Raw genomic sequence first — 108,195 nt, 5'->3', positions numbered from 1 at the left:
GGACAAACATTCAGCGAATGTAGCCGATCTACCAGCTCACAATGCGTTGTGGCGCATTGTGAGCTTGTAGATCGGCTATTTTCGGTGTACTGCACAAACAGTTGTAGTATAGAGCCTCGTATAGAGCCCAATCTATGTGGTTTTAAAACACACTCACTCGTCTCCAGATCGTCGTTTCAGCTACTGTGGTAGACTGGCGTTCTCGGGTCACCTCCTAATGATTTCCCGGCATTGTTGTTGTGTGTTTTTGTATCCTACTACACACTGTTTTTCTGCCCTAGGATCACACTACATTCCCATCTGCCTGCCTGCCTGTCTACCCGTCTGTCTGCCTGCCTGTCGACCCATCTGTCTGCCCACTTACAGTACCAACCTGTGTCCTCACCACTGCTTCACTCTGGCCAGCCACACTCACCCCCATCGCCCCGCTCCAGTCCAGCCGCGCTCCGGCACCCTCCATTAGCTCTCCTCCCTTCCTGCAGAAATCTCCGGACGTCATTCCCCCTATCTCCATCTGCCAACCTCTGCAATGAATCCCATCTTTTTATACCCAACTCTCTGTATCCGTGTTGTGCGCTTGTGTCCCCAACAGCTGATCGTAACACTATGTCAAGCAATTAACTTTCATATTTTATGTTTATAGTTTTCCTATTGAATGAATTGAATTGAATTGAATTATGAATTATGAATGCATACACACTAATGACAATGCAATTGAGTCTATTGAGTTTTAAAATACATTATATATCCTGTGCGTGTTTCATCCTGACATTTAACTTGCTAAAACAGCATTTTAATACCAATGACATTCTTGTATCATTCTGTTCCAATCCATTTAATGTACCTTCTTTCCCATTAAATGGAAGAGTAGAATAGGCATAATATTTTTTATGTCCAGTCCTTTTTTAATAGTTTTTTTTGTGAAAGTAATGCAAAAGTATTATGATGCATTACTTGGCACATAAAGTAATATTGTAATTACATTTTGAAAGTAGCTTCGGTTATAGGGAGCAAGGAGAGAATCATATAAGGGCGGTCAACATACATTCCCTTTTGGAGAGAGAGAGTTCCAACCAACATTTGTCTTAAATACAGTACTCAAGTAAATGTACTTTGTATACTGTCCCCCACAGCACTTATCTTACAAAAAGTTATGTACCGTTGCTTTCACATCAGTGTAGACATAAGTTTCACAATGATGACGTGATGTATTCCTGTCCCCTAAACAGAGATAATGAAGATAAATGACCTCTACCTATCCCCCCAAAAACCCATCATAACCAAGCTGTCCAAGCTCACAGCAGCAAATCCCAGCTGTTCGGTGGAAACCTTGTATGTTAAAATCTTTCCTTTTTTGTTTATTATTTTAAAGCATTTCAAAATAGCAGAGGTTGTAGATATTTTCACTACTTTTGTGCGACACTCTTGTACGATGAAGTAGGGCATTAATTAACAAAACAAACCAAAAAAAAACATACAAAGTTGAAATGTGGAGATACGAGGTTTCTGCCTGACCGCAACGGAATTATTCAAATCCATAAAGCCTGTTTTCACAGCCCATCTGACTAAATTGGGTAATCCTCTTTTGTGAAACACCTCCCTAAGAGCAGATCTATAAAGTGGTGAAACGTTGCTTGTTCGGTCAATAACCCCCCGCTCCTGTCAGTCCGTCTGTGGGGGACAACATTGAAAGATAAGAAATCCTCATTTATGGACAAACGTGCTCGAATGGATTTCCAATGCCAATCCATCCGGAGTGTGTTTTGGAAAAGCCTGCCTCTCATATTAGCCGCCATGAATCAAGTCTCTTTATCGACACGTGGAGTAATGCCAGCGTATAGCCGGGGCCTAATCAGCATGTGTTGTACAGGCTATGATTTGTTATCCGCGTGGTAATGTCATTATATTGGCTACACAGGGTGGCCATAAGATTCCATGGATATAATACCCTGCCGGACTGAATAGAACAGACCATCGTTGCTGTCGAGCAGAAACCTTGTATCTCCATATTTCAACTTTTCATGTTTTTTACCCCACGTAAATTAATGCTCTACTTCTACTACATACTACATACTACGGTGTGACACAAAAGTAGCAAAAGTCGCCGATCTACAAGCTCACAACGCGACGTGTTGTGAGCTTGTAGATCGGCGTTTTTTTAATATGCTATGTTTGATTCTTTTTTTTTGTACGGAAGTGGTTAAGTGTGTCTGTGGGTTTTACAAATATTGAACCAATAAAAAGTATTAACAAGAGCTTGTGAATAAATAATATCTACATTGGATCCATTGGAACACAGGTTAATTTTTTTCTTTCATTTTTTTTTTTTACATTTACTGAAACATTAATCTTTAGCATGTTCCAGAATTATGGGATGTTGATCAAGGGCCCAGCATTGGCCTTTGAAATTGAATCTATACTTTACTTGATTTGACTTGATTTTCTTACCTTAATAAACATTGTCATAAATATGATATGCTTCCAATCGCTAGTTAAGTCTTCTTTCAATCATCATGATATGTGTTTTGGTAAATTATGGTCCCATTTATTTTAAAATTGACAATTAAGTAGGGTATGCTCTAGGAGGGGCGGGATGATTTGATTGACAAGCTACATAACCAATAGCATTCATTCCCCGCCACCGCTCTTGATTGACAAGCTACCCAACCAATAGCATTCATTTCCGGTTGCATTAGATATGACACGATATGACACGTTATAGAAAGATGGCGGATTTGAAATTCCTGAACAATTGGCTTCATTTACGGTCTGTAGAGACCAATGGGGTCGCTTTGTCCATTCATTTTTACAGTCTATGATGTTGATCTACTTCTTTGATCGGAGCTGAGGGAATATAACTTAATGATGTACATAATCTTAGCTACTCTTGTAGTTGAATGAAAAAGGCCTTTGAACCTCCATCTTTGAGGGGGCTTGATGTTTTTTCAATTACTTTTAAGCAGACACTCTTATCCAAAGTGAGTTATAATAAGCAAAAGTGGGGGGGAGGTTTGCAGAATCTTGCAATGTGAGCTTGTACTGTAGATCTGCCTTTACTTGGGTAGGCTGCTACAAGTATAGGCTATATTTTGATGCCAATACTAGTCAAATCTTGAATACAGGCCTTTTTCTTGTAACAGAATTAGATCTATATTGTGGCATTGGTACTAGTACACAGCAAAATAAATCTGAGCACTTCTTCCACCACTAGATATTTCCACATATTTTCCCTTTATGAACGAGAGAAAGTTCAATTAGCCTCCTGTCTTTATGAACTGTCATCCTATATTAAGCACAGAGGGATACTGTACATACATACATACATACATACATACTGCGTAAACCGTACTGGACTAGTATCCAACTGTACCATTGCGAGCATCTGAAGCAGCAAAGCTACATGTACCAAGTCATCTTTGATCCACAGACTAATTAATTCCTTAAGTTCTCGTGTTTATCGCAGGAGGGGGAGATTGGGGGGGAGGTGTATGGGGGTCTGTCTTTGAAGTGGCGTCTCTAGAGGACCACCAGGCCTGAGGCTGGACTCAGCCAGCAGTGGGGAACGCAACCAGTCACGTCTCCACAGCAAGGCCAAGCAGGGGCTGTTTTAGCCCATTAAGAACTGAGGCCGATTCTACAAAGGCCTTCTAAATCAGTATGTCTCACACTTTCAAGGTTTTAAAAAGAAAATCTAAAATAGCAGATGTACAAAGCTCGCAGTGCGGCACGAAGTGACGCACTGTGAGCTTGTACATCTGCTATTTTGGCCAATAGCCAACGCAAAAATCTAAAGCGGCACAGATTGCTTTCCCGGTTTTAATGGGTTAGTTTAGTAATTAATTAATAATTTAATTAACCACTTAAACCCTCTATTCATAGTTAAATGGACCCGAGTTACAACACTGTCCTTGGACCGCTTTTTTCTGTCTACACTGTACTACTCAACACCAAATCTCTTCACCAAAAAATAGCAGATCTACAAGCTCACGTTGTGTGCGCTGCGTTAGTTAGTTAATTAATTCGACTATATTATTCACAGCACAGTGGGTAATCGCCACTTACTGATTGTTTGAAACGTGTCCATCAGAAAAAAGGAAGAAAAAAACAGTATGTCAAAATTGAATATCACGCCCCATTGAGTGCCTGTCGGCAGAGAAGTTGACGTTCACCGATGGCATGTAGCCCATGTTTATTGTTGTTGTTTTGCACTGGCTAAATGTTGGTGTGTTGGTCAGATTTGTTTATTTTATTATTATTACTATTCGTTTTAGATAGCGTTATTTTTATGAAGATTTATTTGTTTCCGTGGCACAAAAGTGGGAATAAATAACAGCAAAAAGAAATAAACTAATTTCTGTAATTGATGTTTTAAACATTGGTATCCGTGTCGGCCCATAATGTCCATATGGGTGCATTCCTACGGGAGGATATCTTTCCCAGGTGTTTCGCCCAGGCGGACAGGGTTTTGAGGTTAGGTTCAGGCATTATTTCTGTGAGGTTAGGGTTAAGGTTAGGGTTACACATTGTGTTTGTGAGGTTAGGGTTAGGCATAGTTTTAGTGTTAGGTTAAATGTTAGGGTTTAAGCGCAATCAAGGCTAAACACCAAGGAAAGAGGGAGTCCCGCATCCCTCCCTACACCAAACGGTTGTTCTGGGGGAGATCGTGGGCATCGTGTTCATAACTAGCGGTGTTGGAAACTGGGCTAGTGGCATGGCTTTGAAAAAAGAAAATGAGATTCTTCAAACCTCTGTGGTATCCCCCCACTCTGCTCTTAACCAGCAAATGAACCGTCAGCCATCTATCTTCATTCCACCCTGGGCCCGCTAGTCCCTCTCTCCCCGCAGACTCAAGCTACTTGTCGGCAAGCTCTTATTGCCGAGGGGGGAATCCAATCCTCCCGGCTCAAAAGTAAAGTGCAGCGTTCTTCTGAAAGTCATTCTGAGGTGAAAAACACGGAGCCACTGACGCTATCATTTCAGACAGCTTAATCAATATTTGTGAACACGAAACAACACTGTGTGTCAAAGCTGGGAATTTGTAGAACTCTGGTTGTAATCTATGATGTCAGAAATGATGTTGACATGCAGACTGACATAGACGTTGCAGAATATTTGCTTGACCCCACAAATACAAATAAACGTATTTCATCTATAACAAGTTCAGCAGTCAGTTGTAATCTATTTTGAAATTGCATGTAGTGAGTGTGTACCCTAGACTGGCAGGCTGACAAGCCTCCAAATTGACTTCTAAATGCAACTTCATCCTGCTATTTGCCTACTTCACTGTGAAGTGCGTGAGAAGTGTGTGAAAGCCAGTGGTGGACAAACAAAGTACTCAACCTTATACTTGAGTGCTCCTGGCCAAATATTACTCAACTACAAGTGAAAGTTTCTCAACTTTCTCTGTCAAGTTTGTACGTGAGTTCAAGAATTGGAGTACTTGCTTTTCAAAAGTAGCCTACATATATGCTTTTGAAAAATACTGTATTTAAAAGTACAAATATACTAATATCCCAACACGTCTCAATGTGACGCTTTGTGAGCTTGTAGATCTTCTAATTTCACTATTTTTGAAATAGTGAAATAATATTTTCATAATTAATATCTTTCAAAAGTATAGTTTGAAATGTAGTGTAGTTGTTCAAAAGGAGACCTCTGATAATCAAACAAAAGAAAGAGGTCCCGCACACTGTCTGGAACTTGCAAAAATGTCGCTCTTTATTTCGGTCGACGTTTCGGTCGGACCTTCATCAGAACTAGGCTGCCCTAGCACGTCTGATATCTGGTCTAGGGCGGGTTCAAAATCTCCTGAGAAAAATTCTGCCGGATCCCATTGGTTCACCGATCTGTCCGTCAGCCCCCGCCCCGCGCCCCTCCTCCTCCCCCAATGTGCAGCGTTGAGAGCCCTGACGTCACAACATTTGGAGCGACGCCTACTGCACTCTGGTTGGTTGGGGAAATGAAACACTTCCTATTCCAGGAACGTCAACAGGCTGGTCCAGGCTCTTATTTTTGAGCAAAACGCGAAGGAAAATAAAAGCCTGGAGAATAGATCGAGGCTACATCAGAACAGACAATACAGGGTACAACTAGTTCCAGATAGTGTGAGGGACCTCTTTCTTTGTTTTGATTATCAGAGATCCCCTTTTGAACATTGGCACCTTTGTCCTACGCACCTGTTACCAACCTTTGAGGTGTGCATCGGCCTTCTTCTAAATGTAGTGAAAGTGTAAAAAAGATTATAATGATGCTCAAGTAATGTAGATACGGATCAAATATGATATGATACGATATGGATTAAAACATTTTAAGTACATTACTCAAATAAATGTACTTTTTTACCGTCCACAACTGGTGAAGGGGGCCAACTTTCTACAGAGAACAACCCCACATCACCCTGTTCAAAGCAGTATTCCTGGAGGAGAAGTGGAGCCAATTGCTGCTCCTTATCTTGCTGCCAACAATGCAGTCCTCACGAGGAAGACCTTCACATGAGTGGTAAAGGGTGCATTTCCATAGCGCCTTTATCAAAAGCGCTTTACAATGTGCATTATATTCACAGACACGGCGGAGGAAACCATGCAAGGCACCAACCTGCTCATCAGGAGCAATTAGGGGTTCAGTGTCTTGCTCAAGGACACTTCGACACTGAGCCAGGAGACGACAGGAATCGAACCGGGAGCCTTCTAATTCCTAAGCCACCGCTCTTACCTCCAGACACTGCCGCCAATCATACAGTACCTCAACAGGGCAAACCAGTCTCGGACTTCAGTCACATTTTGATAGTCTCTCTGTCTCGTCACATGAGACCGAGGTCATTGTATGTAATCCTATACGGGCTGGGGCGGCACTTGTCAGCGGTTAGTGTTGGGCGGGAGGAGTAGGACGTCTCCCGCCCAACTCTACGTCTCTACGTCCTCCCGGTGGTGGCTCCTCACTGGCAGGTGAGGCAGCAGTGACAACACAGAAATGTGTATGGGGAGGAATTCATTGGCATAACGACAACATTTGGATAAAAAGAACACTGTCTTTTATTAGATTTGATTTCACATCATATACTGCCTCATATACTATAGGCCAGTGGTTCTCAATCTTTTCTGGATCAGGGCCCACTTGAAAATATTGAAAGCATTCGCGGCCCATCCATCTGAACACTTAACAAGGCAGCCATTTGGCTGCCTGTTACGTGGTCAGATGGGTGGGCCAATCAGATCGATGGGTCAATCGATCGAGAGATTGTGTTGCTGCTCGGATCAGTGGAACTAACATATACTTTAAGCTGGAATGCATCCGTATCACAATGAAAACTAATCCTTCACGATTTTGGAGAAAGACACCATGTCATCTTTTTGTTACATTATTTTTTGTTTTATGTTAATGTTATATTATCATCAACATCGTAGTGTTTTGCCAATTATTTGGGGGCCCACTTGCAATATCCTCACGGCCCACCAGTGGGCCCCGGCCCACAGGTTGAGGATCACTGCTGTAGGCCTATACGGTGTAAGTTGATGAATTTTCAGCTTCCCTTCTTCCTTTCTCCTCCAGTGGCATTCTCTCCAGGGACAGAAGACAGTCTTATTAAGAACAGTTGATGGGCTGAGGGGATGCAGGAAGGGGGCGCGGTGTTACTGGATGCTGCAGGGCTCTGAGCATCTGGCTCTCAAAGTCACACGTATACTGCTCCTTCTCCACTTCAAACACCCGGCGCCAAAGCAGCAGCAACGCAGGGCCGTGTTCAATTCACTGCCGATGGGTAAACGGCGAAGTGGAGCGGTGTCGGGGGCGGAGAATGGCTGTGTGCGTCTCACAATCCCCCTCCGCTGCGATGAAGTGAAATGAACCACTTGAACCCCAGCATCCATAATGTGGGAGGAACATTACCCAAAAATAGCCGATCTACAAGCTCACAACGTGTCACAACGGCTATTTTTGGCAAAGAGATTTGATGTAGACAGAAAAGAAACGGCCCACATACAGAGCCAACTCAGGTCCAGTTTACTACCTGGTAGTTGAACGTTGAAGTTATATTGAATTAATATACTCATGGAGGGATGTAGCATACTGCATAGGGTGACCAGATGGGTGAGAGACAGAAAGTTCCTTGTCTACCATTATATGATTTAAAGGTAGGGTAAGTGATATTCTTGGGGTTTTTTTTTGTTAAAAAGGTTAAAGTGTTTGTTCGGTCACAGGGGTCTCTCCAGCTCTTTAGTAAACAGAATATAGTACATTTTCAGGTAGGTGACAACATTTGAGCCAATCAGGAGAGAGCACTGACAATGCATTTTCTGTTTAATAAAGAGCTGGAGAGACATGGAGACTCCTTTTACTGAACAAACACTCTATAGAAATGAGCACTATCAGAATATAGAGCTATTTAACACTTATTTTAACAAAAGTAAATCACTTACCCTACCTTTAAGTCACATTTAGGTGTCTATTGTGATCAAGTATCTGCCTTTTATAAATGGTTGGGGTTCATTCACTCTCATTGGCCTTGATGTTGCTGATGCTGCTGTCCAAGTTTGGAATCATTGCACATCAATGTTGTTTCTGTGAGTTCCAAAGTTGTCCTACTTTAGTCTACGGTCGAAGGTTGAGAAAGTCATTTGATTAATGTTTTTTATGGCAATACGTTCTGGGCTGGGTTGGCAGTGACAGGGGCCACAGACTGTGGTCCCTGTCACTGCCAACCCCACAGTTGGCCTGGGGAGGAAGTAGACAACCACCACTCGCCTCATATGATCAGTGTAGCCAGATTTGTTTGACAATTTCCAGCTCAACCACAGTCTAAAAACTGCTCAATGCGACAAAACCCAGCCCAAAACATACAGTAATATCCATAAAACGATTCACCATGCATGACTTTTGCATCCTGCAACTGTCGCAATGATGTGCAATGTTTCTAAACTTAGTCCCAACAACAGCAGCAACAAAAATAAACCAATACATGAATGAATCCCCACAAACCTCAAATGAATACCATACATTAGGTGGTAGGCAAGGATCTCTCTCTCTCTCTCTCTCTCTCTCTCTCTCTCTCTCTCTCTCTCTCTCTCTCTCTCTCTCTCTCTCTCTCTCTCTCTCTCTCTCTCTCTCTCTCTCTCTCTCTCTCTCTCTCTCTCCCCTTCATTTCAGGCTCCAGTCACTTCATGAATGTGGTAACCAGGTCTGCATCCAAAGGTGAGAGGAAGGTACTGGAGGATTTGAGGTAAAGTTCATGCATTAAAGACACTTGATGCAGAGTTGACCTGTACAGTCAATACAAATCCCTAAACACACAGTGAGTCTCTGAACTTCAGTTCAGTCTCTAATGTTAACGTTTTTTATTCATTATCAGAACAGGACAGGACAGAGGAAGTGCATGTAGAGGCTGTTTTATCGTTATATATGAATTATCCTGGCAGAATAGCTGTGTTCTGTTCTTGAAGACATGGTAAAGTGAAATCTGAGAGCATCCTCCTGTTCAACAACTCTATCAATGCAGTCTGCGGCTCTGCCATAACCAGTGTATAGAGCTTGGGCATTATCAATTTCAACGGACAGCCCCCGTTATTTATAGCCTCATAGATTTTCCTGTAGTCACACTGACTGTTGCATGGCTGAATGGATGAGCCAGTTGTTGATTATATTCAAGGATTGCGGCGGAGAAGCTAACTGGCCTAATATTGAGCGAGTGGCACATACAGTACAGCCAATAAGCTGTAGCTTGTCTGGTTTAGTTTAGAGTGAAAACTGAATGGTGTTTTCCGACCAGCTGTAGCAATGCCCACCATGTTTTAACATGCAGACCGTTCTGGGCTAGAAAGGCAATTATGGCACCCGTTATCCCATTAGCATCAGCATCCACGAGCTCCACAAGCCCAAAATAGGTGCTGACAAACTTGTAGCCTACTTATTTGTGTGGTATTTCACACGTTTGTTCACTGATATGTCAGTGGTTTCATCCAGATAGAGGGAATAAGGGGATTTGCCGATATCTTCCATTTGTTCTTTTATCAAATGTAAAAAGTCTAAAATGAAGAAAGACTTGCTAACTGCATTTTGAATGTCCCCATCTCATTTTATAAGATATATCAGACAAATCATCCACCAAGCTCATTCAAAGCGGGCCGTTCAGATATCAATATAGAGTTAATGCAAATGTATTAGACTGGTCCGACCAGGTCTCTAGAACCGTACTGGACCCGGAGCTCATTTAATGCTAAAAGCACCGTGGTATTCATATTAGCCATGTGTGTTAGTCACCTCCTGCTCCTCCTGTGAGTAATCACAGACAAGCAGTGGTGGAAAAAGTACTCAAATCTTTTACTTAAATAGAAGTATCAACACTGCAATGTAGAACTCTACTCTGTTACAAGTAAAAGTCCGGAATTCAAAATTGTACTTAAGTACAGTACTTTAGTACATGTACTTAGTTACTTTCCACCACTGTGTATTTGAAGGGAAACAAGCAACCAGGTCTATGGAAACAAGTCCAAAATGTATTGTTTGAATACTTTATTAGCAGTTTGCAGTTCAATACAAGGTCTGCTAAGAGGATTTTAATTGCAATATTTCACACTCTAGAGACTCTCTCTTAGAGAAGAGAGAATCTCTAGAGTGTGAAATATTGGACGTTGCCTCAGCCTGCAATAAAGCGGTTGTCAATTCATGATGCCTTCTCATCTCCCAATTTTTATACTTAATATACAATGGCAATGTTGTGTAAGAAGAATCATTAAATATACATATATACATTTTTTTGCACATTAAGCAAATCATCATGGGGACAAAACTAATTTGAGGACCCTCCCTGGGGGTCGCGACCCACAGTTTGATAACCTCTGATCTATACATTGCCAAGCTGTCACCATGGTACATCAAAAAACTGTGGATGCTTGGTACACAGCAGGGAACATGTTTCTTTGTGGCGGAGCGTTCATTAAAACCATTCAGCCGGGCATTGAGCTCTCAGTGTTTTTTTCTGATTGTTATAAAGGCTATACCTGATATAATATGGCCTTAAATTCGCTTAATACAGTTCATATTGTCTAATTAACATATCACAGGCCCATGTTGATATAGTATGGAGTGTAATTACAGCATAATTTGGTAGAATAGTTTCTAATTGCAGCATATTTTGGATCTGATATGACATGTATTTATAATTAGATAGATGATCTTGTAAAATGGTGTCTAATGGTGTACTGAGATTTTCTATTTGGTTTCTAATTAGAGTATAATTTGGTATAATATTGTCTAAGTTGAGGACTCTATATTGGGTCTAATTAAGCATTGGGCTTATTTTCTAATTAGATCATAATTTAGGTGTAGTATCCACCACGGTGCATCCGGCTTTGTCGGGCGTCCACACGAACACAATTGGCCCGTGTTCGGGGGGGGGGGGGGGGGAGGTAGGAGTAGGACGAAGGCTCTACGTCCTCCCGGTGGGGGCTCCTCACTAGCAGGTGAGTCAGTAGGATGCAACAGTAGTGACAACACAGACATGTGTGTGGGAAGGAATAATAATCGATTGACAATTGCAGCTATACTGATTACACAGTATGAAAATTGCAAGGTGGATTGCTTCTCACGTGGAGAAAAAGGGTGATTATAGTGGGATGCCACTAGAGGAAGGGTCATGTCTTGCTGTTGAAGGGGTGTGTGAAGCAAGAAGAAATGCAATGAGGATTGTATAGTTGAGACAAAAGATCCAAGTGTCTTCACTGTAATGGCAAGTAATGGGTCAGCACAATGTCCTATAAAGAATAAAGGAACTAAAAGTGAACAGGATCAGAGTGGAAAGGGGATTGTCATGTGCGGAAGTTGTGAAGAAAATGGATGAGGGAAAGGAAAGAGCTGGTCAACGTGAAATGGAGGGGGAAATGAATGGAGATGGAGGAGGGGAAAACATGTGTATGGACAAGAGACAGTTTCTGGCATTTATTGCCATGGTAATTAACTATGCAGTTCAAACGCAGGGGAAATCGGATTAATTGATTGATTGATTGATTTAATACTTTATTAACAGTATTGCAATTTGTACAGAGGTATGGTTTTTAAAAGGATAACACAAAAAGCCCTAAGGGCTTTGTTTCCATTGTGGTCCTGAAGCAGATAAAGATGGTGTTGGATGCAGCCACGAGATTCTTGAACATTGTGGACATAGTGGAGAAGATCTCGATAACCTTCTGAGAAAGGAAGGATTTGCGCCAACTCAGACCCAGTGGTCTGGGTGATAATGATTAATGGATGGGACTAAATTCTAATGTTGGGATCAGTGGGTGGACACCTGTATAGTTTGCACTGTGAAGATATTATTCCAATAGGTGGCGGTAATGCAAGATGTAAAACCCCCAAAAGAAGAAGAAGAAGATGCAAATGTTGAGAAATGAAAGTTAAACAGTGATAGTAGTTTAGTAGCAGTGTTGCCATGTCTGCTTATTATAAGCGACTATGGGCTTATTCTTCTGTAAAGTTGCTTGTAAATTTTGGTAGTTGCGGGTTGTGGTTTTTTGGGCTTGTTTGTAAAGTGTAGTTGCTTTTATTTGGGCTTGTTTCCTAATGTTGTTTAAACCAGTGATTCTCAAACATTTCCATGTCAAGGATCCCCTAATTAATATGCATTTAGGACCCAACCTTAAAACAAGGGGTTGAATTAGTTCTCCTGCTAATATGCCACAAAAATGTGGAATGCCCTACCAAAAGTCGTGAGTGTAAAACCCTACTCTCCTTCAAAACTGTCCTAAAAGAGTAGCCTACCTTCAGGTGGCTGCAATTCGAAACTGGCCCCTGTAAAAGTCATAACCTAGCCCCCCCCCCCCCTCGAACTGTTCACTGTACATATTTTATTTAAATTTTTTCAAACGGTTTACACTGTTAAATATTATGCATGATGTTCTGCATATAGTAGTGTAATATCTGTCTGTCATTTAATGTCACTATGAAGTTCCCGGCCTCACTCATCTGCGAAGAGAAGAGGGTTAGAGCGCTCAGTTGGCCTATAATCGCTTCTTTGGGGCTTGTTTTCATAGACCTGGTTGCTTATTTCTCTCACAAAATATGGCAACAATGACAAGAAGACGCATGTAGTGAAATGAAAGTGAAACGGTGTTCTCACTGTTCTGTTAGTAGTAGGCTAGTTCAGTAGCAACACCGCAGTAGCAGCAGCACTCTCTCTACATTCATCAGGACTTACTGCGAACTAAGACAGGTGACTGAGTACTCTTGATATACACTGCTCAAAAAAATAAAGGGAACACTTTGATCCCTTAATTCTTTTGAGTTTTTTCATGAACTGTGTACATAACGCTAACGAAAACTGCTCAAAAGAATTAAGGGATCAAAGTGTTCCCTTTATTTTTTTGAGCAGTTTAGTTGATTGAGGGTTAATTATTCACTTGCAGAGAATCAAATTAAGCCATATTACACAATGGTGTGTGTTACCCCGATTGGCACCACAGTGATGCACTGAGGTCAGGAACGAGGTGGAGCACATTGTAATTAAGATATTCGATAGACATTATTTTTCTTCAATGCCAGATTTAGCCACTACGTCTGCTAACTTCCTATGCAAACTGCTAGCCTAGCCACTTAGCCGGCTGTGATCTGCTGAGACTCAGTCTTATCAGCACAGGATTTTTATATTTTGATTTTTATATTTTTATATTTTGTTGCTTCTAGAACGGATATTTTCAAAAGCTTTGTATACATTCTATGCATTTGAAAACTTGTGACATGGGACATTCTACATAATGAGTAGTTTTACTTTTGGTACTTACAGTATTTTACTTTAAGTAATTACTTTCATACTTTTACTCAAGTAAATTTTAATACAATACTTTTACTTGTAATGGAGTAATTCTATATTGCGGTATTGATACTTTTACTTATGTAAATCATTTGAGTACTTCTTCCACCACTGGTTTGAGCACGGGTAGAGAGCCTATTTCAACCAATCTTATTGCTTGGTCGGAACTACCTGTTGTATAATGTGTCTACAACTGTATGCAGACATGATTTTCACCCTGTTCATATCTCTTTAAATTCTCCACTCAAATCTTTTGTTTAAACAAAAACGTTCCATTACATCTAAATTCAGATTAGATTCATACATATTACGCTGTGAGAAGTATCAATAACTACATTTCTTTCACTTTTATTCTCGGTGTGTAGAAATGGCCTCTGCCAACAGTCTCCTGTCTGAAGAGCAGTTCCTGTGTTCCATCTGTCTGGACGTGTTCACCGATCCAATCACCACTCCATGTGGACACAACTACTGCAAAACCTGTATCACACATTACTGGGACACTAGTGATGTGTGTCAGTGTCCACTTTGTCAAAAAACCTTCTACAAGAAACTAGAATTCTCTGTTAATAAAGTTCTCTCTGAGATGGCTGATGAGTTCAGGAAGAAACGGAAACGGAAGTTTGAAAGTATTTCCAGCTCAAACCAAGAACCTGCCAATCCAGATGAAATCTCCTGTGACATCTGTACTGAGACCAAGCTCAAGGCTATGAAGTCCTGCCTGGTGTGTCTGGCCTCCTACTGTGAGACTCACCTGGAGCCTCATCACAGAGTCACAACATTTAAACGACACAAACTAATTGACCCTGTAAAGAACATGGAAGACATTTTGTGTAAGAAACATGACAGACCTCTGGAGCTTTTTTGTAAGACTGACCACATGTGTGTTTGTCAGTTTTGCACTGAATCAGACCACAAATTACATCAAATTGTATCTCTGGAAGAGGAATATGAAGGAAAGAAGGCTGAGCTGGGAAAGACAGAGGCTGAAGTTCAGCAGATGATCCAGGAGAGACAACTGAAGATTCAGGAGGTCAAACACTCAGTAGAGCTCAGCGAGAAAGATGCAGACAGAGAGAAAGCAGATGGTGTGCTGGTCTTCACTGCTCTGAGGAGCTGTATTGAGAGAAGCCAGGCTGAGCTCATTGGTGTGATTGAAGCGAAGCAGAAAACAACAGAGAAACAGGCTGAAGGCTTCATCAAAGAGCTGGAACAGGAAATTACTGAATTAAAGAAGAGAAGCTTTGAGCTGAAGCAGCTCTCGCACACTGAAGACCACCTCCAACTCCTCCAGAACTTCACCTCCATCAACACCCCTCCACCCACAAAGGACTGGACAACGGTCAATGTCCATCAGTCTTCATATGTGGGGACTGTGAGGACAGCTGTGGCTCAGCTGGAGAAGACACTCAGTCAAGAGATGGAGAAGGGGCTGTGTGATGCTGAGCTGAGGAGGATCCAACAATGTGCTGTGGATGTAACTCTGGACCCTGATACAGCACACTGCCAACTCATCCTGTCTGATGATGGAAAACAAGTGAATGATGGAGATGTAAAGAAGAATCTCCCAGACAACAAAGAGAGATTCTCTACATGTGTCTGTGTCTTAGGAAAACAAGGCATCTCCTCAGGAAGATTTTACTATGAGGTTCAGGTTAAAGGGAAGACCGGCTGGGATTTAGGAGTAGCCAGAGAGTCCATCAACAGGAAGGGGAAAATCACACTGACCCCCACCAATGGTTACTGGACTATATGGTTGAGGAATGGAAAGGAGTACAGTGCCCTTACTGACCGTGTCCTCCCCCTCGCTCTAAAAAAGAATCCCCAGAAAATAGGGGTGTTTGTGGATTATGAGGAGGGCCTGGTCTCCTTTTATGATGTGGAGACCAGAGTTCATATCTACTCTTTCACTGGCTGCACCTTCACTGAGAAACTCTATCTATACTTCTGTCCATATCTCAACCTTAATGGTAAAAACTCTGCTCCTCTGATCATCTCTCCTGTCAATTACACAGATTAGACCAGCGTTTCCCAACCCCGGCAGCCGGACCTTTTTTGGGCCGCGAAGGGATGGTTAAGGATAATTCCTTTTAACAGGTCGTTCATGAAAGTCCTTGCGGTCTTGTTTCCAATGAGAACCTGTGAGCAATTGGGGTTAAGAGTCTTGCTCAGGGACAAATTTCATATCATCGGCACATATGCTGGGATAGCCTGGAATCGAACCTGGGGCAACCAGGGCCAGCTGGTTCCCTAGGCGGGCTCACTAACCACTCAGCTATGGCCGCCCCAATGGTAGGTGTTCCATGTAAAATTTAGAATGAAAAAGAAAGAAATCAACCCCCTCCCCCCAGAACAATAGATGCGTCGTGGACTGCTGCTGCCTTGAGCCATTGGCTCATCGTCCGTTATCGGACACACGTCCAGTGAATCGACCCTCGCACATATACATGCAAATGTGTGGCTTTGTCTTCATGGGGCCATCACTGTACTCGCCTGCCAGGTACTCAGGGGTGAAAGTGGGTCGGAACGGGCCGATACGAAGAGGGGCTGTCAAAAGCCCATATTATAACCTGCCATGATGAATGTCCAACAATAAAACACATGTACTAACGTTAAATCAACATACATGTTAGATTAGACCAATCCTTTATTTTCAGTCAACTGTTAATCAAGCTAACTGTGGTTACTAACGGGTGCATTCTAATTTTATGTCTGAAGTATAGCCAAATATGGTAAATCGGGTTCTCCAATTAAGCAAGTATTTAGCTTAAAATGTATTCCCTGTGAGTGTCCACTGTCTCTGGTCTATATTTCTTTCTTGATTGTATATTTTATGGCATTATTTTATGGCATTTAGTTAAGTAAAACAAAAGAAAATCATACATTAATGTCTAGGAAAAACAATAGTTAAAGTTGTACAATGCAGAATCACAAATAACGATTTTTAGCAACCTCTGCTGGTCACTACCGTCACTGCATACAATTTCCCTAGTCCTCGATTACCCAGAATTCCATTCGTTTTCACCGGAAGCCGGAAGCGTTTCAAAAAGCGATCTTTTAATTGTTTTATACTATCTACGGATCGTTTCTCTTAGCCAGTGGAGCATTAGTTACCATGAGCTGTGCTTTCTTTTTCTGTTCTTTTTCGATCTTCCAATCCTACATTCTCTTAAAATCAGCGTGAGGTTCCTTATTGTTAATAGCGCGGTAGTTCCTGGCCAAACAGGAAACCGTTGCGGTAGTTCCTGAGGACGTCGGCCACGACGTCATGACGTTGGCCAGGAACGTCATTTTCCCGGGAAAGTCCCCCCCGTCCACGTTCAATAGAAAATATATAAATAAAAGGCTTCCGGGGGTGAAATTCATGGAGTGGGTGTTGTGAAACTTTTGCCACTCGCAAAAGATATACAATTTAACTTTAGTTTTGTTGAAAACGTTACCTAGTATTACTTTAATTATCAGAGGCTGATACATTACTGCAATTACTATAGAACAGAATTGAAAATAGGAATGTTTGGCTCTTATGTAGCTGCAAGTTATTACAATTTATTTAAAAAAATGTTTTCTTACAGTATACTATGTCAATGTATACATTTCTTTATTCCTCTTATACTCTGTTTTATCTAGGTTAAACTTTCTCACTGGGAAATATGTGTTCAATATTACACCATGGTATAGTTTGAGAGCAGTAAACTCTACACCCCAATGGAAAAGTGAGTGCGTGTGCGTGCCAGCTACATCTAACCTGCAAACGTATAATATATTACCGGTGTATATCCCTCCCTCTTCACCTTTATTTGGAGAACCATGTAAACTGAACTAGGGCACACAAAATGAGTGGGTGAAATAAAATGAAACAAAAAACTTGTGGTGTTTCTGGTTATTTAGCACTTGTGTCAAACTTGTGAACCCATCAACTGTGCTGTTGATAAACTTAAACGTTTACCAACCGAAACCTAGTCTAGAGCATAGACATATAAAGGTAAACGCCTCCTCCGGCTCTGAGGCGTCTGTAGTCTATTCCACAATCTCTGAATGCTATATAGAGTCTGGAACTACAACTCCCGAAATCCGAGAGAGGAAGCTGGCACTTCCGTTCACGAAAATATATTTTAAAATATCTTTACATTTTATTATTTTATTTCCATTTCTGCTAAGCAGCAAGCTAAATATACTTAGATGATTTGTATTTATATTAGGATAAATGTGCGCAACTGTAAAGACAAAACGGAAGTGGGGAGGAGGCTTCATATCCGGTTTATATTCATGATCAGAGCTTCCGAGTCCCAGACTGTATGACCGGAAACATTTGAAAATTGTGGGAGGCAACAGTCTGGCCACGCGAGACTAAGGCGTCTGTATCTCGGGTGCGCACCAGCTTCCGCCCTCCCACGGGAAGTTTCCGCGTGCGTCACAGAAGGGGGCGTTCGGTAGGCCAATAAGAGGCCTACCGAACGTCCCCTTCTGTGACGCACGCGGAAACTTCCCGAGGGAGGGCGGAAGCAATACAAGGTATTGCGACACAGGTCGCTCCAATGAACTGCAGAGGCCAATGAGGTATCTAGGTTTCTATATCTATGGTCTAGAGGCCTGTGTGCTAGCCAGACATTATAGGTTATAACTATGTTTTACAAACATACAAGACTTCATAAACATACAAGAGTTCACTGCCTATTTTGTCTAATAATGGTAAAAGAACAACACAGTCAGTATAGCAATGCACAAAGCACCCAAAACAAAGGTTTTAAGTTTTAATTAATTGGTGAGTCTCTGCAGACCAGTGACAAAGAACAGCTAAATAAAAAGAATTAGTTCTCCTGCTAATATGCCACAAAAATGTGGAATGCCCGTGAAGGAGTGTAAAACCCTATACTCTCCATCAAAACTGCCCTAAAAGAGTACCTTCAGGTGGCTGCAATTCGAAACTGGCCCGTGGCCCCTGTAAAAGTCATAACCTAGCCCCCCCCCTGAGTGCAAAGGACCCCAACTTTCATGTGTTTTCTTTTTTGCAAACTTCTAATAAAGTATTCAATCAATCAATCACCTTCTGAAAATATTCTGTGCCAGAGACCCCGTCACCCATACAAGTGGATTTGAAAATATTCCTACATTTTTCAGGATACATTTTCAAATAGGTTAGGTATAGACGAATCCACAGACGCGCTGCCTGTAGGCGGCCATTGCTGCGGTGTCGCGTCCGCGGAGCGTTGACACCGCAGCAATGGCTGCGCGCAGGGCAGCGCTCCGTGGATTCGTGTATATGGTTAGAGCGCTCAGGTGGCCTATAATCACTTCTTTGGGGCTTGTTTTCATAGACCTGGTTGCTTATTTCTCTCACAAAATATGGCAACAATGACAAGAAGACGCATGTAGTGAAATGAAAGTGAAACGGTGGTCTCACTGTTCTGTTAATAGTTCAGTAGCAGCACCGCAGTAGCAGCAGCACGCTCTCTCTAAGACTCTACAAACATATCATTCATCAGGACTTTTGCAGAAATACTGCGAACTAAGACAGGTGACTGAGTACTCTTGATATAGTTGATAAGAGTTAATTATTCACTAGCAGAGAATCAAATTAAGCCATATTACACAAGGGTGTGCGTGGCGGACTTAACTGTAGGCAAGGTTAGGCGACCGCCTGGGGCCTCAAGAGTTAGGGGGCCTCATGAAAAAAATAAAATACATTTCTGTAGCCCTACTTTTAGCTTTTTAATGGATCCCATGTTAGTAAAAGTCTGATAAAAGTATCAAACTCCCAAAATGCACCAGAATACTGGAAATTACATCTATTCTGTTAAAAAATAATCTGTGGAGGGGGTCTCATACTACCGTTCGCCTGGGGCCTCCAGATCCTTAAGTCCGCCCTACCCGGTAATATTGGCACCACAGTGATGCACTGAGGTCAGGAACGAGGTGGAGCACATTGTAATTAAGATATTCGATAGAAATTATTTTTCTTCCATGCCAGATTTAGCTACTATGTCTGCAAACTTCCTATGCAAACTGCTAGCCTAGCCACTTAGCAGGCTGTGCTCTGCTGAGACTCGTCTTATCAGCACAGGTGATTTTTATATTTTGATAAGTTTCATTTAAGAACGGCTAGGCGTGCTGTCATGCTCGTTTGAGCCAGTAGTGTAAAGTAAGTCAGTGCAAGTAATCAAGTACTGTACTTAGTACACTTTTGAGGTGTTTTTACTTTACTGGAGTATTTCCAATTTTCAGTACTTTTACTTCTGCTCCACTACATCTCAGAGGCAAATATTGTACTTTTTACTCCACTGTTTCCACTGCAATTATTTGAAAACTTTAGAACCTATTACTTTGTAAGTTTCGATTATTATTACAAAACATATATGAATCAATTCAGCCCTATATATATATATATATATATATATATATACACACACATACACATACACATACACACACACACACACACACACACACACACACACACACACACACACACACACACACACACACTTTGGCTTTTTGAAAATAGCAGATCTAGAAGCAGAAGCTCACAATGCATCGCAATGAGCTTCTAGATCGGATATTTTCAAAAGCTTTGTATACATTCTATGCATTTGAAAACTTGTGACATGGGACATTCTGCATAATGACTAGTTTTACTTTTGGTACTTACAGTATTTTACTTTAAGTAATTACTTTCATACTTTTACTCAAGTAAATTTTATTACAATACTTTTACTTGTAATGGAGTAATTCTATATTACGGTATTGATAATTTTACTTAAGTGAAACATTTGAGTACTTCTTCCACCACTGGTTTGAGCACGGGTAGAGTCTATTTCAACCAATCTTATTGCTTGGTCGGAACTACCTGTTGTATAATGTGTATAAAACTGTATGCAGACATGATTTTTCCCCTGTTCATATCCCTTTAAATTCTCCACTCAAATCTTTGGTTAAAAAACATTCCATGACGTATATTACATCTAAATTCAGATTAGATTCATACATATTATGCTGTGAGAAGTATCGATAACTAAATTTCTTTTACTTTTATTGTCAGTGTGTAGAAATGGCCTCTGCCAACAGTCTCCTGTCTGAAGAGCAGTTCCTGTGTTCCATCTGTCTGGACGTGTTCACCGATCCAATCACCACTCCATGTGGACACAACTACTGCAAAACCTGTATCACACATTACTGGGACACTAGTGATGTGTGTCAGTGTCCACTTTGTCAAAAAACCTTCTACAAGAAACTAGAATTCTCTGTTAATAAAGTTCTCTCTGAGATGGCTGATGAGTTCAGGAAGAAACGGAAACGGAAGTTTGAAAGTATTTCCAGCTCAAACCAAGAACCTGCCAATCCAGATGAAATCTCCTGTGACATCTGTACTGAGACCAAGCTCAAGGCTGTGAAGTCCTGCCTGGTGTGTCTGGCCTCCTACTGTGAGACTCACCTGGAGCCTCACCACAGAGTCACAACATTTAAACGACACAAACTAATTGACCCTGTAAAGAACCTGGAAGACATTTTGTGTAAGACACATGACAGACCTTTGGAGCTGTTCTGTAAGACTGACCACATGTGTGTTTGTCAGTTTTGCACTGAATCAGACCACAAATTACATCAAATTGTATCTCTGGAAGAGGAATATGAAGGAAAGAAGGCTGAGCTGGGAAAGACAGAGGCTGAAGTTCAGCAGATGATCCAGGAGAGACAACTGAAGATTCAGGAGGTCAAACACTCAGTAGAGCTCAGCAAGAAAGATGGAGACAGAGAGAAAGCAGATGGTGTGCAGGTCTTCACTGCTCTGAGGAGTTGTATTGAGAGAAGCCAGGCTGAGCTCATTGGTGTGATTGAAGAGAAGCAGAAAACAACTGAGAAACAGGCTGAAGGCTTCATCAAAGAGCTGGAACAGGAAATTACTGAATTAAAGAAGAGAAGCTTTGAGCTGAAGCAGCTCTCGCACACTGAAGACCACCTCCAACTCCTCCAGAACTTCACCTCCATCAACACCCCTCCACCCACCAAGGACTGGGCAAAGGTCAATGTCCATCAGTCTTCATATGTGGGGACTGTGAGGACAGCTGTAGCTCAAATGGAGAAGACACTCGGTCGAGAGAAGGGGAAGCTGTGTGATGCTGAGCTGAGGAGGATCCAGCAATATGCAGTGGATGTAACTCTGGACCCTGACACAGCACACCGCCAACTCATCCTGTCTGATGATGGAAAACAAGTGAATGATGGAGATGTAAAGAAGAATCTCCCAGACAACAAAGAGAGATTCTCCATTTCTCCCTGTGTCTTAGGAAAACAAAGCTTCTCCTCAGGAAGATTTTACTATGAGGTTCAGGTTAAAGGGAAGACAGACTGGGATTTTGGAGTGGCCAGAGCGTCCGTCAACAGGAAGGGACCAATCACACTGGCCCCCATCCATGGCTACTGGACCATATCGTTGAGGAATGGAAAGTACAATTTCCTCCCCCTCGCTCTAAGAAAGAATCCCCAGAAAATAGGAGTGTTTGTGCATTATGAGGAGGGCCTGGTCTCCTTTTATGATGTGGAGGCCAGATTTCATATCTACTCCTTCACTGGCTGCACCTTCACTGAAAAACTCTATCCATACCTCTGTCCAAATCTCGACCAGGATGGTAAAAACTCTGCTCCTCTGATCATCTCTCCAGCCAGGGACGTGCTGGCCACTGGGAAATTCGGGAAAATTCCAGAACGGCCGCGCCCTTTACGGGCCACCAAACGGCCAGTGGGCCACCCAAAAAAAGTATTATTGAAAAAAAAAAGAAATTGAAAAAGAAATTGAAAATCCCAGAGCTGAATTTCGGTCCCAGCACGCCCCTGACTCCAGCCAATTACACAGATTAGACCAAATCCTCAGTTTTACATGAAAATGGAAAATAAATTCAGTCAGGTAACTGGTACTAACAGGTGCATTCTAATGTTATGTCTGAAGTATAACCAAATATGGTAAATGGGGTTTCCAATGAAGCAAGTATTTAGCTTAAAATGTCCCTGCCCACTGTTGAAATCTTGTCAATATTTCTTTCTTGGTACAAGGACTTGATTGTATTTCATTTTATGGCATTCAAGGTACAGTTAAACTCACTTATTTTCATACATTAATGTCCAGGAAAAACAATATTTTATTGTCAGAGTCTGATACATTATTGCAATTACTATATAACAGAATGGAAAATATGAATGTTAATGATTGCCTCTTTTATGTAGCTGCAAGTTATCCATTTTTGCTTCTTACTATGTCAATGTATACATTTCTTTATTCCTCTTATACACACTTTGTGACATCCGGGTTAAACTTTCTCACTGGGAAATATGTGTTCAATATTACACCATGGTATTGTTTGAGAGCAGTAAACTGTGTGTGTGTGTGCACGCGTGTGCGTGCGTGACCACTCACACGACAGCTACATCTAACCTGCAAACAGATTATATCCCTTCCTCTTCACCGTTGTTTAGAGAACCATGTAAACTGAACCAGGGCACACAAAATGAGTGGGTGAAATAAAATGAAACAAGCTTGTGGTGCTTCTGGTTATTTAGCACTTGTGTCAAACTTGTGAACCCATCAACTGTGCTGTTGATAAACTTGAACGTTTACCAACCGAAACCTAGAGGCCTGTGTGCTAGCCAGACATTATAGGTTATAACTATGTTTTACAAACATACAAGAGTTCATTGCCTATCTTGTCTAATAATGGTAAAAGAACAACACAGTCAGTATAGCAATGCACAAAGCACCCAAAACAAAGGTTTTAAGTTTTAATTAATTGGTGAGACCAGTGACAAAGAACAGCTAAATAAAAAGGGATGGAAAATGTTCAAACCAACAAAAATCAACAGCTTTCTGATGAGACCATTTCCAAACGATCTCCCAATTCTCACATGGTCTCAGTTCTCGGGATCTAAAATGCAGACTACACAATCAGACTAGAGTAGACTGAACGACACACTGGTCCTGTGAACTGAGAGACAACACACCTCTCATACTATTATAGGGTGCTTTCCCGCAGTGCCTTGAACCCTATTGTTTTTGTTGGTATTATTCTGCCATTTATTCTGCACTATAAATATCTTGATCATATATATACACAGCACAAGACCAGCAGATACCAGCATAAGGTGCCGAACTGGTAACACATAGCAGTAGGTGTGTACCCCCGCCACTATGGGAACCTATGTGCTGTGATACAGTATGTGGAAGATTGCTCAGTTTTGTGACTGCTACGGGAACATCAGCCCTATAGCCTGATTATCAGACTGAAGCTGCGCAGAGAGTGGGCGGGTCTATGGTCTGGAGCCAGGCTATCAGCCCTATACAACACGTGTAGAGATAATGTTGAAAACTGTGAGTGGCCCCTTAAGCAAATCAAAGGGAAATGTATTCTGAGGGTCAGAAGAACCTGGGCTAGGCCACAAATCATTAGAGCGATACGGAACGTTTTTCCGGCCATATAACACTGTGATTTCTTCAGCTTTTCCACAGGCAATATCTGAGCATTGTGAAGATAATACTCGTAGGACTCTTATATGCCAAATACGTGGTCTTTTTTAAAACCCTATTAAAATAAATCCTAAAACATGGAGCTCATTTAATGCTAAAAGCACCGTGGTATTCATATTAGCCATGTGTGTTAGTCACCTCCTGCTCCTCCTGTGAGTAATCACAGATGAGCAGTGGTGGAAAAAGTACTCAAATCTTTTACTTAAGTAAAAGTATCAACACTGCAATGTAGAACTCTACTCTGTTACAAGTAAAAGTCCGGAATTCAAAATTGTACTTAAGTACAGTACTTTAGTACATGTACTTAGTTACTTTCCACCACTGTGTATTTGAAGGGAAACAAGCAACCAGGTCTATGGAAACAAGTCCAAAATGTATTGTTTGAATACTTTATTAGCAGTTTGCAGTTCAATACAAGGTCTGCTAAGAGGATTTGAATTGCAATATTTCACACTCTAGAGACTCTCTCTTAGAGACTCTCTGAGAGTCTCTAGAGTGTGAAATATTGGACGTTGCCTCAGCCTGCAATAAAGCTGTTGTCAATTCATGATACCTTCTCATCTCCCAATTTTTATACTTAATATACAATGGCAATGTTGTGTAAGAAGAATCATTAAATATTTATATATATATATATATTTATTTTTGCACATTAAGCAAATCATCATGGGGACAAAAATAATTTGAGGACCCCCCCTGGGGGTCGCGACCCACAGTTTGAGAACCTCTGATCTATACATTGCCAAGCTGTCACCATGGTACATCAAAAAACTGTGGATGCTTGGTACACAGCAGGGAACATGTTTCTTTGTGGCGGAGTGTTCATTAAAACCATTCAGCCGGGCATTGAGCTCTCAGTGTTTTTTTCTGATTGTTATAAAGGCTATACCTGATATAATATGGCCTTAAATTCGCTTAATACAGTTCATATTGTCTAATTAACAAATCACAGGCCCATGTTGATATAGTGTTAACTATAGAGTCTAATTACAACATAATTTGGTAGAATAGTTTCTAATTGTAGCATATTTTGGATCTGATATGACATGTATTTATAATTAGATAGATGATCTTGTAAAATGGTGTCTAATAATGGTGTACTGAGATTTTCTATTTGGTTTCTAATTAGAGTATAATTTGGTATAATATTGTCTAAGTTGAGGACTCTATATTGGGTCTAATTAAGCATTAGGCTTATTTTCTAATTAGATCATAATTTAGGTGTAGTATCCACCATGGTGCATCCGGCTTTGTCGAGCGTCCACACGAACACAATTGGCCCGTGTTCAGGGGGAGGGGGGGGGGGGGGGAGTAGGACGAAGGCTCTACGTTCTCCCGGTGGGGGCTCCTCACTAGCAGGTGAGTCAGTAGGATGCAACCGTAGTGACAACACAGACACGTGTGTGGGAAGGAATAATAATCGATTGACAATTGCAGTGATACTGATTACACAGTATGAAAATTGCAAGGTGGATTGCTTCTCACTTGGAGTAAAAGGGTGATTATAGTGGGATGCCACTAGAGGAAGGGTCACGTCTTGCTATTGAAGGGGTGTGTGAAGCAAGAAGAAATGCAATGAGGATTGTATAGTTGTGACAAAAGATCCAAGTGTCTTCACTGTAATGGCAAGTAATGGGTCAGCACAATGTCCTAAAAGAATAAAGGAACTCAAAGTGAACAGGATCAGAGTGGAAAGGGGATTGTCATGTGTGGAAGTTGTGAAGAAAATGGATGAGGGAAAGGAAAGAGCTGGTCAACAAGATGGTGTTGGATGCAGCCACGAGATTCTTGAACATTGTGGACATAGTGGAGAAGATCTCGATAACCTTCTGAGAAAGGAAGGATTTGCGCCAACTCAGACCCAGTGGTCTGGGTGATAATGATTAATGGATGGGACTAAATTCTAATGTTGGGATCAATGGGTGGACACCTGTATAGTTTGCACTGTGAAGATATTATTCCAATAGGTGGCGGTAATGCAAGATGTAAAACCCCCAAAAGAAGAAGAAGAAGATGCAAATGTTGTGAAACGAAAGTTAAACAGTGATAGTAGTTTAGTAGCAGTGTTGCCATGTCTGCTTATTATAAGCGACTATGGGCTTATTCTTCTTTAATGTTGCTTGTAAATTTTGGTAGTTGCGGGTTGTGTTTTTTGGGGCTTGTTTGTAAAGTGTAGTTGCTTATTTGGGCTTGTTTCCTAATGTTGTTTAAACCAGTGATTCTCAAACATTTTCATGTCAAGGATCCCCTAATTAATATGCATTTAGGACCCAACCTTAAAACAAGGGGTTGAATTAGTTCTCCTGCTAATATGCCACAAAAATGTGGAATGCCCGTGAAGGAGTGTAAAACCCTATACTCTCCATCAAAACTGCCCTAAAAGAGTACCTTCAGGTGGCTGCAATTCGAAACTGGCCCGTAGCCCCTGTAAAAGTCATAACCTAGCCCCCCCCCTGAGTACAAAGGACCCCAACTTTCATGTGTTTTCTTTTTTGCAAACTTCTAATAAAGTATTCAATCAATCAATCACCTTCTGAAAATATTCTGTGCCAGAGACCCCGTCACCCATACAAGTGGATTTGAAAATATTCCTACATTTTTCAGGATACATTTTCAAATAGGTTAGGTATAGACGAATCCACAGACGCGCTGCCTGTAGCTGCCTGTAGGCGGCCATTGCTGCGGTGTCGCGTCCGCGGAGCGTTGACACCGCAGCAATGGCTGCGCGCAGGGCAGCGCTCCGTGGATTCGTGTATATGGTTAGAGCGCTCAGGTGGCCTATGATCACTTCTTTGGGGCTTGTGTTCATAGACCTGGTTGCTTATTTCTCTCACAAAATATGGCAACAATGACAAGAAGACGCATGTAGTGAAATGAAAGTGAAACGGTGGTCTCACTGTTCTGTTAATAGTTCAGTAGCAGCACCGCAGTAGCAGCAGCACGCTCTCTCTACAAACATATTCACTCATCAGGACTTTTGCAGAAATACTGCGAACTAAGACAGGTGACTGAGTACTCTTGATATAGTTGATAAGAGTTAATTATTCACTAGCAGAGAATCAAATTAAGCCATATTACACAAGGGTGTGCGTGGCGGACTTAAAGGGATACTTCACTTTCGGGCCGGGGACACATTTAAAAAAAATATTAAAAATAAATGAAAAAAGTTATGGAAAATTCATGGCCCCCTCACGCATTAGTAACTGTAGGCAAGGTTAGGCGACCGCCTGGGGCCTCAAGAGTTAGGGGGCCTCATGAAAAAAATAAAATACATTTCTGTAGCCCTACTTTTAGCTTTTTAATGGATCCCATGTTAGTAAAGTCTGATAAAAGTATCAAACTCCCAAAATGCACCAGAATACTGGAAATTACATCTATTCTGTTAAAAAATAATCTGTGGAGGGGGTCTCATACTACCGTTCGCCTGGGGCCTCCAGATCCTTAAGTCCGCCCTACCCGGTAATATTGGCACCACAGTGATGCACTGAGGTCAGGAACGAGGTGGAGCACATTGTAATTAAGATATTCGATAGAAATTATTTTTATTCCATGCCAGATTTAGCTACTATGTCTGCAAACTTCCTATGCAAACTGCTAGCCTAGCCACTTAGCAGGCTGTGCTCTGCTGAGACTCGTCTTATCAGCACAGGTGATTTTTATATTTTGATAAGTTTCATTTAAGAACGGCTAGGCGTGCTGTCATGCTCGTTTGAGCCAGTAGTGTAAAGTAAGTCAGTGCAAGTAATCAAGTACTGTACTTACTTACACTTTTGAGGTGTTTTTACTTTACTGGAGTATTTCCAATTTTCAGTACTTTTACTTCTGCTCCACTACATCTCAGAGGCAAATATTGTACTTTTTACTCCACTGTTTCCACTGCAATTATTTGAAAACTTTAGTTGCTATTACTTTGTAAGTTTCGATTATTATTACAAAACATATATGAATCAATTCAGCCCTATATATATATATATATATATACACACACATACACATACACATACACACACACACACACACACACACACACACACACACACACACACACACACACACACTTTGGCTTTTTGAAAATAGCAGATCTAGAAGCAGAAGCTCACAATGCATCGCAATGAGCTTCTAGATCGGATATTTTCAAAAGCTTTGTATACATTCTATGCATTTGAAAACTTGTGACATGGGACATTCTGCATAATGACTAGTTTTACTTTTGGTACTTACAGTATTTTACTTTAAGTAATTACTTTCATACTTTTACTCAAGTAAATTTTATTACAATACTTTTACTTGTAATGGAGTAATTCTATATTACGGTATTGATAATTTTACTTAAGTGAAACATTTGAGTACTTCTTCCACCACTGGTTTGAGCACGGGTAGAGTCTATTTCAACCAATCTTATTGCTTGGTCGGAACTACCTGTTGTATAATGTGTATAAAACTGTATGCAGACATGATTTTTCCCCTGTTCATATCCCTTTAAATTCTCCACTCAAATCTTTGGTTAAAAAACATTCCATGACGTATATTACATCTAAATTCAGATTAGATTCATACATATTATGCTGTGAGAAGTATCGATAACTAAATTTCTTTTACTTTTATTGTCAGTGTGTAGAAATGGCCTCTGCCAACAGTCTCCTGTCTGAAGAGCAGTTCCTGTGTTCCATCTGTCTGGACGTGTTCACCGATCCAATCACCACTCCATGTGGACACAACTACTGCAAAACCTGTATCACACATTACTGGGACACTAGTGATGTGTGTCAGTGTCCACTATGTCAAAAAACCTTCTACAAGAAACTAGAATTATCTGTTAATAAAGTTCTCTCTGAGATGGCTGATGAGTTCAGGAAGACGCGGAAGTTTGAAAGTATTTCCAGCTCAAACCAAGAACCTGCCAATCCAGATGAAATCTCCTGTGACATCTGTACTGAGACAAGCTCAAGGCTGTGAAGTCCTGCCTGGTGTGTCTGGCCTCCTACTGTGAGACTCACCTGGAGCCTCACCACAGAGTCACAACATTTAAACGACACTTAAACTAATTGACCCTGTAAAGAACCTGGAAGACATTTTGTGTAAGACACATGACAGACCTTTGGAGCTGTTCTGTAAGACTGACCACATGTGTGTTTGTCAGTTTTGCACTGAATCAGACCACAAATTACATCAAATTGTATCTCTGGAAGAGGAATATGAAGGAAAGAAGGCTGAGCTGGGAAAGACAGAGGCTGAAGTTCAGCAGATGATCCAGGAGAGACAACTGAAGATTCAGGAGGTCAAACACTCAGTAGAGCTCAGCAAGAAAGATGGAGACAGAGAGAAAGCAGATGGTGTGCAGGTCTTCACTGCTCTGAGGAGCTGTATTGAGAGAAGCCAGGCTGAGCTCATTGGTGTGATTGAAGAGAAGCAGAAAACAACTGAGAAACAGGCTGAAGGCTTCATCAAAGAGCTGGAACAGGAAATTACTGAATTAAAGAAGAGAAGCTTTGAGCTGAAGCAGCTCTCGCACACTGAAGACCACCTCCAACTCCTCCAGAACTTCACCTCCATCAACACCCCTCCACCCACCAAGGACTGGGCAAAGGTCAATGTCCATCAGTCTTCATATGTGGGGACTGTGAGGACAGCTGTAGCTCAAATGGAGAAGACACTCGGTCGAGAGAAGGGGAAGCTGTGTGATGCTGAGCTGAGGAGGATCCAGCAATATGCAGTGGATGTAACTCTGGACCCTGACACAGCACACCGCCAACTCATCCTGTCTGATGATGGAAAACAAGTGAATGATGGAGATGTAAAGAAGAATCTCCCAGACAACAAAGAGAGATTCTCCATTTCTCCCTGTGTCTTAGGAAAACAAAGCTTCTCCTCAGGAAGATTTTACTATGAGGTTCAGGTTAAAGGGAAGACAGACTGGGATTTTGGAGTGGCCAGAGAGTCCGTCAACAGGAAGGGACCAATCACACTGGCCCCCATCCATGGCTACTGGACCATATCGTTGAGGAATGGAAAGTACAATTTCCTCCCCCTCGCTCTAAGAAAGAATCCCCAGAAAATAGGAGTGTTTGTGCATTATGAGGAGGGCCTGGTCTCCTTTTATGATGTGGAGGCCAGATTTCATATCTACTCCTTCACTGGCTGCACCTTCACTGAAAAACTCTATCCATACCTCTGTCCAAATCTCGACCAGGATGGTAAAAACTCTGCTCCTCTGATCATCTCTCCAGCCAGGGACGTGCTGGCCACTGGGAAATTCGGGAAAATTCCAGAACGGCCGCGCCCTTTACGGGCCACCAAACGGCCAGTGGGCCACCCAAAAAAAGTATTATTGAAAAAAAAAAGAAATTGAAAATCCCAGAGCTGAATTTCGGTCCCAGCACGCCCCTGACTCCAGCCAATTACACAGATTAGACCAAATCCTCAGTTTTACATGAAAATGGAAAATAAATTCAGTCAGGTAACTGGTACTAACAGGTGCATTCTAATGTTATGTCTGAAGTATAACCAAATATGGTAAATGGGGTTTCCAATGAAGCAAGTATTTAGCTTAAAATGTCCCTGCCCACTGTTGAAATCTTGTCAATATTTCTTTCTTGGTACAAGGACTTGATTGTATTTCATTTTATGGCATTCAAGGTACAGTTAAACTCACTTATTTTCATACATTAATGTCCAGGAAAAACAATATTTTATTGTCAGAGTCTGATACATTATTGCAATTACTATATAACAGAATGGAAAATATGAATGTTAATGATTGCCTCTTTTATGTAGCTGCAAGTTATCCATTTTTGCTTCTTACAGTATACTATGTCAATGTATACATTTCTTTATTCCTCTTATACACACTTTGTGACATCCGGGTTAAACTTTCTCACTGGGAAATATGTGTTCAATATTACACCATGGTATTGTTTGAGAGCAGTAAACTGTGTGTGTGTGTGCACGCGTGTGCATGCGTGACCACTCACACGACAGCTACATCTAACCTGCAAACAGATTATATCCCTTCCTCTTCACCGTTGTTTAGAGAACCATGTAAACTGAACCAGGGCACACAAAATGAGTGGGTGAAATAAAATGAAACAAGCTTGTGGTGCTTCTGTTATTTAGCACTTGTGTCAAACTTGTGAACCCATCAACTGTGCTGTTGATAAACTTGAACGTTTACCAACCGAAACCTAGAGGCCTGTCTGCTAGCCAGACATTATAGGTTATAACTATGTTTTACAAACATACAAGAGTTCATTGCCTATCTTGTCTAATAATGGTAAAAGAACAACACAGTCAGTATAGCAATGCACAAAGCACCCAAAACAAAGGTTTTAAGTTTTAATTAATTGGTGAGTCTCTGCAGACCAGTGACAAAGAACAGCTAAATAAAAAGGGATGGAAAATGTTCAAACCAACAAAAATCAACAGCTTTCTGATGAGACCATTTCCAAACGATCTCCCAATTCTCACATGGTCTCAGTTCTCGGGATCTAAAATGCAGACTACACAATCAGACTAGAGTAGACTGAACGACACACTGGTCCTGTGAACTGAGAGACAACACACCTCTCATACTATTATAGGGTGCTTTCCCGCAGTGCCTTGAACCCTATTGTTTTTGTTGGTATTATTCTGCCATTTATTCTGCACTATAAATATCTTGATCATAATATATATACACAGCACAAGACCAGCAGATACCAGCATAAGGTGCCGAACTGGTAACACATAGCAGTAGGTGTGTACCCCCGCCACTATGGGAACCTATGTGCTGTGATACAGTATGTGGAAGATTGCTCAGTTTTGTGACTGCTACGGGAACATCAGCCCTATAGCCTGATTATCAGACTGAAGCTGCGCAGAGAGTGGGCGGGTCTATGGTCTGGAGCCAGGCTATCAGCCCTATACAACACGTGTAGAGATAATGTTGAAAACTGTGAGTGGCCCCTTAAGCAAATCAAAGGGAAATGTATTCTGAGGGTCAGAAGAACCTGGGCTAGGCCACAAATCATTAGAGCGATACGGAACGTTTTCCGGCCATATAACACTGTGATTTCTTCAGCTTTTCCACAGGCAATATCTGAGCATTGTGAAGATAATACTCGTAGGACTCTTATATGCCAAATACGTGGTCTTTTTTAAAACCCTATTAAAATAAATCCTAAAACATGGAGCTCATTTAATGCTAAAAGCACCGTGGTATTCATATTAGCCATGTGTGTTAGTCACCTCCTGCTCCTCCTGTGAGTAATCACAGATGAGCAGTGGTGGAAAAAGTACTCAAATCTTTTACTTAAGTAAAAGTATCAACACTGCAATGTAGAACTCTACTCTGTTACAAGTAAAAGTCCGGAATTCAAAATTGTACTTAAGTACAGTACTTTAGTACATGTACTTAGTTACTTTCCACCACTGTGTATTTGAAGGGAAACAAGCAACCAGGTCTATGGAAACAAGTCCAAAATGTATTGTTTGAATACTTTATTAGCAGTTTGCAGTTCAATACAAGGTCTGCTAAGAGGATTTTAATTGCAATATTTCACACTCTAGAGACTCTCTCTTAGAGACTCTCTGAGAGTCTCTAGAGTGTGAAATATTGGACGTTGCCTCAGCCTGCAATAAAGCTGTTGTCAATTCATGATACCTTCTCATCTCCCAATTTTTATACTTAATATACAATGGCAATGTTGTGTAAGAAGAATCATTAAATATTTATATATATATATATATTTATTTTTGCACATTAAGCAAATCATCATGGGGACAAAAATAATTTGAGGACCCCCCTGGGGGTCGCGACCCACAGTTTGAGAACCTCTGATCTATACATTGCCAAGCTGTCACCATGGTACATCAAAAAACTGTGGATGCTTGGTACACAGCGGGGAACATGTTTCTTTGTGGCGGAGTGTTCATTAAAACCATTCAGCCGGGCATTGAGCTCTCAGTGTTTTTTTCTGATTGTTATAAAGGCTATACCTGATATAATATGGCCTTAAATTCGCTTAATACAGTTCATATTGTCTAATTAACAAATCACAGGCCCATGTTGATATAGTGTTAACTATAGAGTCTAATTACAACATAATTTGGTAGAATAGTTTCTAATTGTAGCATATTTTGGATCTGATATGACATGTATTTATAATTAGATAGATGATCTTGTAAAATGGTGTCTAATAATGGTGTACTGAGATTTTCTATTTGGTTTCTAATTAGAGTATAATTTGGTATAATATTGTCTAAGTTGAGGACTCTATATTGGGTCTAATTAAGCATTAGGCTTATTTTCTAATTAGATCATAATTTAGGTGTAGTATCCACCATGGTGCATCCGGCTTTGTCGAGCGTCCACACGAACACAATTGGCCCGTGTTCAGGGGGAGGGGGGGGGGGGAGTAGGACGAAGGCTCTACGTCCTCCCGGTGGGGGCTCCTCACTAGCAGGTGAGTCCGTAGGATGCAACCGTAGTGACAACACAGACACGTGTGTGGGAAGGAATAATAATCGATTGACAATTGCAGTGATACTGATTACACAGTATGAAAATTGCAAGGTGGATTGCTTCTCACTTGGAGAAAAAGGGTGATTATAGTGGGATGCCACTAGAGGAAGGGTCACGTCTTGCTATTGAAGGGGTGTGTGAAGCAAGAAGAAATGCAATGAGGATTGTATAGTTGTGACAAAAGATCCAAGTGTCTTCACTGTAATGGCAAGTAATGGGTCAGCACAATGTCCTAAAAGAATAAAGGAACTCAAAGTGAACAGGAAAGAGCTGGTCAACAAGATGGTGTTGGATGCAGCCACGAGATTCTTGAACATTGTGGACATAGTGGAGAAGATCTCGATAACCTTCTGAGAAAGGAAGGATTTGCGCCAACTCAGACCCAGTGGTCTGGGTGATAATGATTAATGGATGGGACTAAATTCTAATGTTGGGATCAGTTGGTGGACACCTGTATAGTTTGCACTGTGAAGATATTATTCCAATAGGTGGCGGTAATGCAAGATGTAAAACCCCCAAAAGAAGAAGAAGAAGATGCAAATGTTGTGAAACGAAAGTTAAACAGTGATAGTAGTTTAGTAGCAGTGTTGCCATGTCTGCTTATTATAAGCGACTATGGGCTTATTCTTCTTTAAAGTTGCTTGTAAATTTTGGTAGTTGCGGGTTGTGGTTTTTTGGGCTTGTTTGTAAAGTGTAGTTGCTTATTTGGGCTTGTTTCCTAATGTTGTTTAAACCAGTGGTTCTCAAACATTTCATGTCAAGGATCCCCTAATTAATATGCATTTGTCTGAGGGCAACCCTAAAACAAGGGGTTGAATTCGTTCTCCTGCTATGCCACAAAAATGTGGAATGCCCTACCAAAAGTCGTGAAGGAGACAAGGAGTGTAAAACCCTACTCTCCTTCAAAACTGCCCTAAAAGAGTAGCCTATACCTCCAGGTGGCTGCAATTCGAAACTGGCCCCTGTAAAATTCATAACCTATTTTTTCAAACTGTTTAAACTGTTTACATTGATTGATTGATTGATGTACTTTTATTTAGTAAGACATGAGAATAACAGTACATGGAAGTACAAATTCACAAAACAAGGTCTACTAAACTGGAAGACTCATTAAGCACTGAGCTTGTTTAAGATGAGAACCCCATGCACACAAAACACATGATGCATGATGTTCTGCATACAGTAGTGTATATCTGTCTGTCATTTAATGTCACTATGAATTGAGTACAAAGGACCCCAATGGATACAAGCCAATGGCTTTCTTGTTTTTTTTAATTCCTATTAGCTGACCTTGTATTGAACTTTCATGTGCTTTTTTCCTGCAAACTTCTTATAAATTATTCAATCAATCAATCACCTTCTGAAAATATTTTGTCAGAGACCCTTCACCCATACAAGTGGATTTTGTGGATTTGATAATATTCCTACATTTTTCAGGATACATTTCCAAATACCCAATGTATAGGGTTAGATAGCCTCGTTCCCAGCCTCCCTCATCTGCAAAAAGAAGAGGGTTAGAGCGCTCAGGTTGGCCTATAATCGCTTCTTTGGGGCTTGTTTTCATAGACCTGGTTGCTTATTTCTCTCACACTCTCTACTACAACATCATTCATCAGTACTTTTGCAGAAATACTGCAAACTAAGACAGGTGAATACTCTTGATAAAGTTGATAAGGGTTAATTATTTACTTGCAGATAATCAAATTAAGCCAGTCCATTACACGAGGCTGTGCGTTACCGGGAATATTGGCACGACAGTGATGAGTGATGCACTGAGGCAACACAGTCTCACTCCGAAGAAGGCACATATTGTATTTTAGTCAGAACCCCAAGATGCAAGGTGTGCCTTCGTCGGCCAGACGGCCACCCATTGACATTGAATGCGGTCCAAAGACGGCACATCGCTCCGTCTCCGGCGGTGATAATGCATTGGCTATCAAAAAGTGCGCTAATAAAGCTTGTTTAAAACGCACCAAACCACACGCCCGCACACACAGAAGCCTGTAAATCCCGCCTACTGCATCCGGTTTCTCATCACGTCCACATACATGGAAACAAAGGTAGCGTTTCCGTATCCGCTCTAGACCGCAAGTGTAGTTATAGAAACCAACCCCGTTTCAAATGGTTTTAGCTTTCTTTTAAAGCCTTTTTTAGATAAAAAAGCATCAATCTTTTGCAGTCGCTTTGGAGCAAAAAGCAGCATTTATGTTTTCTTAAAACGATGTCATGTTTTCTTGATACATTTAACACGTAAACAATCACATTGATTCTGTTGTCGATAGAAGCGTCATGACGTCATGATGTCGGCGACGGCGTTACCCATGATGCAGTGCGATATAACTTCTACCCGCGAAACGTAAGTTGTGTTATTATCCCTCTTGCATTATTTTATACAAATACATGGTTTAATCTGCACCACGACCACCATTAATCATAGAACCACAACACTGGGTTATTGCTAACAGGTTGGGGTGTGTAGCAAGTTGCAAGTTGGTCTGTTTGCATAACTTTAATACTGTTTTACTGTGGCTAGACCCAAGCTATGCTAAGCTACAACAACAACATGAGTTTGGCTTTGTTTAGTAAGTGTGTACTCAATCTATCTGCTATGTTTGTTTGCACAACACTAAAAACGAAATGTATTCTTTATCTGTGTTTCCCATTTTGAGAGTATATCAAATGAATAAAATGGATGTTTCATGATTAGAGGCCAAAATGAATTTAATGAGCCAGTCATAGATATATTATTAGTGGGTGGGAGCAGAGGATTCAAATATAAAGGCTACCAGGAGTTATATAAAGACATTTGAGAACAGGAACTATTTATCCAATGAATTTAAATGTGTTATGGGGTACTTGTTGTTATTGGGATACAACCAATTTAAGGGAGGTCATGATGGCCGTGGTTGCCCCTCAGTCTGGCCTTGAGACCCTTAAAACATGGCATTTCCTGAAGCCATAGTGCCTTTAGTGCCCTAGATCAGTGGTTCTCAAACTATTTCATGTCCAGGAACTCCAAATGGACACTTACTAGCCTGCGGACCCCAATTTGAAAATATATACCATAGACCCTCATATAAAAGAAGGTTTTTACAGCTCCAACAGTGATTTTCAACCATTTTAATTTCAGGGACCCCCAGTTTGACATGAATTATTTGCATTTATTGCATTATAATGGCATTTCTGTGTAGACGTGTATCAAATGGACACTAACGGTTCCATTTGTACACTCTGAGTTACAGACCCACAAGGGTTGGTTCCTAACTATCATTTAGCTGGGGACCCCCTGGAATTCCCTCAAGGGACCCCGGACCCCACTTTGAGAACCAATGCCCTAGATAATGCCAACAGATAAACAGCTCTTTACTCCCCAGTGACCTTGATTGGTGCAGGGTTAGGCATGGATCAGATTGTAAAGTATTTATTTCAACGCAGATAGTCTGCCTATGATAGACTAATTATTTACCCTTCCTGCCCTGGTATTTGGTCTTTGTGCCCTCAAAAAATTGACAACAATAAAGGTGGCTTAAAATGATGACATTTCAGGCCTGCTCACAACTCATTGTGATGTCACGTGAGCTATGGATCTAGCTATTAAAACTGAGATGTTACATATTAGTTTCTTTGACATGAAAAACATGTAGAAGTACTGCCATAAGGGTCTATTCGGTTCTGTACACCCCCATAGTTTATCTGGGGATTACAGTGTATGGAGCTATTAAAGGTATTGTGAAATCTTTTGGGCTTTATTAATATTATGGATGTCTGGTTAGTCTCTTTTTCCTATTGTACATTGAAATTCTGAATATTTTGCTTTCTCTTACAGATTCTTGCTTTCTATCCAACCACACTCTCGTAAATAAACAACAAAAAACCAAAAGGCACTTTTAAGAGCCACTCTCTCTTTCTCTCTCTCTCTTGCGCTCTTCCTCTCTCTCTCCCTCCCCCCTCCTTCTCCCCCTCCCCCCTCCTTCTCTCCCTCCCCTCCTCTTCTCCTCAACCACACATCTTTCTCTTGTGTGTGTGTGCGTGCGTGTGCGTGTTTGCCCTTGTTTGTCTTATTGTTTTTGTCTGTTTTTTGTTGTTACCCGTCACCATGAGTTCCGCAAACGCTTTGATTGCGGAATTTGCGGAACTTGAACCCATTCTGAAGCGCGCTAAAGCAAACGCTGTGATTGCGGAACTTGAACGCAGTCTGAAGCGCGCTAAAGCAGCAGCTGTGGCCAGTGGTGTCAATGCTATGATTCCCCCTGAGTCACAGTGGAGAGCACCAGCAAAGAAGGCAAAGGCACCTGGACCAAAGCAGAGGTGGAAAAATAGAGACAGCCATGGTAATGTCATCCCCGCGAGGCCAGGATCAACCAGAAATCAGGGTCAGTATTGTTATACCATTAACTCGTTTAAACCCGAGGCCATTTCTCAAATCCACTTGATCATTTCAACCGATTTTGCGATCCACCCATCCAACCACTTAACCCAGCAGCCTATCAGTTGCCACGCTCAGTGGATCGCGTGCATTTTCAGAGCTTGTTTATTTCAATGTCCAATCAAACGATAGTGTTCATGACTGACTCAATATCTTTTTCACGCTTTTACGGTTTAAACATTAATCATTTTAATCTTAAATAATTTTTTTTAATACTTATTGATAACAGCTACATGTTATATAATTGAAAGAGATACCTTAAGGTGTATATTACATACTGTAAAGCAGTATAAAATACATTCTGGTAAAGTGGCTGTTTGTTCCCCCGGGTTTGTGTCCACTAGACTTTGGGCAAGACACTGAACCCTAAACCCTAACTGCTCCTGATTATGAGATTGTTGCCTTGCTCTGCTGTTCATCTTGATGTGTGTGAATGCACTGAATCTAGAGTGAATTCTAACAGCACAAGTTATCCTTCTTATGCATAGAACAATTAATCAAAAACGTAGGTTGACCAATAATCTATTCTATAAAATCTATGACACGTAACTTGTAAACCCTAATGATCTGTACATCTAAGCTATACTCACTGTAGGCAACATCAATATATATGAAAATGCAATCTAAAGGTTAGGTAAGTGCTACTGTTAATACTATGGGCTAAGGTGGGCTCTGAAGAGGTGAGTCTTCAGATTACGGCGGAAGCTGATTGAGTCTGGAGTTCTAACTGAAGCTATGGAGTGGGTCGGGAGTTCTGACTGATGCTAGGGAGTGAGTCTGGAGATCTAACTGAATCTAGGGAGAAGAGTCTGCTATTCTAACTGAAGCTAGCGAGTGAGTCTACTGTTCAAACTGAAGCTAGGGAGTGCATAAGTTTGACACAAACTGAATCTAGGGCAGTGTGTCTCAAAAATTCAAATTCCAAGGTCTCCCCTTAACTCTGGTAGTGTACAAATGGAACTAAATGTACCCGTAAGGGTCCATTTGGTTCCATTTGTACACTGCCAGAATTATAGACTTGTATGTCTTAAAGGAACCTTAAATCCACTGTGAGAACCACTGATCTAGGGAGTGAGTCTGCTGTTCTAACTGAAGCTAGGGAGTGAGTCTGCTGTTCTAACTGAAGCGAGGGAGTGAGTCTGCTGTTCTAACTGAAGCTAGGGAGTGAGTCTGCTGTTCTAACTGAAGCGAGGGAGTGAGTCTGCTGTTCTAACTGAAGCGAGGGAGTGAGTCTGCTGTTCTAACTGAAGCGAGGGAGTGAGTCTGCTGCTCTAACTGAAGCTAGGGAGTGAGTCTGCTGTTCTAACTGAAGCTAGGGAGTGAGTCTGCTGTTCTAACTGAAGCGAGGGAGTGAGTCTGCTGTTCTAACGGAAGCTAGGGAGTGAGTCTGCTGTTCTAACTGAAGCTAGGGAGTGAGTCTGCTGTTCTAACTGAAGCTAGGGAGTGAGTCTGGAGATCTAACTGAATCCAGTGAGGTGAGAGTAAATGTTGACATGAGTGTTTTGTTTTTTCTGTTATAGCTGGTCCGAGTCGGAAGGCTCATCCAGGTGGTTGCGGTGAGAAACCTGTTCCTGCCACCGATGTTCCAGACACAACCTTTGCGTCAGATGCCGTTGGTGAGTATTTCATTAGTGCAAAGCAATATGTTCATAATATATTCTAATAATCTGTCAATGAGTTTGAATGTTAATTAGATATTTGTACACATATACCAGATTATATGTGCAACTACCCTTTTCACATCATTATTATACTTTTAATAAAATAAAATAAAACTTAACAATGTTGTGTTTCAATATTCCACACTATCTTAACAGAGCGCTTCATACAAGAGCTCCAGCACTCCCTGAGCGCTGTGTCGACTGAGGCCAGGAACGAGGCGGTGCACATTGTAATTAAGATATTCGATAGAAATTATTTTTTCTTCAATGCCAGATTTAGTCTGCTAACTTCCATGCAAACTGCTAGCCTAGCCACGTAGCTTTTGAGGTGTCTTTACTTAACTGGGGTATTTCCAATTTTCAGTACTTCTGCTCCACATCTCAGAAGCAAATATTGCTTTTTACTCCACTACAATTATTTGAAAACTTTAGTTACTGTTTTGATTATTATTACAAAACATACATTAATCACTTCAGCCATATATATATATATATATATATATATATATATATATATATATATATATATATATATATATACATACACACACATACACATACACATACACACACACACACTTTGGCTATTTGAAAATAGCAGATCTACAAGCTCACAATTGCAATGCATTGTGAGCTTGTAGATCGGCTATTTTCAAAAGCTTTTTATGTGGGACATTCTGCATAATGAGTACTTTTACTTTTGGTACTTTAAGTATATTTTGATGCCAATACTTTCATACTTTTACTCAAGTAAATTTTGAATGCAATACTTTTACTTTTAATGGAGTCATTCTATTTTGCGGTATTGATACTTTTACTTATGTAAAACTTTTGAGTACTTCTTCCACCACTGGTTTGAGCACGGGTAGAGAGCCTATTTCAACCAATATATTGCTTGGTCGGAACTACCTGTTGTATAATGTGTGTATTAGTGATGCGCGGGTCGGGTTTTTTCATGACCCGCCCCGCCACGGAACCCAACCCGCCTCAACCCGCCCCGCGAACCCATATATAAATCTATGGCTCAACCCGCCCCGCGACCCGGGTTGAGCCCCGCGGGTCGTACCTATAATTCTGTAAAATCATGGTTCGAAAATAATCCCCAAGTGTATTCAAACTGTTTTATAAATTATTATTCTTATTCTTATTAGGAATAAAGACAAAACAAGAGCATGTGATTTTTAATTTTTTTTGCGTGTGAGAGCGCAGGGATTGACACTAACGCCTGCCCGCCTGCCCGGGGCAGGTAAATAAAATGGTAGGGCAGGTGAAGTTTGCTATCTGGTTGCCCGACGGGCAGGTGCGCATTTTGAGTGGGGATGCAACCGTTTTTTGTTCGCTATAAAACACAACACGAGATATCCGTCTTTAGACACTTGAGCGTGGCCAGCGCGCTCCCCCTTTCCCTCTCTCCCCCCCACACACACACACACAAACACTGAACCTGCGACACGCCGAAAACAGCTAATCTACAAGCTCACATAATACTGAAGACACGGGCACGCAACTAGTTATAAATCACCGGGTTGCAAAATCACATTTGGAATCTAGCGTGAAGTGATACGTTTGTGATACAGGGCTCTGGTTTGTGAGAAAGTGGAGTTGATGACGAGCACGGCTGCTTGCATCCCACCCGCGATATAAAACCAAAACACCCGCTGACTTTTGTCACATGTGCTGCAGTTCCCTACTTGTCTCTAACTGACGTGTGAAAATACAAGAAGCAGCTTGTAAAGCCTTCCTTATGTCAGTATCAGTTGAAAACAGCAGCGCAAGCCCAATACCTCCATTTGTTTATTGAACGGTCAAAGCTTAACAAGTGTCAAGTCAGACGAACGTAAACCCTTGACTTCTGATCGATGGACTTCAAAATAAGAGTGCTTTGTCAAGTTATGGAAAAGTAAGTGTCTTCTGGTCTGTGGAATGTAAAATAAGAGCACTGTTGGCCTATAATGTGCTGTTTTCACAAAAAATATAAAATAACAAGTGTTAAAGGTAGGGTAAGTGATTTCCGTTTGTTAAAATAAGTGTTAAATAGCTCTATATTCTGATAGTACTCATTGCTATAGAGTGTTTGTTCAGTAACATGAGTCTCCATGTCTCTCCAGCTCTTTATTAAACAGAAAATGCCTTTTCAGGTCAGGATATCAGGACAGAGAACTCAGGATAGAGATTAAACAAGTGAAATTGGAAGTGATGACACAAAGAAATGAGCATGTAAAATTGGAACTGGAAGACTATAAAAATGAAGCTGATAGATGGGTACTCTCCTGATTGGCTGAAATGGTGTCACCTACCTGGACATTTATTTTCTGTATATCAAAGAGCTGGAGAGACAGAGAGACCCCTGTTACTGAACAAACACTCTATAGCAATGATTACTATCAGAATATGGAGCTTTAACCCATAACAAAAACCTTTTTGTTTTAACCAAAAAATATAGCTTACCCTAACTTTAACCCATAGTCATATTCATAGCTATTTAGATATTTGGCATAAATATTGATGTATGACTTTTTTATCGTGCAGCCCCATAATTCGCAAGTAGAAAGTAAAAAATAAGTGTTAAATTGAACACAATAGTCATCGTCCTTTATACATTTTTTTATAAAGGACGATTTACTTTTCGGGCAAGTGGGCAAGACCTGTGGGCATGTAGAAAATGACCTGTACTTGCCCGACGGGCAAGTGCCTCTGAGACCTTAGTGTCAACCCCTGCAGCGGCTGACCCGCTCACCCACAGCCCGCATAATTGCCTCTGAAATTCTGGGTCCTGCGGGTTACGGGTCAACCCGCGCATCACTAGTGTGTATACAACTGTATGCAGAGTAGACAGGATTTTCCCCTGTTCATCTCTTTAAATTCTCCACTCAAATCTTTTGTTTAGAGGTTCTATGACATTCATTTTCACTTTTTTTATTTCTTATGTTTTTTTGGGGGTTTTATGACCTCAAATACACCTAAAAAATCTGAACTTTGAACATTCAGTGGATTTTCTGTGGTCTGGGGTTTTCGGAATAATTAGGCTGAGAAGTAATCTGAGCTTGGCCCTTCGACAGTGAGGTCACAGTCGATTAATCCCGCCCACTCTCCTCCTCGCCCCTCCCCTCCCCTATCCTTTCCTTTGGGGGGGGCGGAGCAGAGGCGATGATTGACAGGCAAAATCCCTCACCAGCGACACCCGCAGGCAAAGATTTCTTTTTTCATTGCAGTTGAAAAGGCTTTAGAAATGTGAGAGAAAAACACCTGCCATGGATCAATGGAGTGGAATTTTTTGTTACAACTTTCTATACACGTTTGAAGGACCATGACAAAGACTTTTAATGTGTGGTAAAACTGAACGTCATGAAACCTTTAAACAAAAACGTTCCATTACATCTAAATTCAGATTAGATTCATACATATATTACGCTGTGAGAAGTATCAATAACTACATTTCTTTCACTTTTATTCTCGGTGTGTAGAAATGGCCTCTGCCAACAGTCTCCTGTCTGAAGAGCAGTTCCTGTGTTCCATCTGTCTGGACGTGTTCACCGATCCAATCACCACTCCATGTGGACACAACTACTGCAAAACCTGCATCACACATTACTGGGACACTAGTGATGTGTGTCAGTGTCCACTATGTCAAAAAACCTTCTACAAGAAACTAGAATTCTCTGTTAATAAAGTTCTCTCTGAGATGGCTGATGAGTTCAGGAAGACACGGAAGTTTAGAAGTATTTCCAGCTCAAACCAAGAACCTGCTAATCCAGATGAAATCTCCTGTGACATCTGTACTGAGACCAAGCTCAAGGCTGTGAAGTCCTGCCTGGTGTGTCTGGCCTCCTACTGTGAGACTCACCTGGAGCCTCATCACAGAGTCACAACATTTAAACGACACAAACTAATTGACCCTGTAAAGAACATGGAAGACATTTTGTGTAAGAAACATGACAGACCTCTGGAGCTTTTTTGTAAGACTGACCACATGTGTGTTTGTCAGTTTTGCACTGAATCAGACCACAAATTACATCAAATTGTATCTCTGGAAGAGGAATATGAAGGAAAGAAGGCTGAGCTGGGAAAGACAGAGGCTGAAGTTCAGCAGATGATCCAGGAGAGACAACTGAAGATTCAGGAGGTCAAACACTCAGTAGAGCTCAGTAAGAAAGATGGAGACAGAGAGAAAGCAGATGGTGTGCAGGTCTTCACTGCTCTGAGGAGCTGTATTGAGAGAAGCCAGGCTGAGCTCATTGAAGTGGTTGAAGAGAAGCAGAAAACAACAGAGAAACAGGCTGAAGGCTTCATCAAAGATCTGGAACAGGAAATTACTGAATTAAAGAAGAGAAGCTTTGAGCTGAAGCAGCTCTCGCACACTGAAGACCACCTCCAACTCCTCCGGAACTTCACCTCCATCAACACCCCTCCACCCACCAAGGACTGGGCAAAGGTCAATGTCCATCAGTCTTCATATATGGGGACTGTGAGGACAGCTGTAGCTCAAATGGAGAAGACACTCGGTCGAGAGATGGAGAAGCTGTGTGATGCTGAGCTGATGAGGATCCAGCAATATGCAGTGGATGTAACTCTGGACCCTGACACAGCACACTGCCGACTCATCCTGTCTGATGATGGAAAACAAGTGAATGATGGAGATGTAAAGAAGAATCTCCCAGACAACAAAGAGAGATTCTCTACATGTGTCAATGTCTTAGGAAAACAAAGCTTCGCCTCAGGAAGATTTTATTATGAGGTTCAGGTTAAAGGGAAGACAGACTGGGATTTTGGAGTGGCCAGAGAGTCCATCAACAGGAAGGGAAACATCACACTGGGCCTCACCAATGGTTACTGGACTATATCGTTGAGGAATGGAAAGGAGTACAGCGCCATTACTGACCGTATCCTCCCCCTCGCTCTAAGAAATAATCCCCAGAAAATAGGAGTGTTTGTGGATTATGAGGAGGGCCTGGTCTCCTTTTATGATGTGGAGACCATAGTTCATATCTACTCTTTCACTGGCTGCACCTTCACTGAGAAACTCTATCCATACTTCAGTCCTGATGCCAACCATAATGGTAAAAACTCTGCTCCTCTGATCATCTCTCCTGTCAATTACACAGATTAGACCAATCCTTTATTTTCAGTCAACTGTTAAAATCAAGCTATTTAACTGTGGTTACTAACGGGTGCATTCTAATTTTATGTCTGAAGTATAGCCAAATATGGTAAATTGGGTTCTCCAATTAAGCAAGTATTTAGCTTAAAATGTATTCCCTGTGAGTGTCCACTGTCTCTGGTCTATATTTCTTTCTTGATTGTATATTTTATGGCATTTAGTTAAGTCAAACAAATAATAATCATACATTAATGTCTAGGAAAAACAATAGTTAATTATCAGAGGCTGATACAATTACTTTAGAACAGAATTGAAAATAGAAATGTTTGGCTCTTATGTAGCTGTTATCATTACAATTTATTTAAAAAAATGTTTTCTTACAGTATACTATGTCAATGTATACATTTCTTTATTCCTTTTATACTCACTTTGTTTTATCTAGGTTAAACTTTCTCACTGGGAAATATGTGTTCAATATTACACCATGGTATAGTTTGAGAGCAGTAAACTCTACACCCCAATGGAAAAGTGAGTGCGTGTGCGTGCCAGCTACATCTAACCTGCAAACGTATTACCGGTGTATATCCCTCCCTCTTCACCTTTATTTGGAGAACCATGTAAACTGAACACAAAATGAGTGGGTGAAATAAAATGAAACAAAACCTTTTGGTGTTTCTGGTTATTTAGCACTTGTGTCAAACTTGTAAACCCATCAACTGTGCTGTTGATAAACTTAAACGTTTACCAACCGAAACCTAGTCTAGAGCATAGACATATAAAGGTAAACGCCGCCTCCGGCTCTGAGGCGTCTGTATCTCGGGCGCGCACCAGCTTCCGCCCTCCCACAGGAAGTTTCCGCGTGCATCACAGAAGGGGACGTTCTGTAGGCCAATAAGAGGCCTACCAAACGTCCCCTTCTGTGACGCACGCGGAAGGGAGAGCGGAAGCAATACAAGGTATTGCGATACAGGTCGCTCCAATGAACTGCAGAGGCCAATGAGGTATCTAGGTTTCTATATCTATGGTCTAGAGGCCTGTGTGCTAGCCAGACATTATAGGTTATAACTATGTTTTACAAACATACAAGACATCATAAACATACAAGAGTTCACTGCCTATTTTGTCTAATAATGGTAAAAGAACACAGTCAGTATAGCAATGCACAAAGCACCCAAAACAAAGTTTTTAAGTTTTAATTAATTGGTGAATCTCTGCAGACCAGTGACAAAGAACAGCTAAATAAAAAGGGATGGAAAATGTTCAGACCAACAAAAATCAACAGCTTTCTGATGAGACCATTTCCAAACGATCTCCCAATTCTCACATGGTCTCAGTTCTCGGGATCTAAAATGCAGACAACACAATCAGACTAGAGTAGACTGAACGACACACTGGTCCTGTGAACTGAGAGACAACACACCTCTCTCATACTATTTTAGGGTGCTTTCCCGCAGTGTTTTGAACCCTATTGTTTTTGTTAGTATTATTCTGCACTAAAAATATCTGGATCATATATATACACAGCACAAGACCGGCAGCGGATACCAGCATAAGGTGCCGAAGTGGTAACACATAGCAGTAGGTGTGTACCCCCGCCACTATGGGAACCTGTGCTGTGCTACAGTATGTGGAAGATTGCTCAGTTTTGTGACTGCTACGGGAACATCAGCCCTATACAACACGTGTAGAGATAATGTTGAAAAATGTGAGTGTCCCCTTAAGCAAATCAAAGGGAAATGTATTCTGAGGGTCAAGAACCTGGGCTAGGCCACAAATCATTAGAGCGATACGGAACGTTTTCCGGCCATATAACACTGTGATTTCTTCAGCTTTTCCACAGGCAATATCTGAGCATTGTGAAGATAATACTCGTAGGACTCTTATATGCCAAATACGTGGTCTTTTTTTAAACCCTATTAAAATAAATCATAAAACACGGCCAATATACAAGCTTGTACTTTGGATATTTTTGAAGGGATTTTTTTTTGTGCTTATAATGATGTCCAAAATAGGGATGTCAAGGTGAAAGTGGTTACCGTCCTGCCACTGTCCCTGCCTGACACTTTGAATATCTACCTGGGGACGATTTTCTACTAAAGATATCTGCAGGCGAAAAGCATGGAAGGGATCCCTTTATCCCTGTCCAATTTCCCCATGAGGGATCATGCATTGTTTTACCTTGTTATGAATGTAGCTGTTTTAGAGAGAGCCAACAATAATTAAGCAATACGTCCTACATAGCTGTTAAAGAGAAGTGAGGGGGAAATAATATAATTGGTATACATATATTGTAGAGGCCTGGGTTATATAGAATTGCACATACATCTTCTATGCTTTATTTCAAAACGCACACAACTTTGTATATGGGTCATCAATAGTCCTTATGGATTTTTTTGTATTGTCTGGTTGGCCAATTGTGTAAAGGATTTTCTATTGTTTGGAAAATCAGATACACTAAGGTGTGTTATAGCTCAAGGATGAAACTTCCCCACGCTGAGCTAGATATCAACCCACCTACTCCATAATCCAGATATCCCTGCTCTACATCAGAGGTTCACAAAGTGGGGTCCGGAGACCCCCCAGGGGTCCTTTAGGGAGTTCCTGGGGGTACCCAGCAAAATGAGCTAAAATGGCATCAAAATCAGTTTAACCACTTTAACCCTATATAGGGTGTACCAACGTCGCGTCATCAAAAGTTCGCCACGCGCCCTGTTTGACGTGACAGCCCGTGAGGGGTCAGTCCCAGGCACAGAACATTTAAAAATGGGGGTCTGCGGCCCAATACCTTTAACTCTATGCCCTATATACATTAATTGGGGGGCCTTGACATGAAAAAGTTTGAGAATGACTGCTCTACATAACCCCATTCGGATGCTATCAATGCATTGAATGGGACATTTTCACCTTTTATCAGACATTCACTACAGCAGTGGTTCTCAACCTGTGGGTCGGGACCCCCAGGGAGGGGAAAGAAATACCATTACTGCATCAAAAGTAATCACTCAACCTATACTATAAAAACTGGTCAAACATTGGCCAAATTGTCAAATAATTTTAGAAAGAGGCAAAAAAATGTGAACTTGTAGATCTGCTATTTTCACAATATTTATTTGTGGAACAGGGTTGAACAACATTTAAGTGCTTGTCAGGGTGGGGGGGGGGATCCCCAGTTCAAATATGATTATTTTGAGGGGTCACAGCCTGAAAAGTTTGAGAGCCACTGCTCTACATAGGCCTAGTGTGGGCTTTGAAATGCTGACTGTTAGCAGGAGGATAGTATTGAATGGATCATACCATGTTAACCAGGGGAGCTGCAAACATTCCCAACACGAACGCAAACCAATTTAAAGCCCTTGATGCATGTCGGTAATTAAAATATGTTGGGCTTTTAGTGTCAAAAAGATATGCATAATTACAGGTAATTTTCCAACTTAGAGACAGAGACTTGAGTTAAACTTTTGACTTGCAGGATTCCCCTCTCACCACCCCCCGTTCCGCAGTGGTTGGTTCCTTCCTCACTCCAGCAGTGTTGCCAGGTCTGCTTATTATAAGCGACTTTGGGCTTGTTTCTAAAGTGTAGTTGCTTATTTGGACTTGCTTCCTAATGTTATTTAAACCAGTGTTTTGTTTCGCAACATTTTCAAATAAAGGACCCCCAAATTAATTATTTGTCCACGGAACCCCATCTAAAAATATTTTTGTGTTTTCAAAAATATATTAATTGATTGATTGAATACTTTATTAACAGTTTGCAAAAAAAAATGCTAAAAAGGATTGAAACCAAAAAGCACATTGGCTTGGTCCTGTGTATTCAATTCATAGCAGCATACAACATTTTTCACTTTTTTTCAAGATTTTATTGAAAATAGCAGATCTACAAGCTCACAACACGTCACATCGCGAAGCGTTGTGAGCTTGTAGATCTGCTACTTTCAAATATCCGACTTATATTCAGGTAGGTTAGTGCTCATGTGGCCGCTTCTTTTGGGCTTGTTTTCATAGACCCTGTTGCTTCTTTCTCTCGCGGTATCTGGCAACACTGCACTCCAGCTGACCGGGCACTGGTGGTGGATGGATGTTGTCCGTCGTTTAGTTTGTCCAGCTGTCATCATTTCTGTCCATTTTACACCCGGTTCTAAGTGCCATTGTCTCCGGGGCCGCACGTGTCGGCGAGGCGTCAGACAGTTCTCCGCAGACCCTTTTTTACAAAGAGACATTTGACCGTCGCAAAGTGCCTCCGTTTGAAACGACCCAAGGAAACCTTAAAACAAAAAAATAACGAACCGAGGCCCCGACCGCGTCCCCGGACTCAACCTGCTACGCCGAGGCCGAAGAGCGACATGGGGGACACGGGCAGCGAGCCTCCCAGTAACGGTATCCCCCCACGCTGTCCCTGTGGGTTCTGGGGGTAAGAGAACTAACTAATAACCCGCTGCTGTCGCTTTTGCTTGTGGGGTTGTCTGTCTCGGCTAGCTTGAGTCGCTAGCCACCGACGCTAGCCTTTCTGGTTGTAGCTCTCTCCCCTCCTCCTCATTGTTTTGTACTGTTAGCTGATAGCTGGCTAGCTAGCTACCTAGCCAAGTCATTCTTTACTACTACTGTACTCTGAAGCCTGGGGGAGGTGCAGCTTTGCCAGGTGTTGTTGTCACCGACAGGTGTGACAAATGATTGATTGTCAACCCGTGTATAAAACCTAAACTAGATAACATTAACTACTAGGCCTACAATACATAGTATATAGTTGTAGTAGGTAGGTATTTAGGTTGTAGTTGTATGCTGTGTCTTAACTGAATTGATTGTGAAACCAACACCACAGCTCGGTAATGGCTTCGTTATAGTTTCTGACAGTCATCATCATTTTGAATTAGTATGTACTAGGCCCAGTGGTCTTTGAAGTGGGGTCCAGGGACCCTCTGGGTTTCTTGATGCGGTTCCAAATGGACCCGTAGAGGTCGGGTCCATTTGGTTCCATTTGTATGCTCTCAGGGTTATTATGGGGGTCCTTGAAATGAAAAAGTTTTTGAACCACTTTACTAGGCTATCAAGCTTGCTATGTGGTTGGATAGATAAGAGGACCCTGCTTCACCGACCCGGCCTTAACGTTAACAGAGGAGTTAAAGCCCTCAAGAGGCCCAGCCCCTTGTTTGTACAATGATCTGAAAAACACATGGGGAAGTGAGGGTGCCTACAGCCCTCTGGCAAGAACAGGCAACCCAACTGTTGCAATTACTGAGTCATATTGGCTGCTACAGTTTGGCCTTGTCACTTAGCACCTTGAGAGGATATTAAGCAAGACTATTTTCTGTATTAATTATGTCTCATATGGCAACCAGGGTTTGTTTACAGCCAAACCTTACCGACCAGTAATATCTAGCTGTGTGTCAGTGTTGCAAAACAAATTTCTGTGTAATGCCTAGTACTAAGTTACTGGGTCAAGTAAGTTACTGGGTCAAGTAATCTTCTTGACCCACTTAACTTACATGACCCTTGTCAGTTTTTGAGAATCTACCATATTTAGGTTGAATGTTTTTTTTGCAAATCCTGCACCAGTTGCAATCAATGCACTATTTTCTATGACTACAAAATATAACATTTTCATCTGAACCCAAACTTCTAAGGCTAGTTGTTAATGGCAGCCAAATGTGTCTGAGTCAGAGTGTGACCATTTATCACTTTTGGCCATATTTGTGTAGCCTCCACATTTCAGGTGTGAATAAGTCTAAATATTTTGATGCTTTCCTGCTTTACTCAAACTTTTCAAATGCTGAATTGGTACCCTGCCAACTATTAAACAGAGGCTGTAAACAAAGTAGTTGAAATCTATAAGTGATTTAACATTTATGTTTTGACATATGGCTTTGTTGTCCTGTAGGACAAAGTTGTGGCTGAGACACGTGTCTGTCCGTCCATGAACAGCTAATCTCTGGCACCGTTGGCCCGCTCGACGTGAAACTGTGCACACACACTCCCTGGATGCCAGAGCAGAACCTCTACCCCAAATGTTTCACATCGGCCTGTTACAGCGCCACCAGGAGGCCGATTTTTGCCAAACACATTTTTGTAATATTACTCCTACAGATAACAGGCTGCATTTGTACCTATAACTGGACAGATTAGCATGAAACTTTGCAGCGCAGGCACACTAGAGGCCAAGAAAAAACCTCTGCCCTGCATTTTTCACATCAGCTTTTTATAGCGCCACCAGGAGGCTGATTTGTGCTAAATGCATTTTGTAAAAACAGATTATTTTACATCACGCAAATCGGTACACATTATCTCTATAGTCATGTGATCCACACGAATCTGGACGATTTTTCATATTCCATTCTGATTGGTGAATTCCGAACATTGTTGGCCCACAATAACCTACCTGACCTGGCATAGACCTAGTTTATAATCGACCAAATTGATTAGTCTGATTAACCACATAACCCTGTATTATACTTTGTTGTACAATGGTGGTGTACAAAAATAGTGAATTTAGCCTATCTACAAGGTCACAATGCATTGCAATGCAACATGTTGAGTTTGTAGATCTACTATTTTCTCTATAAAAAAAGGTTAATTTCATCGTAATCGAAGCATACGTTTGAAGTAACTAGAAGTAATACAGATTTAAAATCATATCGCCCAGCTATAGTAGTGTCCCACACTAGCCACTAACGGCACCAAAAGGGCTGTGATTGGCATCTCACATGGTGTTATATTAGCCAGAACCAACTGTGTCAAGTGTAATGTGGTTGATGCAGCGTGAAATAGGCTCTTCAATTCCCAAGTTGAAATACCCCAGATTTGCCAGTTGAGTTTGAAAATTAGATCCATTTCAAGTGGGAGATCAGGAGAAGATGGATGCATTTGCAGTTTGCACTGTGCAAAAAATAAAGGAATTTCCCTATGGGGATTTGTAAAAGGTAATGTTCTTTACTCTTGCTGCTCAAGTGGTGCAGGTGAGTGGACATTCTATGGGTTTGAGGCAGACAACAGTGGCAGGTGTTGAATATGAAGTGCCAGCCAGTGGCCAGTCACCATGAAATAATGTGGAATCTCTAAGCAGAACTATAAGACAGTGGTTCCCAAAGTAGGGTCTGTCCCACAGGGTTCCTTGAGGGGGTTTCAGGGGGTCCCCACTCCTCAGCTAAAATGTTGATGGTTAAACACCAAATGGACCCTTCCAAGTATGTGACTCTGAGAGTGTAAAAATGTTACATGTTAAATGTTACACAGATTACAGTTTGTACACTCTTGGTGTAATGGGCATCCGTGGCCTAATGCATTACCAACTGGGGGTCCATGAAATGGAAAAGTTTGAGAACTACTGCTATAAGAGACTTAATCCGCTAAGGAATAATGGAAGAGGGGAGGAAAATGTTCTGTCACGTGTTTGATAAAGAATGTTAACTGCGGGCTCTAAATACCCATCACCACCTGCACACGTGATCCCCCCCCCCACACACACACCACACGCCTGCATGCCATCGCCTGTAGAACTGGTTTATCAGATGCCAGTTTGTTTTTACAACATCTGTCATTCTGTCATCTGGGGGGGGGGGGGGGGGTTGTTAAACATTACTCTTAATTCTAAACCAGTGGTTCTCAAACTTTGCCCATGGACCCCCATCTGAAAATATTTTGTGCCAGGGACCCCCATACAAGATTTGTTTTGTTAAAATATTAAATTTCTACAAATATTTCAAGATTTGTTTTGGTAAATGGCAGATATACAAGCTCACTTGTCGCCGATGTATATACAGTATATAGGGTTAAAGTGGTTAAACATTTTGTGGGGACCCCCTGGAACCCTCGCAAGGACCCTGGGACTCCCCAGACCCCACTTTGAGAACCACAGCTCTAAGCAATGGTACAGGTAACTGCCAAAACAAAACCCACTTTGGTCAGTAATGAATGCAAAGAGGGCAATGGGTCACATTTCTCAATAATATCACAATTATACATGTTAGAAAAATGTGAAACTCCTGAACAACATTTTCAGCTCAGATTCTATAAATGAGAATCATTGAAGGAAAGTCACATTTTTCTGGCATGGTTTGTTTGGTCCATGGGGGTTGTGAAGGCAAAAGGCAGTGGCACCAAGTTCAAAGTGACTTTGAGTGATCACTTTTATTCTGTGTTGAATCATTTCTACCCAGTTGGGAGTGGTCGCTGCCAGGATGACAGCTTTCCCTCTCATGGTGAAACAATGGCATTTTACTAAACTCTGTAGAAAAACCTGGATGTGTGGTGGTGAAAATGTAAAATGTTTTAATTAAAATTAGAGTAGATCACTGGTTCTCAAAGTGGGGTCAGGGAACCCTTAGGGGTCCTTGAGGGGGTTCCAGGGGGTCCCCGACCAAATGAGGATCAGTTATTATCCACTTTAAAACTATTTTATACTTTAGCTACCCCAAAAACAATTAATCAAACTAATCGATTTGATTATGAAAAACAAATCAATTTGATTATAAAAAGTTATTGATAATTTAGTGAAATAATGTTTACATATCATCTGTTAATGTGTTGGATTCATGTTAATGTGTATTTTCAGACATTTAACCACTTAAACCCTCAATACTTAGTCAACTTTACTTGACCTTTGACTCTGCACTTGGTCTGCTCTCCTCTACCCCAAATCTCTTAGCTGAAAATAGTCGATCTACAAGCTCACAATGCGATGTTGTGAGCTTGTAGATCTGCTATTTTCGTCTGATGTTCCCCCCAAAATAGGGATGCTAGGGTTCCAGTGGTTAATGTGAAGGGGGGGGAAAAAAGTTCCTATCACTCTGGTGGCCCTCTGTAGTAACTCTGAGGACCCTCTATGGGTCCAGGACCCCCTGTTGAAGAAGACCCATGTGCTAGAGGAACTGGCTTGTAAAATGGAGCAGGCGCAACTGGGGACTGCAAGTATTAATGTGGTGGTCGGAACCATCGGACTCGAAACTGGCCATTAAAAATACAATTGACTTTCTAAAGAGTTTCGAACAGTTAAAGGCCTATTATAAAAGTGTAGTCAGAAGAATTCCAATACGGTGTGGTGGCTAAATAATTTGATTGGCTACACTTTGCCCGTACACATTGGCTCAATAAACAGACAGGGATGATAGATGTACAATTATTAACAGACTCGTCGTAAATGTGTAGTGAGATTAATGATGGGTGCCTTCTTTAGCTAGGTCAGGTGTTGCACCTGATCCATTTCTCATGCTGTTAATGTGACACAACCAAATGTATGCACAAATATGTCGGGTGTCCGACATGTGTGTGTTAAAATCAGTGAGTAACAGTTGATCTTTCATGAAGTATATTTAACGGAAATGAAAGATCAACACTACTTGTTATGACCCCAATAGGCTCCTCTCAAATGGATGCGAGGTTCTTTACATCTCTGGTTCTCAAAGTGAGGCCCGGGGACCCTCAGGGGTCCTTGAGGGGGTACCAGGGGGTCCCCAGCAAAATGTGTTAATATAGCATCAAATAAGTTGAACCACTTTAAACCTAAATACATTGGCTAACTGAAATTAGCCAAATAGCTCTGCTATTAAAAAAAAACATTTTGGGGATTCCTGGTAAGGACGAACGATTCATCCTTTTCAAACCGAAATCGCGATTTGAAACCATGCGATTAGTGAATCGCAAAGGCAGCGATATATATTTTTTAAATCAAAATATTCATTCCTGCATTAATATTATACCAAGAGCCAACGGAATGCACCCGCGGGACTTGTCTCCTTTGATCCAGAGTGGCGCAGCGAAACTCTGCGGTGCCGCACGTAGTGGAAAGTTTTTCTATTCGGTGCGACGCAAGCATAAATCAGACTTAAAACCTAAATATATCAATTGAAAGGAATCCCGCTTTGTAAAAAACACCATGGCAACAAATACTTTTTCTTCTGTAATCAACAAATATCTCTGTTCCATCTCTATTATGCTTCCCTCTAACACATAGCGTTGTTGTTCTTTAGTTCCTATACATTTTGTTTCTGTATGTGTAACTTATATTTTTCCCATTATTGTTATGAACTTTGTATCGTTGTTACTTATGTATTCTGAGTTTTTGACTTGCCAATGCGTAGTGAATACAGTGTACATTAGAAGACAGTAGGCACATAAATGCATAAAGTAGACATCATATCAACCTAATTCTACTGATCTTTAAAATCAATATTAAAACTGTAGGTTACTACAGTTTCTGTCCAGTGGACGCATACTATTGTACCTAGACTTACCAAAAAAACGTCATTATTATTGTAGTTATTATTTATTTATTGGTGTATTTATTTTTGTAAATTATTCAGGATTTGGAAGATACATGTTGGAAGCAATGAAGCAATTCATAGCTTTTAGTTCTCAACCTTATTAGAATCTAGAGCAGTAAATGAATGGTATATGATGTTCCATTACTTTTTAAACGTACCCAGTGAATACTAAACTGAAGCTTGACTGAAAAAAATGAAATGGGAAAAGTTATATCGCGAATCCAATCGCAATATCGGTTCGAAAAATAGCAATTTGATTTTTTTCTCCAAATCGTTTAGTCCCTGGCACAAAATAGATGGGGGTTCACAGCCATATTAATTTGGGGGTCCTTGACATGAAAACGTTTGAGAACTACTGACTTGCATCAATATGATGATCAAACTTAGGCTGCAGCTCGCACAAAAAAAAAAAGAAAAAAGAAGACGTCTGGAAATCGTATAATACTCGGCCATCCAGCCAGTGGCCAATGCTTGTGGAACACCATGTGCAGCACATTAACCAGACAAGTTTTCTTTTGGAGTTTTATCACAGCATTCTCTCCCATTATGTCACTGTGATTGCTATGCATGAGACTGCACCTTCCACCACCCATGAACAAAATACTAGATGTCACTTCTTAGAGACACAATCTATTAATGTCACTCTCCACCTGCAGATATTCAGGTGACTTTGCACAAGTGTACATTGAAGCGGTTCTGCTGCCACATTGTGGAAAAAACTCCTATTTAGGCCCTACAAATGTGTAATTCTTTTCACAGCTGTCATAATGGCATTAGGCTACTTTTTGACTCAAAAGGTTTGAGTCACATTATCCTATCGTTTATTCGTCACCAGGGATATGCACATGCAAATCAAAGTAATTTATTCTACTGATATTAACCCATTAAGCCCGGGAAAGCCTATACATTGTTATACCTTTTTAGAACCGGGAAAGCATCCGTGTCATTTTAGATGTAGCTATGAATATAGCAACGGGAATTCGTTCAAATTCTTGGAATAAAACAATTTTTCTGAAAACTTTTAGGTTAGGATTCAGAAGGCCTAAAATTGGCCTCAGGTCTAAGTGTGTTAAGAGCGATTAATCAATTAATAGACCATACATCCTTCAACAATAATTAATCATAATTACACCCACTAGGCTTACCCTAAAATGAGAAGCCTTTAAATGGCACTATAGCCTAAACAGGCTTGTGTAATTGCAGTCAGCTGTTGTTTCTGCATGCTGTACTGTTTTCTAATATGTATTGTACAGTGCTGTGGAATTTCCCCAAAGAAAATGAATGAAAAGCTAAATAATAAAGTCTAAAGCCACAGTGTATTAGTTACGATTAGTCAGAGTTTTAATTCAGTCGGGTAACAGCGCTGTCATTTTATGTTTACAATTCAATAAAAACCCTGGTCTGCGTTCTGGGCTCACAGGAGTATTCAGAGCTCAGCCTGAGGGTTGCCTGCCATAAAATGTGTTTGTAACTCAGACAGAAAGCCTTTAAGAACTGTTTCACTGTCTGACGCATTGGTGAAGATACCTGTGTTTTGGCACATGAATACAATTTAAAAAAATACTATCTGTTTGGATTATCATTGTGATAATTGACAGGGGACGGGGGGGGATATTGCAGATACCGATAGTAGGCTGATAGATCGGTGCCACTGCCATCCCTAGGTGATTTATCCATGGATCTATTTTCAGGACCGTTTATTTGTATCCATCTTCTACAGATGACTCTTCTTCTTGACATAAAAACATATTCTGTGCTATAGTGTAGCTACTAGCTTGGTACCATCCTTTAACAGCATCCCCGATCTTTCTATCTTTTTGGTGGTCTCTAATATCTGTGAAGCAGGCACACTCAGGTCGACTCTGTGCCGTTTTGATTGGTGGCTCAGGATGTGGCTCAGAAGCCTTAATTGCGTTTGACATTTAGCAGGAGATGTCAAATTAATCCCTGCTTCCCACTTTAGTTATTCCCCCCTTGAGAGCGGCAGGCTTGATTGGCTCCAAGTGATCCGAGACATGGGAGCCAAGGGGAAGGAAGGGGAGTGGAAAAGTTAAAATGAAAGGACAAAGAGGCTTGTTTGCCTTTTATTTATTTCCCCCCCACTTGTCGCCTTTATTCTCTCAACTTGGCATCAGAAATGAGTCTCTCGGAGTCTTAATGACCCTCTCGCGGCACACAGTTTCTTGGTGAAATGGATGTTATACAATTGGAGAGCGTCAAGCTCGGTTTGGATTTTAAATTGAACTTTAATGAAGCTAGGATGATTAAGGTCTGGGTCTTACCCGCTCGTGTTAGTGGACGAGACAAATGTTCAATATCAAATGTTCTTCTAATAAAGATTGCTTATTTGTGTTGTGCAGACCCCATCTGAGAGAAATGTTAAGTCAATGAAACTACCAGTCTATATTCTGTAGAACCAAGCCTAATGTTATCAGTACTGAATGAAGGGTAGCAGCATTGTCCTTGCAGGTGTGCGTTGTTTGTATTGGCTGTGTTAGAAGGGTCTGAGTGGCTGTTTATCTGCAGTGCACTTTGTAGCCTAAACGCGTGTTCCATTTGTTTCTAACCAGGGCTACATGATCTGAAGTCTTGAAGAGTAGCAAAATCCTGTGCATTCACTTTTATGGAGCACCAGAATACCAGTCGATATACAATTATTTCTGTACAGTGCCTCCCAGAGAAATGGCATGCCTACCCATATACCAAAATGATTCTACATATTTAAATTGTTTATTTAAAAAAAAAAAGGCAGATCCACCAGCTCACAACACATCACATTTAGGCCTGTCAGAATTATTACATAATCGTCTAATCAAAATTATTTTAGATAATCACAATTATTTTGCATAATCGTTTCCATGTAAAAAAAATGTTTATGCGCCATTTTCAAACACATCTACAAAAATAGATCTACAAGAATGCAGATCTACAAGCTTACAACACGTGTTGTAAGCTTGTAGATCAGCTATTTCCGCTATTTTCTTTTTTTCCCCGGAAAGTATAAACTTGTTATGAATGTGTCAGTCATAACTTTGTATTTTAAGATGTCACCTTCAGCCATATCTGCCCTGTGCAATTTGTGATTATGAAGCCTAGATTGAAATTTACTTGAGTAAAAGTACAAAAGTGTTGGCATCAAAATGTACTTAAAGTACCAAAAGTAAAAGTACTAAGCTATTTGAAAATAGCCGATCTACAAGCTCACAACGCGTCGCATTGTAGATCTGCTATTTTCAAATAGCCTAGGTATAAAATAGGGCTAAAGTGGTTCATGTTTTATAATATAATAATTTATATCTGAAAAGTAACTAGTAACTAAAGCCATCAGATAATTGTTGTGGAGTAAAAGTACAATATTTGCCTCTGAGATGTAGTGGAGTAGAAGTACAAGTATTGGAAATTGGAAATACTCAAGTAAAGTACAAATACCTCAAAATTGTACTTAAGTACAGTACTTGAGTAAATGTACTTAGTTACTTTCCACCACTGGTGGCAGTGCAGTGCTCCTGTGCTCTCAGCTGGCTGACAGAGCAGTATTGTGGGTGTACTGGCCTGGCCAGCTCCCAGGAGCACCAGTACAAAATGTGTGTAACCTTCTGTTCACTTTAGCGGCTCCCACAAGTCATTGCTGTAAGTAAGGATGCTCTCTTGGTCAACATCCCTGCTTAAATATACAAGGAGGAAAGGCAAGCATTGTCTATGTGTGATATTATGGGTATCAGACTTCATTCTAACAGGGATTCCCAACGTGAGGAAATTGAAAGTAGGCCCCCAAATAATTGGCAAAACACTTAACATTTTAATGATAATCTAACACAAAAGAAAACATTGTATTTGTTCTAACCTATTCAATCCTGGAACGCATCTACAAATGTCTTCTAAATTCTAACAGGTTTCTGTAAAAAACATATGTTGCTATCAGTGGTGCTCAAACTTTTTCATGTCAAGGACCCCCAAAATGATATGCATTTGGCCGCCGACCCCCATCTCAAAATATTTAGTTCCAGGAACCCCCAGACGCAAAGATTTGAATCACAAATGTTGGCTTTAAAAAATACATATTCAAAATACATATTCAAAATAATTGCAGATATGTCAAGGACCCCTGGGGTATTTTACAAATGTTCGCTTTAAAAAATATATATCTAAAGATTTGCACACATTTTCACGATTTTTCAAAAATGGCAGATCTACAAGCTCATAGCCGCGCTATGAGCTTGTAGATCTGCTATTTTTGAATAGCCAAAGAAATCTAAAATGACAGAGATGCGTTCCTGGATTGAATGTGTTAAATTAGACTGACAGCATATCTGCCAGTTCCAGCTCTCTCACTAAATTATTGAGGTGATTTTACCTCTTAAGTCAGCAGTATAACAACTTAATACCCTTCTAGGCATATTGTTGCTGTCAGGCAGAAACTTTGTACGTAGGTCCAAAACTGTAACTTTTCACAAAATGTCAAACAATTACCTGTGATCCAAAGTAGTTATTATTTTGTCTCAAGCTCTTGTTAACCCTTTAAATTGTTTCTCTGGCTGATACTGACCTACTTATTTACTTTTCAATATTCATAAAACTCAAGACACACTTAACCACTTTCACTTAAAAAGTAAAATAGCAGATCTACAAGCTCACACTACTTTTGTTTCACCCTTTAAGGCACCCTTTAAATCTGCTATTTTTAGAAAAATCTTGAAAATGTGTGCAAATCTTTTATATAAGTTTTTAACCCAAATCTTTGCTTCTGGGGGTCCCTGGAACAAAATATTTTTAGATGGGAGGGGGTCCGCGGACAAATACATATTATTTTGGGTGTCCTTGACATGAAAAAAGCTTGAAAATCATTGATAATATAGCAACATAAGTAAAAACTAAATTTAAAAAAAACTTTAGGAAAAAAAAACTTTTAGGAAAGACATTTGTAAAATCCCCAGAAGCAAAGATTTGAGTTAAAAACTTTCGCTTTAAAAAAGTATATATATATATATATATTCAAACTAAAGATTTGCACACATTTTCACGATAAAAAAATAAAAGAATCGCAGATCGCAGATCTACAAGCCGTGCTACGAGCTTGTATATATGCTATTTTTATATAGCCAAAGAAATCTTAAAATGACACGGATGCGTTCCTCGGTCTTAAAGGGTTCATCAATGTAGTATGATGAAGAAGGGCATTAATTTACGAAAAAACATAAAAGAACGTTGAAAAATGGAGATACAAGGTCTCTGCCCGACAGCAGTGAATATAGCCATCCTTCCACCTGTCAGCTCTCCCCTTCCTGTCAGTCAAGCCGTGGTGCCGGGTCCAGGATATGCCAGTCTTTGACAATCAAAAGCTGTCATTAGCACAGCAGCGGTAGGCTTACTATGAGCGCTTACTGATTGCCTAGGAAACTGCTCAGCCCCAGGTCACAGTAACAAGCACACAATCCGCTAATGTCTTTTCTTTTTCCTTTTTTTCTGTCCGTCTGCCTACCCTCTCTCCATGTCTGGCTGTCACATTCCACTCTCACATTCATTCTGCCGCTGTCGACTTTTCTCACTCTGTCTCTTTAATTAGCGTATGATTTTGATTACCTGTGATCAAGAAGGAAGATGACAGGAAATTGTTCGTTGTTTACTGGTGGTTGACTTCACTCCCACCTGCTTGCAGTGGTGGAAAGTAACTAAGTACATTTACTCAAGTACTGTACTTGAGTTCATTTTTGTGGTGCTTTTACTTGAGTTTACTTGAGTATTTATTTTATTTTTTTACTTTAATATAGTACTCGACTACATCTGAGAGGCAAATAAAAAAATACTTTTTGCTCCGCTAAAATTATTTGAAAACTTTTAGTTTCTTGTAACATTTTCAGAATTGGATTATTAATACAAAACATGCATTTTTTTAACAAGTTGGACAGATTTTTCACTTTTACTCAAGTAAAATGTTTAATGCAGGAGTTTTACTTGTAACCGTGTATTTTTACACTGGTATTTGCTACTTTTACGTTAGTAAAATAAAATCTGAGTACCGCTGGTCCCCTCCTTTCCTTGGGGGTGACGGACGGACGGACAGACTGGAGGGTTTTTGACTGTTGCAGGCAGAGTAGACCCTGCATTTAGAAACGGGGACAAGGGTGTGCAGCCGAGCGCCCAAAATAAATAGGATGTGACTGATAGCAGTGACCGTCACGCCCGCTGTGCCCAAAGAGTCCGCCCAGACATCTATCTAGAGAGTTGCACCGTGGAAAAGATAGCCGCTGCCAATTTTTATAATTGGGAGATAAAAATATGTAATTTCTCAGTGAATCGTTATTATTTAAAGACTGTGTGAAATACAGTATCTTTTCCCCCCAAGAATGTGGTTGAATCAACTGCTGTTGTAAAACTCGGTAATTAAACATGCTCCTGTCAAGGATCCCCCACATTGATGCCTATTAAGCTGTGTAACCACCCCCCCCCCCTCTTGAAACATTGCATTGCAACTCGTGAGCTTGTAGATCGACTATTTTCAAATAGACGGATTATAATAGCCGGAGTATATAATGGGGTTAAATTGTTTAAACTGCCTTAGTAACAAATTATTTAGCTGGGGATCCCCTGGAACCCCTTCAAGGACGCCTGGGGGTCCTCGGACAACAACCGCTGATATAACACTGAGTAATTTTTGCTCTTTTCAGACTTAAGTGTATTCTCGGACACACTTTTATACAGTTTATAAACTATATTGTTAGTCCTGCAAAAAGAAAATGGTGTAAATGTAAAATCCAAAATAAAGTAAAAAAATGCACTTGGGACTGCAAACCTTGCCCTACTACCTTGAACAGATTAACTGGAGTTAATCATATTTTCGGAGCAGCAAGTTTAATGAAAATCTGTCCATCTATTCTCAATTCTGAGTCGACCTTTACCTTGTGACCTTGACCTTTTTGGCCCAAAGGTCAATCATCTCTTCATTTAATTGAGTTAATCATCCGTTCTGCAGTTGCTTTGTTAGCAGTCAGACCTTGACCTTTATTGTGACTTTAGCCATACAAATGTTGGACAAAAGTTTAATTGACTGATCAGTCCTTCCAAGTTGCATAAAAATCTGCCCCTCTGTTCTCAGATAATCTTGCAAATAAGCAGAGACAGGACTGATTACAATAGCCTGCGTAGTGCTGCTAGATGGGCTAAACATTTAGCTAAAATAACCCAAGTTCAATGCTATTTGTACAGCGTGGCTCTGTAAGAGGCTAGCCGTCTATAAGAGGGTCTGTGTGTGTGTGTGTGTCTACCTGAAGCTAGACCGATCAGTAGCACATTTCTTGTACACACTGCCAGTAGGCAAAATTTGTACCACTCATTTATTTTTCACGTTTTTTATATGTTTGGAAATATACATACTTACATCGGGTCGTATGCCTAATGGAGATTACTGTTGTGATTGATATGCCAGAAAGAACATTATAAAAGCCATTCCCCTGCTTAAGGCCTCCTGCTGCAGCTTATTGCCATATTTGATTAACGCATGTTCTTTATCTGTCCTCAGGTCGAGCAAAACCATGAACCTCTGCTCAAAATGTTTTACAGGTACGTCTTTATAGTTCTGTTCACTTATGTATTGTTTTCAATTTGAGCTGTTTGGAGAAATCTTTAAATGAGGCATAATCATGGGAAATCTTTCTAGAATTGGAATTTGTTATGAATAGTGGTGAAAAGGTTTGGGAATTCTATGAATTGATTGCTGTTAACCTTATCAAATGATAATTGATTATTTTCCTGAGAACCAGAATTTCCCTCAGGATCAATAAATCAATCTGTCTATCTATAACATAAAAAGAAACAGAAAATTGCTATTTCTGGCCTGGTCTTTTTAAATTGACCTAATAAAGTTACCCAAACCAGTAATTCACCTATAAAAAAAAGCCAGTCTTCAAATATTAAAGATAAAAGATTATAGAACCGACTATAAAAATTAAGGTTTGAAAAAAGAAGGGGGAAAAAATCTGCTGTGCGAGTTCTCACGAGACTGGGCACATGTAACCTTAAAGGACAACTTTGTTTTTTTACAACCAAGGTTTATGTTTTAGCTTGTAATTAAAGTAAATAAAAGATGAGTGTTAAACATTTTTCATTTACTGCTTTATATAGTTTTAGCAATTTTCGGGATCTTTTTTACAGTGGGCGGGGGCATTCGGGCAGGTGGCTAAATGTCTTTTTTTACACTAACCCGGTGATTTATTTATTATTATTTACAGTAGCTCTTTGAGCCCCCAATAACTCACATCTGGCCATCAAAGACCACGGGACCTTTTTTATTGTGTAAAAAATACATATTTAGCCACCTGCCCGAATGCCCCCGCCCACTGTAAAAAAGATCGTGAAAATTGCTAAAACTATAGAAAGCAGTAAATGATTTTTTTTACACATCTTTTATTTACTTTAATTACAAGCTAAAACATAAACCTTGGTTGTAAAAAAACAAAGTTGCCTCGCGAGAGGCAGAAGGAATAAGTCTCCCCTCAAGGCTTAACTTCATTGTACGACGGTGTCGCACGCGAACACGAGCAAATCTACAAGTCCACAATGTGTATTTAATCATCACATAACGTCACTTTAATCGATTCAAAATGATAACGGGCGATTCAATTGGTAGTGATTGCAGACAGTTTACAACGAGACTCGACCACCAAAAACAGGATGTAAAAACTATGTATGGTCTTTTGTACCTCACGGTAAAACTCCCTCCGTGTCACATTTCTCTAGTAGCCTACCTTATTTTGATTTAAACCAAAAACATATAGATTGGTTTGATTATAATTTCCTGTTTCATGTCGAGGTAAAGATTGTTCCAACTTTGAATGGATCGAACCCACGTGGTACGTGGTGTTTTAAAAGGAATATTCGAAAGTCGTTTTTGGCCAATAATGGCAGCACTAGTTCTTGTCAAACAGTTCTTAAATTGAACTGTGGACCCTTTTAACATACTATAGAATTTCATTAATTGATAGTTGTTAACCTTATCAAGCAATCGTCAATTAATTGATTATCAATGATTTTCCTGAGAACTTGAATTTCCCTCTTGATCAATAAAGGTCTATCGATTGCATAAAAAGCTGAATATAGCTTATGATAATATAATACAGAATGCATGTTATATTCCATCAAATATGTATTGTACCATTTGAGAAACAGGCATTTTTGTAGCTTAACAAAAATAGAATATGAACTAGAATATTATGTAGGCTACTTTAACAGGAGGAAAAAAAGCATTAGCACTAGCAGCATTAAAATAATCCCTCTTGAAATGGGAAAGGCGACGGTAAAACTGCCCTTGAGCAAAGCACCTACTGTAACCCCCAAACTCTCCAGTGTCGATGCTTACTTAGTGGTGTACTCCTGGGCACCTCCCTGGTGTAAATGTGTGTAACTGTGTGAGTATGAAGCAGGGCCCACTTGAAAGAGATGGGAATCTTAATGTGACTTACTCTGGTTAAATAAATGGTAAAACGGTCAGTTAATTGTTGGAATTTAAATAAAATGGCCAAAATTCTTAAATAAATGTATAGTGGTTTAATTGTTAATGTATCTGATGGAATGACATCTGACTCAACTATGCTAACCAACACTAGGGCTGTCTAAAACCGACATACAGAACCAATAACCGACTTAATCTTGGTCACGTAGGTTAATCGAATATTTTTTATTATCTTTATAATGGAGTAAATCTATTAGTCTGATTAACCACTTAAGCCCTGCATTACACGCTGTTGTGCAAAAAAACTTTGAAATAATTGTGATATTGATTTGAAGTCATGTCGCCCAGTCCTGCCCCACACACAGACACGTTTTCACTTTTTTTCACCTAGACGTTCAGACAAAACAGCCAGACGAGGATTGTGCCCCGAAGCCCGTCCCCAGCTCCAGTAGCAGCCAATCAGACGTCTTCTGTAATGAGACAAAAACCAGCAGTAGCCAGTCCCCGATGTCGACGCCCACTACCTCAGGGGAACCTTCGCCAGCCGAGTCGACGACTCCGTCTCTATCCACACTGGAGGGTAGGACAACACTTGATATTTCAGCCAAATGATTCCTCTTTATTTTTCATCCTTTGATGCAAATGAGTAATTTCCTATCCAATTATTAATAGGGGTTTGCGCTATGATGATAATAAACTGTGAACGATTAAAACGTCTCCTCAATCTGCCTTTTCAGAGAGATCGTATACTAGGTCATGATACAGTGAGTGCACATACTATGAGTTGCAGTTCTATACCTTAATTTATACTCCATCGCACGACTGTCGTTCGTCAAAAAGAACAGATCTACAAGCTCACAACGTGTCGCGGGGATAGCGTGTTCCTCCACATACATTATGTCCTCCTGGTGAAGCTCCTCAGGTGAAGACACGTGGCTGGAGACCCCCCTGGGGGTCCGAGGGTCCTTAGGGCGGTTCCAGGGGGTCCCCTGCGAAATAACTTAATACAGCATCAAAAACAGTTTAACCTCTTTAACCCTATATACATGCTATTTAAAAATATAGACATTTTTGAATACTTCTGGAACAACACAAATCTTTTATGGGGGTCCCTCCCTAGCACAAAATATTTTCAGATGGGGGTCTGGGACCAAACTCAAAATAATTCTGGGGTCCTTAACATGAAAATGTATGAGAACTACTAGTCTACACCCTCTCTTAACTCATTCAGTGCCACTGGACGTCTAAAACGTCCGTTGATATAAGCCCTGTGTGCCACTGGACGTCTAAAACGTCCAAAAAACAAAAACGGAAACAAAATCAAAATTTTGGATAAACATGTTCAGAACCCAAGATATGATGATTTGAAGATTTGCGGCTCCATTCACTCTTTGTTTAACTTCTTACTGAAAAAGGCTGTATCTCGGCTCCTTTTTTTACAATGAATTTTGGCTGTGGCACCAAAATTCCATAAATAAGCGAGGCACTGAATGAGTTAAGACCAACTGCAAGGGTTGGCAGTGACAGGGAGTGTACTCGTATGGAGGGGATCGACATAACGACACGATAAAAATGAAAAGGATCAAAAGAGTTCATACAAAAAAAAGGACCCACAAAGCAGCAAACCAACAAAAAATCCATGTAGTCAGACAACCATATAAATCCATTACCCAGACATTTTCTCTCATTTGCTGTGTATTGCCTCTGCTAGAGGTGCCATCACCTCTCCCCCCTACTGTTTGAAATATTAGTAGTGTTTCTGAAATCTCCTGGCTTTTGGTTTCTCAGGCTGGTAGTCATTGGCCACTTTTCCCTGAGAGCTTCAGTCGATAACTCTGCCGGCAGGGTAGGTTCCCTGCAGGGAAGGCTTGGGCTGAAGTCTCTATAAGCTACATACTACTGTAGTGAAACACATTTCCTTAGGTGGGCTGATTCAGGCCGTGTATACCAGAGCTTCTCAAACGTTTTCATGTCAAGGAAATGATATGTGTTTGGCCGCAGACAGCCATCTGAAAACTAAGATTTTGTGCCAGGGAACCCCAGAAGAGAAGATTTGCGTTACAAAAACAGTTCTAAATTATTCAACCTTTTAAAAAAATAAAAAAAAAACCCGATCTACAAGCTTACATCAAATCAAGACGAGCTGTGAGCTTTTTGTGCTTCTTCTATTTTTGAATAGCCGAAGTATGAAATAGGGTTGAAGTAGTTAAACTGATTGGGATGTTATATTAACAGATTTTGCTGGTGACCCCCGGAACCCCTTCAAGGACACCTGGGGTCCCCGAACCCCACTTTTAGAAGCACTGATGTATACATTTTGATTTGGGGAGAGAGAGTAATTCATCCACATTTACCTGTTCTATTGTTAGCTGCCCACTTGAAGGCTATTTCAGTCTTTCAGTTCATTAGGGGTTGTAACTTGTAGCACCACAGGTGGTAGGATGAGGATCCCTATAATGTTTGTTTGGATTGTTTTTATTTTTCTCTGCTGAAAGTAAGTGGATCTCAGAAACCATAAGACCTGCAGCAACCTAACTGGGAGGAAGATGGGTTCAAAGTCTTGCCTGCTAATCAGCCTGATGGTGATGCTGTAACAAATAGGGCTGCAACTATGAATTCTATTCTAAGCTATTCAGCTGCCGTGTTAAGTGGTCAGATGCGTGTGCCGCGTGCATTTTCAGAGGATATTTATTTTGTCTTGGATCAATGGAACTAACGTAGTATACTTTAAGTTCCTATTTATCAGTAACGCATTCAAAACACATTTTTCAATGTTTTAAAGGAAGAAAATACCATGACATATTTTCATATGGCAGTTCATTTCTATGAAGTTGCTCACCCAGTGCATAATCCCTCATTCCGGGTTTGGGCGCTCTGGTTTGATGGCATCATGGGCTCCATTTGCATGCACAGTGTAGTGTCCTTTATGCGTCTACGTCACAAACTACCTCCGTGCGCATTTTGCGCCCATTGGTCGTAACCCTTTTCACTCGTTCATGTAGTGGGCCCCAACTGGCCCAAACTTGCATTAACAGATTTGACCACTTGTCAATCAGCGCCTCCAAAAATCCCCCCGTTCCTGGGGGCTTAGTCGAAACCAGGCTATTGCAGCTTTTTCTTTATTTTCTTTTTCCCCTCCAGAGCTGGCGATTGTAGTGACCGTTTTGCGCAGTAGAGGTGGCAGCTGTAGAGGCCCTGGCCTGGCTATATTTGTCCCGGTGGCACAGATAGAAGGGAAGCGATATGAAAGGTTATGTATTCAGAGGAGAAGGAAGACACTTACCGTTGCCAGGGCACGCTTCATCACTGTGCACAAGACAAGGTTATTTGCTGGTGAAAAAAAGAGCAGCGGAGGCTCGCTGAATAGAGGCGTTATTAAATAGACCACAGGACAATGTGCAAGAAATGAAACCAGCTCGCTCACACTGCCCTGGTCCCTGCATTGTCGTTCAGGACACTTATGTCAGCACAATCCATGATGTATGAGCCGCATCACATGGCCCTAGTTCCAAGTTTATAGATGAACCAGTGTTTTCCTTTTAAACAAGGTTAAAAACATGATGTTCAGCCTAGGGCTGAGCGACTTCAAAACCTTATCACTGTTATTTAAAACCTTTGCCTCAATTACGATTAATGAGCGATTATAATTACTTAAAATAGTGAAAATAGCAGATCTAAAAGCTCCCAACGCGCTGTACGTAAAGTATAATACAAGACTTAAGTGGTTAATCTGACTAATTGATTTAGTACATTATAAAAAATCTATTAGTATGTTTTGTATCAATGTAAGAAATATTTTTAAACAAGCTAATCGATGATTCGATTAACTACATGATCAAGATTAAGTCGGTTATTGGTTCTAAATGTCGGCTTCGATATATTTTCAGTCAGCCCTAGTTCAGTTTATTAAAACCTTTTTGTAAAATACAGTATATGCCTGAAGATATGTGACAATGTGATTCGACAAAACAAAAACATTAAAATCCATTGCACATTTAATTGTTTTGATAAATGAATAAAATGAAGAATATGGAGATACAATTTTTCTCCCTGACAACGACAATATGATACAAGTGTAATAAGATGTGAATATTTGACATATCAGAAATTATGGGAATGAAGATGAGGGTAAACAAATCTGATGCCATACCTACTTTTTAGTCGTGTAATTTAGTCAGTACCTTTACCCTATTTCTACAAGCCCCCCAGATTCTTACCCTTATCTTAACCACATCAAACCCATACCTAGCTTTAACCTAATGCTGAAACAAAACCATTTCAATTACATTTTAATGCTCAGCTTACTTTAACTCTTTGACTGCCAGAGTATTTTCATAAAGTACTCCCCCAGTGCCAGCAATTTTCATGTTTTTTTATTTTTATATTTTGATTTTTTTTCATGAAAATAATTTAAAGACACATAATTTAAAGGCACAGCACAAATCCGCCACTAGAGAGCAGCAGCACATGACAGCTTGATCAGGTCGTTGGGTCACTGTCACCCTTCTTGGGAGATTAGACAGGGAAAAACATGAAAACGGATGTGACGTAGTCCCAGATTGTCTGATCGGCCAAAATTACGATGTGATACACGACGGCGATGACTGATCGTCACCCAGACCATAGATTATAGAAGAGAACCTGTCCGTTTGTCTGTTATACCGTGTGAAAAAACGTTTGTTTACCTATTATGGACGAAAATGACCGGGGGGAAAAATCAAAAACCGGAAACGGAATCCAGGTCATGAAACCGGATGCAGATGTGGGTGAAGTAAGTGGAACTCGAAAATAACATTGAATATTAAGCAGCATAGCGCAATCAGAGATTAAACAATGAACGCGCGTCCAGCGCGTCGAACGCGTCGACGGCCAACTGGACAAAGTAGCACTTGACGCGTTATCGCGTCGTCCGCAGTCAAAGAGTTAAGACAAAAAGAAGTAAAAAGTATGAAAGCTTAAAAAAAATCAATTCTTGAGAATCTTGTTTTGTACACTGAGAAAATCTATTCATTGTCGTCCGACTGTGGCTAGAAGAACAATTTATAAGGAAAACTTTTTTCTTTTAACTTTTCATTCCGCAGCAAAGTGCCAGCAACAAAAAAGTTTGCATCTTTTTAAAAGCGGAGGAGACAGACGGTCTTAACCGGCAGCACATTTAAATTATTGGAACTGCAAATTGATCCTATTTAATCCCACTTATAGTTTCGTTCAGACAATTGAGTCTCGGTGCACCACGAGACTAGACGTCAGAACACAACTTTGTCCACCACTGATTACGGCAAAGTGTAGATACTCTTGGTCAACTACAGGTGAAAGTTGCTCAGTCAAATTTGTACTTGAGTTAAAGTACTTGCTTTTTTTTTTTAATATTCAAAATTACAAAGTTGGAAAGATTTTCCAGAAATGTTCAAAAAGTATTGAATTATTACTCATTAGGTTTGTGGGTAGTGAAGTATTTATCCATGACATCGCGCATTAAACATGTTTTTCTTAAAACCAGATAGAGACGTGTGGCTTCTACTGGAGCATATAGCATTGTTTTACAACCGGGAGCCTCGTGGTAAGTCTACATTAAATTGTTCGGGCATTATATGATATTCAAATCCTCTATGGAGAAAATAAAAGGCATTGTTACTTCCAGAAACTCACTGTTGAGACCAGGTTTAAAGTGGTTACACAGATTTTGACGCGATTATAACCAATTTCGCTGGGGACTCCCTGGAACCCCCTCAAGGACCCCTGGGGGTCCCCGGACCCCACTTTAAGAACCACTGTTATAAGTTACATTTCCCCACAGCTCGCCCTGCATGTACAGCTAAAGCCAGCCAATCACAATCATCCCTTCACGCTCCAAGTGTTCAATAGCTTGTTTCAAGTTCAGCTCATCCCACACCTCTTTCCCTCTGTGTCACTCCCTCTTGGGAGTGGGCATGAGACACAGCCGCGACATTTTGACGTGACCTGCTCGATCACCTCTTTGAAAATGAATTGCTAGACGATGTGTGAAAATACCCAAATGCAGCAAGCAGCTTATAAAGCGTTCCATATGAAAAGCTTCACTGTTTACGTTCGTACCTTATGTCAGATTAAAAAACAGCAGTACTGGGCGTTTGTTTGCTAAACTATCTGTGATTTTACCGTGACCACGCTTGTCATGGCGGACAAGCACTTGACTTCCGGTCGGTGGACCTCAAAATAATAGTCCATTGTCAAGTTGTAGGAAAGTAAGCTTCTCCAGTAATCATAAACCAGATAACGTTTTTTTCCCCTGGGGAGCCTAAAGTTAACACATGTATTGCTTCCTCTACTTCTCTTGCTCTTTCATTATTTTCCATTCCTCTCTCCTTTAACTGTCCATCTCCTGCATGTCTCTGCCCTCCCTCATCCTTTCCATCTCTCCTTCCTCCAGAGGTATCCAGCACAGACACAGCCGTAGGCACAGTCTCCACCCCTACGAAGCGGTCCTTTGAGTCAGGTACGCCTCGGCACAACCTTTTGATTTTATGTTTAGAAGTAAAACACTACATGCTTCTCACAGAAACAAACCAAACATTTCAACAGAGAACCTACAACCATTTCCATTAGAGCCCGACCGATAACACATTTTTGGGGCCAATCCTGATTTTGGGAGAGTCCTAGACTACAGATTACGGATATTTAGAACAATATTTTGTCAAAAAGTACTAAATCCAATAAATTTGAAAAACCTGGATTCTCTAAATAAAATTGAAAAAAAAAAAAAAAAAAAAAAGCTTGTAGATCCGCTATTTTGGAAACGTTTTGGAAAAGTTTTGAATGCGTTTGAAAGTGCAGAAATGCAGATAATAGGGGACTTAAGGTTGAAAGTGGTAAAAAATCAGGACACATCGGCCGGCGGTTGCAAAATTGCTGACACGGATGTCATCAAAAACCCAAAAAAAAGAATATCGGTCTGGCTGTAATTTCCATGTTCCGGTGAGTTCATGTGTGTTTGCATCATGAACCTTTCAGCTCCACTTAAGGAGCCGGAATGGAGGAAATGTCAGGATCAGCTGCAGTGGATTGATCCAAAATTGCTGCTGGGTTAATTGGCCTTACAGGGGGGAGTGCAGAGGCAATGAGATGGTGGGGTGGAATGGGGTGGGGGCACTCAGCCGGGTGTGTGTTTGAGAAATATATGAAGCTAATCAACCGTTTGCTGGAAGCAGATGATGCTGGCTTTGAATGTGCGGGTCACAGACTTATTCAGAACACTAACATAATAGGCTTAGACTTATCAGGAGTCAGGACTAACTTATATAATGGTTGTAGTAATTCGCTTTGGGGTGATGGCTCACATGTGTGCATGACTCCCATTCTCTCTCTCTCACTCACACACACACACACACACACCCACACCCACACCCACACCCACACACCCACACACACACAAATGTGCACATGATTTACTTGAAACTGCTAAGCTAGCAGTCTTCAGCAGCAGTGAGTAGATATGTTGATCCTTTATGTAATGCAGCTGGATCATGTGAGCGCTGTGCTATACACACAAAAAGTATGCTGCGTGCACACACACACACACACACACACACCATGGGATCATTGAAGTATTTTATTGTTCCATTATGCCATTTGGAAACTGCAGTTTACATTGACTCTTGAAGTGTATTGTACAGTATCTTTCCTTCTAGATTCATTCATTTGTAAATAACAGATGTACAAGCATATAAAGTGTCGCATCGAGCTTCTACATCTGTTATTGTCTCTGCCAGACCGAAGGCGTGGCAGTGAACAGCTAATCTCCGGCACCGTTGGCCCGATCGACGTGAAACTGTGCCTACACACTCCCTGAATGCCAGAGCAGAACCTCTGCCCCAATTAAAAAAAAAATATTGTATAATATTTTTCAATTAATTCAAAAAGTAATCTATAGAAGATAATCAATACTGATTACTGAGTTGATTACCAACAAGTATAGTTGCTGCCCTAAGCTGGACTTCAGTAATCAGTGTTTCAGTCGGTGCAGATTGGCCACAGAGATTCACCCAGATAAGAGCAAGCAGGTAATGCAGCATGCAGTTTTCAGATGGCACGCACACTGCGAGCACTGACACACACACGCACTCACATACACACTCATGGGATCGATTGGGCAGACCATGAGGATCTGGCTGTTCAGCCTGGCCTAGTTCTCAGAGACTTATCGAGCGCTGATCTGTGTTCGCTGCTCGGGCCAGAAAAAAAAAGGGGGGGGGAAAGTGTGCAGGATTGATGAGAAAAGCCGAGTTGAATTTCCACTCAACCAGTAAAAGTATCAATATGCACTATGGCTGAACCATTTTGCGAAAATGTCTAATTGGGATTTTTCGGACCGATATTGCGATTTGATTCGCGATAAAAGAAAATTAAGTCGAGCTTCAGTTCAATAATTACTGTGTAATACATTTTAGAAGCAATGCAACGGGGATGTATGTATATATATATATATATATATATATATATATATACACACACACACACACACACACACACACACACACACACACACACACACACACAGCAAAAAAAATATTTAGTGCCCCCCCCCCCCCCAAACAAATTGCCAAAATCCCCCAATACGCTTCTGTTGGTAATCGCTCTTGTTTTGAGTGACCTGCCATCACACACCTGCTGGCATGGAAAGATGCCACGTTTGTCCCTTCAGGATAGGGCAAGTGGAAACAGTCTACCTGGCTGGCTATCTCTGTCTTGTGAAACATGTTGACAAATGTATTTAAAAGCATTTCCTTATTTGCCCGAAAATTGCTGAACTACTATTGCAACACACTGTGACCTTGTAGATCAGCATTTTTTTGCCAAATGTTCGACCCAGAATAGGATTCAAGTGCTCAATATCCTCCTGCTGCCTTTTCAACAATACATTTTCAACAATAAATAATGTGTTGCTTTTGTATTTGTGTGTGTGTGTGTGTGTGTGTGTGTGTGTGTGTGTGGGGCTGAATGTGTTCGTCCAGGCTCTGAGTCAGAGAGCGACGCTTCCCCGGAAAAGCGGGTGAGAGTTGGCGAGGTGCCAGGGGCTGAGGAGACTTCATCCACATCGTCGTCTTCTTCATCATCATCATCATCTCGCAGCGGTTCCAAACAACGGAGTCGCAGGCGCTGCCATCGCTGCCAAACCAAACTGGAGCTGGTACAGCAAGAACTGGGCTCCTGTCGCTGTGGTAAACACTGCTACACACACACACACACACACACACACACACACACACACACACACACACACACACACACACACACACACGGGGCTGGGTGATATGACTTCAAATCAAAATGACAATCATTACTGTTGCCTCGATTATGATAAATGAATGATTATTTAAAAAATAGTGAAAATGGCTGATCTACAAGGTGACCCTGTTGTGAGTTTGTAGATCGTCTGTTTTCACAATTTTTGTATGCCGCCCGCCATTGTACAATGAAGTATAACACACGGGTAAGTGGTTAATCAAACTAATCGATTTAGTCCATTATAAAAAACTATAAGAATGTTTTTGTGTCTATTGACGCTTTGATTGATTGTTTTGATATATTTTTGGTTAATTGCCCAGCCACATAAACACATACATTTCCTTGCTCGCTCGCTCTATCAGCTAAAATGGTTAAACATAAATTAGAGTTTGTCATCCTGGAGTTGTTTTAGTAGCACGTAACACATTGACTGAATCACATTAACCTTGACATCCCTATTTAGGACATGTATATACGGGTATGTACTGTACATACCTGGTAGTAAAAATATTTCAAACAAACAAAGATACTGAACGTCAGAAAATAGCAAAAATATTCGATCTATAAGTATGCAACATGTTGGGAGCTTGTCTATTTTTACTATTCATCGTAGGACGAATGATATAGCGCTTCAGTGGTTAATATAGACATACAGTAGAACTATAACCAAGGTTATTTTTGTTCATGCATAAATGCAATTACACGCACGCACGTATGTAGAAATTCAGGCTTGTTAAGTTGTTTTGTGTGTTTGGAAATGTTGATGAGCACAGTGCTTTTACTAGCCTCAGGGGAACTCTACCACAGGCCTGAACTGTTTACACTTCTCACATAAAGCATAAGCCAATTACCACAAACACTAATGCACTTTAACCAATATGCGGTGTAGTAATCAACCTGTTTGCCTCCAAATTAAAGTGCTTAAAAAGACAGCGGTCTACACCGCTAACTGCCATACATTTGCAGCCAAATGGGAAATTGACGTACCTTTTAAAAAATATATTTAACCAAGAGTCACTGAATCCACAGGCCAATTGATTTCTATGCGTACTTAATAGTGGAACGCACAGTATGAAAACATATTTCTTTGGGACCGAGTGGGATAATAGTAGCAGTTAGAGTGATTTCTGAGTGCGGCAGTAATTGCTGATTACTTTGCTAATAGTGTTGTGGAGGGTTTGTCTATGGATTGGAAGCTAACTGGGTCTGATAATTAGTTGAATATGTATGGATGCTCTTCAGCGTGTGAATGGGTAGAAAGGATAGTTTAATCTGTGCTTCTAATACAATACAATCACATTCAATACGAGACAATCCGTCGTTGGCTAATTAGGCTCTTGGTGTGTGTGTGTGTGTGTCTGTGTCTTTACATGCCGTTATATCAGTAAAACTATTGAAGTTGCTTCCAGCCTTCCATCTCTTGTGTACAGAATATAATACAGAAGTTCCTAAACTGGTGCCCGACAGCTTGCATATTGGAACTACAGTGTGTTAGTGAATGAGACACTTAAAGTGTATATTCTTGCAGTCGGGCAGAAACCTTTTATCTCTATATTTCACCCTTTTTAATGTTTTTCATACATTAATGCCCCACTTCGTCATATAAGAGTGTCGCGCAAAAATGCGATGCGAAGCATTGTGAGCTTGTAGTCCGGCTATTTTCAAACGTGTTTTTAAATGAAAGTGGTTAAGTCTGTCTGTGGCTTTTTATAGATAAACACACATTTCCTGAAAAGTCACAGTTTTGGACATACAAGGTTTGTGTTTCATGTTTGTTTGTGTGCATGCTTATCAGCAGCGCTGTGCATGTAACCTTGTCTAGCTCTCCATCTTGTGTGCTGGTACAGCTGAACCCACGGTAAAGTGGGGCATGGGACCGTGAAGCCATTCCCAGGGGGTCCGTGGACAGAGTGCGTTGCTTTCAATCCATTATTTTTTGTCAGTAAATCTGACTTACCAAGAGAAATGCAAACTGGCTGCAGCGGATGGCAGTTTTAACCACTTGAACCCCAGTATCCCTATACTGGGGGAAACATTTACCAAAATTAACGCTATTTTTGGCTTCTTTTTTTCCCCGTACCATGACACTGTGGTCAAGTTAACCACTTGTGTGTCTCTGCATCAGTTCCTATTGGACATACTGTATCATTCCAATCAGATTCTGACTCTGTACTGCCCCCTCTGGTTCGGGGCGCAATGTCATCCTCGTGTCCTGTGCCAATTCCCTGACTGTTGCGGCTTTTTTTGTTCTATCCTGGGTCGCTCGGGCCCTCTGTAATTTTTCCCAGACTTTAATTTCGCGGTGACATTTAATCAGCACTCAGCAAGCGCTGAGCAGCATTATCGTGCGCATTAATTAATGAATTTAAGACGGCGAGAGCTAACGAGCTCTCTCTCTCCAAGCTTAACGAGCGTTCCTGTCGGCACTGCAGGACGGAGTGAGAGTTGTCAGGAGATTGAGATGAGGATTTGGCCACTGTTGTTCGCTTACTGTACGTGCAGACAAAGGGAGAGCAGGGTTTTCCTGGCTAGGAATAGGCCTAAAGGCAAGGAGTCTGTGTTAACACATTGGACTACACATTTATCTAGATTTTCAGGCCGCTACGTGGCCTTCTTCACCAGCTACAGTGGCCTTGTGGTTTGAGTGTCTGCCCTGATATATGGACGTCGGGTTCAATCCCGCATACCAAAGACTATAGAAATGGGACCCAATGCCTCCCTGCTTGGCACTCTGCATCAGAAGGGTTGGATTGGGGGTAAGTCCCTGCAACATGCCAGCGTCATGTCCAGGGGGTGTACTTGTACATCAAGCCACCCCACGCTACAGAAACAGGAGATGGGCTCCTGCCCCATCTATGGGACACATGGCTCGGGAACCGTTGATTTCCAAGGCTACTTACTTTACTTATGTGGCCTTCAAATTTAGTTTCAAGTGGTCTCCATATATGGGCATGTTACGTTTGTGACATCACATGTATGTATATGGCCACACTGTTACGCCAGGGATCATAGTGTGGCCAACTGGTTATACATACATTATAGACAACTGGCAGTGCCAGTAGTTGTCTATGATGTATCTATGACTTATGACTCCATATTTGGCTCCTGCTTGATTCTGATCCTTTGAATATCATAAAGTGAAATATTTCAGTGCAAAACAACTGTCAAGTTCTATGTTGTCCAATTTGCAGTGTCCACAATACATTTGGTTTCTGGACACACTTACAGACAGACTAACCTCAGTGCCACACTATAAAATAAATGAGTGAGTTAAGGGAGAGGGGAGTGGAATGCCACACCATTTGAAAGGGCAGGTGATTGGCTACAATCCTAGCTATTGATTTGTTGTTAGGCAGATAACGGCTCATCTTATTTGGGCACCTAGGAAACAGACAGAGCCCATTGGGAATGGTCTCATGTTGTAGCTATCACACTTAAGGACCCACTACACCAGAAATCATGTTTTTCGTGTGGTTTTTGAAGCTTAACCATGAATATCCTGGTGGTTTTGGTAGTCTACATATTTCTAAAGCATTAATATATTTTAACACTAAAATCTGATATATCTGAGATATCCTCTTCCTACAAACTGGTCTGACATTGTGCACACAATTCAGATGCTGTGTTACAGTATGTCACAAATGCACTCGCCAATCAGAGCCTCACTAAATGCAGCATTATGCAATGAGAAAGTATGGCAGGGATATTCAGTGAAACAAAAGAAGTGCTTCCCTGTAACCCGCCACCACGTGGGTGGAGTCTACAAGGTAGTCGTCAACGAGAAAGTGACTGTCCTGTTGTTTTCTTCAGGACGTTCGGTGCATATTCTCTTGGATTACCTATTGTTATTAACAATAGGTATACAAACGTATGGATAAGTCATAGGATATGGAATACTAAATTAGGGTAAACATTTTGCAAATATAAAGGTAATGTAAAGCTACTTTAGGGATGTTTTGGGAGGAAGAAAAATACATCTATTGATCATAGATTTACTTTTCCGTGGATTTAAACCACTTGGGAATGGGACTTAAACTAAAACAAACTTACCCACCATCACCATATGTTGAAAAGGTGTTTGTTTTCTCCCTTCCAGAACTATACAATGTTTATCTGAGCAACAAAGGTAGTGGAAAGTAAACAGTGCACTTCACTCGACAATATGCCCAACTTGGATTACTTTTATTTAAGATAAATCACATTTGGTACTTTTGATCAGTGAGCCCTTAGGGAAAAAGATGAATCTAATTAAGCGAGGATTTGGTTTGGATTACACATATAAACCCCAGTTAAGTTTCACTTAAGTTTTTAATGGCTTGGCTTTTAAAATACACAAAAGACTTTGTTCTGAAACGGTAGCTGATAAGGACAAACATTTCCATACTGACAGACGTCTGTTAACTTTATTCGGGCACTGTTTGCCTTGTAGGCTCTGTCCATAATGATGAGAGGGTTGACTTCATTTCAAGTACGATATACAGTATCACTGATTCTCAACGTCGGGTTCGGGGACCACCAGAGGATCCAACTGGACCCTTACAGATCTGTTACTCTGAGAGTGTACAAATGGAACTAAATGGAACCTTAACGGGTCCATTTTATTCCATTTGTACACTTTCAGAGTTAACTTAACGCAGTGTAAATTGGGGTCCCAAAGATTAGTTTTTTTCTTCCATTTGTACACCCTCAGACTGAGTTACAGAGTTAAAGTACTGTAAGATACCACCGATAGAGTACAGGAATAACATCACAAAAAAGCACCATCAATAATGAAGCAACAGTAGCATACAGTAGTCTATGTCATCCTCAGCATACATCTGTACAATAGCCCGCACTATGTAGAACAACAAACACAAAGTCACAGTGTCATCATCAGTGGTGTAAAGTAACTAAGTACATGTACTCAAGTACTGTACTTAAGTACAATTTTGACATATTTTTACTTTACTTGACTATTTCCATTACTCCACTACAATCATCACCCTGCTCTATGTGATTGTGAATTAACGAGTTCCCCCTCTTGTCACTTTCCAGGCTACGTCTTCTGCATGCTCCACCGGCTCCCCGAGCAGCACGACTGTATGTTTGACCACCTGGGCCGCGGGCGCCAGGAGGCCGTCCTCAAGATGGTCAAGTTGGACCGCAAAGTGGGCCGCTCCTGCCAGCGCATCGGGGAGGAATGCTCTTGAACCTCCTCCCCCCTTTCCCCCCCCAAAAAAAGGCATCTTCAGTGCCAAGATGGTGTCTTACTTGCTAACAGGGATGTGATCTTATTTTCTATTTCAGTGGTTCTCAAAAGGGGGGGGAGTCCAGGGACCCTTGAAGGGATTCCAAATGGAACCCTTACAGGTCTGTAAACTCTGAGAGTGTAGAAATGGAACATTTTTACACTCCCAGAGTTAAGGGAGTCCTTGAAATTAAAATGTTTGACAACCACTGTTCTATTTCCTTCCCAAAATTTCTCCTTCAGATTTTGTCTGTGGTTCTTCCAGACCCCCCACCACTCTCCACTCCTTCAACCCCCCCCCCCCCTCCTAGAAAAAAAGAAAAGGATTTCTGACGTCCTGTGTTTTGTTTTTTTTTGACCTGCGCTCTGGTTTTTCCTTTTTGTTCCTGATCACATCCTTGCTGTTTTAAGATGCCTTCAGGGGGAAACCAAAGCCCCCCCCGGATAACCAGAGTGACAGAATGGAAGGATAGGAAATCTATATACGTATGCTTTGTGCACAACTTGTGTTTTTATTTTTTTGAGAGAGAGGCTCCTGAAAAGACACAAATGTCAGGAGTGTGAGAGGAGACCTAGCGCTTTGTACAAACTGTTGCCCCTGAAGCCCGTTTCAGACCTTTTGCTCTTTACCTCAGACACACACACACACACACACACACGTGGGAGGGAGGACATGGGTGGAGGACACGTCGTTTTGCAGATCTGGGCTCTTTACCTCATAACGTTGGACAGAGCTGCTGCGTAGCCAGACGCACCTTTTTAAAATCAGTGTCTTATACACCAACAAATTCACAGTGTCATCATCATCCTGCTCTGTGATTGTGAATAAGAGTTCCCTCTGTCACTTTCCAGGCTACGTCCACAACACACACACACACACACACACACACACACAGTGAGGGGGACTGAGGTAATTGTCCTCACAATGTGTATTTCTCAAATTCTGCTATAAATTTGGCCCTCACAAGTATAGTAATACAATACAAATGCACACAGTCTGGGAAATTGTACACACAACACTACACAACAATGCCACCTCAGGTTATGGGAATATCAAAGCCCGCCTCCTTTTCTGCACCTCTGCCTACACCGCCACTTTTTTTGGGTTGTTTTTCACCAGAGGACACTGGACACTCCCACCTCCCTGTTAGTCCCGCCTTCCTCCCCTTTTTCTGTGTTTAAAATAAAAGAAGACTATGGTTGTTTTGAGTTCCACTGAACGGCACACAGTGGAAAGTGACCTGAGAGATGGGTAGGGGGAAACTAATAACGATGAATGACCTAGGCTGTGATTCGGCCTCAAACCCGCAACCGTTTCACTTCTGTGGTATAATGACTATAATGACGACTTAAGCCCCTCCCGCTTATGCTTTTTTTAAAAATATATATATCTACCTTTTGGACCTGGACTTGCAAATGGACGCTCGTCATGTTTGGAACAGCGAACTGGTCTTCCTTACATCTCCCGTTCTGTCTGTCTTGTCCCATCTCTCTCTCCCTCGCTCCGTCGCGTCTCATTTATTGTCGACAGTTGTGCGATGTTGTCGCATTCCGAAAAATCACGGATCTATAAGCTCACAACTAGGGGTGCAACAGGTAATCGAATTGATTGATTATAAAAAAATATTGCTAATCGATAAGTTAATAAAATAATGGATTAATAATCTTTCCCTATTATGAGCATGTTATTACAACATGTTGTATCATGATGTGATGTGAGCTTGTAAATCGGCCATTTTCAAACTGTTGTGAGGTGAAGTATAAAATAGTTAAGTGCATAGCCAATTTTGATTAATCGGAAAACTAATCGGTAGAATAATCGCTAAGTAAATTATCGAGAGTTGCAGCCCTACTCGCAATGAAACATTGTGCGAGCTTGTAGATCAGCTATTTTCGTATTTGTTTTTCGTCTCACGATTGTACGAGAAAGTATAAATCATGCTTCACTGTCCCCACATCCTCACTGGGGTCGTCCCCCTCCCTCCCACCCCCCAAAAAACATAACACCCTCCCAAATATTTCCATTACGGGTGCTGGACGAAGGACAAGGGAATGGAGAGTGCAAAAATGACCTGTGGAACTGTGCAAAATGAGGTTTCTGTTTGGAGAGGACATGTTTGCATTATGTCCACACACACAAAGAACTGTTCTTCTACAAATGCAGTCACACTTTTATGATCTTTCGGGTGGAAACCTCATATGTCCAAAACTGTTACCGTTACTTCAAATACAAAATAGCTTAAGTAGCAGATCTTTAAGCTCGAGCTTGTAGATCTGCTACTTGTGATGCTTTTGTGTGACGCTGTAGTACGATCAAGTAGGGCGTTAATTTACGAAAAAAAGTTAAAATCTGGAGATAAGAGGTTTCTGCCCGACAGCAACGATGTACGCATGTGTGGTTCAGCTGTTTGTAGAGCATGAGCAGTCAAACCCGAAAGCGAGCGGTACACTGTTGGGACAGAATTACACTCCAATTTTCCCCTATGGGATAATGATGCTTACTAGGGCTGGGCGATATTACGATTATATATATATATATATATATATATATATATATATAATGGAAATAAAAGATCTACAAGCTCACATTATGTCACGATGCGACGCATACTGACTGAGCTTGTAGGTATGGCTATTTTCACTTGTTTTGTGCGCGGCCACCATTGTAAAACAAAGTATAATACAGGAGTAAATGGTTAATCAGACTAATCAATTTAATTGGTTGTAAAATTACTTTTTTTGTTTTCTCGATTATTATATTAACCTACATGAGTAAGATTAAGTCTGTTATTGGTTCTAAATATCTGATATATTTTAATTTAATTGCCCAGCCCTAATGCTAAATGTAGTCCAGGTCTCTCCTTACTATCCATGATGTTTTTTTTTCTTTTTATTTCCTTTTGTTTTGGCCTCAGGAAGCTCAACGCTACCCTCAAAATGAGATTCCACCTCTCATAGCCCTCGCTCCCATCTCATAAAGCTATCTCCCTCTCTCACCACCACCATCTTTTAATTTCCAACCGACACGGCAGACTCTGTTTGCACCCCCCTCCCGTGCCTTTCTCCTTCCCCCTCTCATCTTTCCAAGTTATTGATCGCTCTGTTTTTTCTTTATTCTCTACCACCCAGTCCCAGTCCCCCTTCCTTTTTTTGTCTTTCTCATTCCTCCGGAGCAGACATGGGGAAAGGTTGGGGAGGGAGGTGGGCAGGCAGACTCCATGCCAACTGTAGTGTGACTTGGGGCTGGGCGATATGACTTCAAATCACCATTTCAAACCTTTGCCTCGATTATGATTAATGATTAAATTAACAATATATATATTTTTTTTAATAGTCAAAATGGCAAAGCTACAGGATCACTACACGTCACACCGTGACACTTTGTGAGCTTGTAGATCTGCTATTTTCACAAATTTTCTTCTCGATTATTACCTACTAGATTAGGTCAGTCACTGGTTCAAAATATTGTGAGATATTTTGGGTAATTGCTCAGCCCAATGTTGACCAGTGGGAAGGAGGAAAAGCAAGTGGAATAACAATAATAATGAATGAATATTTTGTAACCTTATTTAACCCCTTCTTGCGTTTCAGATTTACTGACACTTTTAGCGTAGAGAGCTGCATCTTTTCAGTTGTAAAAGTGATGAGAAATTGGGAAGATGGAAAGTTGTTTATTGGTTTGTTTCAGTTTTTTTTCCCTTTTTGCTTAAACCCCTTTCCATTGTTTTTCTTTTGCTGAGAAAAGAATAAAAACTGGATTAGACAAATATGTTGTTATCCTTCACTGACAGATTGGTGGTGTGAATGGATGAGTAGTCTGGCAGTAGCCAGACGATTAGATATCTAATGATAGATTGTGTATATAGGTAGATGGATGGTTATAACTAGTATATATGTATTGTAGAGTATGTTAATACAATATAACTAGAACATCTGTCTGGTAGGCACACTCGCTTTTGCCACGGACTTGGGCGATTCAAACACTACAGCAAACAACCTTTATAATTGTTTTAGTTGCAATAGGTTTTTGCCCACTCAAATATCTGGTCTGGCCCAAGAACTAGCTCTTTTACTCATGATACAAATTCTCTTTCATAACGGATACATGCGCCAGATAATCCCCACATACAAAACACCAAGAGTGCAAAAAAAACCTCTTCAGTCATAAGTAGCCTAATAGTAAAAAAAAATCAGACTTCACCACTACTACTACTGTAGTAGCCTTTTCATAAATGATATTTGTACTTAGGCTGTCGTGAAAGTTTATATAGAGACTAGGGGCGTCGCCAAGTTGAAGTTACTACGATCCGTTGGGAAAGCAGGTGTTTCGTCTGGTAGTGTATTTTAATACAATATAACTAGTACATCTGTATGGTTCAGTATGTTTATACGATATAACTAGATAATCTGTCTGGTAGTGTATTTTAAAACAATATAACTAGTACATCTGTATGGTGGAGTATGTTAACCCATTAAGACCTGAGGCGATTCTTAAAAAAAAAATCTAAATCCTAACAGTTTTTTTTAAACTTTTTTTTTTTCAAAAATGTATGATCCTTCCCGCGGGACCTCTGCCCGTTTTTGCATTTTTCAGACAAACAAACAAGTGTACTCATGTGTGTGTGTGTGTGTGTGTGTGTGTGTGTGTCACTTACCTAGGCAAGCTGTTTACCATTTTAAAGGTACAGGTCTTGTGATTAAAATGTTCCAACTATTCCAAGATGGCATCAAAACTGATGCTACAAACAACGCTGAAGTCCGACATACACAAACAAAAAACATTCACAAAGCTACAGCGACTTAAGTTCAAAGTTGTTCTACTCCACCAATATGAAATGTTTCCAAAAAAATTATGTTCTTACTTCGAAGAGAAGAAGAGTAAACATGATCCAAACCAGTGATATGTAATGTCCAAACCACGTTTTTCCCGTCAGAAACCGCCATTTTGTGGTTCCACTCAAAAAAAGGCCATTAATTTTTCCCATAGAGATTCGCAAAAATATTTATATCAACTGGCCTAGAATCAAGCCATCCAGGCTCCTGGTGAATCATGACCATAAAACATTTGATTCTGTGAAAATCTCATTTTGAAAACCGCAAAACAAAGAATATTTATTAAATATAGTAATTCATATAATTAAATACTCTATTGTTTTTATTATTTTCACAGAATCAAAGGTTTTATGGTCATGAGCTAGGTAAGGCTTCATACTGTGGCCACATTGTGTTTTCCACCTCATATATGATAATAGCAGTGTTATGCAGGCATCTATTTATAGAAAATATTTAGGAGAGAATTAAAAACCTTCTATTCCAGTTACAAGTTCAGACTTGTATTACTCAATGTCGGTTGCACATAGAGTTGATTATTTTTGCTGGGGAAAACTTCAAAGTGTTGCCTTCAAAATGAGACCATATCCATGCATTTATTCCAAATGGTTCAAGAACAACAATCAATTTACTTTGGGTATACTGTGTATAGGCGTTTTTTTTTTCTTCAAATTATACAGGATTGTTAACACAATACAACTAGTAGCCTACATCTCCAGTGGTTGGAGGTGGTCTCTACTTTTCCACTGAGAAATATCAACCCTAGTGTCAGGTCTACTGGTTGATAATGGCAGTAAAGTTATTTGAAGCAGACGGTCCACCGGATTGGACACTAGATATGCCGCCTTCTTTATTGTAGTCTGGACATTGTTGCGAGTGAGACAATCAAACTTATGGATTTGTGAGTGTGTGGGGGGGGGAACAAACCTGGAAGTTGGCTGTCTGCCAGGTTAGTCATAACACCATGCTGTGTTTTTTATAGTGATGTAATTGGCTGTTTACCATTCACAGAAGGCCCCTGTAAAGCTACTCTCAATTACCTAACAGATTTCTCTGACGTTTGTGTGTGTGTGTGTGTGTGTGTGTGTGTGTGTGTGTGTGTGTGTGTGTGTATACACTCGCTAATGGAGAATGTTTGCGGGAGCGTGGAGAGGGCCGATGAGTCTTGTGGGCCGGCTGCACTAATTAGTGTAGTGAAAAAAAGAACATATGTAACTGTGATCAAAAGGCATCTTCAAACGGTGCCAAGCTTGGCTGGCTACCAGCGGCAGGCAGAAACACTCTCTCCTCTTCGCCCGAATGGAGGCAGAAATATAGAGACGGAGCACGTCTCCTCACAGCACCCAACTGTTCACTGCTCACGTTCTCCCTCAAGGTCGTGCTCGTAGGGAGGCTTTTTGAGGCAACTCTTCCGGAACAGAGCAGAACACTTCCATTCGCTTGTGTTGGTTTTGTCGTATGCAATGGTGGACAAAGTACTCAACCCATTCAGTCAAAGTATAGATACTCCTGGTCAAATATTACTCAAGTAGGCATGTAACGATTCACTCAACTCACGATACAATTCGAATCACGATACGATTTTTCACGATTTTTTTAACACAAATTTATTTTCCAGACAAATGACCTCTATACATCCTGTATTTTTTATTTTTTTTTTTTACAATACTGTGTTTTCTCTTATCCAATTTTCCATACTGTAGCAAATGTCTGTTTTTTTTTTTTATCAATTATCAATTTAATCAATTCAATTTTATCAATAAATAGTTACACGTCTACCTCCAAGTGAAAGTTGCTCTGTCAAAGTACTCCAGCATTCACAGGTACTGGAGTAGTTGCTTTTAAAGTTTTTTGTAGGAATCACTCCCTTTACTTCCCTCCGGGAATTTAGTTTGACATAAGTGTATTAAGATGGCTACAATAATGCCCAACTCTCCCAAGAAACAATGCCCAGTTCTCCCCTAATCGTGCCCTGTTTCCCCCAAAATCCCCGGAAGAGTTTTGTCAAGTCAATGTCCAGTTCTCAGGTTACCATTATGGCCCATGCATCTTTTAATAGATTTCCTATTGTCTTGCTTTCCTATAATTATCTTTCTTTTGTTGTGTTGTCCTGATCACGTACATAGATCCCTGTTGGGTGGAAACCTTGTATGTCCAAAACGGTTACTTCCAATGTAGTTTTATTTAGTCTTGTTAATACTTTTCTTTGGTTAAATATTTATAAAACCCACAGACAGCACTTTCACTTTGAATTTCAAAAACTTAAAACAAATAACAGATCCGCGTCACGATGTGATGCATTGTGAGCTTGTAGATCGACTATTTTCGCTACTTTCGTGCCATACTCCATTGTACGAAGAAAACATTAAAAGTAGATATGATGGCATACAAGGTTTCTGCCCGACAGCGATCACGTGGAACAGTTGTAACTGTTCCACAGTGAGATGTGTGTCAGTGGAACGTTTGGAGCTCACTCCATATCCATTTTCTTACTTTTCCTAAAAGTTTTTCATCAGACACAAACACACAGCTGGAAGCAATTCTTCAGATTACCGTGGTCTTTTGGGAGCCCACTGATCCTCTTGACCCCCCAGTACTCCCCACTCCATGTTGTCCTGATTGCAAACCGGCACACAGCGGGAGGGGAGCAATACGGAGGATGTGTAGACTGTAGACCCATACATCATTTTAGGGTGTGCAACAGTTAATCAAGCTAATCGGTTTCGGGAATTGTCATCTAAGACGGTGGTGAGACCAGCCATGCTGTATACGGCTTGGAAACGGTGGTGCTGACGAAAAGACCGCATAGGCGGAGCTGGAGGTGGCAGAATTGAGGATGCTATGTTCCTCAATAGGAGTGACAAGGCAGGACAAGATCAGAAATGACTACATTAGAGGATCAGCCCAGGTCGGCTGAGACTGTGATTGGTTGAGACACAACACGCCTCTGTTCCTTGGAAAGCAAAAAAATAACTTCCTATTCATCGGTATCCCAATGAAACTCATTTTTCAAGGTTTTAAAGAAAAACTACCATGACATTTTCTTTTACATTCTTATTTTTTATATCAATATTATAAAAATCATAGTGTTTTGCCAATTATTTGGGGGGCCCACAGTTTGAAATATCCTCACGGTCCACCAGTGGGCCTCGTTCCACAGGTTGGGAATGGCTGGAGCTACTGTACGTAGGGGCGTTGAGACTGGATGGGGGTTGATTGGACCTTGTGGTGGGGTGGTGATACGACGCTGCTAATCTGTTTATAGACTGTGTCAAACAGGAAGGCCTGACAGTCTGACTGTGGTGATTGGCTAATGTACATCACCGCAAGATCAGATCATGTCCTTGTTAAGTGCTGCTTATCTCTCTGTGCGCCACTCTCCTTCCTCTCAATCTGTCTGTCTCTGTCATACTCACACTGTTTGTCCTGTGGACTGTCTTCACTCTCTGTCTGACTCACATTTACTGTCTTGTAACACACACACACACACACACACACACACACACACACACACACACACACACACACACACACACACACACACACACATGCAGTTACACCCCATTAAGCCCTCATATGAGAATAAAAATGTGTGTGTGTGTATACAGTGGCTGTGATGTGATTATGACTTAAGGTGAAGTGAGGATCAGTTTCATTGTGTAATGTAATGTAGCCGGCTCTGTTCCGGGACAGCGTCGGTGTCACCCAGGCGAACGAAGCTTATTAGATTTCAGGAGCAAATTCACAGCATAAAAACAATGCCACACTTTACATCTCAAGACACACTACACCCACTTTAGCTCAAGCAACGTTAATTCATCCATTATTATGCTAATCCGAAAACCAAGGCGTCGACATGGCTCGCTGGCGCGAATTGCATCTGGGGAGGGTTAAAGTGTACACTTCCTTAACATATCCTCCCTGGTGTGTGCTGCTGTGTGCAGGAAAAAATGGGTCAAAAAAAGAGTCCTGTTCAGTGTTACCTGATGCATGATAATTATCGTATTTGTATGATAATTTGACCCTCTGTATATGATGTATGATCAATAATAACCAAATATACGATAATTTTGCCATATCACAAAAAGGTAGATGAATTTGTTAAATTCCCTGACTACTGTTACGGGATCCGGTTTGGCTTAGTACATCATTAAATCAGTTTATCTGACGTTAGATCTGTATTTGGAGGCATTAAAACCACTGATCGTATCTTTTTTTGTCCTGTTCCAGGCTTTTAAGGTCCAGGAAGTTGCCCGCTTCTATTTTCTTCTATTTATATGGTTTTGGCTGGGTTTTCCATCTGGAAACTCTGATGCTGTTAACAGTGGTGGAAGAAGTATTCTGATTCTTTACTTAAGTAAAAGTAGCAATAACACAATGTAGATATACACTGTTACAAGTAACGATGCAAAGGTGGGAACGATGGGAATGCAAGCCCCACCTGGTTATGAAATACCCACTGTCCCCATTGTTAGATGGGGACAGTAAAATATTAGTGGATGTACTTCTGTGGCCTACTGGCTACTGGCAGTGTGACCAAGACGCTGATCGGACCAGCGCTTTGTAAGATTAGCTCTGGGCCCACAGACACACTGACCCTCTTGTAGACGTCTAGACTCCGACAGAGCCACACTGTAAAAAGTCTAGCACAGATAGAGTTTAGAAAATAGCCTACAGTATATACACGCTCACAACGTGTCGAGTTTGCAGATCGGCTATTTTTGAATAGCTAAAGAGGGTTTTAAAAAGTGCGTGGTCAATCAAAAGTCAGAGTAACTTTTTCCACAAAGTGAATTAGGAGATAGTGTGGCCTTAAAGGTTAAGGCAGGCTAAGCATAACCAATGTTTTTGTGTAATACAACCTTTCTAAATGGCCCCACCATCTCCCATACAATTACCAAGGACTGCATTATGCTGTATTTGTCTATCATCTAAAACCCACCAAGCAAATACAACGGCACGCTGCAGCGTGCTGCTGACATTTAGTGGGGTTTTAAGGGAAATGGACGGTGACGGTTGAACATTCTCTGCAGACATAACGGTGAGTTGGCTGATTCTCTTTTCTTTTCAAGCTGACCTTTACAGGAGAAGCTGACAGCACATTCCTGCTCAGAGTGGAGCTGACTTCAACAGTGCTGAGCTCAACCACGCAAGCCAGAGAAGAATGAATCTTTAATGAAGAATTACGGATGAATTTTAGATCTCCGGTTACAGAGAGAGAGAGAGAGTGAGAGAAGCAAAGGGAGAGAACTGTTGTCACTTGCAGGACACCCATCATACAGCCATTGAGTATCAAATAATTAGAAATAATTTAATAATGGTATTTAAAAAGTCTATCAAATGTGTATCGCGCATTGTCAGTTACTATCCATCAAAAAGTAGTAATGTTATTGGAATTTAGTGTTAGGTGTCAGGCCTATTAGTTGTATTGGATCATTAGGATACCTGTTTACCTGACCTGGTCTCAAAAGGTCAACCATATGTGATGTAAACTCACTTAACAATAAATGTGTTCTTAACTGCTATAAGTGGTTAGCATCAAAGTTACACAAAAAAACAAATGATGGGTGCATAAATGTAACATGATTATTTAGTCATAATGGTTAGGATTCATCCTCCATAAGATTTTTAGATATCAAATGTGTTGCGATGCAACACATTGTGAGCTTAGTTGCAGTAGATATGCTATTTTGACTATTTTTGACCATTTTGGCCAATAATGACAAAGGACACCATGAGGCAAAAGAGAACACTGATTATTAGTCTTTCTTAAATTGCAAAAAAAACAAGAAGTCATTCCATAGTGCATGGTGTTCCAGCAGTCCCATCCTCTGTCCATTCCTCATGCCAGTTGGAACAATGCTTTCTGTGAGCGAGCGGGCAGCAGTTCACTGGCATCTAATTTTTCCTCCAAAAAGCATTTCCTTATTAATCTGCAGTCATCCTGCGTTGTGGGGTTACTGTAGAGCCTTCTTTATTTGGCTGTCTGGGTGGTTGCCATTATTGATTCTCCTGTCTCTCAAGCCTCTTAACACAGGCCAAAGAGGAACAGCGTGTTTACTTTGAATTGCTCTTTCTTTCTCATTCACTGGCCCCTCTATTGCTCTCTTGTTCTTTTTCTCTCTTTCTCTCTATCACCCTTCTCTCTCTCTCTCCTTTCTCCATCCTTTCACCCCCTCCCCCTCCCCCCTCTGTGGTGTGATGTTCTGCTCTGCTGCGGTCGACTGTCTGCTTGGTTCTTGTCCAAGACTGCGAGGTTAAATAGAGTTTGGACATCCAGTTTGTGCCGGAGGGGTGGCCAGCATAACAGCATAACAAACAACAACGTTTTGGCCAAGTCGTGTGTCTTGGGAGTTAAAGGGGAGAGTTTGAGAGTTTTTGTTTTCTCTTTTAGATCAAACAATACACACTGTGATTGGCATTATTTACCAAAGTCCTGTTTCTGTGGCCAATGTACTGTATACAGCGCAGCGGTTCCCAAACTTTTGTGGATCCGGGCCCACTTGAAAATATCTAAAGTGTTCGCAGCCCACCCATCTGTCCACTTTAAGTGTTCAGATGGGTGGGCCTTTGCATTTTCAGAGCACGCTGAGAGCACTTCACTTCAAGGCAGAGGGCATCACAGATGAGAAATGATTCTAGTTGGCGTTCTCTGCACTGGCATTCAGTAGTATGCTTTTTGTTCTCCGTCTTACCTCGGTCCAAGTTTATCCACTTCTGCTGAGCATGGATTAAATTATTGTAAGTGAAAGAGACAAAAAAAAGAGGTTGATTAAGTTATTTCTTTACTTTTGTGAAGTGATTTAGGTACGTCATGGCATACATCCTTACTCCAATCACATTTGCCTGGAATGATAAACGGACTATAAGAGCAATGGAAACATCTTTGGCCCAGCCAGCTTTGAATTGGTGTCTATGACGAATGTTCAGGAAAAGCCATTTGCACATTTTTATGGCGTGGCTTTGCTGGAGGCTTCGAGCACTCACAGAAATCCTGATACTCCTTCAGGTATTTTATTCAGAGATCGGCACCCTAGCCTTCCTTAGCGGTATCACACTGAGGAAGGCCAGGGTGCTAGGGTGGGGCTATAGCACGAATAGTCTATGTCATAGTCAACGCTGAAAACCTAATTAAAAACATCTAAAACACGATTTCTCAACATTGTTTTTTGGGGATCAGGGCACTTTGCCCGAGGTATCCCATTCTCACCCCAACTCGCCAAATACTAACTCAAAAAGGTGACGGGATGAGACTGTCTAGTTTTAACCAACAACTGCACTGTATATTATATGTAAATGTTTTTAGTTTTCATTTGTTTGCTTTAATACAGTGAACAGTGATTAAAATAACAGTGATGGGGTGGAGAGGTCAAAACGCTATATACATTGGCCACAGAAACATGACTTATGTGAGTAAATAATGCTAATCACAGAGTGCATTGTTTGTTCCTAAAGATAAGAAAAGAGAAGTCTCAGTGTTTGTTGTGCTGCGGCTGGCCACCCTAGCTCCACCTGGAACACGTACAGTACCTCAAGGACATTTCTACGAGTGCTGGCAGTTCTTTCTCCGATATAGAACTCTTTCAAACCGTGCACCTGGTAAACAATGGATCACTCCCATTGTTTCCACTTTGATTTGCAAGACGCTAGCCCAGACATGAGTGTGTGTCTTGGTTTACGGAGCTCATCTCGCAAACCGCTGGGCCGATCATAGCCACATTTCTTGTGCACATCGCCAGTAGGCCACCTTCACAATGGAAGTCAATGGGGCTTTGAACAGGCTGAATGAGTCATACGTCATAGATATATCATAAACGACTGACATCACAGGCTGGCCACATGAAACCTGAGATCCACATTGGAGCCATGAGAGCCACGCTTGTCCCATGTGTATCTCGGGATTCACATGATTCAGTATTTCTCGAACAATTACACAAAGCTGTCAAGCAGTCAGGGGCCCCAGTATTGCCACGACCCTGTGTAGATCGTACCATTTTTGTACGTGGCGTACACAAATTGTGAAAATAGTAAACGCATTGTGACCTCATCGTTATCAAGGCAAAGGTTTGAAATAATCGTGATATTGATTTGTTCAAAGTACAGGATTAAGTAATCAGACTAATTGATTTAGCTGATTATAAAAACAAATCAATTTCTTTTTCGTGTCGATGTATAAAAAAGTCGGTTTTGAATACATTTTTGGTTAATTGCCCAGCCCTAATGTATAGTACTTTGATTTAGCATGATTGCATTCACTGTCGATACTACTGCAGTGGAGCGCACATGCTAGTGGCGAGTTGAGGTTTTGAGCATGCCCTGGTATACTGTACTGCACACCACTATTTCCTTCAGGCTGTGTTGTTTTGGCACAAAGGCTGGAAAACTGAAGAAGAAATAAACAACACAAAACAAGAAAACTGTACAAATGTGGCAGGAGTGTTGTCTAATAGCTCAGGATTGATTCACACTCTCCTTTGGCTGCCTGTTGAATGTGCTCCGTTTCTCCATAGCAACACACCCCTTGCTGAGATACAGTCTCTTCTTTACTGTAGCCTTCAGGTGGGGATGAGACCCCCACAGCTGTTTTATACAAGACAAAGTACTCAAGAGTCTAACTTATTTACTTGTCCGAGACTGCAAGGTTAAATAGAGTTTGGACCTCCATTTTGTGCTGGAGGGGTGGCCAGCCACAGCATAACAAACACAACATTTCTGGCCAAGTCGTATGTCTTGGGAGTTAAAAGGAGAGAGTTTGAGAGTTTTCTTCTCTTTTGGATCACACAATACACACTGTGAATAGCACTATTTACCCAAGTCCTGTTTCTGTGGCTAATGTACTGTATACAGCGCAGCGGTTCCCAACCCTTTGTGGATCAGGGCCCACTTGAGTCTTGTCCAATTAGCTCAGGGTCACATTCTCCTTTGGCTGCCTGTTGAATCTGCTCTGTTTCTCCATTGCAACACAACCAACACAACCAACACAACCAACACAACCCTTTGTTGAGACACAGCATCTTCTTTATTGTGGCCTTCAGGTGGGGATGAGACCTCTACAGCTGTTTGTATACAAGTGCTCAAGAATCTAAAGGCCTAACATGGAAACCAAAAAACTGAAACCTTGTATCTCCATATTTTTTCATAATTCAATTCTAATGTCCTACTTGAGTTGAGCAAAAGTGGGGAAAATAGGCGATCTACAAGCTCACAACATGTTGCCTTGCGATGCATTACGAGGTTGTAGCTGCTATTTTTGTTACCAATTTTTTTGAAAATGGGTAAGTGTGTGTGTGGGTTTTATAAATATTGACCTAATGAAAAGTATTAACAGGAGCTTGTGAATAAATAATAACTACGCTGGATCCATTGGAACACAGGTTATTCCTTCCATTTCTCAAAAAGTTGCCGTTTTGGACACAAGGTTTACACCCGACAGCGACAAAATTATATTAATTCCTTTCTTTCTTCCGTTTTGGTTGTCTTTTCTTCCAACGTTGTTTCTTTTTTATTGACCATTCTCTGCACTCGGGGTGTGTGGGTGGCTCTTGGCTGATGCTGGCTGGAAGCTGCTGGAGGGCATTTCAAAATAAAGCTCCTTACAAAGCAAGAGAACAGCGGCGGTTTTCCCCTGACAGAGACGTGCCTACAGAGACGTGCATTTGAGGCTTTGGGCCGTCTGGATCCTCTGTAGCCATTTATGGAACACAATGGAACGTATTGAGTATCCTCATGTGGCCTTGCAGAAGACACAGCAAAATGCTGTTTTGCACGGCTAAAATCCCTGAAGGCCCAAATCCACTCAGCCGACAGTCGGCAGACAACAGTGGGGGGTCCTGTGTGTGTTGAGGGCTGTGTGTGTGCGTGTGTGTGTGTGTGTGCGCGTGTGTGTAGCGGTGGGACAATGATATGATATTAGACTGAAGACTCACAGTCTGCTTGTATACGCTGCAACTATCGATTATTTTATTAGTGATAATTCTATCAATTACTTTTCCGATTTTTTTTACGCAAATCTTCTCTTCTGGACGTCCCTGGCAAAAAACATTTTCAGTTGGGGATCCGCGTACGGCCAAACATGTATCAATTTGGGGGTCCTTGACATGAAAAAGTTTGAAAACCACTGCTTTAGCCTTAGTAAAACAGAACTGGACTCTGACCGCTTTTTCCGTCTACACCAAATCTCTAAATCTCTAAGAAGCATCATCTTTGTGTGTGTGTAGGCAGTGATGGGCACGCACGCACGCACGCACGCACGCACGCACGCACGCACGCACGCACGCACGCACGCACGCACGCACGCACGCACGCACAGAGGAAGCTACAGTAGGCCTACAAACAGACATGCATGTCTCAGATTGTGGAGGCATGACTACATATCACAACACCTATTACTGAGCACAGGGAATGTTGTGAACATTAATGATTCCACCTGCAGTGTCCAATTTACACCCTTTCATCATCACGTGCGTGCGTGTGTGTGTGTGTGTGTGGGGGGGGGGGGGTGAATTGTCATCTCTTTATTCTGTCTAGCAGCTGCTCCCCTTTAAAATCAAATCCTCTCTCTCCCTCACGCTCTCTCTCTCGCTCTAGTAACCATGGGCAGAACCATCTTCACTCTGTTCTCCCTCACATCAGCCCTCCTTATCACATACTGATTTATTATCCACACTCTCTCTCTCGGTCGCCCGTGCGTGTGTGCTTGTATTACTATACTGAGGGTGCAGATGTCCCCACAAGTATACCGTTAGTAGAATTTGAGACACATGTACACAGTACATGCACAAGAGTCAGAGTGTCACAAAAAAGTAGCTCACAAAGCGTCACATTGTAACTATATGCTTTAGTTTTTGCTATTTTTGAACAATGTAGAAAGTGAAAATGAAAGTGGTTAAGATAGGATGTATAAATATTTTACCAATGAAAAGTATTAATAATAGCTTGTGAACATTAGAACATAGTTTCTTTTCAATTTCCTGAAAAGTAACAGTTACAGTTGGACATACAAGGTTTCCACCTTGTGAGAACATGCAGCACATGAACAAGTAACTAAAAACACAAAGCAGGCGTAGAAATGGAAAAAAAGGAAAAGAAAAGAATCAACTGAAAAGCAAATGGAATACGGAAAAAATACATACAGCCATACAAAAACCTCAATACACTACAATGAAGATGAGATGAGATGAGATAATATTTTTCCTGAAGACTGAAAGGAAGATGATGACATTGGAGACACATTCAGTGAATTCCAGAACTGAGGACCTCTATATTTGATGAAAATGTTTTGAAGCACAACAGAAGGGTAATTGGAATAGTATCCCCCCCCCCTTTTGAACAGAAGTAAATGTCAGATAAAAATAATAATATGTATTTTGAAAAGATTCAGGAATGTGTTTTAATAATAATTTGCATATTTTAACATAAGCATTGATGATAATGAGAATTTTCTGAAAAGAGGTGCAGATGGATAATTTCTGTTGGAAATCCTTCAAAAAAATTCTGTGGCTCACCTGCCAGCGAGGAGCCCCCACCAGGAGCTCCGTAGCGCCTCCGTCCAACTCCTCACGTTAAACATTCCCCGCTGACAGGCGTATGACAATGATCACTTGAAAAGAAAATGTTCAGTTATGGATCCGGATATTAATTTCACCCAATCAGGAGTCAGGACAGGAGAGAGAAACAAATTAGCAGACAACTTTGGAACTGAAACACTGTAAAACTGAAGCTGATAAACCTATTTCTTTTCTTTATCTGAAAATGTTTCTGACAAAATGTGTTAATATAGTATCAAAGTCAGTTTAATCACTTCAACCCGATATACTATACATATTTTTGCCTATTTGAAAATAGCCAATCTACAAGCTCACAACGTGTCCCATCGTGTTGCGTTGTGAGCTTGTAGATCGGCTAATTCGTTAATAATTAACAATTAGCTCAATATTAATGAATGAATGCGAATTATTCACACAATATAACCGCTCCCGTGTGTGAGGATCTTGTAATGCCACAGGTTGGAGGTGGCTGTGCCAGGAAAAGAAAACTGAACTTGATGAGTAAACCATAGCATGACAGAAAGCTATCTTTACACTGCAACTTCACCTCTGTGACTCTTCTCTTTCCCTCTCTCTGTGTGTCATTGTAACCCCCTCTGAGGTCACACACACACACACACACACACGCACACGCACACACACCTCTCAGTTGGCATGGAGCTGCACAGTCAGCAGTAGGGAATGAGAAAGCTTCTTCTTTTTTATCAGGTAATGAAGAGCATCTGCCATGCCTCCAGTCCACACCAGCACCTTTTTCTCTCCCGGTTCAAAGCAGAGTGGAGTGGACAGTCTGGCCGTTCCCACAACCTTATTGGATTTTCAGATCAGACTGAAGATAGCGTAATGGGAAAAGACTGGCCTCTGTCATCCTAGTGCTACCTCAAAGCACTTTACTGGTGACCTATTATGTGATATGTGACCCAACGCAGCAACTAGACCGTTGGGGTTTTTCCATGTCAACGTCGCTGTGGGGTAGAAACCTTGTATCTCCATAACTCATCTTTTTATGTTTAAAAAAATAAATATATGTATATATATGTATATATATGTTACAGGGTGATTGGAGAACCAGGGTGATTGAAGAAGGCGCGCTCGTTTTTACCACCCACCCAGCAATTCTGTAGAAGCAACACTAGAGGGAGCCACAAGCCAGGCTTGTGCACAAGCATATATGGCCGCGACCACACACACACACACAGTCACACACACACACACGCGCTCATGCTTTCAATTTAGAAACAACACTAGAGGGAGCCACACGCCAGACTTCCCAACTAAAGTGCACAAACATATGGCCGCGACCACACACACACACGCGCACACACACGCGCTCATGCTTTCAATTTGGTTTATTGAAAGCAGGACTGTTAAGATACTTTTATTGTGTTCTGGCTTTTGTTTTAGTTTCTCCCTGACACACACACACACACACACACACACACACACAGACACAGACACACACACGCGCGCGCCTCCTCGGCCTCAAGCTCTGCTGAGTCGGCGCGCCTCCGTCATGGACAAGCGTGTGCGTGTGAACGCATGTTCAGCGTTCCCCTAGCGTAGCTTCCTGGTTGCTATGTGGGGGGGAACAACAGAAGACAGGTCCGCGTCGCATCAAAGCCCCGCCTCGTGGCGCCGCGTTCTCCTTCTCCTAGGAGAAGGAGGATGGTTTATTACGCGAGGCTCGCGAGGAGGAGCAGGAGGAGGCTCCTCCTCCTCCTCGCGAGCCTCGCGTAATAAACCCCCGCCTCGCAGCGCCGCGTCCTCCTTCTCCTCCTCGCGAGCCTCGCTAATAAACCCTGTCTCGAAAAGCCCCGCCTAAAAACGAGCGCTCTGTCTTCAATCACCCTGGTTCTCCAATCACCCTGTGACATATATATAAATGAATGCCCTCTTTTATACTTTGTCGGAGGGCAGTGTCGGGCAAAAGTAGCATAAATAGCCGATATACAAGCTCACAACGCATCACGTTGTGAAGAGGTGTTAGCTTGTAGATCGGCTATAATGGCCTATAAGGGCTATAATGGCATACCAAAAAATTTGGATGCCAGGTTGATAGCGATTAAGTGTGTCTGTGGGTTTTATAATGATTTTATCAATGAGAAGTATTTGAAAAGTTTGGGACTAAATAATAATCGATCCCTTGGAACACAGGTTCTTATTTCCACTTACTAAAAAGTAGTGGTTTTGGACATACAGGGTTACTTTCCACCCAATAGTGCTGATATGAAAGGTAGGAAATAATATATCACTTGCTTTGACTGACCCAAGAAGCATGAGATTCTGCAAAGTGTAAGTCGTAAGTCTGTTTTGAAAAGGAATTTCACACTGTGTCAGCAGCTTTGAAAAACTATTCACACTTTGAATCCACGTATTCAGTTAATACTTTAGCCAACAAATGAATGGTGGTTTACTCTATACCTATATTTCATTTGAATCGTAATTAATACAACATATTACACAACTTGACATTGTGAACTCTGATTTTGGGGTCAATTTAACTTTTAAGTCTAGTTTCAATTCATCCCACACGATCTTTGATTAAAGGTAGGGTGATATTTTTGGGTTAAAACTAAAAGTATTTTGTTAAAAGGTTAAAGCACTATATTGTGATAGTAATCATTGCTATAGAGTGTATGTTCAGCAACAGGAGTCTCCCCGTCTCTCCAGCTCTTTAATAAACAGAAAATACATTTTCCGGTAGGTGTCAAAATCTCAGCCAATCAGGAGAAAGTACCCATTTTTAAGCTTCATTCTTACAGTGTTCCAGTTCCAATTTTGCCTGCTCATTTCTTAGTGTCATCACTTCCAATTTCACTTGTTTAATCTATATCCTGATTGAGTTCTCTATCCTGATTGGATAAAATTGGAAATGAAACTGAAACTGAAACGAAAATGCATTTTCTGTTTTATAAAGAGCTGGAGAGACAAGGAGACTCCTTTTACTGAACAAACACTCTATAGCAATGAGTACTATCAGAATATAGAGCTATTTAACACTTATTTTAACCAAAGAAAATCACTTACCCTACCTTTAAGCGTTGTGCTATTGTCACTGTTGATTATTTTGAAATTCTTGGTCCATCCGTCCGTCCGTCCGTCTGTCTGTCCGTCCATCCGTCCGTCCATCCGTCCTCATCCGCTCATCTGCAGTCGGGTCGCTGGAGGTAGCAGTGCCAGCAGAGAATCCCAGACTTCTCTTTCCCTGGCCACATTAGTCAGCTCTAACTGGGAGACCCTGAGGCGTTCTCTGGCCAGAATGGAGACATAATCCCTCCGTGTCGTCCTTGCTCTGCCCCGTGGCCTCCTCCGAGCTGTGGATGTGCCCGGTAAAACCTCCTCCTTGGGGAGGCGACCAGGAGGCATCTTTACTAGCTGCTGCCTCCGTTCTACGTGAAGGAGCAGTGGCTCTACTCTGAGTCTCTCACAGATGACTGAGCTTCTCACCTTATCCCTAAGGGACATGGCAGCCACCCTCCTGCACACAAAAAAAAGGATAAGGAAAAAAGGGATTTTGTCCGCTTGTGTCCTCGACTTTGTTCTTTCAGTCATGACCCAAATTTCATGCCCATAGCTAAGAGTAGGAACGGAGATTGACGTGTAGATGGATAGCTTTGCCTTCTGGCTCAGCTCTCTGTTTGTCACAACAGTGTGTACAGTGAACATATTGCTCCTGCTGCCCTGGCTGATCTCACACTGCATCCTCCCCTCACTCGTGAACAAGACTGTGAGATACTTGAAGTCCTTCTCTCGGGGTAAGGACACATTCCCTACCTGGAGTGGACAATCCACCCCAACCCCACATTGAGAACCAGTAGTGTAAATGCTTTTCACCAACTGCATTTCACTTCATCCGCTATAGGCGTTTTGGCTTTACAAATATATTTACCACTTTCAACATGGCGTCGCTATTTTGGGCATGTCAATATAGTCAGAATTTAAAAAAATACATTTTCATAAACTTGCAGAATTAAATGAAAAACTGAGAATAGCCCATCTATAAGCTCACAACACGATGCAATGAGATGTGAGCTTGTAGCAGATGTGCTATTCTCACAATTTGTCATATAACAAAATAATACGTACTTTATTTCTTAAGTGGTTAATATTGTGAAGCAGCTAGGCCTCACAGCTTTATTCCATGTTATCAGATCACTTTCAGATGCATCGCTCCAGAGAAAAGTCATGGTTGATCTGTGGCTATTCCACAGATCATCCAAGTACTTAAAAGGCTCGGCGCGCTCAACTAAAAACAACTTTGATCACTGACGGCTACAGATTCCAAGCAATCATACATTTAAGGCATTTAATGTGCCACAGCAGCAGCAGCCACTGCTTAAATTAAATGCCTTAAAAGACTCTTAATTCGTGAGTGCGGTTGTACTTTTGATGTTTATTCCACGGACCATACCAGCTAATTTAACCACATGAACCCTAGTGTCCCTATTCTGGGGGTGAACAATTTTGGTGAAAATAGCAGCTAAAGAGATTTGGTGTAGAGGGAAAAAAGGAGGGGGACTAGCATAGACCCCTGGGGGACTCCGGTCAGTGAACTATATTATGGTTTAAGTGGTTAATCTGCGTCAATCATGACAATGTACCTGAAATCTACAGTAGTAATTTGGTCTTGTTCAACTGCTCAATTAAGTCACCCTCCAAATCTTACCGAAAAAGGAGTAGGACATCGCATCCTCAGGCTGTATTACAACAGTTCGTTGAAGGCGTCCTAACAGGCTGTGTCACGGCCTGGTATGGGAACTGTACTGCCCGAGAAAAGATCAGCCTACAGCGAGTAATACGATCAGGACAGCACAGTGTATAATGGGAGGCGAGCTCCCAGCGCTCCAGGAACTGTACAAAAAGCGGTGTGTGGTCAAAACCAAGCGCATCATCAAGGACAAGCACCACCCAAGTCACAAACTGTTCAAAACCCTACAACGACCGGGACCGGGCAAGGGGCCCTACCGCAGTATCAAGAGTAACACCAACAGGTTTTGGTGCAGTTTTAATCCGGCTGCTGTCAGACTGCTGAATGAGGCATGAGCCTTGTTCAGCTCTCTGACCTTTTTTGCTCTTTCTTGAACACACCTGTGGATTACACCAGGTACAAGTGACTTACTTTTTTGCTCTCCCTCATGGAACTACTTGCGGATTATACCAGGGTCAGTCCACTTTCTGTGGATTATGCTTGTTTGATCTCCCTTCCCACTTGCCCCCCCCCCCTCCTCTTCCTCCCCCTCTTCTTTCTTTGATTGATTGATTGATTGCATATTTTATTAGGCAAAAATGTAAAACAGCACAGTTACATTTAAAATGCTTTGTCTAACAGGTCCGTTCATAAAAGTCCTTGCGGACTTGTTTCCAATGAGGGCCTTGGTATTCAATTCATAGGCATATATAGTGGCACCACAGTTCAAATATCATTACAAAATAAACAGCAAAAAAAATAATAACACTATGTACAACAAAAAATAAATAAAAAAGAGGGGGAAAAAATATGTACAAGAACAGGGGGGGGAGGGTCTGCTGTCTAACGGGAAAATGGTACTACCTCCTCTTTTGGCCTCCTGAAAGGTGATTTTTTAAGGCTCTTTTAAATGAGCCCAGCGAACTGCATTTTTTGAGGGATGGAGTTAGACTATTCCAATCCTGGGTGGCAGTGCTGTAGAAGGAGAATTTGCCCATGTTTGATTTATGGGTGGGTGGTACCAAATTGTTGTTAACGCTCCCTCTGGTATTGTGACTGTGGGTGTCGCTAACCTTTTGGAGGTATTTACTCAGATATGCGGGAATAGGGGGCATATCGGGCAAATTTGCATTTACAATTTTGAAGGCCAGTCCCATTTTTAGTTGTTTAACCCTGTCTTCCACCCTGAGCCAGCCTAGGCTGGCAAAATGGGTGGGAGAAAGGTGGGTCATGGGCCCCAATCCGAGGAGTAGCCGAATCAGTTTGTTTTGGGAGGTTTGAAGCTTAGTCTTCAGTGACACTGAGGTGTTGGAGTACCAGGAGGTGCAAGCATAGTCAAAAAGTGGTTGAATCAGGGCCCCAGAGAGGGTCCTGAGGGCCTGAGGGTTGACAAAAGAGGAAACTCTGCCCATAAATTTGGTTCTCTGGTTTACTCTTTTGACCACCTTAGTAGCCATGCTTTCGCCTGTCAGGTATTTGTCAAGAACACAACCCAAATAGGTAATCTCTTCTTTGCTAGAGATAATTGTGTCATCGACTTTGACCTTGAAATCATTTACATCCATCTGTCTGAGGGAATGTTTGGTCCCAAAGAGAATGGATTCAGTTTTCCCAAGGTGTAGTGACAGTTTGTTATCGGTAAGCCAAGTACGGATTTTTGAGAGTTCGATCAAGGAAATAACGTTGCGATGGGAACGATGTACGAAAACGAATTTCACCCACATTTTTACCTTGTAAACCTGTGATGTGACAATAAACCTGATTCTGATTAATTACTTTCATATTGTCGCTGTCGGCTGGAAACCTGTTCAAAACTGTAACCTTTCAGAACTATTATTTATTTTATGTTCCAATGGTTCCAATGTAGTTATTATTTAATCACAAGCTCTTGTTCATACTTTTCATTGGTTCAATATTTTTAAATCCCACGGACACAACTAACCACTTTCATTTTCTTTCAGAAATAGTTAAAATAGCCAATCTACAAGCTCACATGTGACACGTTGTGAGCTTGAAGAGTGGCTATTTTCACTACCTTTTTTGTGACACTGTCATACGGGGAAGGAGGGCAATAATTAACCAAAAACATAAAAAGTTGAAATATGGAGATATGAGGTGTCTGCCCAACAGCGACGATATGTGACTGCAAACGTTTCTATAATTATAATTACAGTATAATAACTTTTATTTTCTGTCTTAGATGGTGAGTACATTTTTGACTCACCATCTTCTTGCACCTTCTGCTGGGCCATTTCTTTCCGCTGCCAAATGCTTTTCAATCTGCTTGTTCTTGTAATTCATCACGCTCCAACTGTAACATAAGCATCTCTTTTTGTTGTTCAAATGTCAAATTAGTCGTTGCCAGAAATAGCAGAAACGACCCAGAACTTTCAGTTGGATAGGGAGCTTGCTCCTGAACAGTTGCTTTCAAGATACCCTTAATAGCGCCCTTCAAACGCTTATTAGAAATATCATCTTCATAATGATCTGCTATTTTTAATATTCTCTGCTCTTTTATACACCTGTACAACAACTCCTTCAGTGGAGCCGTAACAAAAACAACGACAGTGCATCTACAAGCTCACAGCGTGTTGCATTGTAAATATTATCATTAATTGATCTTAAATGAAGCAAAAGTTTAAAATAATTGTGATTCTGATTTGAAGTCACATCACCAAGCCCTAGTACCTCATCTGTGCCTACAAGGGGATTGTGCTCCCACACAAACAAAAACACAACAAGTCTACTCTTACCTTATTTCCAGCAATAATAGTAATCCCCCCCCCACCCTCCCAAAAAAGAGAAAGAAAATACTTATGAAAACAGTTGGACGCCATACCTTTTCCTGGCTTTGCCCTCTCTCTTCAATGTACTCTAATGAAGCAGACATGCCTTCACCCTAAAATTGGACTTTGATGGTTTCTTGTAAACCTGACAGTTTGGACAGTTATTTGTATCACGGGGCTCTGAAAGTTCAGCACAAAGAACACTATGATCTGACTCCACACACCTGGAGGTGCTGCTGTTGTTGGAAGCATCAAAAGAAATGGAGAGTGAACACATTCTTCACTCTTTGTTACATGGTAATGTAGTTTTCTTTTTCTTTTTCATACATTTTATTATTCAGCTGAATGATAAAGGCCACTGTGGAAAAATAACATGTTCTTTACATACGTTTCTTTTTATTTAGAGTGGCCAAATGTTTTTTTTTTTTTACTTCTCTCGAAGAGTTTGTTCCCCTTCCTCAGTTGTACAATGGCGTCTTGTAAACACTCTACTCCAGCCTCAGAGCACTCCATGGAGGAACACTACACAACGGCTATTTATTATGTTGGACTGTCTTTTATTACGCCTGTCCCTTCTCAGCCAGGGCTAACCTTGAGTTAGCCCTGGCTTGTGTTCACATACTGTATAGAAAGGACAGAGAAGCATGTGGCATATGATTTATTCAAATCATTTCTTGTTTGACTTTCCTGAAGACTGTCAAGAAACTCAAATCAATAAATTAATTACTCTCCTGCCTCTCCATTGCATACAATATAAACAAAATCATGGAATCCTGCCCAAAATTCCCTCCCTGTCTTTCCATCCTGTCTTTTTATTGCCAGTCTTGGGCTACGGCCAGGTTTCTTGGCATATCTCAATGAGAGAACATCATCATTGCTAAAGGCAGTATCATCTCTAAAGGCAATGCTATTGGAACAACGCACGCACGCACGCACGCACGCACGCACGCACGCACGCACGCACGCACTGACACACACACACTCACACTCACACTCACACTCACACTCACACTCACACACACAAACACGCACACACACAGCACAGTCCTTGGGGTCCGTGGGAGGCTGCTCAGGGGAGTGAGTGAGAGATAAAGTGTGTCATTGCAGAATATGACAGAGACAAGAGGCTCTCTAAAACCATTCCAGCACTCACCTAATTCACTGCACTGCACACCTACCTACAGTACTTTACTCTGCAAACCACGTCCTAACTGGGCAGAGTGACAAGTACATTATGTTTATGGGTCATGGAAGTCCTCTTCAGCAGTGTTTTTTCTCAGCTCCGTGCTGCTTACAGGAGCAATAATTGTCTCCACCAGGTCGGACGGCCGAAGGCCAGAGTCAGAAAACAATGTTTTTGCTCCTGTCCGTCAGTCCGTGTATCCATCCTTCCATCTGTGAACGGCTAATCTCCAGCACCATTGATTGACGTGAAACTTTGCACGTACACTCCCTATAGGCCAAGGAAGAACCGCCACTCTTGAACCGTTGGTCATACAGTCAAAATTCCCCTGGATTCCTTGGACTACGAGACAACTTCCCATATACAGTAGGCCACGGCCATTTATGCCAGACTACATTTTCTTCAAAAAACACTTGCTATTACTACACAGATTTTGTCCAAAACACACACAAATCGGTACAAATTATCATTTTGTACCAAGTCATGTGATCAATATGTATCAGTCAAGATTTTCATTCCATTTCAATTGGCTATGACGGACTTCCAAATTTGTGGACCCTGGGTAGACAACCCTGCCTGGTGGAGACATGTGTTCTGACTGTTCTAGTTATTCATGAACTCAACAAAGTATTTTACTACATCGTTAAGAAGCTTCAGGCCCGCTCCAATGAGCTGTGCTAGATGGGTCTGTCTGACTCCTAATCGTCCAGATGGTTAAAACTTCTACTTGGGCAGATTTCCATAAAGCAGAGATGAGACACTAATGAAAGTTTCACTTGACACAAAATGTTGCTTCTCATCACACGATTGAAGATGAGAAATGATGATTTCACATGACTCATGATGACTAACCTGGTATGACTTACCATGACTTATCTGGTAATACATAGAGGTTATGTCTATGGTTCTTATGAACACACCTGGAATTACAAAGAGCTTGTATGACTCTTATGAACACTTCTGGTATTACATAGAGGTTATATGGCTCTTATGAACATTTGCGGTTACATAAGGGCTGTATTCGCCCTATCACCTTATCACTCCCCTCATACAGGGAGAAAAGGCTGGGTATGTGTGATAAATATTGATTTCAACATCGTTGCCTGTCGTTGCTTATCCGACCAAATTGGATCATTTTCTTATCATATACCCATAACCTTATTTACTCACAAGATAGCATTTTTAATCGTTTTAATAAATTAATGGTTATCAAAGTGGGGTCCGAGGACCCTCAGGGTTCCTTGAGGGGGTCCCAAATGGAAGCTGGTATTACCTATATATAATAGGGTTATATAGCATTTGACCAATCAGCATCTGGTGTTTCATAGGGGTTATAAAACGGCTGGCCAATCAGCATCTGGTGTATAGGGGTTATATAGCTGCTGACCAATCCACATTACGGTATTTATTACATAGGGGCTATACAACAGAACTATACAGTAGCATTGTAAGCGACCTCATTCCTGCATGTCAAACATGGATTGAAACTCAGCCAACAAACACGGTTGCTGCAGACGATGCTGTAAAATTCAAAGCTGAGGAAACATTGGAGTTCATCTGAGCACAAAGGAACCAAAACACAGAACAGAAAACTGTGATCTTTGATGCTTCACAGAAGAGCTGTGTAACAGAGATGCTGACAGCCAGCTGAATCTGCTGCGTTTTCAACCCTCCCCCCATACTGTCAGGGAATCCCAGCAGGTCTACCATTTCATTTAACAGCCAGTTCCTCATTGACTGTAATGTTAATTTATGTATTAGAATGTTGATCAAATGCTATTGTCGTGTTGTCCTGAGTCTTTTGAGTAAATACGGTTATGTGTATCTGATAAGAAAATTATCATCCTACATCAATTTGATTGTTGCGCTCTTTATCAAATTTAAGCTCATGCAACGATGTGAAAATCTATACTTTTTGCCCTGGATGAGGGCACTGACAGGCTGAAAATGTCTGTGTACCAACAATGGTGAGGCTAGCAACAACTTGCCATGTGAGAAAATCCCAATCGGACTAACATGCCACTTAATTTGCCGCCAAATCAATACATTCTGAGCCTAGTTGATCAAATCAATTCTGGTGTGTACCTTTAACAAAGTGTCTCTCCAATAGAGGCCCAGGCTGGGATTCTGGCATCCCATCAGCTCTCTGCTAATCTCTCAAGAACAGATTCCGAACTGCGCTACTGCATCTGTCGGGAGGGCCATTCAGAACGTGTGAACATTGGCCTAGAAGTGGGCCGGCCTTAGTTCAGGAAGCAAGCCGCTCTTTACCCAATCAAATGTAGTGGGTGGGATTTACATCTGTGCGTTTGCTGTCTAATGTGTTCCCACTGGAAACAAACCCAAACTCATTCAACAATGGCGTCCTCAGAGCCGACAACACCACGGAAAGTTAGTAACATTTTAATTTGTTCTTCCATAATAGAAACAAGTGGGCTTATAACCAAAACGATCCATGTTCCGTGGGAGATATGTTGTTAGTGTTCTGTGGAAGAAATGTTGTTAGTGTTCCGTGGAAGAAATGTTGTTAGTGGGAATGAAAACATAGGCGCCCCACCGGAAGAGTAGGGCTGAGGGCGGACCAAGCCCCCAGAACCCAGAGGTTGCATTGAAGCGCCTGGGCCACTGTCACGAACAAGCGAAAACGGTTTCGACCAATCGGCTCGACTCACGAGCTCGCGCACAGGGTTGCGCATTGAGGTGACGCAGTATTTACAATTTTCTATACTTTTACATCTACCCCAGTACATCTCAGAGGACTACAATTATATGAAAACTTTAGTTACTAGTTACTTTGTAGATTTTGATTATTATTACAGAACACACTAACCATTTTAGCTATATATATATTTCGGCCATTTTCAAAAGTTTTTTTGAGCTTGTGACATTCTGCACAATGAGTAATTTTACTTTTGGTATTTTAAGTATTTCGATGCCGATACTTTTGTACTTTTATTTAAGTACATTTTGAATACGGGACTTCTACTTGTAACAGAGCATATCTACATTGCATTATTGACGCTTTTACTTGAGTACACCACTGCTTCACGGTCAATCTATCAGTGATGAACAGCGCTATACGGCACATGCACACCAAGCACTTCCCATATCAAATAAACAGCCAAATGAACAGTTAATACATGCAGGAGACTGGAGGTAATGTTATTATGTGGAGGAGATAATTGATCCATTAATTTGACAACTCAGCACAACAGCACATTATACATTATAACTCATCATAAACATCGTACCGTAAGTCATAAGTGAGGTGTCCGATTGTCCGGCTAGCTAATTCCTGCTTGATGCTTGATATATTTCACAGCAACAATAATTTCAGTTAAGCCTGACACCTTAATCAATGGTGAAGTCATCACATCGGTGACGTTAAATATGAAGGCATTGAAATGGACACAAACCTTGTCAGCCTCTCAAACGAGTTATAGAGTCATCAGCAGTGAATAATTTTAAGAGCATCAGGCACCAGATGTCTCAAAGCTTTTTGCACATTTTGACCCATCTGTCTTATTGCATAACAACTTGGTCACACACACTGCAGGCAGGTAGTGGGACTACACTTCAAGTCACATTTTGAACACAGGCCTTTCACTTGTAATAGAGTATTTCCGTGTTGTGATATTGCTACTTTTACTCTGCACCACTGACAGCGAGCCAACCATCAGTAAATACGTAGTGTGGTGGTGTAGGTATATGAGAGAGAGTCTGGACACGTGTGTGTGTGTGTGTGCGTGTGTGTGCACGTGTGTGCGCACAAGCTGGGCTGTGTCAACCACACACGCGCACACACACGCGCACACACACACACACACACACACACACACACACACACACACACACACACACACACACACACACACACACACACACACACACACACACACACACACACACACACACACACACACACACACACACACACACACAGGGGAAGGGGCCATTTTTCACAGGGTAATTGGCAGTGAGGCAGAATTGC

The 108,195-nt window shown here is 41.2% G+C and overlaps 4 protein-coding genes and 1 pseudogene across 8 annotated transcripts; all 5 read left to right on the top strand.

Moving 5' to 3' along the window:
* Nucleotides 1-13,111: 13,111 nt before the first annotated feature.
* LOC308087237 (E3 ubiquitin-protein ligase TRIM39-like) lies at nt 13,112-17,565 on the top strand. Its single transcript, XM_080430967.1, has 2 exons — nt 13,112-13,198; nt 14,161-17,565. The coding sequence occupies exon 2, from the start codon at nt 14,163-14,165 to the stop codon at nt 15,810-15,812; it is 1,650 nt and encodes a 549-aa protein (XP_080287093.1). The 5' UTR covers nt 13,112-13,198; nt 14,161-14,162; the 3' UTR covers nt 15,813-17,565.
* Nucleotides 17,566-19,206: 1,641 nt separating this feature from the next.
* LOC308087217 (E3 ubiquitin-protein ligase TRIM39-like) lies at nt 19,207-23,274 on the top strand. Of its 2 annotated transcripts, none has more exons than XM_080430935.1 (2): nt 19,207-19,307; nt 20,829-23,274. In XM_080430935.1, the coding sequence occupies exon 2, from the start codon at nt 20,838-20,840 to the stop codon at nt 22,569-22,571; it is 1,734 nt and encodes a 577-aa protein (XP_080287061.1). In that variant the 5' UTR covers nt 19,207-19,307; nt 20,829-20,837; the 3' UTR covers nt 22,572-23,274. The 2 variants fall into 2 exon arrangements, with proteins under 2 accessions (XP_080287061.1, XP_080287062.1); XM_080430936.1 differs by having other exon boundaries at nt 19,273-19,307; nt 20,836-23,274.
* Nucleotides 23,275-27,232: 3,958 nt separating this feature from the next.
* LOC308087232 (E3 ubiquitin-protein ligase TRIM39-like) lies at nt 27,233-30,722 on the top strand (annotated as a pseudogene). The gene is made up of 2 exons (XR_013935124.1): nt 27,233-27,306; nt 28,914-30,722. The product of XR_013935124.1 is annotated as an E3 ubiquitin-protein ligase TRIM39-like (transcript).
* Nucleotides 30,723-35,404: 4,682 nt separating this feature from the next.
* Nucleotides 35,405-45,143, top strand: LOC308087243 (E3 ubiquitin-protein ligase TRIM21-like). 3 transcript variants are annotated; one of them, XM_080430987.1, is made up of 4 exons: nt 38,080-38,174; nt 39,748-39,843; nt 40,045-40,118; nt 43,353-45,143. In XM_080430987.1, the coding sequence occupies exon 4, from the start codon at nt 43,355-43,357 to the stop codon at nt 44,993-44,995; it is 1,641 nt and encodes a 546-aa protein (XP_080287113.1). In that variant the 5' UTR covers nt 38,080-38,174; nt 39,748-39,843; nt 40,045-40,118; nt 43,353-43,354; the 3' UTR covers nt 44,996-45,143. The 3 variants fall into 3 exon arrangements, with proteins under 3 accessions (XP_080287114.1, XP_080287113.1, XP_080287115.1); XM_080430989.1 differs by lacking the exon at nt 40,045-40,118 and having other exon boundaries at nt 38,086-38,174; XM_080430988.1 differs by lacking the exons at nt 38,080-38,174; nt 39,748-39,843; nt 40,045-40,118 and adding an exon at nt 35,405-35,449.
* Nucleotides 45,144-49,046: 3,903 nt separating this feature from the next.
* On the top strand, nt 49,047-82,933 carry LOC308092516 (AN1-type zinc finger protein 3 homolog). Its single transcript, XM_080438453.1, has 6 exons — nt 49,047-49,394; nt 62,753-62,793; nt 65,073-65,261; nt 71,091-71,156; nt 73,672-73,878; nt 78,980-82,933. Exons 1-6 carry the CDS (start codon nt 49,327-49,329, stop codon nt 79,132-79,134), a joined length of 726 nt encoding a protein of 241 aa, XP_080294579.1. The 5' UTR covers nt 49,047-49,326; the 3' UTR covers nt 79,135-82,933.
* Nucleotides 82,934-108,195: the final 25,262 nt, after the last annotated feature.

The sequence above is a fragment of the Gymnoscopelus braueri genome, assembly GCF_963280865.1.
Source record: "Gymnoscopelus braueri genome assembly, chromosome: 1".
Classification (NCBI taxonomy): Eukaryota; Metazoa; Chordata; class Actinopteri; order Myctophiformes; family Myctophidae; genus Gymnoscopelus; species Gymnoscopelus braueri.
The sequence above is the reverse complement of the archived record's forward strand: the minus strand, read 5'-3'. Positions and strand labels throughout refer to the sequence as shown.

Excerpts from the sequence above, each read along its gene's own strand:
- LOC308087237 (XM_080430967.1), top strand. The coding sequence starts at position 14,163 with ATGGCCTCTGCCAACAGTCTCCTGTCTGAAGAGCAGTTCCTGTGTTCC.
- LOC308087217 (XM_080430935.1), top strand. The coding sequence starts at position 20,838 with ATGGCCTCTGCCAACAGTCTCCTGTCTGAAGAGCAGTTCCTGTGTTCC.
- LOC308087243 (XM_080430988.1), top strand. The coding sequence starts at position 43,355 with ATGGCCTCTGCCAACAGTCTCCTGTCTGAAGAGCAGTTCCTGTGTTCC.
- LOC308092516 (XM_080438453.1), top strand. The coding sequence starts at position 49,327 with ATGGGGGACACGGGCAGCGAGCCTCCCAGTAACGGTATCCCCCCACGC. Across the intron at positions 49,395-62,752 it reads TGTCCCTGTGGGTTCTGGGG|GTCGAGCAAAACCATGAACC; the intron begins GTAAGAGAACTA and ends ATCTGTCCTCAG. Across the intron at positions 65,262-71,090 it reads GTCTCTATCCACACTGGAGG|AGGTATCCAGCACAGACACA; the intron begins GTAGGACAACAC and ends TCCTTCCTCCAG.